This window comes from Anopheles moucheti, chromosome 2 (genome assembly GCF_943734755.1).
Source record: "Anopheles moucheti chromosome 2, idAnoMoucSN_F20_07, whole genome shotgun sequence".
In the NCBI taxonomy this organism is placed as follows: Eukaryota; Metazoa; Arthropoda; class Insecta; order Diptera; family Culicidae; genus Anopheles; species Anopheles moucheti.
In genome coordinates this window covers 14,940,524-15,084,702 of record NC_069140.1, presented here as the reverse complement: position 1 = coordinate 15,084,702, position 144,179 = coordinate 14,940,524, and the positions used below count along the sequence as shown (strand labels likewise).

At 47.2% G+C, this 144,179-nt stretch overlaps 5 protein-coding genes across 7 annotated transcripts; 2 read left to right on the top strand and 3 right to left on the bottom strand.

The window, feature by feature from the left end:
- The first annotated feature begins 83,332 nt into the window (after positions 1–83,332).
- LOC128298353 (probable serine/threonine-protein kinase ndrD) lies at positions 83,333–91,668 on the top strand. The gene is made up of 3 exons (XM_053034103.1): positions 83,333–83,773; positions 89,516–89,713; positions 89,797–91,668. Exons 1-3 carry the CDS (start codon positions 83,333–83,335, stop codon positions 91,666–91,668), a joined length of 2,511 nt encoding a protein of 836 aa, XP_052890063.1.
- Positions 91,669–93,581: 1,913 nt separating this feature from the next.
- Positions 93,582–95,893, bottom strand: LOC128298710 (charged multivesicular body protein 2a). Its single transcript, XM_053034483.1, has 3 exons — positions 95,362–95,893; positions 94,227–94,795; positions 93,582–94,162 (listed from the first exon to the last, which is right to left on the bottom strand). The coding sequence occupies exons 2-3, from the start codon at positions 94,776–94,778 to the stop codon at positions 94,016–94,018; spliced, it is 699 nt and encodes a 232-aa protein (XP_052890443.1). The 5' UTR covers positions 94,779–94,795; positions 95,362–95,893; the 3' UTR covers positions 93,582–94,015.
- On the top strand, positions 95,215–98,415 carry LOC128298709 (integrator complex subunit 4). The gene is made up of 4 exons (XM_053034482.1): positions 95,215–95,320; positions 95,385–96,142; positions 96,209–97,814; positions 97,885–98,415. Exons 1-4 carry the CDS (start codon positions 95,273–95,275, stop codon positions 98,293–98,295), a joined length of 2,823 nt encoding a protein of 940 aa, XP_052890442.1. The 5' UTR covers positions 95,215–95,272; the 3' UTR covers positions 98,296–98,415.
- A 253-nt stretch (positions 98,416–98,668) lies between these two features.
- On the bottom strand, positions 98,669–121,957 carry LOC128298708 (FERM, ARHGEF and pleckstrin domain-containing protein 2). 2 transcript variants are annotated; one of them, XM_053034481.1, is made up of 15 exons: positions 121,415–121,957; positions 121,007–121,337; positions 120,776–120,899; positions 120,460–120,703; positions 120,227–120,387; positions 120,074–120,148; positions 118,470–118,582; positions 117,451–117,777; positions 115,384–115,389; positions 100,833–101,263; positions 100,568–100,762; positions 99,792–100,491; positions 99,562–99,719; positions 99,228–99,487; positions 98,669–99,154 (listed from the first exon to the last, which is right to left on the bottom strand). In XM_053034481.1, exons 1-15 carry the CDS (start codon positions 121,613–121,615, stop codon positions 99,046–99,048), a joined length of 3,435 nt encoding a protein of 1,144 aa, XP_052890441.1. In that variant the 5' UTR covers positions 121,616–121,957; the 3' UTR covers positions 98,669–99,045. The 2 variants fall into 2 exon arrangements, with proteins under 2 accessions (XP_052890441.1, XP_052890440.1); XM_053034480.1 differs by lacking the exon at positions 115,384–115,389.
- A 6,016-nt stretch (positions 121,958–127,973) lies between these two features.
- Positions 127,974–131,532, bottom strand: LOC128309892 (replication factor C subunit 1). 2 transcript variants are annotated; one of them, XM_053046388.1, is made up of 3 exons: positions 131,426–131,532; positions 131,195–131,217; positions 127,974–131,135 (listed from the first exon to the last, which is right to left on the bottom strand). In XM_053046388.1, exons 2-3 carry the CDS (start codon positions 131,201–131,203, stop codon positions 128,004–128,006), a joined length of 3,141 nt encoding a protein of 1,046 aa, XP_052902348.1. In that variant the 5' UTR covers positions 131,204–131,217; positions 131,426–131,532; the 3' UTR covers positions 127,974–128,003. The 2 variants fall into 2 exon arrangements, with proteins under 2 accessions (XP_052902348.1, XP_052902347.1); XM_053046387.1 differs by lacking the exon at positions 131,426–131,532 and having other exon boundaries at positions 131,195–131,285.
- Between the last annotated feature and the right edge of the window lie 12,647 nt (positions 131,533–144,179).

Sequence of the window (144,179 nt, the reverse complement as noted above, 5' to 3'; positions counted from 1 at the left end):
CAATTTTCGGTATGGAGATGTTTACATTCGGGAAGTGGATATGCAACTTCAATTGGAACGTGAAAGAAGGAAACTATTTATCAACCCATCCCAAATAAAACAGAGTTCACTTTGGAGAGGCAGCTCTGCAAAGACAGTGACCCTCATTCACTTCTCAATAAAACATCTCTCCATAATGGCGTGTTGCATCATAACAACGGTAAATGAAATTACAACACATATGATTTGTACTTACTAACTAATCGGATTACAGGGCTATGCAACAGAATTCCGTTGTTTAAGTAGACTCGATGATGTTTAAAAAGAGGTTTTCTTCCCAATTGGTGGATGTTGTTAATTTTATTTCATTTAGTTTAATAATTTGTCAAATTTCACATCGCCCGGGATGCCTTGGCTTGGAAGTAACTTTGGCTCTCATTAAAAAAAAGTATTCGGCAAAGCATATTGCAAGTCACATAGAGCTATTTATGTTATTTTAGGTTTTTACAGACATTGCACCCTAGCGTCTCTTAGTCTGAGATAGCCATTTGTCTGATCTGGACATCTTGCATCGTGTTTTAGAAACTTGCCCATTGTAGATGATTAGTCCCGAACCTGGGTCAGTAATCACGAATGAAAAGTATCGTAAAAATATACGACGCGTCCTGTTTGCGTTCAGCTCCCACCTGGACTGTGATGCTCATATGAGACATTTCATTTTAACATGAGTACTTCAAATTAAACCTAAGCAGTTCTTGAGAATCTTGCGTCAGATTATACGCTCTGTTGCTTACTATGCATTCCTGTTTTTCATACGCACTGCACATAATTTGGTCGAAAGTCGATGTCTTTCACAATTGGAAAACTGGAACTGATTGCAGATGTCTAAGGTCAAGCAAGTATTCCCATTCAGGTACCACTGGTTACACATGAGTTTTTCTGATTTCTTCTACCGATACAGTATATTTGAGTCGATCCTTTCCATTAACAGGCACATACATGTTTAGATTTCATACAGTGCCATTTTACGTATTACAATATTACGTATTTTGCCTATTTGCAATTAATGGCATCTTGGCCACTGGGACTATGCTCCACAAAATTCTGCATCTCCAGACTCTTGGTTGTCTGGTTTGATAAAATTTGCTCTATATGAACAGAGAAGTAAACAATAGACCACAACAACAACTCCTCATGAAACAGTAGAATCTGATGGTAAAATTATGAAGAATTGCAGCGAATCAAGCAGTAAAACAGCTTCTTAAATACCTGTATAATATAAGATGCTGTAAAACATGGTATCCTTTTCTATGCTGCTACCTTTGTGGGTTCAATGGTCATTTCTGGTCTTGTCGTCTTGATGGCCTTGATTTGTATTAATCAGAATAGTAAGTCCTGCGCTCATTTGACAATTGGAAGCTTTGGGGTGGCGTGGTGGAATGATGGGGGCGGGGGAACTGTATCACCGACCAAAATTAAAATCTTTTTGAATATCTTGTGAAGAATTCTGCTAGAAAACGCCCGAATACCCAAAGGACAACAATTAAAAATATTCTCAAATTGCACGTCTGTGGACGTCGATACGTGTAACTTCCATTTTGTAAAATCATAGTATACATGGAAAAATAAATTGTTGGCCAGGAGATCATAGAAGGCGTTGAAAGAAAGGAGTTTAAAGAAGAGATGTGAAATCAAAAATGCTCCACACAAAAAATGATCCATAGATGTGGGAAATAATGGTACCATCGAAACGTTATGCGCCGCTACCAACTAAAATTGGTTGGTTGCTCGCATCAACCACCCGAGAACACACACACACGGAACTCCAGGAAGCGAGGGGGTAGTGTACGTGTTTACTCACACCTTCCAGCTCACCATTCCGTTTCGTTTGCATTGCGATCGCGTACATCACGTTTAATCGCGATCCACGTGTGTTGGTGACACTAGGATCGTAAAGTAGAATGACCAAATGGGATAATCAACATCATTAGCCAATTATCCGTTCTATGTGGAAGCAAGGGCCGGCGGTGGGAGCAGATTGGCAAAAGATGTCGGAACCAGTTTCGCTCTCGTTTGTCGCCTTCCAGCGTTAATCGAGCGACGGACTGGACGCACGGGAGCAAAAACGCGGGGAAGGTGGTAGAGGGGTGTTGTTATCGCTTCGCCCCTGTGGCAGTACACACCAACCGACCAAACGGTCGGTGGTGTCTCACCGGTCTGCCCCTGTGTGTTATTACGGTCAACGCAATCGACCCAGGCTGTGTAGCATCCGGTGTGCGCGGTCGGGCTTTACGCAACGCGTCCCAACACACCGTCAACGGTAAAGGGGGAAAAAAAACGAGCCCCACAAAGAAAACTCGAGCCCTCAATACTTTGTATTACCTGGCCCGGGCACATCGGAATGTTCCTTCGGCGTGGTCTAATATCCCGCAAATACGCGTACGTAACGCACTAACCTCGAGGTAAAGCATTTTCGACCCAACCACACGTTCGAATGTGTGTGTGTGTGAGCATCATTATCAGCTAAAAAATGAGACCCACATTTCAAACGGTTCGCGCCATCGATCTCTCACTGTCGACCTTTGCACAATTTCTCACTCCTTGTTCGCGCGGTGATGATCCTTTTTGTTTCTGTAATAGAGCGCAACCATACATCACCCGTAGCCGGGTGTAGGAATTTGCTAGGACCTTACCGCGCGACCAGCGTAGCGAGCGTGTCATTAGCGAAATCCCACCAAACGAAGCCCGAAAGAAGGCTCCATTTATCCCTGAGTTGCCCTGTGGGCAACCTGCGCTTCGACACAACCCGAGCAATTGTTGATGAGAACGTCATGATGAAACAATTTGCCAAACTCTGCTGCAATTCTTTCAATCCTCCCCGCGGCAATAGGCACTCCGCCGTCCGTTGCAGCTCTAGTCTTTACCACAGCCGCGTGATCTCTCCGGAGATGTTGCGCAATCGACGAGCGACGAGGTAATTTCCGACACAAGAGAAAAAGCGTACTGTCACCAGGCACATCGTGCGGGGACCTTTTCGGTGTCTTCCTTCCACTATTTCCTTTCCGAATGGGGGAGAACCCCCCCGGGTCTTGTCGTCGATGCATGCAAATGACACATTCTAGACGAACTTGTGGCGATACTTTTACTTTTACTTCAGTGCGCCACGCGATCATCGCATCGCATCGGGGCTGATGAATGATCATCTCGAGTTGACCTATTTGTTGTCGGGTTTTTGTTGTGCGCGCATACCGCTGCTCGGGTCGCTTGCCTTTAGCTCTATGTTTTTTTTGTGTGTGAGTACTTCAGCTTTCTAGCATTGTTTCGTGTGTCGTTTTTGGTTGCTGCTCTTTAACGTTCTTGGTTACAGTTGCTCGAGATCTTTTTTCTTCTTCTGTTCTTCCTTCGCACGGCAGAGGTTTGTTGGTTAAAAAATGTCATGAAAGTCTCTGCAAGTCCTCCGGCAATGGTCGCACTGAACGAGCGGCACATTTTTCGCGAGCATCTAATTACCCAGAGTTTATGATGAGGTTTCGAAGGGTCGAGGACAGTCTGGTGTGGAATGATGGGATGTTCTGTATGTGTGACAGGCAAAGGCACATGCTAGTGGCCATTAAAAAACGGCTCATATATTGAGCAATAAAGCAAAAGATGCTACGTTTGAATGCTGCTGGCTGAGCGTCCCTTGAGAGATATCGGTGGGCCTCTGGCCAGCATCCCGTCGTCATTTGTTTCAATTGGCTTCAGATGCTACCCATTCGCCTACTGCGCGCCAACAAATGTGTGGGGAGAACGCCGGTTCTGGTTCTGATAACTGGGTCATAACACATAACACTTTCCTTCCTTTTGATACGAGGTTTGCCGCCCGCGGGCGTGCAACAGGTGGGAAAAAAAAGTTGACGAACGGGCTCGAACGGGCTGTCGTCTAAGTGCACTTGCCTGCTCTCACTTTCCAATCGCACACCAGCGCCCAACACACACGTTCGCCGGCGTGGCACAAACGATCGCAAACACGATCTCGCGCACAAACACACGCAAATATTGCATAATCCCAAACGGGTTAATTGCGCATAAATTAAAGGCACTGAGACGAATAAAACACAACGCTTGAAGACAACAACAACAAAAAGAAAGAAAGATCCCATGCAGAACCCTTCAAAGCCCTGCCGGATTCCATCGCGTGCAGGCCAGGCGGCGCGCGGCAGTGTTATCGCGTCACCCTGGCACTAGGGCGCGATGGGGCGTTTTTTTTTTGTCGTCACCGATCGATCGGCCCGGATCGATCGGGCCCGCGACCGCGGTGACGAGGTTCGCGAATTACGATTACGCGGGGCGTGTTGAAAAAAAAAAACGAGAAACAATCATCAAAACCGGATCAGCACCAAGATTTGCATCACTAACGCTGTGTGGGGTGGGAAATGTGGGGTAACGCAAAGGGCTAACACAACTCGATCGATTAATGCATCGTTACGGTGACAATAGAGCCGGCCACCAGGGTCCTGGGGTTGGCACTGGCGAGGACCCTTGACGGCACTGATTAAACACAATTTCTTTCGCAAAACCCAAGACAAGCCTTTTCTGGGTCTCCCCTCATTATGTGGTTTGAGACATTTCATCACACCGAGGCGCCGACGATGCCGTGCGGCGTTTAGCTGGTGTAATTGGACGAGTTAATGAAAATGAAACGATAAAAATGGTAATATCGATTGCTGTGTGAGGTTATGTTTTTGGGGTTTAGTTTTTGTCGCTGGTTTGGTTGCTTCACACTGCAACAGCCAAATGGATAACCTTGCTGTCGTTAAGATGAAGCCATTTTCCTGAGTAGCGCACGGCGATATTTGCTTAAAGTTCTGCTTAAAAAAAGCACTCTGCACGTCATGCCTTCGCTCTCAACAGCTCTGAAAGGTCTGAAAGCAACAAAAAAAACCCCATAAAGTGTACTCATCCGCTAGCATCGTTGTAGTACGAACCCGCATTGTACCGGAAGACACCAAAATGCGGGGCGCAGCGGCGAGAAGTTCCCGCAAAAAAAAAAACTAACGCTAATCCGGCGAAAGTGATCAACGGCGTCACGATGAAGCACACTTCGGACGCCTCGGAGTCACCCGGAGTCAAGTTGCGCCTTGGTGGAGCGATTGTGTTTGCTCGAACCGTCGCTGCAAATGAGCCGTCGCAAGTCCGACACCAACCGTCACACCAGCGCGCACCCACAATCGTCGCCGGTCCAGATCGGTCAACCGAGGCTGTTTGGAGGTTGCTTCCAGGCTGCGGCCTCCAGGAAGATTGATGCCAAACCACTTGCGGTCGCAGAGATAAGCTTTTCTCTTTCTGCCATTCGTTGGCCGATCTCTAATCGTGGTGCACTAATCTCCCGTTTGACAGGTTTCGATGGTCGATCGACGAGCAGATCAGTCAGCGCGCAGGCAAGTGTCGCATGTCCCAAACAACCTCCGGCTTTATCCGTACGGGCCCAAGTAACAAAAACAAAAAAACACTCATCTCGGTGTGTTGGCGGCGTATAGCCCGGTATGTCCCCCTGCTCGATTGTTTAGATACCAATCTTCAGTGAACGGGGGAGAGAAAAAAAAATACTAACACGCAAACAATCCCGTTTGCAATTCCCCAGTTCTTCCCCCTAACGGAGGGGAGCCCGCCGCAAGGGAGAAATTCCGTCCGTGTTCCGTATCTTATGCAAACATTTGTCATACGGCTTCCAGCGAAAAAGCAAGCAAATGAGTGAAAATTGCACTACTCACCGCCTACTGCCATCCATTAACCATCCATCTGCAACCAGCATGACAGGGAGTTTGATGACAGTACTAGTCATCTCTAATTGCAGCTGGTAAGCTTTCCAATGGAAACAAACACACGCGCGCACACACACACACACTAACAAGGCATTCGCGTTCGAGCTGTTTATAGCACCGATCGCCGAACACTCCGCGCGTTCGGATGCTGCGGAGATCTCGCGAATTCTTGTCGCTAATTTTTCGATTGCCGATAAATCACTATCTACACGCTCGAAAAATCACACACGCACACCATCGCATCGCTGCGCGGCAGAAGATGACGTTTGTGGTCGTTTCAATGCCCGGATGAGGGGACTGTCAGAGAAGCACTAGATACGTTTGCACCACTGCCAACGGGAAACTACCGTTAGTCGCGCGTCCTTGAATTTCCTTCTCCGGTTTAGGCTTGTTGGGCGAGTGTGCGCGGGAGGTGGTGCGCAGGACAATTATCATACCATTTAGACGTGTTTTATTCGCAATCATTTACCGTAAAGCAGCGCGTATTTAACGGCACGCCCGGCAGGCATCGACCATCCTCCGCGCACGCCACGTACATCAGCTGCACATTCTGGCATTTAATCTGACTCTCGCGCTGAACGAAGCGGTGCCTGACGTTGACTGATTGGCATTGTGGTTGCGGCGCTGCCCCAACCATTGATGTTGCTGTTTGAGTTTGATTAATTTTTCAAAAATGTTTTATTAGTTCTTTGTAACTAAATTTAAACAAAAATAATACAACAGCCTAGATAGTCTCTCTTCTCGAAGACGGATGTTGCACCCCTAGCAACTGGTAACCGGTTCTGGAGGTAATGGTGCCTGAGATACCCTTCCCTGAGCACAGTAACCCTCTCCTCCCTCTTGCTGTTAGATATTGTATCGCCGTCATTTTACTAACTCCGTTGCACGCGGATTCAACGGCGGATCACGCTTTGCGATCATCTCGATGTCGCATGGAATGTCGCAAATGTCGTGGCATCAAGTAAAACATTGCGCTTGATCTGAATATTCATGAGAGAGTAAAGGAACTCGGGTCCCCTGATATGATTGCGGGTATGGGTAACCCTGCGTCAAATGCAAACACACACACACACAGACACAAATGTTCCTACATACACAAGTGATCGTTATATGTCTGGGATGCAGGAGGATCGTTTGATTGACGGAGACACACAGTGATAGAGCGATAAAAAAGAAGTTGAACAAAATCTGTGCAACAGGGAGAGAAGTTATTAAACCGTGGGCAGAGACAGATACACAACACACGAAAAAAAAAATACTTCACTATAAATTAATAATCGATATTATGTAATTACAGGGTCCACACGGGCTAGGCTTTGGTGGGCCCGCGTGCGGGCAAGGCATCGCGCGATCGTGGGTCCCTTAGACAAGCCTTTATTATTAGTTTTGCCTCACACGACCGCAGCAAAAAAACCCCTCTTTATTCGCGTTCTAGCCAGGGTTTGGTCGTTGTGTCGAATGGTGAATAGAAAATGTAACGTTGCCACACATACACGCGTCGCAACACGGTCGTCGTCATCCGGGTGAAGGAATCCGGGGGGAGAGTTGTGATATTTCTTTTCGAACTGAAAAGCAACTCAACCGACGTCAAATCCGTGTCTGTCAAAAATATGTGATGACGATATAAGAGCGATGGCTGCAGGATGGCTAACGTAAAAGCGAGCGGATACAAGAAAACCGCAGCACCGGCAGAAGGTGGATCTATCGCCAAACCAGGACGAACTCCGGGAGCACCGGCGAGCGGGAATTAGAAAAGCTCCCACCCTTGCGCCCTGCACACCCGAGATCCGGTATCGATAATTTACAAGTGTTTGTAAGGGTAAATATTATTGAAGTCGTGACTTGATATTCCGCTACCACCGCGCGACGTTCCGAACCGCAGGAAGGGAGTAAACAACAGAGCAGCGTGGCAAAGACTTCAGCAGCAACAACAACAGCAACAAAAAGCGGCCTTTTCTTCGGTCATCTTGGACTCTCCTAGCCTAGGCTGGGGTATCTGTCAGTGGATTTCTTTTCTTTTCCCGTCTTCTAAGACAACAACATCCTGCTGCTCCACTGCTTGCTCGGGAGTTGCGGTGATTCCGGGGCGATTCCCTTTTTGTTGACGGATGGACTTTGCATGCAGCAGACATTAGATTGGATTTTATCCGATTAAATCAGTTATGTTTGTGGCTTGCACTAGATACTGGTCGGATGATTTGTTGTGCCGGCCTGTTTGTCTTATCGCTTTGTCGTTTTTTTTTGTTTGTTTGGAGTTGTCCTACTAGCTCAGTGGTTGGTATGTACCAAATGCCGCTACGACATCTACATTTCTACCACCAACCAATAGGTCAAAGCAATAAGGTTCTCATTAATTTAATATTAAATTGGATTTGGTTTTCGTACATTCATTCACATCCCACAGTAAACCCCAAAATCAATCATGCTGAGACTTGCACCGTGCACCTTTGCTGGCGTGCGTTTTCTACCGCCCGTCCATGGGTACGTCAACAAGGTACCACATCGTCACCACGGCAGCACCGTGGTTGGCCTGCTGCTGCGCAAAACATTACTGTTTCATTTGCTCCATACCGGGCCGCACGACTTTAATCTGGCGGAAATTGAACCGGTTAGTGGCCGACGGTAATTAGTCCAAATTTTTACCGCGTCCAAAAGCGGATGGCGTGTTTCGGGAACATGCGATCGATGGCGGTATGGCGGATCGTACGCCGGCCGTTGGAGTGTGTACTTCGGCCGGTGCCTTTGTTTTGGTTGCGTTTCATTTCACCTCGGACGCCTTGGAGGAGAAAGTCAATTGGCTAGAAACGTTAGAACCACCGCTGGCCGGCTTTAGTTTCACTTTTTCACTCGATCAATGTGGAAGTTTCATGACACACCACATACGGAAGAGTTTGGTGTCCTTTGTTTGGTTTTTTTTTCGTGCCTCGAACCCGAAACCGGTACATTTGACGAGCAGCAGTTGACGAAAAGTGAAAAAGTCAATTAGGGCGAACGAATGGGAGGAGAATGAAAAAAAGAAAAACGCTGGACACAAATTATGTCACTCTTAGCGTAGCGTCGATCAAACATCGCATCGCTCGATCGAATGCGTCTGATCGCCTGGTGTGCGTGCATTAGGCCGAAACGGAGCGCTGGGCCACGCCACGCTGAGCGCCCGTATCTAGTCCACTCCACCGACACATTGCGTGTTGGCAGGGCGGGATAGGATTGGAGGGAACGCAGGGAATTTCCTTTCTTACGTGCGTCTCACAACCGTGTCAGATACTATCGGTGCGAGCTGACCCCATCTAGCCCAAAAGACAATGTGGCATCTGTGTTACCGGTCCGCCCGTGGGAAAGGGAGAACATCAAATCGGAATGTTTTTTTTGTTTTCGGGGTTCTGGTGGCCCTTGGAGTGTGCGAATCAATTGTAACGAATATGCTAATTACCGTCGAGACGGAAATAAACACTATATAAATATGACCCACAGGGTGCGGGAAAAGAGTTTGGTCGAAAAAAAAAATCTCCTCCATCTGTCCAACTCCCCAGGTTCGTCGCTTCACGCTCGCACAAGTCGTACGATGACCGTGTTCTTTGGAGCCGGTTTTCGTTGGCTCTTCGCAGGAAGCTGTTTCGCTGGAGGCAGTTATTAGAAAATAAAAATCTAAAACATCTCGTGAGCTTCAGTGTCGACCATGTCCCTCGCCTTCCATCCTCCCCGCCGCACCTCCGCGTGCCCTTTCGCTAGATCCCCCCGGCCGCGATCAGTGCAAGGGCAGCTCCCAACCAGGAGAGGAACGTATTAGCTATTGCCGATATGATTTATGCTGCTAATCAGAAGCGGGTCAAGTAGTTATTTAGTAGCCTGGCCGGGGCAGCCGAGTACCAATTAATATCCACCGCCTCTTTAATCCGGTGACCTTTGTCCGTGCGTCCACCGCATCCACGTGTGGTGCGCGCGTTCGCGATGAGGCTTAGTTTTTCAGCACTATCACCTTACGAGGGGGCCCAGAAGCTCCTGCGGCAGTGTCCGCGGTTCGGCGCTTCTGGACATCGGACATCGGGCGGGTGCACTTGGTTGGTACCGAAAGCGTAATAGTTAAATAACCTCTTCTGACCTAACCATCGGAAAATTATTGCCTTCACGCACGTCGGGTTTTATAAAGATTTTTTTTTAAACTTATTTCCCTTGAACTTCGGAAGCTGCTCTGATCAGCAACGCAGCGAAAGCAACGGCTTCAAACGCTACCACAAGCACGAGGCTTAAGACAAGGTTATGGACGACGACCAAGATGATCGGGCACCGTGTGTATGTGGTTGTGTGGTTGTACGTGTTTCGTGCTCGTGGGGGAGTGGTTCAAAGCCCCAGAGAGTGGCTGGAGTGGCCGGAATGTCGACACAGATTGGCGAGTGAGGCACACGGTGCGGTGGTGGCGGAAATAAATTCACCGCGCGGTAATAAAGTGTTATTAAAAGCAATTACAGTGCTGAGTGGAATCTCTCAAGGCTGCTAAAAATGGACCACTTTTGGGGTCGATGCGATTATTGGGGGAAAGGGGGGGGGGGGGGGGAGGTTTCGTCCAAGAATTTCTGACGGACTAGAAACCGACCGGCCGATTCTGGAGGTGGGTGAAATGGTGCTCTCCACTTTCAACGTTGCCGATGCCGTTTGGAAAACATTTTCGTAACAATTTCCACGGGGTCATTATGTCAAGCGGCGTTAAGTTGTTTGAGTTTTTTGTTTGTTAAATAAATACAGAGATTTTTTACGCTTAAATTCGTGAAGGAATAACGTTTAACGTATTGAAAGTTTCATTCACACTATTGATCTACATATCTACAAATATCTAGAATGTAAGAGCAATTTTGATTGGCAAATGCGACGGGTTTTCCCAACTCCTAACTGTATCAATTAACCATCCAGCACACGCTGACACACCAGTATTGTAAGTTGATTTGATTATCCCAGCATTAACGGTGTCATTTTTTCCTTCAGGGCTTAACCTCCGCACTATCTGTCCGTCAGCTGCGTGCCAGGCTTGTCAGTTTCCTTTTGGAAATAAAAATGTCCAAAAACAGGTTATAACCAACGGTCCACAGGCTAACGCCACCGTCGCTAGATTTGACCGGCATCGCCTGCGGTAATTTTCATTTCGTTCGATTTCGAAATTCCTTCCTGCCCGCGCACCGTCCACGGGGGCGGGGGCAGTGGTGGTGGTGGTCAACTTTTATTCAAACGTCGCCCGAACAAATCGCCCCAAGGTGAGGAAAAAATTAGCGATGATGGATTTCTCCCAGGCGGGATACATTTCGGCCCAACATTCGGGGTTGAAATTTGGGCAACGAAATTTCGTGCCCCGACGGTGCAGGGTCTTTCAATTTCGAGCTCGTTTGTTTTTATTTCTGCTTCTTGTGCGTACGGTTGTTGTGCTCCTGCTCTTGGGTCTCTGTTGCGATCAGATCGCTTCCTTTGGAACCGATATTTCTGGTGAACTCTCTTGTGTTTGGGCAACAGACCACCAACCGCCCTTTTCTCTTCGTCGGAAGGATGGCATAAATCATACGTCTTCCTACGGGCGCGGGAAGCTATAAATAGTTCACTGCTAGAAAAAATACCGGATGGGCGATCTTAAGCGACAATGTTTTGCTTTAATCTCAGCGAAAAGAAAAGAAGAAAAAAAAAACACGTAAGCAGGATAAGCCAACATGGCCATTTTGCTTCGAACTAACCGACCGGTCGTGGGCTGTGATGGAGGAGTTTTCGGAGTGCGTTTTGTTGAAGGAATGCATGATGGATCGGTCGGTCGGACACGGTTCGGATACGGTCGAACCGGCAACTAAACAAACGCGCCAGACATCACGTGGAAAGCAAAACGGTCATCAAAAATCGATTAAATTCCGAGTAATCAAAGCTGACAGCGGGTGTACGAATGTTAAAACAAGTTGCATTCTCCTCGGCAACAAATGAACCGTCTCCTTTAACTCGCGAGCATCATGCACATGAGCTGGATGCCGCATCCAAAACACAATTATGTTTGCTCAAACAAAAAAAATCGCATCCTGCAGGAGCACTTCCGTGCGCAGGATGTTGATGATGATTTCCACTCGATTAAATCGAGTACCGCTGCATGCTGTCCAAGCCCCTGGACACGCTCGGCCCCGGTGAGCGTACCGCGCGACAGCGGCCTTGACAGAAGACGTCTCATTTTTCATTGCGCCCGCAGGCAACCCGCGATCACGCACTCGTTACCGGGCGGCGCCGCCTTTGAAGGCCGCGCGCGCAGTGTTTTGATGCAAACATTCAACCTCCCCTCCCGAGATGTGCAAGGATCAAAGTCTCGAGCCGGCCCCATATCCTCGAGTGCCGGGCAGAAATACCATTTGTCATGTCACGCTACAACACAGTTCAAAGGGCTCTGGCTTCCCACACCCATTCGCGCGGCGATTGGGAAGACGAGCTTTTCAGTACTCGCACCACGGACGGGCGCTGTTTTTCCGCTGCAACAGATTAATCTCTTAATTAAAATCGAGTCAATCGACCATCGATCGTCACCATCACTTTGTGGTTGGAAAAAGATCACTCAATGCGGGTCATCATCAACAAAGGCGCAGGGCAACATGAAAAAATGTGATCCCCAATTGTTTTTAGTGTGGTCTTTCCCTTTTGTATAAAAAAAGCCTCAATAGACAGAGAGAAAAAGAAAGAGAATGTGAGAGAAAATGAAGGGTAAAGGGAGGGGTGGTCTTTTTCATTCTTGATCTTCCTTGCTCACTTGTGCATGTGGGTTTGATCGGCGAAGGGCGGTTTGATGCGATAAAATTAATAATTGCTGCGAGCATTATGCTATTAAGAACGACACGGTGTGCAGTGTCTGCATGAGAGGGCTACGTCGGGAGAGGGTTTTCGAACTTGTTGCACCGGATCGAAGAGACTTGGCATGGGTTTCAAATAATTAATTTACTTTCAATGAAGCGCCCACCATATTCGGCGAATTCAGAAAGATAAAAGACTCAAACATTGATTTATTGAGCAATTGCGAAATTTTAAAATCATTCAGTAACGCTCTCTCAAGTTTAATATTTTGCAGAACATGTAACACTCTTCCATTGCTTAAGGTCTTGACAGATATTACTTCAAAACAGCCGTTAGTTTGCCCACCCACAAAGACCCACAAAGGCTACAAAACAGCCTAAACGCCTTTCGCCGATGGCAGTTCTTTACATCGGTGACATAAAACAACCGCTACAGCGCCACCAGCATCGCATAACATCTAACGCATTCGAGCGGCAAAGTCAAGTTCAAGCGAACTGCAATTCGGTAGCCCTTTTGCCTTTACCTTTGTCAAGTTCACCGAGTGCCAGTATGCGGGGTATAAACCGATTTGCACTCGCTTCTGGTAAAACGAATCGAAGTCGAAGAATCGGTTGCCTATCTATCGCACAGGGTTGTAATTCCGGTAGGCACTCCGGCGGGTGATGGGAGTAAGGCGGATGAGGGGGTGTAAGGCTTGAGAACAAATTTGAAGCCCGCATTCGATACGATCCCTTCCCTTTGACGGAACCGAATCACCTGGACCACCACCTGTCAGTCAGTCCGACCGTGGTTAAGCGTTCGCGAAATGGAGGTGAAAAAAATAAGTGAGCGGCCAGCTGGGTCCGATCGACTGGAGGGCAGTGAAATAAATACCCCTGTTGGACGATAATATAAAACCACGCCGCACACTCCGAAGCGTGATTTATCGGAGGCGTCACAGTCGCAGGGGCTTTGCCAGCACTGCGGAGGTGGAAATAGCAAAACAAGAAAAAAAAGTGTATCGCCCGCTGCAATACCCGGGAATTTAGCTGCTGCGTTTGGTAAAACCACAGCCGAACGACCACGAACCGACCACTAACGATTGGGAAGAAAATCGTTCACTCAGAAGCCAACACTGATTAGTACGTGTCCCCGGGGGTTTGGCAGGGCACTGAGAAGAAAAGGGAAACAATGGAGGAAATCGGCGTCGTTCAGCGAGGGATAATTTCACGTTCAAGGGCAAATCAGTAACGCGCCAATTGAGCTCGCATACCGATCAGGCGCACCGGGGGGAGGAAAATTATTGCAAAAGATCGACACAGAAATTGCAAAAGGGAATGTGGACGGGGCGGAAAATAGGAATAAAAATACCACACCGGGACAGTGGATACCGTTTGGAATTCCACTCCCTCTCGCTGGGATTTTGTTGAGTTTGATTTAATCGGAAGCGACTGAGAACAGAGCCGTGGGTGGATAGAATAACGACCGTAAGCTGATCCTCTTCGTAGTGGCTGGGGAAAAAAAATACCACTCGATACCGATCCCGTCTGAGAAGCATTAGAGCACCCGGAAGCACCCGAAGAACCATTTGCAGAGAATAATGAAGGAACAAAACAAAAACACTCACAGCCAGCTCCGGATGCCGCTTGCAGTTTCCCTCGCAGCCTGCGAACTGAATGCCATTTTCGTTGCCCTCGCTGTGTAGCCTCGTGTTGTAGCCCTGTTGGTAGAAACGAAGATTAATTATAATTGCATAATTAAATGATTTATGATCACCGTAACGATGGTTAGGGACGCTTGCAGGCATGCTCGGTCGCCCACACGAAAAAAAAGGGAAGGATTACACGCCCGCCGCCGATGGCGTACCGGTTGGCAACCGAGCAGACCACAGGGCGCACAGACAACACAGACAGGTGGGAAGGAACGTTCTGAGCAACTGTGCAACATGATAAGCGAGATTAAGATTATCCCCACCCCTCCCCCCCTGGTGTATGCGCGACAGACAAACCCGTGGAGTGGGGATGGCTTTTTGCGCAGGTTAGGTCCCGTCAGGCGCACAGAAATCGTGACCGTTTCGATTGATATGACAGATTCTGCCCCGAAGGGAAACTGACGCGGCTACCATATACAATGCCGCGCGGTGCGGTGGCTACGTCGACAGCAGCAGCACACCGATCACCGTAATCGTGAGAAAGAAGTAGCCTTGAACCATTATAAAATCGTTCGCAAGCCGCCCGTCCCTAAGCCGGGGCCTGGAGTGCTTGGCGTTCTTTATTGGATCTATTATTGCTATCAGCAGGGCGGTAAGCTTCTGTTTTGGGGGCATTGGGCTCGACCATCGTAACCGATGGATGATGGGTTTGGAAAGTTGCGAGAGAAAATCGGTAGGTAATTAATATTTTAAAACAAACCCTCGCACTGTTCCACAAACACAAACAACTCAATTATGGTTTGCATACTCATCGCTGCATGAGCGTCAATTAGCGCATGGTTCTTCTTATCAAGTTTCTTTTCGCACTAGCTCCTTAAATCATTCCTGAATAATAAAAGCAGGGTTTCGTCCCAAGGGCGCCAACACGGTTTATGTCGCGAAGGGGCAGCCGCGCAAAGGTCCCAATGATTTGCAAACATGTCAGGCCCGAATGCCCCTCCGGTGGTGGTGATGGGGCTTTTCTACATGTTTTCCATGGGGAGAGCGTTCCATCGTGCATGTTTTCAAAATGCAGCGATTTTGCCATCATTTGCGACGAAAAGATGTCACAGCTTCGGGTTTTTTTTTCTTTGCGTATGTCTGTGTGTATATCTCCGTTGTAAGGTTCGTCGCTTGTTGCGGTTGATGTTGTTTGTAGCAAAAAAAAGCAACAGGACGAAAAGGTGGGTTTGGCTACCTGTTCGCAGTTCGTGCATATATTATGCGCACTCATGTTTCACATACACAGACAGAGTACAGCAAAGACCTTGCGATAGCCCCCTTCTTCAACATCCAGTACGGGAGACTCATGAAGACGAAAAGAACATCGTTGAACGTTCGACCGTACAACTTCACTTGCAACCAAAGAGAAAAACGACGAGCGGTGTTCTAGTAGGTCGGACGACCTGCAACATCAGTTGAGAGGGGGTCGGGGTATCGGTGGTGTGAGATGAATGTGCCGTAGGAAATGCAAGAAAAGCATGTTAACCCATTAACCATATGGTCACGAGCACGGGAAAACTTTCCGCCTCCTGCACTGTGCCAAAACGGCCCACGCCTCACGGCCAAGGCCCTCTGCTGGGATGCGACGTTGCGCTGCAGGGAAATGTTGTGTATTATATTTCCCGACCTTTCCTACCTCATCGCAGCACCTTTCCTTACCTTTACGTGCAATCTTCAACAGGGTGGACAGGTTTTCTCGAGGCCGTATCGTAGGTACGTTCGATTTAGGGCCATCGGAAACCAGGAGGTGGAAATGCACCGATGCTAACCCCATATGCCGGGGTTCAGAAGAATATTTCCATCGAGTGCTTCCATCGAATGGATACGAATATGGATGAAGAGGATTGCTGGTTTTGCCAAGAGCATTAGTTGTACCCGTCAAACGAACCCATGGGGCCCGCAATGCGCAGAACCCACGCGTAAGTTCCGCGAACAGCCTTCTATCGTGCACCGTTAGGTTGTGCGTATTATGAGCTATGGTCGATCATTATACCGGATATTGAATACAAACATTCAAACCGCCAAAGCCCACAACAATGGCACACGGAATCCTCCCGAGAGCTGCACTCTACGGAGCACCAAAAAGGGGGAAAAAGAAATAAAACACAAGCAGACTTCTAATATCTTTCTTAAAACGCAATATTTCTCATGACATTCCTGGGCGCGATGGAAGGATAAGTCGATTGCTTTTGTAATAGGGGTAAATTCCTTGCACAACCAATCCACACACCCCAACGCCCTCCTGGCAGCCCGACACCGAATCGCGCTCCCCGGCTTTGGACGACGTTTGTCCCCTTGGGTAATCGCTCCAAAGCAGCCCGAAGCTGCGACGACTGAGGACCCGCAGCTATCGCGATCGATAAAGCACGTACTAGGCGGGAGAAATAAATGACTGTAGCCGTACGTAAACGATTTTCAAACGATTCCACCCAAAGGAGTGGCCACGCACCGGTCTTGCCGTATGGTAGCGGGCGCGATCGATCGTTACTCGGACTCGGTTGCGGTTTTTTTTTTCGTAAACGGGAGCAAACGTCGCAAAAGGGTGAGTATACACTCACAGGCAACGAAATGTTTACGAACGATAATAAAATTTTATTTCTTCTTGCAAACACGAATGCGTGCTGGGGGAGTACAGGAAAAGAGGGGAAATGTAGGATCGATCTCGACAGAAATAGAGACATTACTGCCCCGATTGACGTAACGTGCACTGTTTAGTGGTCGAATGTTTACGATAATATCACGATCATCAATGGTATGGTTGAGTCTATTTTTTTCCTCTCTCTCGCTTCAGTGCAAATATAACGACCCTTCCGTTTGCACCTAGAATGAGCTCGGTGAATGAGTGGTCAGGAATGAATTTCCACCGCTATTACACCACGACGATTGACGAAAAGGCGACGAACGTTGTCCAGCTGGGTTGGGCTGCAATTGCATAGGATGATTTGTCGATCTTCCATGTATGCTGGATGGCATTGGACCGGGGGCGAGTGAGTCACACACGCACTGGACGTGTGTTGCGATTTAATGTGCTTGTTTAATTACACGATCTATGCGCCGTTATGCTACTGGTGTTGGGAGAGTTTGCCGCTGGTAAACACCACCGTTTAAGACGCGCAGTGCGGTGTTCAATACGGTTTTACGACTTTTGCTACCACCCAACGCGCGAAGACATATTAATTCGTGTTCTCTTTTTTTCTTCCAGGTAAATGACAATTCTTTCCTTATTCTTCATGCAATCCAAGGGGGTTCTGGTAAGATTAAAAACATATTTTATAAACTTTTTATCTTCTTAAAAAAATGCAACTAAACTGACATACCCAAAGTTTCATCTCAATACCGTCCTAACGATCAAAAGCTCAATCAATGAAGCATCATCTGATCGCATCACTCAAACAAGCGGAAAGCTTGGAGGTTGAGGCCACCATCTATCGCCCTCCATCGTTGCCGGGGGACTGACTTGCCCTTCGGACTACACACTTCCATTTCTCTATTCGGGGGCGGTAAAGACGTCACTACTGGAAATAGAAAGGTTCCGTAAATTACGGCCCCACTTTTCGGGCCCTGTGTGCAATCAGCGTAATGATAGTTCATTAATCCGTTGCCACGATCGAACGGTGCTGTACTCGAGTCTGGGGTGTTTGGGGTGCCCGAGCCTTCGCTCGTCGGGGTGTGTGTAGTGACAGTTTTTGTTCTTCGTTAATGTGCCGCTCCCCGGACGTCGTCGTCGTGTGTGGTATCTCGCTGTGGGGAGAAAATTCCTACCCAACAAACCGTCCCCCGTCCCAGGCGTATCCCATTCCCGATATGATTATGTTTTGCATTGCACGAATCGCAACGAATTTTGTTTGCTTTTAGCAGGGCGTAAATAACTCTGTGGCTGTGAACTTCAGACATACGAAGACACCGTGAACTTCGCGATGGAAATGTTTAACTTAACAACCACATTATCGAGTGTGCCTTTTTTGTTACCTCGCGACATAAATTGTAGACAATTTATGATGTTTTTTTTAAGGACCGAAAACTTTAAGGTAGTGAACGATTCGCAGTGTCCGCTCGGAGAAATACCAAAATTGTAAACTTCCATCCGCACGAACCGCTCGTCCACAGGCAAGGTCGACAACAATTAGCGACACATTTCTGATATTTTGACGTCCATTTCCCACGATGTGGTAGCGCAGGGTACGGTTACGCACGATGAGAGTGCGAACTTACTTAGTTACCTACCCCACCCGGGACCTTAAGAGTTCTTTTGCATGTTTTTTCCCACCTTGTCACAACTACAGAACGGCCCTTGCTAGGATCGGGAAATTCCCTAGTTCAATGCCACACCACAACACGATGAAGGCGAGTATTACAAGGCAGACAGGCAAAGATTGAAGCTGTTGGATGTGACAGGTGGAGGCCACAGTGAAGTCTTCCATGGACGCCCTCTTTCCTTGTGCTTCGATTCGATTTGCATTATCTCGCAAGCAGATCTATGCAGATTGTCAAAGTTTTTGACACAACGTGCCCATCTAGAGGATCGAAGCTTAGAACGAATGACGGGAGAGGGCGCCACCACCAATGCAAATAAAAAGGGTTGCATTTAGAGGATCGAGCCCTATTCCTGCTGCAAACGAGTGAAAGACCAGTAATAAATTTTGAACTTCTCTCATATAATTGAGGCTGTTAAAGATTTACCGATAGTTAATTGATCGTTGGGATTTCAAGCATGAGTGTGATTAATTAGTGCATTATGGAGATCAGCTTAGAGGATGTTTAATTATAATGACGAATTTTTGTCCACTTCTGTGATTTATTTGCAAACACTCCCATCAATTAATAGCGTATGAAAAATAGACTAGGTACACTAACTTTGACGTTAAATATAGTCATTTTTGCATATTTAGTCAACAAAGCAACACCTTAAGAAAGGTTCCTGGTTGGTATTGTGAAACTACCAGACCCTCTGCTACATCATAGCTCACCGGTTGATCGTCTACACCAGGAAGCGGATCAAATATCAAAAAAACGATCAGGCTATATGTACGGCCCCAACTTCCCACTTGCACTGAAAGGCCGCCATTCTTTCCTTGGGGTCTTTTTTGCACTTTTATAGCGCTTGACCCGATTCGTCGCACGGCAGGGCAAGAGGATGGCACCCGAGAGCAGGGAAAACGGGAAAACGAAAGCGAACCGATTGATAGAAGCGTCGAATTTTCCTCGGCCTGCGGGAGATCTCGCCCGTCCACAGGCAGGCACACTGCGAGTCGATTCGGTAAAATGATACACTTTCGTCGCGTCGAAGGAGAGGATGGGATGGGAGACGATTGGGGCGAGACTGGGCATCGGATTCTTTACGCTGCGGAGCGGGATGGTCAAAAGGGAGACCCCGAGGCGCGGCTCTCCACCGGTGCCGAAACCATCCATCCATCGTGGTATCCGCAAAAGGTCTCAAATTGCAGGTGTTCGACCTAGATATTACTCACCCCATTTGCCCTCTTATGTGTTTCAGCCCCATTCAAATCCTACCAAATGGCGGGGGTTTCGTATGACTTTGGAGTATCCTCTGTCTCGGTGCACCAGCATGCAGTGTGTTGTTTGTGCCGGATAGGGTAGAAATAAACAAGAAAGAAAGAAAAAAAACATCGCGTATAATCCTCCGCCGAAAGTACACTCGGACGTAGCGATCCCTTTTACGCCCAGTCTCAAAACGCTTGTGCACGAGAGAAATCAATTTTTTCGTGCACCGACGCCTGGTGTGTCACCGGCGGAACTGTACCGCCGTTTTGCATGCGCACAGTTGTTAGTTTGTTTCACTGTTCGCACGCGTCCCAACTCCACGGCAGGGAGTCATGCAGAGCTAATTTCTTGGCAACTCTCCGGGTTCTCGCCCCGACTAACCTTTGTGGCGTGCTGGTTGGCACGCTTTATCAAATGCTAAATAAATTATTCACCCAAACCATGTGTGTGTGTGCATGTGTGGGTAAGGATCGACAGCACACCGGACGGTACCGTTTCACACAGCCTGTCTGTCTGAATAGTCCTGTTTGACTGCGACCACACGGGGGTCTTTGGGGGATTTCGTCCATTCAGACACAACGCTCCTTCAAACGGTGGCCGCAAGAGTCGGCAATGGGGCTCAATAAAGGTGTACCACGATGAGAGCTCACTACGATAGGCTGTTTTGTTGCGGCACAGATAGTGCTGGGATACGGTAGACCGCGTAGACAAAGTCGACTGTCGACTGCGTCGGCGAACAAGTGAAACGATCACTTTGCCGAGTGTGCCATTGATCACGCGCGCGAGACTTCACTGATAGTTGGCAAACCTACCCGGGGACAGTTGGTGTATAGTGGGGCCGCAGATCAAATGTTGCAGATTTATTACATTGTATGCGGCCTATTAGCGCACATAATGGGATAAAGCGGACAGGACATTTTGTTCGCAGAAAAATTGGTGTCTAGTTTGCTGATAGGAAATCAAGAAACAAGCTGTTGAAATTAGCACCCAGTTTGTTTTGCTGCTCGAGCTGACGTGTTCTGGGGGGTTTCTCTTGATATCAAAGGCTGACTAAAAGGTAAATTGGTGCACACAAAAAATAGATATAGTTTGGGATTCGACAAGTTATTTTCAAGTTGTTCAAAGTTACAACTCTAAAAGGATATATTTCTCCAGTTCATTATCCAGTTTAAGATCCTCGGTCTCTATCGACCTGTTGCGTCGATTGTCAAAATACAAAATGCAAACAAAACAGCAAACGACCAATGTAAATTGTCACCACCCGTGTTCGTCCTTTCGTTCACCATTAACCAAACGCGATAACCTACGCAAAAAAGGCTCGCTTCCCATTTACGGATGGTCCACCATGCCACACGCCCAGGCGATGCAGTACCAGCAGCACGATCTTCATCATCCCCATCATCATCACTGCCCGCAAAAGGGAGTCAACAAAACGCAAAACGCACACACAACCGTCTTCCAAACGTCACACACAACTCAGACCCCGGACAGGCGAACGTGTGCCCCCCTCGGGATTTTATTTATTTGAGAAAAGCATCCAAATTTGCGAAATGCACCGGTGGTACACGAACGACGGACGAACGCTTCCCACGCGCATCCACAGCTTTGGCGAATGCAAATGTGCCCAACGAAGAGAAAACCCCAAAATATTCGGAGTGCATCCGCTGCAGCACCGCACACCGTGTCAGGCAGACGAACAAACGCGTTACGCCTGCGGAACGCGATATGTGCATCGAATTTCCGAGCCAATTAAAGATCTCCCACATAAACAACAACCTGCACAAACCGCAACCGATGATCGAAAGACTGGATGCCAACGCGTTGACGGGGAAGACCGGGGGTTTACTTTTGCTTCACTCCGTGTCCGTTTTCCCGTTCGACGGTCCTCTTCCGGATAAGCGTGAAAATCAATAAACTACCATCGCGAATGCAAACTGCAGCACCTCCCCAAAATGCTGCGCTCGGTGTGTGACTGGCAGGCAACACGGTATGCACATTTACACGGGGAAACGAGACAAGCTTTCTTTTGCCACGGGGGGTTTTGCTACCTATCCACCCCTAAATAAGGGGTATTGTGGGGGTTTCTTTTTTTTATTTTTGCAAAGTCTTCTGGTCACCCAGGAGGTTAATGCAGATTTTGCCAAAAGAGTCTGCCACCCGAAATCGTGGCACGGTCTCTTCTGCAAGGGTGATAATGCATTTTTTGGACCATTTTATGCCGGCCCGATAGTGCGCGTTCGCTTTACGCATATAATTTCTTGCATTTTATTATGATTGCACACGTCCGATACCACCGATACCGGAGAGCTTGAGTTGTGGCCAAAAACTGTCCAAAGCCCGTACACCATCCATCGCGGTCGTCCAGCGTGTCGTTCGATGTGACCTCTCACCCAAACGACAAACGGACCCACACAAAACGACAAGACAAGAGTGCGCCAAGCATTAAAGCTTTCTTCATCGAATGGCCCCACCACCACTGCTCGATCGGGGTTCGGGGCATTGGCAAACGTGTGTGTGTGTGTGCCCACTCCCAAACCCATTTGTGGCTGGTTTAATGAAATTTGGACATTGAAACAAAAACATCTCACACTCTCTCCCTTCGGTGCGCAACGGAGGTGCAAGGATTGGGGCAGAGGATCAGAATTGAAGCCTTTTTTTCCTTCGCACTCACCCCAGGTCGCGTTTGTTTTGTGAGAGAGATGCCGCCCGATTTTCGGCGTGGTGCGTTATTTTGTTTTAGAGTTCGCGCGCGTTCAATGATGATGGCGTTTCTTTTCGTTTTTTTGGCTGCGTTTTGCCTTATTGCTCACACCTTGACGAAAAATTACCGTTGACCGTGTGTTTTCTGTGACTCCCGCCGATGATGGGGCCGCTTTGCTGTGGCCGACCGTTTCACACCTTCGCTCGGTACAACGTTGCGAACTGCGAAACGCCTTGCCGGGGTGTTTCGGGTCAGCACAGAGGCGAGCGCGCGCGAGCACTCGTTCGCGCTCATCCGTCGCGGCATCCGACGCGGTGCGAGATTAATTTTGACGGACGCGTATAAAAAGGCGATGTTTAGTGGCAATTACTGTCGGGGTGGAGATTCCCATTCCTTCCCCTCACCTCCCCCTCGGCGCCCGGTGACCTTCTTCACCAAACAAACCGCTTGTAATGTTCTCACACCGTCATGCTTTGGTGGCCCGATGTGTAATTGTGTCCGTGTGTGTGTGTGCATCCAACAACGATGATCGCATTTTTCCGGAACGCATTATTTTACTTTTAAGATTCCGTTTGCCCCCATCACTTGCCCCCGTTCTTGGCCGCTCTCGTTCTCTCGCCCCGCCAGTGGAATGAATGGAATGAATTTTAATGAATCTTTTCCACCGCGCGCCACAACAGTCGAACTGCTGTTGCCGTTTTCCACGATCGCTCATTCTGCTCTCCCCCCGGGGCTGCTGAAACCGTCCAACCAACCCAGTCCCCAGGCACTAATTGTGCATGTCCCCTCACGGTGAAGTTTCACGGAGACAAAATGTGCAAACTACCGAGAAATGGGCCCTCCCCAATGGCCGGGCGTGCTACGCTCGTTTGCACGGAGAAAATTTAATTCAAATAAGTAATTCCTTTGATAAGTACAAATATTTACAAATCCGTAGTTGCCTCCGGAATTTCACCCTACCTTTAGGCTGGGCAGTGTGAACAGAGCTCCAGGGAGCGAGAAAGGAAGCAGCACGAGGCAAACAGCCCACGAGGTGGAATAATGATGATCAAATCGAATTAAAATTTCGACAAACACCACCGGCAATATATTTCGGTGGCTGAGGAACGGAAAACCGTGTGGAGGAAAACAATAGCTTAGGCAATCGTTTTGAAGCTTATTACACTTTGTTTCTCTCAACGCCGCTCTAGCGCTTCCCTCCCCCGGCACAAGCGGCCGCATCGCTCCGGTTTCCGGTTTGTGGAACACAGAGCAAAAAGGCGTTTGATTTTCTCAATTTTGTATGATTGACGCTTTGTGGAATTTCTAGCGGCCCGATGGGTTGCGTGTGTTGTGGGTGCGGCGTAAACAAAAAAAAAAAACAAAAACAAACGTAAAGCACAAAATCATCTCAACGGGGGCTTTGGAAGGTGAATTATTGATAATAGTCGATGCAGTTAAGCCGTCCGTACAGCAAAGGGCCCCTTTCGGTTCCGCCAATGCGATTACGAAACGAATGATTTAAATGCCACAACAGAGCACGAAACGTAAAACGATGATTGATTGATTGGAAAATTAAGAAAAGCGCGTTTTGCGTAAATGATGGCGTGCACGGAATTTCCAGCAGACCTTCAACTTTGAACTACATATTAAGCGTCTATTAGTTCGGTTGATGAGTTTTGGATAATTGGAAAATTTTCGTAATTTTTATAACATTTCTGTGGAAATGTGAAAACCGGTCCCACGGTGGTAAATGATTTCCTCACCGATCGTGCCATTGCGAGTTGCTTCAACGCTCCGTAAAACACATTGCTCATTCCGAAGGTTTTGCCATAATTTAAGCAAACTATTGAACAAATCGAATTTTCCTACGACCATGGCATGGTCCATATCGAATGTACACTCCTTTAGCCGGGCTGCTACATCATCCTCCTCGCAAGCTTATCGTATTGATTTCCATCTCAAGATCAATCGATAACGTTGTGTGCCTTCACCATAGAATGCATCCCTAAAATGGCCCTCAAGCCACCCGCCAGCCAACCACACACACATGCTGATGATTATCTTCGCCTCGTCTCGCGGACCCCTCCGCCAGCCGGCCAGAAGGTCTATCGAAATTAATTACCACCGTCGCCGGATTCGGTGAAGCGCCGGATCGGTTCAACAACAGGAGACCGAGACAAAAACTCCGCATCCAAAAGCGACCATCATCAAGGCATGGCCTTCTTCGGTAGGTAGCGCAGTAGGAATTAGCAGCACTTCAACGCTACGCTACGTCCACCCGTGCAGAGTAGTACCCCGTGCAGCGAGTCGACCATCGAAAGGAAACGAGTCAATCTTGTTACGGGTGCACCATCGGGTGTTTGCGGATTTGCTTGCGGATCGAAGTCTAGAAAACGATGTAATTATCACCTGCGAATCGACAGGCAACAGGCCCCTTTCGATCGGCAACGATTCGGTCCCGCGCCGTGTCCGTGCCGTGCCGACACGATAACCGTGCGTTCCTGCTGGTGTGTACCGCGAGCGACACAAAGTAAGCGGAACAGGGAAGATTGGCAACAACAAAAAAAAACGAAAGAAACAGACCTACGGGGAGAAAACTCATGTCCAAATCGAATGCGTATGTTCAGTGAGCTGCAGAGACATTTGTTGAAAAGCTCTACCGCACCGATGGACGGGTGGACGGCCCGGCATTGGCGGAGGTTGGTAGGAAAAGCTGGTCCGGCTATCGGACCTCTTCCCTCAACCAAGCCGCGCACACTCACACTCACCTGGCCACTTCACAAGACCACCAGAGGGCATATTTATGTCCACTCTAGCTGTCATTACATTTGCCACTTTCTAACTCCCGGTGTTTGTAATGGTCATAATTATCATTTTTGCATAATTAATGGACTTATCGGTTGTGTCTGCTTCTCCGCATGCCCAAAACCAGACACATTCAATCCTGGCTACAACGAGGTATTTTGATATAATCCTGCCTTCGGCCAGCGAGCACACTAATCTCTGGTGTACCGCGAGGGGGCAATGATAAATGATTATTTTATTAAAGGAATTAGGTTCCATTTAACAATCTGTCATGTTACGGTAGAAAGTAGAACATGGAAAACAGTTTTTATTGTTGTACGCCAATGGTAATGAAGTAATTTCTCTTGGGTGCTCAGCAAAGATTTTAGATTAAAGAAGTGTTGGGTGAATCGGATTCAAATTAATTCATCTAAATAAAGCTATAAAATGAGCGATTAAATTTGAATCTCTATTTCAAAGATTAATGAATCCTCTAGGAAGGAATGAATCTATGAAGATTCATGAATCTTTGAGAATACTTCAATCTTCTGAGAGTCAAATTCCTGATTCATATGGCTTCGCACTAATGATTCATATTAATAACTCTTTTGAAATTCAAGAATTGGAAGATTAATTCTCAACTCATTAAGAATTCTCAACTGTTGCGGAATCTATGGATTCATGAATCTTTGAGAATACTTTAATCTTCTGAGAGTCAAATCCCTGATTCAAATGGTTTCTCATTGAAGATTCATATTAATGACTCTTTTGAAATTCAAGAATTGGAAGATTCAAGAATTCTCAACTGTTGAGGAATCTATGGGAATTCATGAATCTTTGGGAATACTTCAATATTCTGAGAGTTAAATCCGTGATTTAAATGGCTTCTCATTGAAGATTCATATTGATGACTCTTTTGAAATGCTTCATTAAACACACCACCTGACTGAAAGAGTGAAGTTCTAAATACTGTGAACCTTTTATGGACATCAATCTACTTCAAAATTGCGATTGCAGCAAAAACCAACATTATCGTGTTGGACGATGTTGGTAGAGAAGTCAAAATACGGTGAACTTTTCCAAATATATTAGCTTTACATCCTCCGGACAGCAATTTCTACCCCCAAAAGCAAGGTATTATCTTGTATCCCACAGCAACAACGAAAAAACAACCCCCATCCCGTGGGCCACTCGCGACAGCTCGACATGCGGCGGGATAATCGTATTTTAGAAAAGCGTGAATAATGTTGATTGAGGCAGCCGTTGCGCATTGTAACTCTGCGATAAATGCTGGTGCGCGAGAGATGCACTAAGCCGCACCGCAAAAGACCAGCGTGAAATGAGGCAATAAGCGTATCGCAAAGAAGACGCTACGATAAAGATGTCCATGATAGAGTCAACCTCCAGAGAGATCCCATCCAGACACGGGTTTGCCGTTGGTTTTTTTTGCTGATATTGCCATTTTGCAAAGACAATATGCTGGGTGGACTTTCTGGCGGGCCAGGCTTGATTGAGTGTCAAGAAGAGGAGGTGACTGGCGTCCCAACAGGCGGATGACCACCCAAGGATGGGCTTTTGTTTCCGACGGTGGCCTTTGGCCTCCAGCTCCGCACGGTTTGATTGGGTCAGTGGTGGGTTTCACCTCAATCAATGGGCTCCTCTTCCCGCGATTCGCTCAGCGGTCGCATGGATTTTGCGGCCGTTAATGGGAAAGTAATTAAATTTTAATAATTGATCGGTGTTTGAGGCCCCGAGGGGGATTATTCCGCAAGCCTAGACTTGGGTGTTGACGACCGAAACTAATCGCTGTGTCAACTGGACTATGATATGTCCAGGGGCGTTAATAAAATAAAACGACTCTCGGTGCGAATCTCTTCAGCGTTCCCGTTTTTTTTTTGTATTCCCATAAGCTCACGATAGGGGAAGGACTGTGTCTCACAAAATTGCCACAGGTGCTCGACGCCACAGCGCTTTTACGTGAATGGCTCACCATATGCATAGCCACCCATGAGCGACCTGTTTTATTCGCAAAAGGAAAGGTTTTAATCGTTTAATCATCCTGCCGCGTAAAGTGCCAGGTACAGCGTTCGGGGGGGTTGGGAAGTTGAAGCAACGGTTTTGGGGGATCTCATCCCAGTCGAGCCATACCCGGACTGTCGCCAAAAGAGACGGAACGCACCGCATCAGAATGCGGTATAGCAGCGTCGCGATGGTATTTATCGCTTCACGCGATAAACGCAAATGGAAACAATGGCATCTCTGTTTCCGCCCCGTCCCATACGCTCGCAGGCATGTGTGTGTGTGATGCGTGCAAAAGTAACGATCACTTTGCATTGAAGCTTAGGACAAACAGGCTGAAGCGCAGGCACACATTCCGACACCGGTCGGAAGCAAGTCACACAATTTGCCTCGAAGGGTTTTTCCTTTCCGATTTGAGTTCCACCGCTGCGTTGTGAAACACCGCACAGTTTCCCCCAAAAAAAAAGACACAAAAAGAGCTCCATTTCCCAGCGGCTAAATGAATAATCAGCTTTCTTCGATCTGATCCGAACTCTCCTCGGTGTCGGATGTACAACTGGCGGTCAGCATGCGAACGCGGCACTGTGTGAGAATGGTTTCTCACCCCTTTTTCCGTGCGGGGTGATCATCTACCCTGTTTGGGCATCGGTTCGGACAGTTCCTAGCAATGTCCGCAAAAGCATTGCCAAGAAGATGGTACCGGCAGATTTTTGTTGTTTTTTATTGTAGCGTTTTTTTGTTTACCTTTTGCGGTAAGTTCGGTTAATTGATTTTTTTTTCGTGTGTGTGTGCGCCAACCAACATTCGCCAACGGGCGGCATCGCTTTTAAGGCCGGTGCGTAAACTGATACCGACGTGCGCCCCTATCGTGTCCATCTGCCCGACTGTTGCCTTTTTGAAACTGTTAATGGCGTGATAAATATCCTGCAGGACCACCTCTCTTGCCGCCACAATTTTTTTGCAACCACGCGAACACACATTTAATTCCCACCGGCGCTTTGTGAGTTCGGGTGCGTATCAGTTGCTTGCGTAATTGAATGTGAAACTATTTTCGGGACAAGATCGATCGTCCCGAAACCTTTTAAAAAGAATCGGTCGGTGCGAAAAGTGCAAATTTTTATCCTAACAATGGGAGGTGTTTTTGCACGTATTGATTACAAACAATCGCTCCCATATCCGTTCCATCGCTGGCGGATATTTTGAAAAATTGCTTCTTTGCATTTTTTTCCTTCCCCCCCCCACCATAGTCCCGCTTATCAAATGAGGTAATTGTGCGCGCCCAAGAGCAGCGGCAAAAGCAGAGCAAGCAAAATAAATCGCTTGTCCCTTGGCAGCCTTGAAAACCGCGCGTAATATTGTGCGATTGTACGGCTCTAGGGCGCAAATCACACACAACTTCAGTGCGACGGCAAGCGACGAACGCATTTTTCCCACCCGACGCAAACGCTATCATTATCCGTGGTGGGCTGTGTGTATTTGTTTACACCACGCCTGCCGGCCTCCCTTGTTGTCCCGGTGAGGTCCCTGTCCTGTTTGATTGATAAGCAGTTGTGGTTTCACACAAGCAGGAAAGGTGTAACCCTGCAGAGACCGCTCTCGCGAGCCGGATCGGCTTGATCGAGTCATTACTTTGACATTGTGCAGTCATTTTCGCGTCCTCACTGGCGCACTGCATCCGGGAAAAGGGAGCCACAGACCACGGGGAACGTTCCGTTTCTGTGGCAAATGGGAAGCAATTATTATGACACAGTCAACCAACACAGCCGCGTATTATTTCCATTGACCTCGTCCCTATTTTGCACTCACTCCTTCAACATGTTAAGGGGCATGCCGTCATGTTTTGACGTACTTTTGACAATTCTGACTGATCGCTCGCCACTCGCGCCAACGGTAACTAGGGGCAGACACACAGCAAATCACGTCACCGGGAAGCTGTGTGTTATGCTCGCGAAAAAGGGTCACAATTATCACCCTGAATCAGCATCACCGCGTAGCCACGAAATGAGCTACTGTAAATTGGTTCATACAGGCCCGCCGACTGTACTACCACACTCATCAGCAGTGTAAGTGCACGGTGTCAGAAGCGCATGCCCTCTGGCAGCAAAATGCAACTGCACCATAAAGCAAGCGGCACCGGAGAGTCGCAATCCGGTGCAAAACCGTTTTCAGTTTCAATTAACTCGGAAACCGATTAAAATTCTTTCGCTTTCGCGAAAACTCACAAGTGCTCCTAGAGCATGCGGCGCCGGTGTCAACCCTTTTGGTTGCCCTTCCATACCACCCACCCACCTCCCCTCTTTACATCCAACCTGCCCCGCAATGGAGCACGCTCCAGTGAGAGCAGGAGAGAAATCGCAAAAGCTCGAATGAATTTCACACGCTCTAAGAATTTACGGCCTGCCTCCATTAGAAGCAATCAATTATGCTGCGGCCCTGCTGCTGTGCACAGCAACAAAAAAAAACACACGGCTGCACTCGCGTCAACAACGCGCTCTAACGGTAGCCATAGCTCACCACAGTAGTCATAGTCCCGCCGGGTGATGGCGAACCCAAACGGCACCAAGCCGAGCGCAAAACGTGGCCGGTGGCGTCAGCAGCAAACCAATTAAATCGCAACCCACTGGACGCTTGGCGTTGCGGGAAGCGAACACGCTCTCGGACGAGCAGACTCCACCACGTTTGCTCTTTTTGTCAACCGGCGTATCCGTGCGGCTCCCCGTGGAATTCGACCGTGCCTCTAAACGGGAGGACCTTACCGAGTGCGATTGCGATTTGCTTGCCCGAAACAAAGGACCGGAGACGAAGCGACGAATAGATCGCGCCACGTTTTCACGAACGTGAACGACTGTAAGGCACGCGAGTTTTGCGCAGTCTCGCCGACGATAACGAATGCGCGCGTTGCGTTTGTTGCGATCATAAATTTTCATACAGTAATTAAATATACTTTGTTTCAGTTTTTTTTGCCCCCTAATTTCCCGACCATCTTCAATTACGTGTGCCCAACCTCGGTGAAGAAATATTTTTTTATTTCATTGCTGCGGATGATCGTGTCACAGTCGCGTTACCGATGATGATGATGTTCATGGCGTCTGATCTCGATCTTCAAACGCGTCGCGCTTGCAAAGGAGAAAGCGCAAGCTCCGGTATGCTGTGAGGCGAAAATGAAGCGATTTGTAAGTTACGCGGCATCATGATCGAGTATTTGAAATTTCACTTGCGTGATCGATTAAACGTCCTCAGATCGAGTGGTGTGTGTTTTTTTTTTGTTTTCTAACGTGATTGATCGTTCATGTCGACTGCATTATGATTTGACAATGATAATTATCCATTCTTTCAGCTAGCTATTCTTTCGCGCTATAAACCGGGCCCGCAAATAACAAACATATCGCAATGGGTACGGATCATCTAACGATAAGGCGCCGTCGCACACTATTCAACCCATTTTTTTGCTAATGATTTATTTCTATGAAATCGCCATTAAGACAATATATTGTTGCGTTTAATTAAACTAACGGTACCCACTGGCGGCACCGCACCATTCAACGAGATCGTGAGCGTCGTACCTTCCTGCCTGTATTCTACCTTCCCAGCACGCCAGCCAGCCTCATTCGAGAATGCGGTGGAAAATTTGCTTTCAGCTATTTACAATCGCAAAAGCTTTATTCCACCGTTCTTCCTACGTTTATCGCTCCGTAGACCAACTAGTTGGCTAATGAAGGGGATGAAACGGGGCCTCGGGCCAAACCCTACCGCCTTAGACGTCGGGGTGTACCACACGCTGGCCAACCTTGCGGGGCCAGCGCCATAACTCAAATGTTTGTTTACATCGGAACAATTCCAGAATTATACGGCCATTACCGTAATGTAATTATCACGTTGCAACGAGCCGTTGTGAATCTTTGCCCCCGAGGGCCACGAGGGTGCCCGTTTGGTCCAGTGTCGCCTCCCGAGGGACCTCTCTGGAAGCTCTTTGATGTGTTAAATAGCCGTATCGAAAGAGCTCATACTTCTCTCTCTCTCTCTGTGTGTACGTTCCGGGGGCGAGAAATGGCACCGACCGAGCCGTTGCGAATAAAAACGACTCCACCAAACCCCCGATAATAGACGGGATCGAGTGGGAAAGTTCCATCCGGTGCTTGGTCAGCAGCTGTGGGCTCACTCCGTTCGAGGTTACACATGGTAAGACAGAGTAAGTAACTACGAAACAAAGGAGCAATAATCCTAAATCGGAATTGAGCGAAAAAATAGTTTTCTTTTAGTTTTCCTGCGTCCCATTTCCACAATCTTCCCGCAGCGCAAAAACCTTCCGCTATTTTACAGCAGCAAAGGAACGATTGATATGGTAGTCCATTATATCTCGCACATTCGATAGTACGCGCGCGGAGCGTTGTGCAGACGCAACAAAGTCCAGAGCCGATCGAACCGATGGCCTAGTTGCACCACTAGACCCCACTCGGGGAACCAAGGACCCGAGAATCCACCGCAGCTTCTTGTTCCCCCCGATCGATGACCGATTTCGCTTAACAGCGATAAATTATAACGACTGCGTCCCTGCGATGAAATACGTAGCGCCTAGCCTTGTTCTTTCCACAAGGGGCCCCCCTTCCCCGAACGTTCGTGGCGCGCTCAATTGGGCGAAGTATATATATGCGGCCGGTGCACATTCGCGAGAGCATTTAATTGATACCATTTATAATTCATCGAATCGATTCCATTTGATACCGTGTGCGCGCGCAGGACCAGCACGATCGCTTTTCGTTCACTTTCTTTTCTTTCTTTCGCTTCGTTCAATCCCCCACCCCTATGCGAGGGTGAGGGTGGGTGGTTGAAAAGGGGGGTAAGGCAAGGGAGGTTGGAAAATGGATCTATGGGATCAGCTGGAGGAGAGCCCTGGAGGTTGCGCATTCGCGATCAATTGATGTACTTAGAAGTGGACCATTCATCATGGGTCTGGGGGTTCGTTTCACGGGTGCGCGTTGAAATCGTTTTGCAGTGGCAAAGCATAAGCACCAGAGGGAGCTACGCGGAAGCTAGCACTATTTCTGAAATCGTTTTGCTGCGGAAGCGTTGAAGAATGATGAAGCTCGAACCTCAGGACCTTAAGCCCCACCGCTGCCTCCCTCTCATAAACGACACAACTTTGATGATGATGATGGTGATGAGGTTCTGTAATTTATAGGCGTCTGTCAGGTTTTACATCGAGTCTTCGACATTTGGCCGGGGATGCTTTGCAGCTGCCATAATAGTTTAGAGCCTTTTAGTACCAGGACAGTGTACAAACAGCCAAGCCGGGTACCAACGTGATCGGGTACACGCGTTCCATGCCAGCATGTTTCCACCCCGGTCCGGTCAGCGTTTTCCATTACGATCACAATCAGTTTATACAGTTAATGCTCCAATCCACAAGGAAATGGCTTCTTGATGCACGATTTTACACTCCCATGCGCAATACGATTTAATTTCACCTACAAAATCACACTGTCCCAGCATCGAGCGGACAGTTTGGTCAAGCATTTGTTTGGCCCCGGCGCGGAGTGGCACACGATTTGTGTCTGTCTCCCCCGCTGCCGGTGGATGGAAGCGTGAAATCTTGCACAAAACTTTGCTTCGCTTCAGAATGTTTGATTGCTATCGGATGGAAATTATAAAACAACACCCCAGTGTTTGCATTCCATCCGTGTGTGTGCCTGGAGCATAGGCTCCATGACGGGTTTCCCCCGTCGGGTGATCGCATTCGGGGGGGGGTTGAATTGAACATAAAACTATATTGTACACAGAAAATCACTCCCAAGCGTGCCTGCCTGCTGGCATGGGTGAGGCATGAAAATAGTACAACCATGGCCATGTATTTGAGGGCGCAGAGTATGAGTCAGCTCGGACCCTCGATGGGCTCGATTGGTCTCGATCCCACTGTCCGCGAACCGTTGATATGAATCATAATAAACGTCCTTTGCACGCCGGTGCGATGAGAAATCGTCATTTAAAGGGAGTCCCCATTCGCTCTCGCTCGATGGACCTGAGTTCATGTTTTTTTTTGTTTCGAGGGAGTTGGGTGGAGCGTAACAGCGAAGAAGAGGTGGCGTCCGTGCGAGATCCTAGCGAGAGGTGGCGAACAATGCGAACGTAGAAATTATGGAATTATGCTTCACGCGCTCACGCTCCCTTTTATGCTGTTCCATAACCATAAAGTACGGTACCTCCCCCACTTAGCCCCCTCCCTGTGCATGGAAAATGACCTACTCAAAGCTCAAGACTCACATACCACCCCTAACAGGCAAAATGGGCGAAGGCAATCGTTTGTCGCCCCCCGAAGGGTCGCTCTTATCAAGATTGCTCGCTCCGGTCGCGATTAACCCATGGCGTATCACACCCCCTTCCATCACACCTCATCACCATCTACTCCAAAAATGAACTCCACAGTGATATTGTTTGTCGAGAGAGACTGCATTCAACCCCGGACAGTTGCCTTGCTTTGAAGCTGGGAGTTTGTCTCGCGTATGTCACCTGGTTTTTCTGATCGTGATTCACCCAACGATCGACACCACTTTGCCAATAAAATGTGACTCGTTTTTCCCAACCTCGTGGGAAACGACACCGAACCAGAGTGACAAATGGAAAAATAGAAAATATACTGGAGCGCACATGAACGCGGTGCTGCGAAACAAATTTCCCGAAGGAAAAATGCGCGAAAGCGCGCTCTTATCAGCGACATCCAATCCATTCCGCCCCAGCCCCATCGGATCGCGTCAAAACACAAAAAACGCACGGCTTGGGTGAGATGAAAAATGGAAACGACTCAATTCGCTAACATGCCATCATAAATTCGTGCTTATCGCACCCGTGCAATCGGTTTTCCTTCATCATCTCCATCAGACACGCACAGACGGCTTGGCCGTGGAGTTGTGGTTTGGTTGTGCGTTGGAAAACGGGGGATGCCGTTGTAACAAGCCGAGGTGAGATCGCGAGAAGCAGTGACATTGGTGCTCAGCATTTTTACTCAGCAAATTAGCTCGACCGCGTACCAAAGCGTATGGAAACTTCTTCGCGTTGCTGTCAGTAGCTCGGGTATGTATGAAAAATCACACTTCTAACGATCATCCGAGTGTGTAAGTAGTAAAAAAAAAAAGTAGCGAAACTCCTCAACACGCCACAAACAACCGCTCAAAGTGACCTTGTTAATTTGATTTATGATGCAGTTACGTGACAAAAGCCTCCAGATCCTTATCGACCATTTTGCTCATCGATCGCAATGTCCTCGGCGTAGTCGATTTTGATTTATGCTAACGCTAGCATGATTTATGTGACGACTACCCCAAAAAAAAAAAGCCATCAAACGGTTCCATTTTCGTGCCACCTTTTTGCACTCCCATTTTCCATTCACAATTGTTTACGAATGAGAGCCCCGCAAGCTCAAGCTTACACAAGTCACACATTTACACACGATGAATGTGCAAAGCTGCTTGGGTGCTCTTGATATTTGAAACTCATCGTTGAATTTAAATCAAATATCTAAGCACTTAATGTCCCAGGCACGGCTGCGCCGTCCAAACATCACCACACCCTTGGGCAGCTACTTCCTGCAGTATGATACCAAGTGATACCACGCTGCCCCGTTAATATTTCTAATTTATTTGCTAATTCTTTCCATCGGTTCTGCTCGGGGAAGCAGGTTAAACAGCGTGGCACGGTGGCTCCAACTCGTGGGGTTGCTTAGAAACAAAACAAAAAAAAACAACTCTAAGCTGAGTCGTCCCCAGTCATTTCCTCGCTAATTCCTTCCGTTGGTTGGGGAATAATTTAACATGCGTAATGTGCAGCGGAGTACTTTGCTGCTATGTTGCGATGGACCGGAATTGGTGATATCTAATCTTAATTTAAACGGTGATCGTATCCAAACGGCTGGACCGGGGATAAGCGCACGATGACGATGACGCGAATGTGTGATGCGGCCGTGACGCTTCGTTCCGTTCGTGGTGTACACATTGATTAGCATCTGGTGTAAACACGGCATACATTTCCCTGACCACATGGGCGGAGAAAATACAATTTATCTACCGTAGGCTCTTTTCACTGCCGACTTCCCTTTTGGTTGAGGAGAAGCCGTCTGATAAGTGAAAAAGACTAATTTTACAACTGTGATTTAGCTGTTTTTCGTGCATTACGAGATGTTTTACAATACTGCTACGTTGCGACGGCAGTTAAAGGCAGTCGGTCTGTTTCACCATTACGCATACACACCGTGCGTATAGATCACCGTACAGCAATGAAGCTCTCAGGTTCGTCGCTTGTATTAATCGTCTGCTAGAATTTATGACGCTATGAAACATAGCTCTTCTGATTCGATCAGCAAAACATCCATCAACTAGACCCTTAAAATTCACGGTACGCAAAAAAAACCGACAGTACATTAAAAAGATGTAACGAAGTGCCCATCAAAAATGTTATGCCCAGCGCACCCAGCGTGTGGCTGAAGGTAGAGAGGCCCAAGGCACAGAATGACATAAATATTTTTTGTAAATTAATTTACGCATTTTTATGCATGTAATGGTTACACCGATAGAGGCGCCACGACGCACACGCCAGGGGGTGCATACTACCCCCCATCCGTTGAAGCATCCGTTAACCGTGGTCACCGCAAGGGTTCAAATAAAAAATCGATTAAAACCTGTTACTTTCCAATTTACGAATGTACTAATCATGGTACAACTTAATTAAGCGGGCGAAAATCGTCGTCCAGTGCGGTGTCGAGAATGAGGACCATGCGGACCATGTAGTAGGGTTTTGAAGCGACGAATTCCACTGGCCTCCTGGTCTTTTCTCGTCCACTCCGTCCCTTCTTTCCTTCCGATGGAATGTGCTCTCAAACTGAACTCGGCCGTGCCGGCCTAGTCAAGCCGCGCTGCTCGATCTGTACCGGTTTGCCGTTTTCCCTAGCGATGGAAAACGACACCACCCAACAGAGCACGGTGGAACTCCTTTGAAGAAAACCCTCCCCCGGTCCCCCCCGGAAAGGCAGAAAAAAGCGACGCGACCCATCGCGAGCGACTGCGGACGCGCGCGCTCTCGCAAGGCTATCTTCAGCGTGTGATGGCTGTTTTAGGAAATTTGCCACATGCCATCGCACTACTGAGGGCGACAACTGACTGGCCCATCCTCAATCCCATCCCTCTAGCGCTTGCCGCGGCTAATTTATACCTGGTTCCGATGGAGATTGTGTGATGCTGCACCACGGTGCTTCGCTTATGGGAATTCAAGGTAATCAGTGGGAATTCGACGCCATTTCGATGATGCACACCGTCTCGCCCAAGTGGCCCAATCGATCGAAGGGTTGGGTGGTTTCCGTGTGACGCCCGATTAGCTTTGTGGAATTCGGTGACGCTAACCGCTAAATAAGCCCGGTTAGTGTACCGCACAACGAACGTAAATTACTAATTATTCGTACAAGGTGGACGAATTTAGGCGATTTGATGAATCTATCGTTGATTGGCAGCGATGGTGCGATGGTGGAAAAAGCCGCAATTCAACTACTAATGACTTGGTGGGTTTTTTTCCAACCCTCCCCCCCTACCAAACTGTCAATCAATGCAGCGCAAACATTTTGAGTGCGTAGTGCGTAGTGCTTGGAACACAAGCTCACTTTTGCTTTCGTAATTTTTAAAACGCTCGCTGTGTAGTTTAACCCTTTCAGGGACAGTGATATTGGACCGAAGGGTTAAGTGGTATAATTGTACTGTCTCGGGAGATGGCTGAGTCACTTGGCCGCTGATCCGATCGAACTATCGAATGGAATTTTCAGCTACGATCGCCGTTAAAAATGTACTAATGAGGAAGACATTCTTTGGCCACGCGCAAATAAAAGTGTCCCCAACCCAGCTAAGCACCACCATCGGAGCCGTGTGTTTGCTACCACCAACGCGATCGGTCACGCAATCGGGGACCGCTATGCAGCTTTCCAGCATGGAAAAAAAAAGAAATCCCTCCTCGTTTTATAACAACACCACGCACGCGGTCCGATCGCACGATCACGTTGGTGGGTTGGAGGATTGGGTTTTCACAGAATTTTCCCGTGCACTGCCCTGGAACGGGTCCACGCCCAAAAACCCCAATCACCGACCACCTGAACGAACGCAGCGTACGCACACCCGAACCGAATCCAATCGGATCGAATGCACGTGATCCAAACGTCCGTGCGCGCGCGCGGGCTACAAACAGCAGCATGCATATATAACGGTGCAAAACCGCGTGGTACGCGGTGTACAAACAAAACAACGAAAAAATAAAAAAATAAAAAGAGAGAGACATAACGCAGACACGTAATTACATAATGGTTTAATTATGATTCGTAGGCAATTTTAATTTATTTATCAATTAGACTTCAAAACGGCTGCCATCCGACATCCATATCCCTCTGCTGCCAGCCAGTGGGCTCCGTGTGCGCCATGCATCGGAGCCGCTATTTCGCGTCTTTTTTTCTCATCGCACCGTGCACTTTGTTCGATTTTTACCACAGTTTCAGCTCATTTTCCCATTCGATCGATTCCATTTTCGCACACACCGTTTTTTTTTATTCGGCGTTTCGGCGCGCCTGATGTTGCGCGCCTGATGATGAGCGGGAAAACGCAATGTGCACCCCGCGTGTGTAAAGGTGGGCTTGCGCGAATCGAAGCGCACGCCCAAGACCGCAATGTGCCGCGGTCAAGACGGGAAAGATGGAAAGAAAAAAAAACGGTCCCCGGGAAAAACCTTGCAACACATCCCTCCCGGTTCCCCCCGTTCCGCAGCCCCCCGTAGTGTCTCTCCCCCGTATTGTCCCAGCGCCTTGCGCCACACTCCAGCGACTCTCGGTCTCGTTTCGCTCAGGTATCGTTTTCGGGGTGTGGCCGTTTTCCATCCGCGGCCCGGCGGCTCCGGTAGGGCTTAAGAGCACCAAGCGGGCCGCCGTGGAGTGGAAACCCAACGCAGTCCGGCCACTTCGTTCGAGGGAGTGTGTGTGTGCCCTAACGTGTGTGCGCTCGCGCGCGCCTGTACACTCTCTTAGACGAGGTGCTGTTCGGAGGGCTTTTTGGTTGATTTATGAGCTTTTCGTTTCGCAGTTGTGTGCGGCGAATCGCTTTTGTGCAAGGGAGGTGTGTACCCAGGACCTTACGGTGAAGTGCGAGCCCCGAACTCATGGGGTGCTCGGCAAGCCGGCGATCGAGCGATCGAGAGGAAAGATTTATATGTCCGGCCCGGGTAGCTGAAGGGTAGTGTTCTGTTTGTTTCCCCCCCCCCCCCTCTCAGATGTGTGTGTGTGTGTGTGTGTTTGGGGTTTTTTTTTCTCCCCCTTCAAAGTGCTTGTGGTCCCCTCAATCGTCCGCTTTCGATCGATCCCGACCAGCACGATTCAGTGTTTAGATGCTTGTTTTACTTTTCATTCAATTTAGATTCCAGAACCGGCTCGCACACTCTGCCCGGTACACGGGGCCCGCTGCGTGCAAGCAAAGGGCACGATGCAACAGGTTTCACGTTGTGCTACAATGTCCGCGCAACGATAAATGTCAGATGCAACAAGGTACAACAATTGTGTAAAAAGCATATTATTAGGGAGGACGGCGCGCCGTGGATGAAAGTAATGAGTTAATTTTCCTCCCGCTCAAGATGCCGGGGGGTTGTTGGTATACCTCGCAACCCTCTCCCTCCCTTTTCCCGGTGGGCAGGAAGGATGGAAGACAGAAGGCCACACATTGCTCAAGTGCACAAATCAATAGAATCAATCAAGAATGCCTAATTATAACGTGACAAACTGGATTATCGCGCGGCAACGCGACGGTGTCGCGGACCGGAGGTGGGTGGCGCGTGGAACGGTTGATCGGTAAAGGTCAATTAAGCATCGCTGCCGGCCGCAAATGATGGTTCTGCGTAAATTGGAATTTAATTTTATTAGCACCGCAATACACATTTTCGTACACACAACATACGCGCGGAATGCGATAATGTCGATCGCATTCAGCAGCGTGACATGTTGCAATTTTTCTTAGCAAAAGTTGTTGCAGGTTGATTGGCAACATAAACCCCTGAGCAACATCGAGTAGCTGAGAAACGCGATGAATAATTGTGTTTAATTGTTATTGCGGAGAACTTTTATTTAGATTCGATTTTCTCTGTGCGTGCCATGTGGTCGTCAATCGGAAGATTGATCTGTTATTTATGACAGCTAATAGCTTCAAACTCCGAACTAATGACGTATGCTTTAATCAATCCCGAATGGCATGTGTCCTGCTTATTTGCATACATTTCTTTACGCTTTTTACAATGCGAAATGATTTTTTTTTCCCCTGCCAAGGTGCAGCAAAATTTGTGACAATCCAGTTCATAACCACAACGGGCTCTTACCACCGAATGTTTCATGTTTTGGGCGTTGTAAATTTAACGAGCCAGAGTCTTGTGGCAGGCTCGTTTCGACCGTAAAACAAAGTCATCAATCGTCTAACGAGCTTTTGATCGATAGAATTTGCCAATTTTCCACGATCGACTTTAACACATGTGCGCCGCAGTGCCTCGGGTTGTGCAACGCGGATTTTTCGTTTTCTTCGTCTTCGGCACCACTTGCTCCTTAGGCTCCGTCAGCGGTCTTGGAGTATTGAGCTGGAGTTCGAGTGGTATAAGACAGCCAACTCAATGTCCGAGCACGAATAGTTGGTTGACTGACTGATCGTCAAACGATCGTCTCAAGATCGATCAGTACTAACCACGGTCAATGATTTTTTTTTGCAAACTTCCATCTTTCTTCCACCGGGCGGCGGGCACCCTTCCGTCTTGAAACGCACCCCCCTCCCCTGTCAGACGAGGGAGACATTTCTGCCAAATCACGAGATTAATGATGGCAAAATTGTTTTCACCAATTGAAATCTCGTATAACTTCAACATGTCCACCGAAAAAAAAAAAAAAACAAAACCATCCACCGCCCGATCCGGTTGAAATGTCAAAAGAGGTGGCCCGCTCCACAATGGGTTTCTTTTTGCTCGCCTCGCTAATCCATCGCTTTGGATCCGTTTCGGAATATTTGTCTATACGGAGGTGGAGAGTGGAGTGTGTTTGGAACCAAACAACCGTGTGACAAAGAGGTGATACAACTCGAAAATACGCAAAAAAAAACTAAGATCGAAACGAAGGCCGGCTGCCCGGTGAAGTAGTTCTGCGTGCATGCGTGCCTTGCGTGCCGCGCACACCAAAGTGGACCAAAGTCCTCGTGGTGAAACTCGAGATTGATAGTCATCAATCTCGGGGGTCCCCGGGAGCCCTAGCGATCGGACGCTATCCGGTCGCATAATATGCGCCCGAGACACAATCTGATCTGCTTGTCTTCTCGCGTTGGGTGCGTTGGGTCTCTTTCGCGTCTTACGCGCCGTACCCCGCGGGGGGGGGGGGGGGGGTCCCCATGTTGTGGCCATTTTGTGTACATGCGTTAGCTGCCAACGCTTGCCTTGGAACTGTCCTCGCGTTGCATCACGATCAAAGTCGTCCTCCGCAACACCATTCATTATGTGCCGCTTGCAGGAGATGGCCTCCGGTTGGGACGGTGCAAAAGGGTCCTTCTCCTCACACGCATACCAGCATCACGCAAGCTTGGGTCTCTTGTGGGATTCGGTGGGTCGGATTTTTTTTTTCGGGAGCTCTCGTCGGTACATCATCTCCACAACCCCTGAAGAGTTCCCATTTCCGACAGCAGAACACGGCCAAGAAAGTGTTTCGTCTATTCGTTCGCTTCAAAAGAAAACCACCGCGGTCACATCAAACGAGCGAAGATCGCAACGACTGTGATCGGAAGATCGCGTCACCCAAAATCGCTCCAAAATCCTCAAAACAAAACCCCAAACAAAAAGGTGGTTTGGGGGGGAAAAAAAATCAGACTTGCAAAGCATAAAGGTCTCGACTCATTTCGCTCTCAATTTGTGCTCCATTGTACGGCACTGTGAGATGTGATCCACAAATCGAAGCCGAACATAGCCTCCCCGCTAGGGAGCTTTGGCGTAGTGTGTGTATAAAGTGTTTTGTCGCCCCGAGGGTGTCGGAGCACCGGCGGCGGCGGCTCCCAAACGGATACAATGGATTAATTATGATGCTAATTCGTGATGAATTCGAGCGCGATCACGTGATGGGGCGCAGCGAAAAAAAGAAAAAAAAGGAGGAGTTCAAGTGCAGCGTGTACCTCTGTTTTCGGTCATCTCCTTCACGGTAGCGCCTGAGCGAGAAGCTGCCGAGATCCGCCTATTCAATTTTTGACAGCTGTACAACGCGTCCGCGCGCGTGTGTCTTACGCTTTTGCCTGCTGCTTACGGCACTGTGTCAACTCGACCAGACTCTGTCCTCACTATCTGTCATGTGCTGCCGGAGTCGCTGCTGCTACTGCTCCCGTTTGGTGTTGGAGTTGCACTGCGAAGGTGATGGAAAAGTAGGCGGCCTGTTGACTCCATCTCAAAATGTGGTGCGAACGTACGGGAGGGCGCATTGTCGCGCTTGTGTTCTTCTGAAACCCGCGCGATCGCCCTGAGCGCAGTCCTGTTACCGTTGTCATGGGCTTCGCATTCGCACATTAACTCACCGGCACCATTCGGCTCCATATTATGTAATGCACCCCGCAAGAAATCGACTGCCGTTCCTCACCGTTACGGTACGCCATTTTCGATCGTGCTCCCGTTTTGATCGGGTGAGAAATTATTATAACAAAATCAGACATCTTAAACGATGTTGTGAAAATGTTAACAGAGCAACGTGTTTTACCAAGATTGCTTTCATGCGTAAAGCATGGACTGCTCTTTTAGTGCAACCTTTTGCACTCAAACAGGAGCTTGATTGATATCTCAATCCCGTTTAACGCTTGCTTCATACATCGACGAAATCGTCTTTGAAATACATCCCTCGGCCACACCGAGACCATCGCCCGGACCCCGAAACTGGTGTGCAGATAATTTTCAATTAAAATGTAAATTAAATGCCCTTTTAGCACCGAAGCGAAAGACGCAGCAGAGCAAAATTTCCGCTTCAATTTCATCGACAACGCGCGCGCAGCTCGAAGTCGAACTCCAAGGCGGTAGGCGACGGTCAATGCTTGCAAGATCGTAAATCCGTTTTCGCTACAGTATGGTCGAATGATAAAATCGAAGAAGATATCAACGGGTTTAATCGATTATGACAGCAGCTCGATTACAAACGGCCCATCGTAAAACGATCGCCATCAGTAGCGGCACTAAAACGGGGCGAAGAACAGGGTTGCGAACATAGGCGAAACCCCGGAACACTTGTCATACGGGTACAATCGAGTTGGCCGTTGGAGCGATCATCGACTTCGACCATCGTGTGCGACGCAACGTGTGACAAATGCGGACCAATGGTACAACTATAAAAATCGAGACCCCTACTACCGTCGCAGGAGACCCTCAGCATCGCTTCGATTGCTGGACGGGACGGAACGGTTTTAGTGTAGTGCTTGCATTTGTGCAACTTCTTTGTGCATCGCCGGCGGGCATAGCACGCTCGGCAAAAGCTCTTAGCGCTCGAGCAGATCAACGCCGAGGCGAAGCGTTACTAATCCATAACAGGCTGACGTCCAGCGAGTCGTGTCCCATTGGCAAGCCCTATTCACAGCCTGCCACAGCCTGGTCGGTGTATGCAAATCTTCACACCGCCATGGAGTTGACCAAGAGTACCGGGAGATGGATGAGTGCACGGGATGCAAAAGGATCGCTAGCCGTACCGGAGCTTCACCGGAGCAGTACATAAATTACGACGCTTCGCTAAGTGACAATAATTGATTTCAACCATTTACACGGATCAACTGGCCGATTCGACAATTCGAGCGGCCCGAGCTAAGGTGAGCCCCCTGACGGCAAAAGCAAGATTAATGGCTGCTGAATGAGTCGCGAACGCTCGGTCAAGATCTTTTCAGGGTTTCAAGGGTTTGGTCACTTGTCAGCCGGGGCCCATTGTCGGATTGACGGTGGCATCGAACTGCTCTTGCTCACCGTTAGATGCTGTTGATTCGTTCCGAAATTCTTCGCGAACCTCATGCACCAGCTCAAATAGTTGTAGAGATCCTTCGTGGAGTGTTGCAAAGAAGAAAAAAAAATCAGAATGTCCAATCGATTCGCACCACAAACACGACAATCCATTAGGGTTACCTCCCTGATATTGGAGAGGTTAGCCTAGCAGATGAAGAAGCTATAAGGAAATGTTCCGAACGGTTTGACACGTGTCTAATGCAAAATTAATTTGCAAAATCGACCGCTACTCTACGTGTGGGATCCTTCATGTGAGGTGTTTCTGGTGGTGGTCTTTATGTTGGATTTCTTCAATAAACTAATTACCTCAAAGGGTCATCTTTATGCGGTGTAATTTCAAGAGGAAGCCGATGCTGTACTGGGGTTAAAATTGAACATTCATACGAACGACCAACTCATTATCCTGTAAATACCTCAATTTATCTAAGCAAGTTCCCTTAAAACTAATTTAGTTTTTGCACGGGTAAAATTAAAAATGCAACTAAAAAAAACCTTCCCTTTGCTGGACAAATATCTGCCAATTCACAACATCACTTGCACAAATATTGCTAATGTGTTAACTCACGGTTGCCCTGCTGGTGGAACATTATGTTTTGCCGATGTTCACACTCCACTTCATCCGCCCTTTCCCTTCCGCCACTGCACTGCTGCTGCTGCATGTAATCATTCTGCAAACATTAATGAACACGGAATGTGCCTCGAATCGCTCTTTGCTATTTTCTCCCACATTTGTAACGCTCCTTGAGCGTACCGTAAAATGAATGGTGTATTAAAGCTCCATTAATTCCAATTTCTCTCATTCTTTTGGGATCGTTTTTGTTTTGTTTAATTTTTCCGAAGCAACACGGCAAGCTATTGCTGCCGCATTAAACAATACAAACGACTTCGATGCCATCCCGCAGGGCAAAACTGGATGTTAAAGGTCACGGTGAGTGTTAAGTTGGCACTGATTTTGGTGTTCGCTTTTATCGAGGCCCTATTAAATACCACAACCAGTTCCATTTGTGGTTGTTTTTTGGTTCGAATGACTTGCATGTGAGTGGCGCGTATTTTAACGCAAAAGGAATTTTCTGCAGTGTGAAAATGATCTGTGTGATGCTGAACTTTTTCGTCTGCAAATGTTCATTAAAATTGATGATTTCGTTTCTAAAATAATAAAACATAAGTTAACCAACACCATGATCACTTAAAGAACGTTAAAATGTACAAATTAAACAATGGCATTTAATTCATGTAATTAAAAATTGGACCAGATCATTGCACTTTACAAAAGCTGTTGTACGTAGCCTTATCAATACCATTGAAAACTTCATCAGTATTCAGTATCTGCTTGCCACAAAGGAAGTGCTATGATCATTAAAGAACTGGTAAATAATTCTTGGTAAACGTATAATTATTATCATTGGTGCCCATTATTATCATAATAAGAAAGTGTAACAACACCATTGAATTGGGAAGAATCTTTTCAATCCAGTTTCAATTAAAACAAATTGCAGCATCAAATTGGTACAATTTTTAAAGCGAACAACTGTTCTTCCTGAACAGAAAAATCATCAGACAGTTATGCTTTTAAAACTGACTTACTTTCTCACGAGATGGAAAAAGAACCATTCGTCTGCATTCTCGCAAGCCGCTGCAATTATACGCCATTTTCCGTTCCATTTCCATTAATCATCCCTGATAGGTGGTAAATTAGCTTGTTAACACCTTCGATTAGCTCGAGTAGCAGCAACTACCTTGCTACCCCTCCACAAAAGGACATCATGGGCGCAATAATTGGTTTACCTCAATTACCAAACGAAAGATTTCAATGCGCGTGAAGACACGTGTGCACGCGCAGAGCATCGTTTACCGCTAATAACTTTTCACCCAAAACCCAAAGTGCATTTGCTGTTACAGAACGATGGCGTTTCGTTTTTTTTTTCGCTTGTCCACTCACTAAGCGTTAAAGTTGTACACTCCAAAAATCAATTAACCGTCTGATAAATTGAATCCCCCTTAACGGACTTGACACAACCCGGGGGCGCAATGGTGTGTACGGGGGGGTATCAAGCAATGAGCATTTATCATTTGCAAGCGAATTCCGAAATGATTGTCTAATTAGCTTCCAGCCTAGTGTCGTGGCCTCGGGGTGGGGGCCAAACCGATCCACCATAGTCAAACGGGAGCCAAAACCGATCGCGTTTCGTTCGTGATGTTCGCCACTGGTATCGGACGAGAAATCCCCTAGCCTGGTTTTTCCAAGCTTTCCCCCCTCCTTGAGCAATATGACTGGTGACTAATGAGCAACAAAGAAGAAAAATTGCACAGAATGTCGTACACCACGGCTACGGCTTTACCACGCACGAACCACAAAAAGCTGAGGCGTGGTACCATAGATTTCAACGGGGTATATTTTTTTCTGCACCAAAGGACAGCCCATGCGCGTGGTAAAAACATCACTGAGCAAGTTGCTGAGAGATGGTGACCGGACATTCCGATTCGTTGCTGCCTACTCTGCCGTTGGTCACCATTTGCGAGTAGCTCCACTCGGCGGCTCGGCACTATCTCAACCGGACCGGTGTCGATTTATTTGCCACCCAACCCCTCCTCCACCTAACGGCGCGCGGATCCGTGGATGGAAAGGACCACCGGTTATAGGGACACACCGTAGCGATCAAATGGACACCATCGTCGAAGGGGATGATGAAAGAAGTACATTTATTTCGTAATCACGACTTCAAATTGCAAACCATACATCATGCGCACTGCGCGCTTGCACCGAAACCCGATGTAGGGGTCCCGGGGTTTCGGGTGGCGCTCTGATTCGGTGCCTGCGAACATTGTGCGTGTCAAAGGCTAAGAAGTCCTTCTGAGCACACCTTCATCCCGAGAACTGTGCAAACCTTGGGTGCTGCATCGGAACAGCAGCCACTAGCTCGAATGTTTCCCCCGTCACAAATCCGGTCGGGTTGATGTCGGTTTTCCACCCAAACAGCACGCACCGAGAACAACGCAACCAAGCCGCTTAATGACCACTTGTAAAAACGATGATCGAGATCGTGTTCGAGCTGGGAAGCGCAAACAGTTGGAAATCAGCCCTGCATCCCCCAATAAGGGGCACCGAGATCATGCCTGCTAGGGGCTTAGCATTAGCTTTTGGAGGAAGGACGCGAAATGTGGACAGTTCGACAAACGCACAGATGACGTTTTGCGACATCTCGATGGCATCTCCCGGTGCGATGATCTTGTTGCCGAAGCGAGTGAGACAGAGCAGTGATCCACCATATTCGGACCAGAAAACACTACAATACCCTCCCCCCCGAACCGGAGCTACTCCGAAGGCTACCATCGGCGCAACATAGTTGAGACCGTTGTTTTGCTGGAGGCCACCGTTTGGACATTCAGGTCAGCTTAAGTGGATCCGCCGCAGCTTCTCGAACAAAACGAACAACACGTCCTATTCACACCGTGAGCAGGCGCGACCACCGCCGCCGGCTGTCGGGTTCTGGGGTGACGCGAGCGGTCTAGGCGAAATATTCCGATAATCTCCGTGCTTTGATCTCCACACTGTGCGCCCATCATCATGTACGAGCAGGGATGCGGAGCGTGTGTGCATGTAAATATTTGCACGAACTTTCCGCATTGGCGCATTTTCACACGCGCAGCACTGAAGATCGGGCGAGCAACAAAACCTGTAGTGCGCACTTGATCATCAGCGGCGATCAATCTTAGGCGGATGAAATCGTGCCCCGCGTGTAGGGCCACCCGTGTCCCTGCCCATGGTCAGAGATCGTGAAGTGCCATACTTTTCGCCGGACTTTCGCCCCGAGAGTCCGCAGGAAGATGCGGCGCGCATATGGAGTCGACGATATCGGCGGTTCCCTTTTTGGTGCGGCCGTACGCGGAACTTATCTCGTTTGCATATGACGGACATTGCCCGGACATGCAGGTAAATTAGAATCAATCAAATGTGCGCCTAAATGGCCAACAATGATTCGTCACAGTCGTGGGTACGGGGAAATTGGAAAAATTGGAGATGCGCCAATGCTCCAATCGCGCATGGGAAATTGCCTGACCACCGCTAGAGTTCAGTGGTCATAAATTCTTATGGTGTTGAGAGGTGCGTCACGTCCGATGGGTCAGACTGCATGAAGCAGCAGTAACGTCCATTTAAAGCCACCTTCCTACGATGTTTCTTTTTATTTTTGGAACACGATGGCGCAAGGGACCGTTATGATGAAAGCAAGAAAAAAAAAAATACACGGACAAAGAATTATTGACCAATACTAAGTGCAGCGTGTGAACCTTCCCTTTGCTTCACTCATCAACGCGAAGGTAATCTTTCAACCAGGGTCACACCCGTGGCGTGCAACGAATGAATCAAAGTGAGATAGCGAACGCGATTTCCGTGTGCAATGGATCAGAAAATGGTAACCAAGATTGACACCGCAGCAAAGATTTTCCAAACCCAAACATCTTCCGCCTGACAAGCCCAACTTTCGAGTCATCTTACACGTACGGGTTCATCATTCGGACATCTCCAACGTATGATGCAGATTTTACAGTTTGTCCTTCTCGCATGGGTGTGGTTTGAGGGATCCCTCCAGGATTCTCGACCTTCAACCACCATCATGTGCAGGACAACTTGTTTCGGTGCATCCAGGGTGCATTCGGGCGTAACAAGACGCCTCGAGCGTTAAAACATGTGTCCTGCCAATCGGACCGCATCGGACGGTAAACACATGGATAACATGGAACCGTCGTCTGCCAAAACCGGCTAAATGCACATGACACTGACAAAATTTTGTGACTGATCACTCGGCCCTCGCTCTTGCACGGGTCTCCTCCGGGGTCCGGAGATTATGATATTGGATTACTCGGCCGAACCGACCGATTTTTGGACGACCCTTCCAAAGTACTTCAAGTTTTGTTTGTCGATGCACTTGGCCACCAGTGTGAACTCACTTGTCCGCTGTTCAATCGGATCACCAAGGCTGTGAAGCGTAAAATTCTCGAACAACCAGGCAAATTAACTTACTGCACAAAAAGGCACTCCAAGCTGCTACATTGTTTCCGAGAACTGGACCGGGGATAGCCCAAGGAATCAACTCTTGTGGTTTGGCACGCTATCGGTGAGAGGTCACCTTTGGGGGGGACATATAGCCCGAGAAGATCCTGGATCGTGGTGGTGTTCGTGGCCTAACCGCAGGCGCGACTAAAAAAAATTCACCTGCCAGTGTGTACTCGCCGCAGGTACTGGGCAACCGACTTCAAGACTCATGACTCATGCAATATTTATAACCTCAACCTCCACCTCCACAAAGCTGTTTTGCATAAACCGCGCACCAACGCACCGAGAGAGATCGAGCTACTCGCAACTCGATAATCGCCACCACCTTCGTGTGGTCACTCTGCACCTTATCGCAGGGAGCAGCTCGCACGGACCGTAGTCGTAGCAGTCGAACTCAAACTTTCCAGACTTGGGCAGAAGTCGAAGCCAACATATGTAAATGTTGCTCGGTGCTTTTGCGTGCAATCTTTTGTTGCGAACTTCTTGCTGATCATCGGTCCCCGAGTTCAGCTGCTGCTGGTGGAGCTTCTGGGTCGGGTTGTAATTGGACATTCCGGTCCCCGGTGGCTCCCTCATCGGCTCCGCTAGACGATGAATTTTGACTAAACTCCTCTCCCTCACTCTCGCCTTCCTCCCCAAAAACAAGTGGTAGAAATTCTGCCACATTTGGGTGCAGTTTGTGCGCCTGAATACCAAACGCAAAAACATACCGCGCGGGCGCGCGCGCGCGCCCAAGCCTAGGTGCATTTTTCATTCCAACCTCCGACCGAACCGAAACCATTTTTGCTGCACCAAATATGGCACCACTAATAGCGACAAACCGGAGGGGGACGGCGCGACTCGCGAAATCATTTCGCGTAGAAAAAAAAGCATCAAATACAAACCAGGTCCGCGTGCGGGTCCCAAATCGCAAGCGGCGACAAAATTATGCAAGTCGCCTATAGGATACACCGCACGGGAGAAAGAATTTCATGGCAAAATTCCACCACGGCACCTCCTAGACGCGGCGGTGGTGTACGCGACAGCCATTCGCAGGTATCGCGCGTTTGCATACAATCGGGCACAACACCACCACCTCCTCCCAGGCGCCCGCGTCGGTAAACAATCATAATTATAATGGTTTGTGAAGTCATTAAATAAATTAACTGTTTTTGCTAACTCCTCCACCCTTTGTCGACCACACCGCCTCCACACCTGGTCGGGCTCAATGTTTGTTACGATAAAAGGAAGTCGATCTTACACTCCTTCGTCGAAAAGCTGGGAGCGGGGATCGCCACAAACCGCATACCGCAGCATCCATGATCTCATCCTGGAGTCATTTATTACAATCGCTAGCAGCTGTACGCAAATCGGTTTTACGTCGCTCGCATAGCCTCGGGGGCAACCATCGGAAGCCATTTTTTTGCGCTCGGTTGCGTTGTCACTGAATCTAAGCACCAAAATACCTGCCCTTAAACAGAAACTCCAAGGGAGATTCAGGGAGCATTCGCCAAGAACGAAAAGGTCATTGTACTACTTCCAGAGTCTGTACCATATCTGTCCACAAACTTTTCGTATTTTTGGCTAATATTTCAATTATACACAATCTAACGCCATCATCTTGGCATTTCCTTTTCGGAGCGCCTAATGGCACGAGTCGTCCATCAGATTATTTGCCAAACTTCCTGCAATCATTCCAACACAGCGACAAATTTTCCGGACATCCTTATTTTCATCATCATTCCCTCCGGCTTTCACCCCCCGCGACATTCGGCACGGAATACGGGTCAACTTTACGGCGCAGCATGGCATACAAGACACCCCCCCGGGGGCAACTCTCGCGACTCCCTAACAAAACCGATGTCTTCCGGCAGGCCGATCGAGGAAGTGTCCGCGCGAAACTGCTCCAGATTTTTCGAAACCACCACCACCGGCAACCTCATGAATAATGCAAATATCTACGCCCCGAGGTCCGGTTCGATCCGGTGGTGACCGTGATGCACGAAAATGGTCGCGATGGAGTTAAAACTTTAAAACCACGCTGCCTAGACGGAGATGATTCATTCGAAGGAATGTACAAAGCGCCAAACAAAATGCGACAACCCGACGATAGTTTCGTTCCACTCGAATAGACCCCCAAACACACCTGCAATTTCCGTCGAGCTGTCGGAAGACATTATACTCTCCTGTTTTGGTAACTCGAAAGCTTGATTGTTTTGTTGGTATCACGTGTGTAGGTATAAAGCGCGAAGCAAAACCGCGCACAGGGCCTACATCGTAATGACATTCGATCGTACCGGTATCCGACCGTCGATTATGATGTATTCATTCCACTAAGCTGTCCGTGCGGATCTTCTCCCTTTCTTCCCGACGCACACACACACACACACACATACTTATTGGGAGGCAATTTCTATTGATGATAAAATCACGATTTATGATTATTTGTTTCGCCTCGAATTGAGCGCGCGAGCGCGCGAGCGAGAACGTATTCAATAATGCGGCACACGATTAGGTGTGTGCGGGCACTGTGGACCCACACGTTTCTGTTTTCCCAATCGTTTTCCAATTCGCAAGGTGCCTTATGTTTCCAGCCTTGCAATAATGCACAAGAAGCAGGCTCGCCGCCGCTAAGGTAATTTGATGTTAAATTGTTTTGTTTATCATTTTTCATTCCGCACGCTGTCAATGATAAAACATGGTCCGCTCATGGGAGATTCGCAATCAATACGGGCGTCATCATCAACGCTGAACACAGCTGCACTATTCGCTGCGAGTGACGAGAAATGAGGGAAAATTATTACCCTCGGTATGTGGTGTGTTTCAGTAACATTACGGGCTATATGGCAGAAATACCTTCTGTATATGCTCAATCGATCGTCATGCACCAAGCGTGCTGCATTTCTTAAATGGCATTTATTTTCCTGAATAATTCTGCAATCCCTGTGCGGCCATGCAAATGGAGGTGTAGATTCGATGAAGGACCCAACATCGTTCCCATTTCACCACCAATCAACGCCGGAAAGATTTAACGCCTCCGTATGTCTTTTGCTTGTCCACCAGATAAGCATCTTCCTGGCAGATAGCATGCGATATTATCCTATTACTGTCACCAGCGAAGAAAACTTGTACCCCTGGTACTATTTTTCCCATTTCACTTGAGGCCCTGTTTCTTTTTTTTTTTTGCAAAAGGTCGTGAAACGTTAACTAGGTTTTAACAACTTTCCTCACCTTAGCCGTTTCACGGCGACATCATAATGCAAAAGGTGATAATAAATGAAGGATAACAACATGCGAATCAACGGCGTTTACTGGTTCATCATAAAACCATCACACGTTGCGGTGCGGTCTGCGTCTATCGACCTTAAAGTGGGCTTTTGATTGTCAGAAACGAACAATAAAAGAAGATCCCGATAGTGGCCGTCTGTCCCGTTTCCCCGTCAAATTGATGCTTTGCGATGGTCCGACAAACGGACGTTGATTTTTCTCATCGCTCGACAAAAAAAAAACGCCTCGACAAATGGTTCGGAGTGAAAACATCTGTTCCACCTCCTGGCAGGTTTGGAAAGCATTTCCAATTTATTGCACCCGGATAGCGCGGCGAGCAGGTCGGGGAACTGTCCGCAAACGGTGCGCCCACAGCCGGAGCTTCTCGTCTTGCTGACGAGCGGGCTAATTGATTGCGTACTTGTCCGTCATTTGTTGGCCCCATCGGGGACGATCGTTTGCATACCGCGCGATCGAAACACGAGTTTCCGCAATCCGATGGCGGAAATAGTACACCTAATTGAAACACCTAGCGCGCGCTATAGGGTCAGTCAGCGCTCGGAGTGCCCGCCACGAACTGCAATGGGACGGCAATGGGAAAAAGCGAAATACAGCGAAAAAAAACGGCCAACAGTCCTATGACGATTTACGATTTGTCATAAAGCAACCGGTGAACGAGCGCCGTTGTGAAGCGAACCCAAGTCCCAACCTCCCCACCAATAAACATTGCCGACCGTCCCTAGGTGGATCTGTTCGGACGAACGGACCGCGAAACGGCAAATGGCAGAACAACGACGGTTCCGACGGCCGTACATGCCGTTTTAAATCAGCTGGAAATTTATGTTTTCGCATTGCGACAGGTTTCCCGACCGCACGACGACGCTACACCACGCGCGGGAATCGAAGAAAAGTCATAAACTCCTGCACCGCACGAACCGCTTCTGAGAGGACGATCTAGGAAGTGCATCGGGCAGGGTAAGTAGTGCGACATTCGCAACGACGCGCGTTCATTTGAGGACGCGGTCCAATGATTGAACAGGTGGGAAATGGGAATTCTACCCGTCCGAACGGCCTGCGCTCTCGTTAGGGCCTTGTCTGGGTGAAGATCATCTGCTCCATTAGCGAAAGACATCGGCGCTCATCAGTGGAGCATGTCATGCCTACTGCCACTCATAAATCTCGATCCTCGAAAATGGTTTGAGGTAAATTAGCTCGCCGCACAGCTCTCGTATGAACAAATAAAAGCGGACGCACCGGTTCGTGCCACGCAGGGACGCACCAGCAGTGAAAGCGACAGGAACAGAGTAAGGGGGGGAAAAACAACGCGTGAGAATTGGCCCACGAGCAAAATTCCCAAACACACACGTCTTTTTCTGCCTTCAGGGACACTTTCAAGCAAAGGGTCTGCAGTTCATATGTGAGCGACGAATGGAATCTTCAACGGTTGTCATTTTATTCCGCATTAATGTGTATTCATTTGAACGCCGTGAATCCAATCCAATGGATGGATTAATGTCTGCCGAAAACGAGTGGTTGAGTGAAACGCTATAATTTTCAATCGATCATCCTTTTATTATGAGGTGCCGAGCCCTCTAATCTGGTTAGATTTTGACTTATTTTTCAACGACCAGCCACGAAACGGAACTTGACTCAACGAGCTTTACCCGTTTCCGCAGGAAATGTTTGGGACCGGGCCGCGTATCCGCGAACCGATGCAACGCCGAGAAACGGAAGAAAACGTATTTAAATAAATGTTTTCCTGGGCGGAAAATCGTTACGAACGGTTTCGGTTAAACAAGCTCATGGAGAACCTTATTATGATGATAGCTGGCCGTAACGCCGGATAGAAATTGAAAGGGGAAACGTATTGGTTAGTAATTAGATGAAAACGAAACCTTTTTCCCGCTGCTGGTTCGTTTCTTTGATTTGCCACAAAGAAAATTACCGCCCTACGTCTGGCAAAGGAGGTTGCATTAACCATTTCACATGAATTTATCTTTCCTCCTCCGAACGGAATTTACACGATCGCTTGAAGATGCGAAGAAGAAAACTAATCTATTAAGGTTTAATATCTATTTTACTAATTATAGTAGCCGATCCGATCAGATCTCTTTATAAATCACCCAACTCCCTCTTCCTCCAAAAGGACACCGGTACCTGGTCATCTTTTGCTTAAATGCCAATCGGGGTGTTTGCTGATAAGATCGAACAAGATCTTCCGTGCAATATCATCAATTATCCCCCCAAGTCACTGTACCGACGACTAATTCCCTACGATGCTCGCAATAGTTCGCAACCACTTGCAACAACATAAATTAAAGAACCCTTTTTTTGTGCTCTGTTTTTCTTTTTTTTGCGCAACAAAGTCACTTCTTCACCCGTGCAACTTCTAGCAATGGTTGAGAGCGTGGCGCGATCGCATGAAGATGATAGTTGAAATAAAATTTAATTAGACTGTCACCATCGGTGACGGAGGGAATTTATGGAGGTTGGTCTTTCTCTCGCTCTCTCGCTTTATTTCGTGCGCGTTTATATTGGTTAGCTTTTTTTGCTCAATTAAAAATCTTACCATCCTTTGCCTGGTTTTTCCGTTGCTTCATTCGCAGAACGCATCCAGCGTACGACATCATACCAACCGATGCAAGATCAGGATCAAGCAGGCAACCGACAGCTGGCGATAACATTAAACCCGTAATGATGATGGTAAGTACGAATTATGCGCGCTTTTTTTTTCTCTACGGTCTCCCTCATACAGTCCCGCATCGATCTTGCGTAAGTGACCTCCGACGGGCGCTCAATGAAGTGCTGGACAAATACTCGACCATCGGACAAGCAATGGGATTAAACATGCCCGCCAGTGTGAAACAGTTGGGGAACACACTTTTAATAACTTGTAGCGCGATGCTGCAGCAAAGCCTCTGCAGATTACAGCTGCTGGCAATAGAGCTTTGCCCCGGATCGGGGCACCCCTTTATGCTCTCGTTTTCTTTGATCGACAGCCCGGAGCCCTATGGAAGGGTTTCGCACCCCCCGTACGCTGTTGCATGTAAGGGATTTGCAACTATTTATGACGGGCTTTTGACGCTTCAGATGATCCGGTTTCGATGGTGAACCGTTTCACAGCGATAAGGAAATCGGCTAGGATGAGATACCTGCGGGACACAAAAACGTGACGGCATGCTCGATGCGTGACATGCACACCCCCTGTATAACACCCTCCCACCCCTCCAACCGAGAGATCGATCGATCGGCTGACTCCGGCATCATTTATCTTCGGTGTCGTTTCACGCGCGCTGAAAAGGCGTCGAAGCGATGCTTTTCTCACGATGTCCACGATGACACCCTCGGTCGAATATCAATTTGTTGCCCGAGACCTCGCCGACCGTGCCGATATGCGCCTTGTTGGGGTGCGACATTGTTGCAACCGTCAAGCATCAATCCATCGATCGTCTGCCGTGTGTGTGTAACATTGACGGCTATGGATATGAAGCTTTTCTACCATTCGCACACACAAACGCGACCAGTTCCGGGACTAATGCGATTATGCATCCACAAGTACAGCGCACATACAAGGCACACACATACACACGCGCACCACCTGTCACGCGCACGAGTGGAAGACGAATAGGCACGTCGATTGTGGAGTATCTTGGTCTATGACTTAGTTGACTAGCCTACTCCTCCTGCTGTGAAGTGCCACCATTGAAGCGCTTTTAAAAATGCATCTTCACCTCTCGCAGAACTCAAGCCCATTTCAATCATTTGGCAGCTGGCCGAACCTACTACGGACACGGCTCGTTATGGTTCGATCACTTGAAGCTCTCGATAGCAATAAAGTTGTTAATAATCATCTGCAGACCTGGGGTCGGCACCGGCGGGCCACCAAGCGTCGCTTCTTCGCATCATCAGCCGCCGATTATGATTATTATTAATTTTCCTAATTTTCATAATTTGATAAAGCTCACGCAAACGCCAGTCCAGCCATCCGAAGGTGCTTCCAACAGTGCTGCAGAGGTTTGGATGGCCTCCGCTGGCCCGAAACGGCCAATTCCGGCCAGCATAATAACAATAAAAAAATAACATCCGTCCATAAAAATCCGCAAATCACGCGCGTGCCTCCGGTTCACGATGTCGCAATTACTGTTTATGACATTTTCTCCCGCACCGTTAACTTTTTCTCCACAACACGGACCGGACTCCGGTCTTTTCCCTGCCGCTGCCCTTTTGTTCTGTTTCCCTCGATGGGCCCTTGATCGACCGGATTTGCCCCACACTGATGACACTGATTGGCCATTTTTATCCATCCATCCTGCCGTCCTGTGCGAGCTCGCCCGACCGTCGGGGAAGCGAGAAAGATGATGCGCTCGGATAGACCTATGAATAGACATTTCCAGCACGCACCCATGGTCGGGGGTAACTCTGAAAGGGAACTGCACACCGCAGTACCATCGATTGATTCCAAAATGATCTGTCAGCCAGATCCATCGGGAGGGATCTCTTTTTTTGGGGTCGGTACATTTTTGGTTTAAAAATGGACGATAATATGGGAAAGGCAATATTTGATGTGGAAATGTGTGTCTCGGTGGAATACCCGGTGGGAGCGCTCGGTGAGCGGGTGGGAGAAAAAAATCATAATCAATTTCAATTATTCAGTCATTTATCAAATTGTTGACCCGCACGAAGTCAATCAATAGCTCAGGAATGGAGCGCAAATCTTCGTACGGACGGACGGCTACGTGGGGCTATCCGTCCCGTGCTCGAATTGGTCAGAAAGTGACCAAACGGCATCAAATATTTTCTCAGCCGCATGTTTTCCCCCCCCCCCCCCCTCGCTTTTCTGGGTCACTCCGACTCCGAAATGGGTGGGGGGGACGGAAACGGATGACGCGCATGAGACACGCAGATGAAACATTCAGCTAGAGCACTAGCGTTCGATATGACTCCATTAATCATTGTTCACTGTTGACGGTGATGCATTGACCACCCAGGACCCCGCAGAACACTGGGATCTGCGGTGAAACATTGAGCCTTCACCAAGCGCCTTCCACCAACAAAAAACCCCAAAAAGGGACGACTCATGACAAATTTCTCAATTAAACGGATGGTACCAATTCCCGTACTGTGGAACTACCACAGTCATGACAGTTCGATCAATTATGACCTTTTGAAAAGCAATTGTACCTTAAAATTGAATCGTTTTCAAACCACATTGGGTGATGTTTAACAATTTGTGTTGTTAGCATATTTTTCACCAAAATCCCCCGAAGACCCCGCGGCAGGGCTTTAATGTGGTTAAGGTCGCAACTTTCTAAACGCAAAGATTGGAACAATTACAACCAGAATATTGATGCAATCTAATCATCACCATCAATCATTGAAGAATGCTCTACGGAATGAACCTTTAATGGACGCGACATGGAAATATGTTTCTCCCTCTCCCTTCAAAGCATTCTAACCATCGAAAACCTAACGTCCAATCACTCAAGAAAAACTTTACCCCAGTTTCGCCCCTGTGTCCACTGTTTCGCCGGAAATAATTGAGCACTAAGCGTTAATTTCAAAATTACTCCTGGCGCTAATTGGACCACAATAAATGAATGAACACGGTTCATTCATTCATTCATCGCAGCAGCCACTATAGGTAGGAGAAGCATAATTGCCCAACGGGTCTCAGCTGACCATTTTCCCACGGTTAATGTCTTTAGAACGCAACAGGAGCAGGGCCGGGAAGAGTATTATCCTGTGAAGCAGCAGCAGCTCTTCCATCGCACTACTGTGAAAACCCAAACGCAAACGGACGATGAAAATGTGTGAAAAGAACACCAACCTCATTCAGCGGGGAAGACGTGAAAATACATATTTGCATAGCAATTTGCACATGCTTAGGTATCATTATCACGCGGAGTTTTCTTTTTTTTTGCACCTCAGCACTCTGTGTCAGCTTGACCGGGGACCCGGGTGCATTTTGCGGGTCAATTGGTTACCGGATGTTTATGAAGCGACTGACTGGCTGACTCATTGACCACAGGCTGACGGATGACCAGACGGACAGGTAACTCGGTGCTCCATAAGTGCTCTGACACGTCCCGATGACAACCGCATTAGGTGAGGAGGCTTCACAGTAGCAGGGATGCATTAGGTGCATTCAAACAGTCAAGAAAAACGCACTCTCATCAACGTGTCCGCGGGTTGTTCAACGGTGTGGGTTAGGAGTGTCCGGGGGCATGAGGAGGAAAATTGCGCCTCAGATTTTACTCGTCTAGACATGGGGACGAGCTGGTGAACGGGAGCACACGATATTTTCTAGTCACCTCCAACGGTACGCGGCACACGGTGGACGGCATCGAATACCCCCCGAGTGCCCCGAGGGCTTGTGGGCCCCCGTTCGCGAGTGTGTAATGAGCATGATTGAACGGCCGATTGTGCAAGATTATCGCATTCTGATCGAGCGGCACACGATCCTCTTCGTTCGGTGCGGCATCTAGGACGGAGGACGACGCCACAATTAATGCTCGTCGCATTCGATTCTCGATCGGATCGTAGATCGCACGCTTGCGCAACCCAAAGACAAACAAACACAACAAAAAAAATAAAACAACAACTACTCGGTTGCTCCGTAAATCACTCGGGCCGGTGCGGGGGGACTAGGCGAGTCGCTTCTTTCGCCGACAGTTAGAACTGGTTTTGTAGGTTGCCAACCATGAAACGCGACGATCTCCCGGAGCCGGGTGGATCACTTGCTCTCAGCATGTTTCAATTGTGTTGCACCGTACCGAGTGCGCGCACAAAAAGGGCAGGGAATGTTTTCCTCAACACTGCACCGAATGAGGTTACTTGTGCTTTTGCACACACTCGCAAACACACACACCCTGCCGGAACGTACCAATTTTTCTCGCTTTATCGTATCGCTCGATATGTTGAGTGGTATTTAATCGTCCACCTTAGCCTTTTTTTACAACGGCGGCGTGGCGGCATTTCAAGGAGTCTGATAACATTTTTGAAAATGAAATCCTGCTTGGCGATTTGTCGTCATCACCGGCTTCAAGTCACTTACCGACTCCGGCGGAGGAGGAGTTTTACGATAGTTGCACCATAAAGACAACCTGATTCGTATGACAGTGGGTTTTTTTTTTGTTTGATTCTTTCACCCAGAGTCTTTATTTACCATTTTTTTAACGCTTTATCGTTACCACCCAAACAGCACAACACATCCAAATGCGCGCTAAAATGACCCTCGCGCCTTCGCGCCATCCATCGGTCCGCCAATTTCCGTCCCACGCCATCGGTCGCGGACTGGTTTCGAGAAAAGTGACGGCATTTTACCTTCCTTCTTAATTTTCATCTTCGAAGAAGCCTTATCGCGATCGTACGCGATTTTACGCGGGCCAAAGTTGGGGACCAAGGACGTGGGGGAGGGGGCAAGCGCCGGGTGGAAAACCGGAGGGCAAATGATAGGTAATATAGCGTCGTTCGAGATTACGGTCTTATTTCGGACACACCGCAGTTCGACTAATGGCAATCAGCTTAGGAATGGAATAAAACTTAACGGCCCACATAAAAACCCCGAAAAAAAACGAATCGACCATTCGGAGGAAAGCTTAATTCTTCGATAATCGATCCCGCGGCTGAAATGGGGGTCCTTACAACCTGACAAATGGGGTCTCGCACAGTGAGGGTAACCCCCCGTCCGGGCTGTAGGATTTTACGTGTCGGTTTTTTTTTATGTTTTCCAGTTTGAAATTAACGTTGTAACCGAAAGGACACCACGAAAGTGTCACTCTTGACACTAGACACAAATTAAATAGTTAACTATTAAAACAGCAGGGAACGCTGAGAAGGAAGGCACCGTGGAGTAATTAAGAGTAGTTCTTTTTTTTTCAGGTTCCACGCATTAAAAACTTAAAATAGCAATGAAACCCACAAAAGAGAAATCGAATGTAAATATTTGAACGATTATTCAATTGAAAGATCGAATAAAAAGTGTGCGCAACTATAAAACTGCGGGTTCGTGTCTTAACCGCCCGTTCAAGTCTTTTTGCTTTCCATTTCGTTTCGTATCGCTTTGCTGCTCCATTTGCCCTAAACGGTACCATCACCGATGCTGTGCCAAATTAACGTGCCTAGGGCCTAGGTCCTTGAAGGGCGAAGAGTTAGAGCGCTACAAAGTAGAGCATCATTGGGCCCACTAAATGGGGTGCGCGCATTTTCGATCGTACGACAAACACCGCGTGACAAGCGCGTTGCGACAAAATCGCACACCCTAGGCACGATTTATCACGATCGCTTTTGCTGTCATTCCACAATTTATCGCTGCCTCCGAAAAACCGCTCGATCGTGATAAAAGTGATTTGCGTTGCATCAACACACGACCGTACCACCAGTTGATCCCGGGGGTTTGCTTTCACGCGCGTCACACAACCGGTGAGCTTCCCGGTTCACACCAAACGACGGTCGCGTTTGCGATCGCGTGTGAAACATTGAAACACAAAATTTGGCTTGGAAAATTGGAGCAACGGAGATGATTGAATGTTGTCAATTAGTTATTTCCTGAACCGTTGGCGAGGTTGCTCTTCCTCTGCAAGGACTCGAACAAAGCGAACGCGGATGGTGTTTACGCTCACGTCAGTACAACGGCGAAACCGGGCGCGAAGAACAAAAACACCATTACACTTTTCCTCCCTCTGTTTTTTTTTTTTGTTTTGGGGTGGAACCCTTAGGTAGTGGGCAATCTTTCGTACAAACTGCACACTCATTTATCATTCGAACGCCCAAAACGGAACGCTGCACTGCATTGGCGCGGTGCTGAAACATGCACTACTCTGCCACTGTGAATTAATATTTTCCCCTTTTTGCTTCTTTTTTTTCTATTCTGGAGCGCGAAAACCGCCCGACTGGCTCACAGAAACAAATGATGCCAAAACGTTCTTTATCGGAGTTGCAGTTGCATTAGCCCGCTTTTCGGTACGATAAGCAATAAGATGCTTAATTTATTCAACGGCAACAACGGCCTGCCATATTCGGGTGCCATTATACCACGCTTTTTGCACCATTGATTGATTGCTTCGTTTTGTTTTTGGTTGGTTGGCTCGAAAATGAGACATTTTGTAATGTTTCGCCCAGCGGTTCAAAGTGCAACCATTACCCAACCGGTGCCTTCTTTTGCCGCAGTGATAGTACCGCTTTGCAAGAACCGTTTTAAACTGCTGCCGATGCGAAAGAAGCGCTTGCAAATAGTTTCATGCTCCCGATATTTCTCCTGGCCCCACTCTTTAAACCTGGCACTATCGTTTCAATGAACATAAACATGAATTATGCATCTAAATGTCGATTTAATCGTCGTTTTGATCGGAGCTGCAACATAAAACGTATAGGCGCACACACACCCAAGCAAACGAGCAACGTGAAAAACGTAACAACATTCCACGCGCACCGTCTTCCCAGCTGTGTGCAGAGATGCGATGCACCCGATCGCACCCCGTCTCGTCTGCGTCACCGCATTTTATGGGCACACAGTGCGCGATCGCTAGAGCAAAGAGCAAATCGAACATCGATTAGAAGATCGCGAGCAATCAAACGCGAACCGCGAACCATCTTTTCTGGCCCTCCGTAGGGTTGTGCGCCTCAATCTTAACCATCGGCAAAATGCGTGAACCGCACGCGCCCTTCGTCGCGTTTTGTGGACGCTCCTTCCAGAGGAACGCGATTCACTGCACACTGCACACACTTAAAAAAACTGGAATATTGTGTTAATTAAGTGATGTACCGCGCACGGTTAAAAAGCAACCGATGCTGCCTGGGCACCACCACCGTGCGGCCTTTAATCATCTCACCTTTTAGAGAGACTCAGGTCACTGCCAGCACCACCATGGCAAAGACCACCGATACGATTCCTTCGTCCGCATGTTGTTGCCCATCCGTGCATGATTGCTTTCCTACTCGGTGCAGCAACGCGTACCGCCAACGCGTTCCTGTGCGCTTCCAAGATCGAGTCTGTTATGTTTTTTTTGCGCCTCCTTTTACGTTCAACGCAGCCGGAATGGAATCACAAACTTGCTACGCAGAAGAAAAAAAGTAATAAGGAAAAAAAGGCATACAAACGCACGCACCCAATGCAACCGAATGCTGATGCACACGATGGAATGATGCCATTTGAAACCAGTCAGTCTAGGCCGCATTCCGCGTTCTGTGTTCGATTTGAAATTATTTCGCTCGGCTTCGATTTGCATGATGGGGAGAACAGGAGACCTTCTGTTCTGTCAAAGTCGATAGCTTCAAATTAATCTTGTCAGGGTCACGACTAAGCTTAATTCATTGAAAGCTTAGTAATTCGCTACATTTGTGAAATATTAACTGATGTTGTGCTTAATGAACCTTTCGAGAAAATTCATTCAAATCAGGAGTCGACTCCCAAAGGATTCCAAAAAAAACTCTCAATTCTCTAAGAATCTTAAATTCTTATAGACTCATGATTCAAAGATTGAATGCATAATTCAGAAGTTCAAAAGTAGATGAAATAAGTGTAAGTGATACACCGCTAGCATTCGATTGCGCAAACCGATCAGGCAGACTTTTGAATGGGCTTTCAGGAATCTACGATAATCATGGATCTCGGTGGATTCATGAATCACGCAGAATTCCTGATCTAAAAGGATTCATAAACCTTGAAGGATATGTGAGTCTTTGAGGATTCATTAATCATGGATGATTCATGAATCTTTGGTTAGTTAGTTAAAGTATATCTTTATTGTTTATAATTTCTAGATGTAACGTCACAATGGTAATTTGGAGTAGTGGGTTCGATTAATAATCAGTCCGCAATGATATTTGCTTTTCAATAGCGTAGCCGGTGTTGAATTATTATACTGGTCTTTGGAATTTACTCTTTTTGTATATTTTTTTGTCAAAAAGAATATTTAGTTTGCGAAGCATGTTTATGGGTGTAAATCTGATTCACCCAACGCTAATATTAACATTCCCAATTAATAAACTTATTTTTCCTAATGCACTATCGGACATCTCCTTCAAACCGCACACGATAAACGATGTTCTTTCTCGTTGATAAAGATCATGAAATGATACAAATATTTCAACTCCATACCCTCCTCACCAGGACAGGAGCACATATTTTCTGTCTTCATTTATCTACCGCACACCACACCACCACCGCACGATCAAGCAACCACCACCTGCGGGCCGATAGTGATAAACTGCAGGTGGTCAAAACTCCACCCGAAGCTTCGGGCCAAATCGCACCTCACATCCGCGTGATCATGTAAAAATCGATGGTGATAATTAAAATTCTCATTTTTAATTGAAAATTCGGTAGCACTCATTTGCGCCGGCAGCACGGAGAGAATGGGGCCCGAAAGTAAAACATTGCCGTTGATTAATCAGCGCACGCTACATGTGGCAGATCTACCGTAAAACCGCGGTGCAACCCGATCGGTCGAACGAACTGTCCACCTAAAATTCCACAGGAAGCAATACGCCGCGATAGCAATCAATAAGTTTCTCGGGTATCGGATTTTGTTTTTACTGCAGAGTTACAAAGGGGAAGAAGCGGGAGCTGCTGCCGGAGTGCCATTTTTCACAGCCCGATTTTAACCTGCCCCCGCCCGTCCCGTTTCAATCGGCTCGCGCATAGACGCATTTCGGTTGTGTGCAATTGCACTCGAAGGTCGCGTTGCAACGCTTTCACGAGTTGGCGAATTGTTTTTCACGTTAATTAAAATTAATTATTTCGCAAGTGCGGCCGGACAGGCAGGGCCACAAGGAGATCGCACCACACGCACCACACGATTTGCGATCTTCAAACGCACGACAACGACCTCGCCGGACCAGGAGACTCCTGAGGGGAGGGGGAGGGAGTTACAATCGTACCAAAAAAAAAAACTCAACGCAACCATCCACCAATCGACGATTCCATTTTATTTTCACCCGTTTTTTTGATTGCACAAACATCTAGTGACCGAGCCCCCAAAAAGCTCCCCGCACCGGAGCGAGAGATGAAGACTAAAACCCAAAAATACGCTCGTAATTAAAAATGTATCAGGTTTCGATGCGGACGAACTGCGCACGCCTTTTGCACGCCGATGAGTGTGTCTCGACGACGTTTCGGCGAAACACAGGTTGGGATGAGCCTCGGGGCCACTAAAACCGAGGGCGAGAGAGCAACAAAAAAAAACAAACCCCTCGCGGACAGTGATATTAATCAAAATAATCAGGTAATATGTCAAAATGTGTTTTCTGCGTCTTTCGCGCGAACTGTGTTCCGAAAAGTGACCGCGCTTAGCTGCAATTGCAGACTGCACCATGGAAGGCGCAATCGGGCTGCTTCAGGTCCGCCCCTTTGCCCCACCAGCCGAAGAAATAAATCTCCGTGGGTAAACGATTTTCGGTGCTGATAATTCAATTAAAATGATTTTCCCAAAAACCCAACGAGCACAACCTGTTCCGTTGTGGCGGGGTTTCTATATATATATCGATACCCCGAATGCCCTCGTTGGGGATCAAATGGCATTTGTGTGTCGTTAAGAACGACGTTTCCTTTCCGGGTTCTATTTAATTGGGCTCGGTTTTTCGCCGCCGATTAATGACCTCTAATCTATTTCGTAAACTTTGTTGCAGCTAATGCAACTGCGGGGCCGGGTGAGTGTCACACGAGCGTTTTACCTGTGTTGCCCTCCATTGAATGTCCACATCGTTACACATACAACGTGGACACCAGAAACCAATTCATTCCGATTTCGTTAAATCATCCCCAATTAAAGCATGCCGCAAGAGACTTCCGTTTGGCTCGCGCGCGCGCGCGCACACAGCGTCGCCGGTAGTCAAACGTCGTGGGTACGGGGTCAATAAATTTCCCAACGTGCCAACGGCCACGGCCGAATACACGGCAGCAGCCGGTTGCGACCCGGTGCAGCAGCGGTACCGAACATCCGGAAGGTGGCGTAAACACCGCGGGGGTCTCGCAAAATCACCTGCAGGCACACCGACCCCACCGACGGTGGTGCACACACAAGTGCATTTGGTGCACGGACATGAATGCAATCAAACAGACAGACGCAGGGGAGCAGGAGGATACAGAAATATCTCATTGGAGCGGTTTTTCGCAGAAATACAACTAAATCTTTCACCGAAGGGAAGGAAGTGTCCCGCCACCATGATCTCAGGGCAAAAAAAAAACTCTTGAAAAGGAAGCCGGGCCAAAAGATAAAAAAAACCAACGGCCCTGGCCTCCTGGTTCAGCCCAGAGCCATATGCATTAAAACGAATGGTTATGGCAATTGCCGGTCGCTTCCCACTGGCCGGCACACAAATTTCTTCCCCTGCTCTCCTGTTTTCGGCGAGAGTTTCGGCTCGGTTTTGAATTTTAATTAAATGGACTTTTAAAGTGCATCTGAATTATGCTGATGTGGTGCGCCACTGGAACTGCGCAACAACGGCCCGCCAGGGTTGCGAAGCGTATTATTTTGTGTGTGTGTTTTGTCCTGTTTGTTTCACTGAATGCGCTTAAAATGATTCACGCGAAGCACTGATTTCTATATGACACTGATGATGCAATATGTTCGTGTCGATCGCAGGTTAAAATCAGTCACATCTCGTGTCGGCGGGAATCGTCCTTCGTGCGCCATCCCTTATGACAATTTTCGAAGGGTTGTTTTCCCTCACCCTTATATTGAGAGGGGTTCGAGATAAGTAAACCCTTTAATACGCGCAAGGTGAAATATGAGTTATTATTTTAATCTTTACCGGGCCCATTTTTTCGTTGCTCCATTCGGATGGAATTATGCATAAATGCGTCTCAAATCAGCAGGTTCAAAAGCCGCTGTTACCGCTGTCGTCGTCTTCATCCTTGTATCGCATACGCTTACAAACGCTTACAAAACCCCCTAAATCGAATTATCACCTGTGCTCTTCGATCGGTTCTCGCGCGCGGCTCCTAAAAGGAATCCGTTGTTTGTCTCTTCACTGACTGGCGGCAACAAACTGATCACCCACTGATTGCTTTTCAACACACACACATAACGTGAACGCGAGGAAATATGATGGCAATTATTTTCGAATTTATAAAACATTTTTTTGTACCACCGCTTACCGTACTTTTTTTGTTTGTTTGCATCGCTTAAACCGTGGCAATAATCGTTAACGAAAAGTGCGGTTGCGATCATAATATTGATTTTTTCTTCCCCCTTCGCTTTCCTCACTACACAACCTCTTGAAACACTGGCTCACTGCGGATGGAGCTCGAACCGACCATCCCGGACACACGGAGGATCCGATAAGCATCCGAAGAGCGACTGCCGCCACCGTCAAAACCAATAATTTACGATCATTTAGTGACCACCGGACAATATTTTATTTTGCATTTCTTATTACGGCTCGGGGGGGAGGGTTGGGGATTTTGCTTTTTTCGTTGCATTGCTTGGAGTGAGAAGATCGTCCTCGGCAGGCAGCGATGTGCATCTGAGAGCGTCGTGTGTGGATGTCAAGAGCGCTCGCGGGGTTCAATCGCATCTCGATTTCCCTCGTATCGAGGCTAATGCACGCGACGGCAAACACATTACCCAGGGTAGAACCGTCTTAATCGGTCCGATGGTTCGAGCCCTCGACCTTGCTGCTATCCAGCGTCGAACATCAAAACGCCATATTCATAAAAGCTGCCGCGCTGATTGACATTGGCAGAAAAAAAAAGCGTTCGGGAAGAAGAATTATTATCACGACGAAACCATTTTTATGTATTTAAACCACATGTTTATGCCTTTTTTTTGTAAAGACACCAGATTTTGCCTACATGTTACACAACGCAACGTTGGATTATTTTCGTTTTATCATTACACATGCACCCGAAGGTTGGTGATCGACATCGAGCAACTACTCGAGCAGGTTAATAAAAATGAACTTTATCTTTGCATTTGTTGTTGTTTTTCTTTTCCCCCCCACCGGCCACACTCTCGCGGGGCATTCGCGTAACTATGTTTCGAAATATCCTGGCACAGGAGAGTAGTTAATGCTAGATGAGCAGCCGGAGAAGCATGATTTATAAAATGCCCTCAGCAATGCACACCTCAGCAATGGCCACCGCCGTTTTTGCTGATCGAACACCCTCCCCCCGCGGTTGCCGAGGGCAACAACAAAAAAAAAGAAGTCACTCTGCAGCACCTGAAACAAGGCACCGCCGCGATCGGTCGATTAGATGCTGAGTGTGTCTATTTTACTTATGAAATATTACCTTCAGATTACATGCCATAAATAAGCCCTTGCAACTGCAGCCGCACTTTATTAAGCGATACCGCGTCATCGTCCGAACTCGGTTTGTTTGTGAAGGAGGAGGGACTGGGGGTTGATATTTCTCTCTCGACGGCCATCGGGGGCTGCAATGCTTTCGATTTTTGCGTCGCGTTGATGTGAAGAAATAATACGATCAACAACAACAACAGAAGAAAAAAAAATCACCATTCATACGCACGCGGCGTAGATCAAGTACGCGACAAAAACACACTTTTTAAGCTCTCTCTCTTTTTCTCTCGCTCCCTCCGTGTGCTCGAAATGCACACCTACGCGCAACGGTCCCGGTCCGGGCGGTATGTAATTATTATAAGTTAACATGTTCATTTGCATTTGAAGTTTATTGTACGCATTGCCGTGTGCCGTGCGGTGCCGATGCTTGAGTAAACAACTCGCCGCGTGCACGGCGGCGTCGGCGGCCGCACGGCAGTCTTGCAGCAAACCGATGGCCGATGATTAATTGGACAACCTGTCACCGAAAGTCTGGGGCTTAAATTTGCGCGTTTTCTTTCGGCTTCACACCGTGTCTTCCCCACCCGCCGTACCGCCTGTCTCCGGAAACAATATCAATACTCCTTCTACTTCTCCCCATTTTATTAGCGCTGTATCCACAACACGCGCTGTTACGAAAGCGCTTGAAATATCATTCGTTCTGCTTCCTTTCTGCACCTGCATCTGATTTTGCACCAATAATACACCACACACGCGCGCGAAAAAGAAACAATCATAATACATTGGAGTTGTTATTTGGTGCGTTTTCGTCTGCTTCCTTCTGTGGTCCTCACGCCAAAAGTCCGACTCGGCTCCATTTACCTTCCTTTATGCATGTTTTCACACGCTATAAAAGCAATCAATTTAACAAAAGCCAACAGCACGGCACGGCCCACCCTTCCGTTGGCACAGCGTGGCGCAGAGCAAGGACATGTGCATGCCCAGCCCAGCCCAAACCCGTCCATAACTTATGCCCAAACAAACAAACAAACATCGAAAATAAGGCACGATCGGCAGGAAGCAAAGGGTGACGCGGCAACCGAACCCAAGCCGCGCGCGCAGTCACGAAAACGAGAGCACGGATGTGCATCTGCATTTTACGCGCGCGTTGCTTCGAGTTTTTTTTGCGTTTTTATTACCCTTCAATAAGTGTGAAAAGTGGTCTTATTTTAAGGTAGAGACACACGCACACATGAAACCCGAAAAACACTGGCGGTTTGTACCGAAAAAGGTTGGAGGAAGAATATGATATATTGTTACGTTCCCCAAACATGCAGGGGCCCCACACATCCGTGCGTATTCTTTGTAGCATCTTTGTTTGGCGCACGCTTTTAGTACACTTTATGGCAAATGCAAACAGCAGGAACAGCGACAAACGCGAATGATAAATGTGTGAACTTGTTTCACCAGACAGTATTAGCCTATGATGTATTAATTCGAGCTGAAGCAGCACCGGTGTGTGCAGAATGTTACTCATCGGCCTGCAGGCAACGCGAGCCCCTACCAAGACCGGCCGAGAGTCTTCTTTGATAGCTTCAACAAAAAAAAAACAAACCACAGCCTCAGTAAATAAACTTCATGCTGGTTGTTATTTTTGGCACTTCGGGAAACATCTCCCGGACAATGATCGATGCGTATTTAAATCCCCCTCAAGAAAAAAAAAACCCCAAGAAGGGAGAGAGTGCGATTGAGATTGGCTTCTGAATATTTAGCTTCAGCGTTTCGGTGAAATTTTAATCCTGCCTTGCAACATGCAGCATAACTTGCCGGTGCCCCATCGACATACCGCGTCCCTGGGCTGACGGCGGGTGTTATTATTTTTTTTTTTTTCGAACGGCAACCGAATTTTTCGCATCATCGTGATGGAGAGACCCGCGTGGGGTAATAATGTTTCAACATCTTACGGGTGCCCATCACCCCCCAGCGAGACGCACGAGTATTTTGCGGATTTCGCCCCGAGGCCATGGACATCCTAAAACATTGATGACCCTTACACGGGGTAGAGGATTAAGGAGGAACGGGATGAGGAAGGGAGGAAAATCAACGCACATCAAGGGATGGAGGGAGGTGAAAATCTTAGCCGAACCAACCATCCAGTCTTAGTCCCGTCAGAAGTCACCTCATTAGGCGACATTGAAACGCCGATCGTATCTCCATCTGTCATCTGTCTCTCTTACTGTGCTTCTCTTTTTTTTCCTCTTTGTTGGTTTCATTAGCAGCGGATTGAACTTAAATTGGAAGCGTGGGAATAGCTTCCAGCACCATAGCTTCCAGCGGCTCTCCCGCTAGGTGCACAAAACACGCCAAAGGGCAGTCTCGTTCGTCTTCGATAAAATTAGCAAAAACACTCTTTCCGATCGGAGAGAGCATGCATGCGAATGAAATAATTTGGAATTGATGTACAGAGCTCGGAAGGCGCTGGGATCCCCACGGCGGGATCGGATCCTTTCCCCGGGAGCATAACATTTGCTTCATTAGACTATCGATCGAACGATTTAAATCAGCGCGCTTCTTCGCTAACATAAACAACAACGGTTTAATGCCGGTGTGTGTGAGTCACCTTTTCTTCAGCGTTCCGTTGGTAGTCTATTTTTCCATATCGCAAATTTTAATCAACGCAAGCAAAATGCCATTTAGCCCCTCTTCGCATTGTGACGTGATGAAAAATAGTGCAGATTTCCGCTTCCATCCAAAGCGACGAACCCGAACGAGCAACCACCGAGAGCGAAAAGTTATGATAACAAGATACACGCCATACCGTTTGTGCCGGAAAAATGTCTATGCGTGTCTTTACCGGTTGCCAGTTCGAACCGGATCATCTGCTTCATTCATTCGATGGTCCATTCATGCTTATGCTAACAAGGCTCCGCTCGCATCAACGCCTACCCGCACCGGAAAGCGGATACCCCAGGGGAGGCACGATCGGTAGCATATGGAAATGAAATGTAAATGTAAATATAATCAGATTCCATTCGGTTCCGGGGCCGTTTTGGAAGGGTGGGGCAGTCTTGAAGCATAGAAGATGGCTGATGGCATTTGTTGACCAAACGCGCCCCTCAAATTCACACCGAATAAAATAAACATTAATTTCAATCGACCACTCCGTCGACGACTCGGCGACTAATTTGCGTACCCGGGCGGCGTAGAGCCGATCGGGAGGATCCGATAGTGTGCGCGGTTGGGTTTGAGATTCATGAATGAAATCGATTTCACGGTACGGTGAATCACGCCCATCTGGCCCAATGATCGACCGACCACACGCCACATTATGGGAGGGGGTGGGTGGTGATTCCAATTATGTCAAAAAGTCATGCTTCATTAGGAAGGTCGTGAGCACCGGGGTAGGTGACGGCAAAAATGGCACCTTTGCCACTCACCGGGCGGTAAGGGCACGATGAGATTAAATTAGTACATGCGACCACCATGCCCAATCAGCCGATGTTGGGCGCGGAGATCAAATTGTTTGGTAATTTACCCGAACACGACAATTTTGACAGTACATCGAACGGTGTGCGACTGCTGGTTCAGAAGCCCTGTGCCACAGCACAGCTGGCAATGTTCGGGGCATGCAGGCAATTTGTTGGCTGCACAGAAACAATCCCGACTGCATTCCCTCTCTCGCCACACCCCCGGGGGGTGGCTGGCGCGATCAAGAAAACTTGCCAAAACATTAGTTATGATTCATTATTAATTAACTTCTATCGGGCACCCACCGTCCAAGACCAACCCGGTGCGGTGGTGATGTCTGGAGGGTTTAGGACAACTCCTACCTACGAGATCAATTTATTTTGCTCTACACTAACAGCTCACTCTCGCTCTTTGCAACGCTCCTTCGGGGTGGTCCGAGACACTGATCCTGATCCGATCTGGCCAGATCAATGGCCGATCGTGAACATTGATGCATGCGCGTAATCGAAACGCAATGATCAGAATGATCGGTGGCCAAAGCCGTACGGGCATTTTCCAATCGGGCAACGCCTCCCTTCATACGCATATTTCGAACCATATGCTGAAAATGGATGTGAGTCACTGTGCTCATGAGACATGAATGGTATGTGAACCGATCGCGAGCTGACATCGTTAGAGCTGCACCTTTAACTACGTTCCGACCCCGGCGGGTAATGCGTTACTAGAGTTTCCTTCTTTTTCCCACAGGCTATAATACCGGGCTTGCGTTGCGGCAAGGAACAGGCAGTGCACGCATCACCATCTTGGACCTCCGCCGGGGTCGTTTGCACTCAACTCGCGCGCGATAATCATGTGCGTGCATCTTTATGACCTTGCTCTAGCCAACCTTCCCAAATGCACCCGCGGTTTCCCCCCCTTTTCCCAGCGAAACCCGTGGAGTCACCTTGTGAGAAAAGTCAGCAAAGATCAATTTCATTTCATCCGGTAGTTTAGACTAGACGCAACTAGTTGCGGCAATTCGAGGGACCCCTCGGGGAACTCGGCAAGTAATTGCATTTTTTTTTTGCTGCTTCTTCGTCACTGCAAACCCACTTTTGCCACGGAACGGACCAGCGTACACTTGCCGTAACATTATTTATGCGCTAAAGATCGTCGTGTGTCCGCTTCCTCTCGTTAAGGGTCGGCACTGCCGAGGGCATGACACGGAGATGTTTACGGTAGGCAGAAGCCGAAGAGGAAGAAAATCACGCATACCTCGCTGCTGGCGCACCAACACACACACACACACACGCAATGGGTCGCACAGGGTATGGGACCACCGTGAACCAGCTGACTCGAGCTGCTACTAACGCAGCGATCGACAAACGGCCCAACATCCAAGTTCCCATAGATCTCCTCGCGCGTTTTGGAGAGAGAGAAAAAAAAACCCTAAATCAAATTACTGCATCACGTTCGAAATCCAACACCCGAATTGCACAATCTTGCAGAATGACTTCGGGGCGAGCGGCGGCAGCAGCAGTGCCTTTTTGTGAATGGCTCCGTATGAGGTTGGTTTTCCCGGGCCACTTTACAGGTCGCTCCCGCGCAGCTTCCTCACGACAAATCGAGATCGACGTTCTACAACTGCCAAGATCGGCATGTGTCTCGGAGTGGCGGCCCGGGGGGAGTTCCTTCCATCCTTCCATTCCCATATGTGCGACCGCGTGTTGGTTGTTGCGCTACCGCGAGATCGTGATGTTGGTTTTATTTATGGCACTCGACACTTATTAGTCCAATGGTTAATGATACCACGGATGACTGAAGATGGCCCACCGATTGTGCCCCGGGAAGTGCACTCCCGGGCAATATCAGATCGCACTCATGGCAGTTGGCGCGCGTGATTTACGTAACTCCGGCCAACATCTGCTCGGTCGCCAGAATTCTCGTACGCTCGGTGTTGTGTGTGCCAATAGCGTGACACGACCCGATACTGACAACAAAACCATACCCGCCGCTGTCAGAAAAAGCCATGTGGAGCAACCCCCCGAACGAACGACACCTACGCGAACCGAGGGTACGTGTTGCAAATGGCGCCAACCAGAACCTCCGAAGTGTCCAACATATGTTGATGCGAGCGCTAGTGTGTTTTGGTTCGGGTAAAAGTGGTCCATTTCTTACACAGCCGCTCATTCACACTCCACACCTCCACGGAGGATCTTTCGTGTTGAATAATTCATCGCCTTCCGCGTATCAACCGGTCGCTATCGGCACGCTCTCATCGCTTCTCGTCGGCGCACGGCGCTAGTCACCAGGCGTTCCTTTCTGCTTAATCATTTGCGCACGGACTTGTGTATGCGTCACCATATTTCACCGGCTTGCTTCCGTAAGTGTTGTTGTGCCGCGCGCTTCTCACAGACATCGCATCTCTCAGCTGCGCAGCGAGTTCCCACAGCGTATCGAGCGCACGGAAGGGCTCTGGTGCTCTGCCCACGATCGTCCACCAAATGCACAGTCCAAACGGCAGCGAAGACGATGGCTACGGAGAGAGATAAAGAAATTGTAAACAGCGAAATACTCATAATTAATTGGTCGCCGTCAAAACGGTCACCTACCGGTAGTGCGCTCGACTGCCGTGCCGTGCGACGCAAGAGACCCCAAACAAATCGTGCTTCAGCTGTCACATTTCAAACGGCCTGCCCGGGAGGCCTCTTCCTTGCCATCTTCCCTGGCCTCTGCTGCCGGTATTCGGAACCGTTTCGTTTTCTTTATCTTCCTTCAGTGCCGAACCGTTCACGTTGATTAGGGGCTGGCCACGAATGAAGCCCGGTGTCGAAGAAGCCAACAGATCGTTTACGAATTTTCGATTCGATTTTAACGTTCCGCCCCGCAACAGAACTCACCACCACCACCAGGCCGTGAATGCGTAAATGTTCCGTTAGGTGTTGGTTTCTCACCATCTATCAGAGGATTTTATTGGATTCAGGTGATATAAAACTGTCCGAGCGTTCGATCGACACACCGGTGTATCCCGATGATCCGCCGCATCCATTCGAAGGTGTCAAAATCGCGTTCCTAAACGGAGAGAAGTGCTTCACATCGAATTAAACTTGGCTTTCATTTGCATAAAGTAGGTCCCTCCGGTTCGCCCCGCGAGCTGATCGTACAGGATAAGCGGCTGGTCTCGTTGCCTACGGGACATGTCCGCAGTTCCGACGCCAAAAACGGATGCGATCGCACCGATGATTGGTTTTGCATTTTATGATCTCGAGACGGTGTCCCCCACAGTTCATTTGCTCGAAATGTTTTCCCTGGTAACTGTGACCGCGATCGCGATTGACGGGACGGGAACATTGCTTGGCTTCTGGTACTAATCTTCGCCGCACTGCTGTGGCATTTTGATGGAGTGGGTTTATCTACTAACTAAGATTCCCATCAGGAACTGGCTGGAAGGTTAACGCTAGCCCGCTGGAACTTTTCCACGGAGCTGCTGCCACACACTCGGCGCAATCAGGTGGCTTTAAATCATCTTTTACGAGATCCTCCTTCAAGCCAGAAGCACAACCTGCCTGCATGCCCAGCGACACAACACCACGCCACGGAAGTCGATAAGATTTATTTTCGATAATTCCAAGCTCGTCTATTTTCCACCCGATGGGGGGAGATTAATTAGAAGCATCTTTGAAAAGCGGGCCCTTTTCGTCCTTCGGATGCACCCGCCCCTGGAATGGGGTTGTTTCTTTTTTATGTTTGTCACGGTGTTTTCGCACTGCCGGCACCCTTGGGTGGCTTGGCAGAACTGTTTCATAATTTATGCGCGCGCACACTCTCGCGGCTCGTTTGGTGCGCCCCGCCGAACAGTGGTTCATTTCTCTTCCGACGCTGCCGACTATAGCTGGCCGGTGGATCCTCTTCGATACACATCGCCACGAACGAAGGCAGTAGCCCCGTTTGCGTCCGCAGTGCGCTCTGTTTTGCGTGGTGCGGCACACACCATCGTTCCACCGGTGCCGGAGCGTGATGTGCGAAGTCATATTTTGACATTAATACACGACCATAAATTAAAGCGATTCCGTTGCAGCGGCAGGAAAGTTCACCCTGCGCCGTGAGCGATAGATAAAAAAAATCACGGCAAAATTGTGATGCGCACAAAACACATAGTTGATCGTGAACATATATGGCCGCGTCTATTTGGTGTCTTTAATAAGTGGCTCATTGATGAATAGGATCAGTTTTTTTTCTTCACCCGATCCGATCGCATCTTTGCTCCCTTACAAAGTAGGCACTGTTAATGCGCCGCTACCCCTCGATCTATCTGCCTCGGTGCGGTGAGTGATTTTGAGATAAAAACCTAGCATTATCCACCGATCGCACGGTTTTTTCTTAACCAACGAGCTATCGGTTCCGCGTTATCTACCTGCAGCCCAAAAGAAAATGAGAACCCTTTCATGAGCAAGTGCATGCAACATTGTAGTTGCATGTGAAAACGGTTCCCCGCTTTAGGAGACTTTGCGTGAGATAAAAATGTTGCACTTCACGTTACGCTTCCCGTTGTGGAGTAGCCGAAAGAGCAGCCAACGAAAAATCGTGACAAACAGATAGCGTTCGCTGTTCTAATTTCCCTTTCAAAGCTAAACGGTATTTAATTTCGGTGCACGGTTGAAGGAATTTGCTAGTTTTAACGTAACAAACACTCGCCGTAGTACAAGTGTTCCTAGGGGAATTGCCTAACAATAAACAGCGAAGCAACTTGGCGGTGCTCCGGTAAGGTCGATCGGTCTTTTAGCTTTCGGAAGACCTCCCCAGAACTATACGCTTTTGCCATCGTGCCTGCAAACGTCAAACGATCAGGAGGGAGGCAAAAGACTTCATTCAGACTTCAGAACGAAATCGAACATTCAACGGGCCCGCTCGATTCGTCGTAATGAGAGCACTCACACCTTCCGGGCATCACGTTGCCGGTGATGCTGTTTTCTAGATCACGACCAATCCTCCACCTCGAGGGGCGTACCCGGACCACAGGCCGGACGACTTCGACGCGCTTAACGAGCGGTGCGCAACACCGCCGGGACTCATAAGCACCTAAGCACGCGCTCACACCGAGAGGGTCGAACCTGGGGCAAGATCGGTTGTAAAATTATCATACCCATTACCATTTCGTACGCCGTACACGGTTGAGGCCCACAGTCCGGCCGTGCGATGTTGATTTTATTAATACACTCCGTCGACGTTCTTGTAACGCTCCAGAGGGCGCTTGAGGGCAGGGTAAATTGGGAGTACGACGTATGCTCTCGTTTTTTTTTTCTTTTGGCTTTCGCTTTTTTTGTGTACAATTTTCCAACTGTACTACTCGGGCATCATCGGTTCATCGGTATTTATGTGGCTGCAGACAAAACAACCTTTCGGGACAAATCGCCTACCCCTTAATTCGCCCAACACACTTCTGCAGACCACAGCAATTCATTAAGTGACATTCGAAATGTCGCGCCTGAAATTGTTGAATGGGCATAATTTAGTTTCGCTTAAATTTATTAAATTGAAATCACATTGTTTCGGTCCCCCGGGTACGATTTGCTAATTTTCTAAATGTCAACCATTCGCTTTACTTAAATTATTTTAAATCACTTCACCTTTCCTCGGTGGGGCCAAGCCGTACAAGACGAACAGTGTTTTATCGACTCACGCGCAATTATATTTTGGGTACCCTCCGCAAACACAAAATTACCCCCCCCATAAGCGGTGGTGTGGTGTGTTTTGGGAAAAGAAACCACTCGAACGCAACATAACGGTCACAGTAAATTGTTGTTTGATTTATAAAATGGCGCTCGCGCAAATGGCACTCTGTCTCCGGTTGTCCTTTGAGGAAGTGAATGACCTATACTTTCGTGCGGAGAGCATGTTTTTGTTTAATATTTCTCAAACCAATTTCAAGTCAATGCGACCGGAACAATACACTTTTGACACTTGCCATCACCATTTCTCTCCATTGCTATCAGCGACAACAAACCCCGCGCGGAATGGGGACGTTGCTATAGGCAAAGCCCCCGATTTTCGGCCCACTTTAACCCCATTTCACGGCAACAACAATGCATCAACCCTGTGCGGACGGACGGACAATCAATCAATATGACTCCCGAATTGAAATCGATCACTTTCGTCCGATCGAACTGCATCATTAGCACCGGAATGTCGAACACCACTGGAGACCTGGACCCAGGGTTGCCAACAGTCCCCAAGCCCGGTGAATTAGAGGCGTGTATATCCGGTTAAATTAATCTTCACCCGCTAACGGTGCGAGAATTGAAATTCATTCCCAATCACTTGGGAATCACCCACGACCGGTGGACGCCGGCGGGACCGTAATGTCTCCCGGAGGAAAACAGAAAAAAATGATCATCACCGAGGGATTCGTCTTCAGGGTTTCGGGATTGCCGGAAAGCCAGAGGGGGACTAGGAGGACCACTACACGGCCAATTGCCATCACCATCGGTGTACGATCATCAATTCGATCGGTTAGTGCTATTATTAATCCCAACCCGTCGGATGATGCACAACATGCGCGCCGATTTCCTTCACAGCGCGGCCAACACACGGGAACGAGGACGCGCGCGCGCTTTTGTTGTGGACGGTGTGGTGCGTTTTGTTCCAATAGCTTCCCAAAGCTTCCCGATCGATACATCCCACACGCCACTGCCACGAAGGGCAGGAAAAGTTATTAATTGAAAAACGATTTCTCAAACACAAAAAATCACGGATCGAGTCGGGAGTTGTGAAGAATGTGTGGCCCGGGTATGATCGAACCGAAACGCAGTTGTGCGCGCGATCTATCTTTCCCACCCCCGACGACGACGACGCTAGTTCGGAGTAGAAAATCGGAAACATTATTAAAACCCGCACCATGATTGATCGAAAGAAAGTGAGCGTGCGGGTGGCGCATGAGGCCGCCCTGCGATGGGATGATGATGGATGTGCACATTGGGCGCAGAAGCGAATCCCGCTTGACCATCGGGGCCTTATTTTTCGCCACATCAATTTTCGACCCTACCAGGATGGTTGGGGGGAGAGGGGATTGGTGGGTCGTACGAGGGGTGTGTGGAATCCTAAATCCAATCTGCCGCTGGTTTTGCCGTTATGGTTTTTGCGATAATTTGCCATGACCATTCGGTACGATTGTGGACGCGGTGAGAAATAATGCCTTTGTGGGGCGCTTTTGCGTGGTTTCGGTTCGTGCACCGGCCGGTGGGTGGACAGGGAATACGAAAAGGAGCGAATGAAAAGAATTTTCTTCTCGCCTCAGCAAAAAGGGGGGGCTGGTGTGTGTGTGTGGCACAAAAAATCCATTAACCTTTTGCGTGCCTTCGCTTATCAAAGCTGCCCATCATAATTCACCCCAACAGTTGGAGGCGGTTTTGTGCTGTGTGGCCGCGATCGGTGTGCGATTCTTCGAACCGGACCCCGACACACCCTGCCGCGCGCGCGGAGTCACCTTTTCCGCGGGCGTGAGATGCTCTGCGGCGTCGGTCAAACTGTTGGTTCGCATGCCAAACTGGAGCAAAAGAGGCGGACTGACGCCGAAAAGCCTCGACGTTCGCCCAGACCTTAGATGAACCACCGAACACAATCGAAGTAGCCTATGGTTTAGACCATTTCGGCACGGCTACTCTTCGACGATTTCCAATGACGACGCGGACGACGAACGACCGGGTCAAGGCTAATTTGACCGTCCAAATCTAGGTTAAGCTGGTGTGATGGAATTCCTCCAGCCAGCGCCGCATGCCTTCGTGCGTACGACGTGTGTGCGAGTGACTTGACAATAAAAAATCGCTCCACTGCAACGCTTTTGCGGCGACCTACGCCCGCAGTGAACGACGACCCCCTGTCGCCAAATCCCTGACGGCCCCCACAGGGTGATTTCCACCATCTAAAGGCCTCCGAAAACTCCGCTATCTCCGCACTGCAACGCACACACACGCAAGCGCGCTACGCCGAAACTCCATCCGGACAAGTTCCGTGTAATTAATCATAATTTTTGATGAATCTAATTTCACCTCTATTCAGCCGAGTGGGTTTTTGTGGCCGTGTTTTTTTTTTCTTCAACCCGCGCTCTTTCCACTCCCTGTCAACCTTTCCCCTTTTTGTCCCTCCCTCTCATCAGTATCTCCAACGAAAGTGTCCATTGATCTTGGAAGGCGATGAGATTAACATTGTCCTGGTCGGGGTTTGCGGGGTTCGGGGGGGATGGGACGATGGCCTGTATGTGCATAATTATCAATTTTTCCCTCCCATTGATGCGTTGTTGACGTTTGTGCTCCCAGAACAGATGGTCAACCTATTGTGCGCACCGTTTCAACGGAAAAGGGGGTTACAACGGCAAAACGACGGTCCCAATTTCTCCCGGACGCCCCTTTGGGTGGATATATTCCTTTCAGCCTCTTTTTTTTTTCGTGTGTGTGACTGATTTCTAAACGACAGCCAACCTGTTATTGACCGCTCAGCGCACACGCACGCACGCTGCCATACGTACGTTGGAAAATTTGTTCAAGTCGCTGCGTAGGGAATGAAAAATGGTCCCAACCGCAAATGGACGCTAGCGAACTAACCACCCCAAACCCGGCCTCTTAATGCGTAGAAGATTTTCGTCAGTTTCGGTGAGACCACGCAAATGTGTCTCCCGCGATGAAATGATTGATTGTACGGCGCGCGCGCGCGCTCACGCTCACACACCGGCAATGCATCGACAGCTAGCGACATTTAGACGACGCATTTTTCGGGGGGATAGGGATCACTTTTTTGCTCCACTTTCTTATCCTTACCCTCCCCCCGCCCCGTCCGTGCCCCGGGACATGTGTGCACACAAAGGCCACGCGGCTTTCTAATTTGTTGTCCCTCGCACAAAGGACCGGAGAGAAAACAGATACAATGCTCCACCGCGAACCACCATAAGACGGAGAACCCAAACGGAGAAGAGCTCACTAATTTACCTATCCGTCGCGGTCAATTCGGATCGTGCCGAAGGAAGATATTGTTGTTTGTTATTAAATATCAATTTGTGCATGTCGTTTTGGGGCAAATTTTCCCTAAACACTGCCCACATCAAGCAAATTGCACCGGTGAAGCGCGTAAAACTAAGAAACACAAGAACAAACGACTTCAACGCACCCGCAGCAGCAACAAGCGACGAACCCCCACCAAGCGGGATTATGAGACTGGAAACAGCGCTTTACCACACGGCGACGTTAGTCGGTAGTCACCGTGGCCATTGTTATTTTAATGAATTACATCCAATAGAGCTAATCGGCCATTCGGTCGTACAACCGGGAGGCCCCCATCGCTTCTGCGAGTGTGCATGATACACACAAAAACAGTCGCTCTGCTTCATTATTTTTCCCCCTTTTCGGCACAGAGTGAGAAAATGACATCCGACTGCGAGATGACCTGACGGAACAACGGGTTGTAGACCCCTGGCTGTGTGCTGCCGGGCTCTCTCCCCCTGGGCTGTGATTACGATGGAGACCATTAGTTAATTTGTGAATTAGTCTTACGGGGTCGCTTCGAGTGGTCAGGTGGCCAAAATTAGTCCTCCCCCCGGCAGTGTCACTTCCAGGCGTACTGCTGTTGGGGGGGGGGGGGTTGCCTTCAGTGTTATCCTGCTATTGGCTGTTTTCGCGCCTCCAGGTTGGAAGTCTCTCACAGCCCAGCTCAAATCTCCGGGAAGATCGTGCTGTGGGAAGGTGTCAATTTTCGCTTCACAAGAACGGAACGGACACCGCGAATGCGTTTCTTCGCTGTGCAGGTCAATTGTGGGTCAACCATGGGCAAAAAAAAAGGAACGTAAACCTGTGCCAAGCGTCACAGCGTTTGGAACACGCTTGAACGAACATCTTTAACATTCCCTCGTGGTTCGTGTGGTTCGTTCGGGTACCCCGATGTGTTGTGCAGAGATTCTTTCTTATCTTCCCCACGTGTACCGTGGCCGTGGTGTTGTGTTGTGTCGTTTTTTCCCCCCTGCCGCTTACGCTTTCTTGTCATTTGAATTCCGAAATTTGAATTTGAATGGAAGCACCTCGAGCGTCGGCTAATGCGAACCGGGTGTCACTTACGAGGGCGCGCACAATCTGCCCTCGGTGTTTACTTTGCCATCACCGCACTCCAAACCAGCACCAAACCAAACCGATGCTTTGTTATTTTTCTTGTTTGAGAAACAAAAAATCCACCCCCGGGTGGAAAACCTCCTGCATGCTTTTCGTACCGGAGGGCCGGAACGAAAACAAACTCGATTCGATTCACGCGAGACTGGCACAAGAGCGGGATCGGCACGGAATTATCATAATGCGATGCGATGTCATTTGGAAAATTATGCATTTAGCGTTATTTCCTTCGCTTCCGACACCATCCCACACCGCGTGTGCGCGAACAATTCGTGGTAAATCGCTAAATAAAGGGGAAATAAGGGGGAAAAACGCAATCAGCAAAGCAGCAACGGCGCGCAACCAACACGCTTGCACGATCTGCCATCATCACCTTACTACGCTGAAGAGGATGCACTGAACGCAACTCGCGAAGTGCATCTACTTTGCATGCAATATTTTATCAACACACACACACACACGCAGGCAGGCTGGCTGGCGGCGCTCCCACGTGTGAGCGTTTTCTTGGCTCTTGGCGATGCTTCAAGAGGGGGCATCAGGTTGGGCACGACTTGTACCAGCCTCGCGCTGAGTGGTGGGACTTTTGTTTTCATTTGTTCTCGATTTGTTTGTTTGCTAGTTGGATGTTTACTAGCGTTTTGTGTGCGCCGAGGGAGGTGAAACGGCAGCTAAAGAGTGCATAACAATGTCTAAGTACTTACAACAATCAACACATTCACACACTCTCGGCAGGTCGCGCATAACATTTGCCGGTTTCGAGCGCGAACTCGAAATCGACATCGGATTCGAATTTATGAATCGTTTTGTCTCAAAAGCCATCGACAGGTCGAACGGTAGAGAAAACCCCTCTGACAAAACGCAGCAGGCGGTTTGCCGATCGAACGGGCGTTCTTTTTATGGACACACGAAGCTAACGACGTCAGACGATCCATTAAAAAAAAAAGGCACCGTGTGATCTACGTTTAATTGTGTCCTTCGGTGCGCGCACTGGAGCACATTTCAAATGTAAACTTTTGCCATAATTTACGTACGTATATAACTTTATCTTGAATTTAACAATCTGGCTGGAAAAGTGCCTTTATGCCTCACGTGAACGTGTATATATTGCATGTAAGACGTACTTTGCACGTTGAACCGATTAGTGCCACAAACGCTAACGTGCATGGCCCTTCCCATAGGTTCGGTCGGTAAACGGTATGGGGCGCCCATGTTGCGGCTTTGTCCGCTCTCATTGGTTCCGCACGGCCCCCCAAAATGGGAGTGTTTGGGGGGGTGGTGGTTGTGGTATGAAATTTATGATTTTCTGCACCTTCGATCGATCGCCTCGGGAGCGATGGCTAAAGCAACAGAACAGAACGGTGCCATATGACGGTGACATACACAGCCCGCATATCTGGAAAATAATGCCACAGAGCTGAAAACAATGCTGCTGCAAGATAAGTTGCGCCGCTCGTGCATTCTGGGCAGCGCGGTTTATTACATAAAACTTATGTTTCATGCGCACAGAAAACAGATTCTCTTAACTGATCGAACCATCCAACGATATCACTCAGCTTTGATTACATCAACCATCGCCAAACTCCATCTCACACTTGCTCGCTCTCTTACCGCCGCTTCCAGGCGGTTGTAAAATCGGATTACGTTAACGATCACATCCCCAGTACATGCACATTTCAATCAAAAATTTATATTCTCCAGCAACTGCGCCGGCAGCGCATTATAAGCGCCTTACACACACACACGGAAGCTAAGATAAGCGAAAGACGATTTTTGAAGAAAAGCATAAATGATCAGTATTAATCGCGGAATAACAGAAAGAGAGAAAGAAACACTCACTATTTTCTGTCAATAGCATTTTATCGAGCCCGAAAAATCTCATTAGCATTTCCATTAACATTTCGTTCTCTTCCTGTCCCGTGTAAAGCGACGCGCGCGTTATTTGTGTGTGACTTTGACGCATGCATACATTTTTTTTGTTTTTCTCGTCCGGTATTTTAAACTCCACCGTTGCAAAGCTCGTTTAATCACGGCATGATGTTTGTTTCGCTTTTTTGAACTTATCGCATCCTATATTTCCCTGTGGTGGGATTTTTCACTTCCAGATGTCAATAACCTGAGGTGCATCATCCAGCCAGTGAGCAGTGGCCGGGGCAAAGTAGCGACGAATCCAGCCAAGCGATCTCTTCAGCAGCATAACACACACTTCAGCAAACCCACATGCCATCGATGTGTTCCGTTGCTCGATCGTCGAATGCACCTGCACTTTGTTTCGGAACGGCCCGAAACCGTCGTTTATGTCGATCGACAGTCGATTGATACGCACGACTAAATTGCCACCGTAAGGCCCGTAAGGACGTAGTTTTGTTTTCTGTTTTTTCTCCGGTTCAACTTGGCGGCGGTGTGTGTACGATCAACTTTGTTTGTGAGGTGAAGAACACAGAAAAATCTGCTCCAAGCCAAAGCCGAAAATCTTTAGCCCGCTCGTTCGGCTGCGAGGCGAGATCGCCAACGCCAGACCGACGCCCTTTTAACGACTGGAAACGCATCGTGCAGAAACGCAACAACAAAAAAAAAGCAACACAGTCCCGAAATCAAGGAAGAAAGAAAGAATCATTCACATCCCGACGCAACCGTCCGTGCGCGCTGCTCCCGCTCCCGTAAGGTATCGGAAACGCATTAACTGCAGCCGGGCCGAATGTGTAGGGAACCATTATCGAGTGAACCGTAAACCCCGCCGAACCTGCCAATTAAAACCGCGAGCGCGCTCTTAACGTTGATGCGCGAGATCGCACCGCACCACCCATTTGTTTGTTTTCACCGTTTCGGCAAACGCTCCCGGACGGTGGTCGGTGGGCCGATCCACCACACTTCATCGTCCCGAACACAACACCCCCCGATTGGTGGGGCCACAGTCCTGTCGCCGGGCCCGAAAAGCCTCCGGAGCGCATGCATATGTTGGATTTGATCACCGACATCGCGATGGCGTCGTCGTCGAGCCAGATGGAAATCAGCGAACCATTCCGCACGGAGGACCTCTCGAAGACGGATTTTTTTGACTTCGTCACAGGCTCCGCACCGGACATGGCCATCAGTAGCAGTAGCGGTGGCCCGGGCGGTGGTGGAGGAGGAGGAGGTGGTGGAGGTGGTGGGGGAGGAGGCAGTGTGGCCACCAGTAGCACCAATGCAAACGGCAACAATTCCTGCAACCGTTCCCTGTCCGGTGTGTTACCCAGCATGGGACCTAACGGAGTGACCGATCGACCCCCTGACGGTAGGAATGGCAGCGAAAGCACACCGATGGACGGAACACCAACGAACAGGGTGACCGGAAGCAGTGGTGGTACAGTTCCCGATGCAAACGATCAACCGCTCCAAGGATTTGATCAGGTAAGAATTTTCCGAAAGGAATTACGAACTATATGTATTAGTTATTATCACTTTAACAGAATTTTTGCGTGCTTTGATGTAAACAAAAATCATACTTCACTATTAGGAGTTCCCTAAGGTAAGAGTTGGGTGACCCGGAGGTATATTAGGTAGCCGGTCTTCACCCGACCGTACAGGTTCCAAATCCCATCCGGACCAAGATGTATGCAAGACTGACTATCCAGCTACGGGTAAATAAAGTCAAAGAAAACCAGAAATGGCTGACCTAGACCTCTTGAGGTTTTTGTGCCCATATAGAAGAAGAAGAAAATAATGTTTTGAAATACGAGCCGTTAGTTAAGCATTATTTTGTTGCAGGATAAGCGCAAGATTTGAAATGAGAGCATTCGCACATACTTGTTCTTCGATTGTGCATCGCTGCCTTTGAAACATTTTCTTCCATCTCAGACTAGTCCTCTCAAGATGCGTCCTTCATTTGAATATGAGATTAAGTAAAACTTAAATATTCGTTCTTCGAGACTTCTAGAAGGATCTCTTTAATGCCTTAATATTATTGGCTCGTGGCATCACTTCAACTCATTTTGGGCCTACCACGCCTCCTCTGTCTTCGGACGACCTCAAAAGACTTTAGAGGCTGGGTTGTCCGGTGTCATTCTCATACGAAAATCCTTCTGAACATCTTCCTTACGGACGCGACTGAGAGAGTTTCGTTAGCCTCGGACAAATTCCATGTGTCAGACATGATCATGACATGATCTATATACACCGCAGCAGCAAATTAGTTTTGAAAAAAGGTTACAGATATAAAGATAACGAGATCTTCGAAATGTGAACGAAAGTTGATGAAAAATCCTACATAAAAGGAAAACGTTATCCTCATTTTATAGTTACATCTTCAATAACACTTATCAAAAATAACTGAGTGCATTGTTTGAAAGTTGTAGCGCATTCATTTCAATGGAGGAAATTGCATTTGGAGATGAGATTAGAACAATTTGACATACGAGCAAACTTACGGCACGAATTAAAAGTAGTCGTATCTCGTAGTCGTACCGCTGCACTACTAGTAGTCAGCCAATCTTCTAGCGAGAGCACAGTTACCGGAGCTCCTTACTTCATCCAAGCCCCGCAGCTACTCGTTTGAATAATATTCTTGCACGACAGTAAATAATAAACTCATCGAGAGCACTCGCGGAGGCAAAAAGTTGCATTCGTAAAATTGCGACTGCAATCATCATCCTTCATGCACGCAGCAGAAAAAAAAACAACCCCTACCGCATGCAACAACATTCCCCAACGGCAATAACGTAAAGGCTCTTATACCGTGGCAAAAGCTACGGCCACTGGGCCGAACCCAGAGAGCTCGACCGCATCTTAATGATCAATCGTTAATAAAGAAATTATTATTATTTAGAAGGTACCAAGCGTTCCTTTTCCTTCCTGCTGCCGTGTGCTCAGTCGGCTAACACACACACACACAGTTGAGTTTGGAATATGCTGGGTGGAATAAAAATCCTTACCCTTCGCTGTTACATTCCGCATGCACGTTCCCACCATGCGACCCACATGGACCAATCCAACCGTAGCCTATGATCGTTGTAACGAAAGCGAAACTTAATAACAAACGCCTCATTCACCCACCGCATCCGTCGTACACGTGTAATTCGCGGATTTGTGCCCGGTGAAAGGAGGATGAGTCCCTCGCAAATCGCGCAACCTGCAAGGGATTTGATGCAAGCGGTTTATTTTTTTCCTTCTTTCATGTATAGTGCACGCGGTTCCCTTACCAATAGTACTAATATAATAATTGGCCTAGGGAATGGGAATGGAAAAACGGACCGACGACGGACCATTACGATTCACAACCCTAGTGTGCCGCGCGATGTAATTTGTTTGAGTGCGGACGGTGGCCAGCTTGCCCAATACACCACACACTCTTAAGCACACAAACACGCACGAACTGCTCCCGGGATGAAAAAAAAACAACAACGACGGAGGGGGTGGTTTGATCGTGAAGCGCGGCTCGTAAAGTAAAGAAATGAAGATGTTGCGCACTGCACAGACCCTTATGCTGCGCGGCCTGATGGATTGCAGTCACGAAATGTGCACGAAAAGCCGTTGATTGATGGAAGCGAAACAAAAAACTGAGCGGCTACCAGAAGCTTCACACACCGATCGTACACCCGTGCGGGGTGGAGATCCCGGGGTTCTGGATCGGTAGCGTACAGCGGCATAGTTCACACCTGCGAGCGTAAAATAAGTTCAGGTGCATTTTTTTTCCTTCCACCGCCTTCACTCTCTTCTCACGTGTAGCGCGCGTAGTTGAATAATATAAATTCCTGTTTCTTTATCGAGCTTCTCGATCGACGGTTCGTAGTTAGGATGCGCCGGACCGCATCGTGGACCGATCGTTAACAGTTTAATTAATTTAATTATTGCTCCATTCTTCACTTCCGTGCACCACTGCGAGATTCAAATTCATCATGGCATTCGTCGTCCCCAGTCTCGGGCGGTGGAGAATTAAAATTTCGCTCTTGGTGCGATTTCGTTTTTGTATCCAATTTTTCATTACGTATCCCCTCTTCGTTTTTTTTTTCTTTAAACGAGCCTTTTAATCAGAAGAAATATATGGCCAAAACATATCTACAACCACGGCACCATACAATCTTGCTGGCGGCGCACATGCTGCGTCGTGCTCAACGAAGCCCCTCGGCGATCTGGGCCTAGTGATAAGATCGTGCGGTGTGTGATCGATTTTTTGAAACGAAACTCTTCAACAAAACCCCCTCCTAGTCTCCCTTCCTCCCTTCATCCGCTACCACCATTGAGAGCACTTCTCATCGGTGGAAATGGACACGGGGCACACGTTGCTTTTCGTAACGAAACGAATTTTATTATTATGCGGCACCGAGGGGTTTTTCCTTTAATAGGGGCCTCCGTTTTACGACTGAACGCATCGATTCGTCGGAAAATGACAAACGATGGAAAACCATCCGATCAGATTGCATCTGCGTTATGTCATCTTCATCAAGCGGAGTGTTCACGAGCGGTGCAAAACTGGCATTCATTTGATTGAATGCTTGCTAATGAATAAATTAATTATTTCGCTGCGTGTTTCAATGCACCGGTGGAGGCCAGCACCGGTGGAGTTTGCCAATATTAAATCATGGCAACACGCGCACTGAAACGCATGCCAGTGAAATTGCAGTGAAAAGCTGGCGTGATTAATTCAATGACAGATATAAAAATTTGTTCACTTGGAGAAATACAGCCCAAGCCCTGCTGCATGCCAATGGAATGTGTTTCGTTTTATCTCATCATTAAACGGTTTTGCAGAATTTTGTATTGAAGCAAATTTTAAATATACCACACCAATTATTATACCGCCTGTCATGTCCATCGTTCGTCAAGCGAAACATAATCCGCACTAACGCTTTTCCCTACACATGGCCCCATCACTTAATGGGCCGTCCTCGTAATGTCACTTAACTTCATCTTAAGTAAAGACATCTCGGCAAAACGCACCGCTTTTTACCGTTTGACCACACGATGTCATCACGATTGTCAACCGATCGTTACAAATCTGTGTGCGATCGGAGTAAGATATAGAGGATTGGAAGATTGCAGTTCCCGATAAGTGTCGTGACATTTCTCCTTCAGCTTGCCCGATACGACAGGCGTTCCTCTACGATTGTATCTGCCGCTATCAGCTTCATGTTCCACCATCGCCCATCGCCCACTAAACCACTCTCCCGAACTTGCTTGGTCTGTGACCCAGTCCGAGCCCACGCACCTTCACAATCGTCCAGAATTCGCAAACTCCTTTGGCGCAATCTGTGCCGACGATTTCCCCGGGATGCTTCGGTTTATTTGCTCCTAATGAAGGTTTACGATGGGACGATGGTGAGCGATGCATCGGAAAGATGCAGGCGAACAACAAGTCTAACAGGCTCAACAGGCGCCTCTATCGCCCGCTGCATCGTAATGTCTCTCTAGCTAGCGCGAGACGTTATCGGAACACTCGTCTTCACCATTTTACTGCGTGTCTCTGGCAAGTCTCCCTACTCTTTCCTGCCTGAGTGATGATGATTTAGTACCATTAGGGCCTACAGGGCCACTACCGTTGCGAGCTGCAAGTGCACGACTTCGCTCACACAGTCCATGGCAGCACGGTCTCTTACTAATCAGCCCACCCCCCCTTCGATATCAACCACCGACGCTGAGCGCGGTACGAGAACATCCTCGCACAAACTCGTTCCAAATAGGATCCGTTCGCATTCGTCAATCAATTAACGCGCAGTATGCGTTGCGCCGTCGAGTAATCGTCCCCCGAGAGCATCTCCCCTTTCGCACCTCCTGCCCGCTGCCCTTTCATTTTCCTTCACCAACCACCAACCAACCAGAGTGGCCGGGAAACGGAATGATTTTTAGATGAAATTGAAAGTCGAACCCCGTATTCAAGACGTTTCGCGACTACTTCTGCTGCAGCTTACACCTCCCCGAGGGGCGACTGCGCACCAACGGGATTGGTTTGGCGGTGCAGGATGGTAAGATTTATTAGCAAATCAGCAACGCGAAACTAAACCGGGTTTCGTCGTGCAAACCGGTGCAGATCATTAACTGCGAAGGAAAAGACTACCGACCTCAAGCGGTGAGACTGACGGACAAACGTTTACGACCACCCTCGTAGTGTGGCATCTTGTTTCTATGCTCCTTAGGGGCTACGGCACGATGGTGTGGGCTATTTAGCATAATTTGTTGTTAAAATTTAATACTTTTTAAAAGCAATTTCAATTCCCACATAATTCCGTGGACGATTGGACAAGGTTTTTTTCTATACAACATCTCTCAGTTTCGAACACGAACGATCAGTCTATAAATGTATCATTCCCCCCAAGTACAATGTTTGGACGAGCTAGCAGCGTGTACTGTAAAGCCTAATGAAATAGATAATAGCAGATTTAATGTTACATATAAAAAAATTAATGTTACAATCAAAAGGATGCATGAAGTAGTGGACACAACACACCTGATTTAAGTTTTAATCTATACTGGACTAAAGTAACCCATGTTAAAATCATAGAATGCCTATTGAGAAAAGAGCCAGGAGTAAGAAAAGGAAGTACAAATTCAATACTGTACACGTGCAAGATCGCCGTCGTCAGCACCGTCATTGTGCTGCTCACGATCGCAACAAGATCTTTAATCTGTACATCATACTGCTCATCAGCATATTTATATGTGCAAATCGTGCGCATTTCGTATGGTACACTTTAAAATCGTACAATTCTTCTATTGTGCCTCGACTAAAGGAATGCTTTTTTTCCGTCCGGTATGGGGCAATTTACATTAAAATGCTCAAGGTACTTACCTGACAACACAGTTGAGCAAACCCGTTGCTCATAAATCAAGCAGCAAACGAAACGATGAGACCGTCAGCGTTGATGAAGTTTGTAATTCACTGAATGCACAATTTCCACACAAAAATGCACAAGACCCACACACAAATGCACAATTGTCACAAATAAATGCGCAATTTCCACACAAAAATGCGCAATATTCACTAATAAATGCGCAATTTCCACACAAAAATGCACAATTTTCACAAATAAATGCACAATTTCCACACTAAAATGCACCATTTTTACAAAACAGTCCACTATATCCTAAAAATAGCAAGAAGAAAGATAATAAGTTAATTACACTTCACATTTTTGTATTGTTTCTTCTACTTGCGCACAGTTCTGGGGCCCCGACAAAGATGCCAACCGGTTGGATCCGGCAATGTTTGAGGATCTTAATCGCTACTGTTGGATACAGCAGAACACCAATACTACTACAACCAGCAGTAACAACACTAATAACAACGCTACCAACAACAACAGTAGCAACAACAATAATGGTACACTCAACAGTCAGGTGGCGGATACAGACGGGCAGGTACGATACGAAACAGTCGATCATCATTATTCCAGCGCAGATTTGCTCATCTTCTGTATCTCTTTCCACCTTTTAACCCGCAGATTTACACACTAACAGTATTAAATGGAGCACCGGAACCGTGGGTGCTAAGGAAGGATCCGAACAGTTCGGAACCAGCCGCTCCCGCATCCAATCTCGATCTCGACACAATTCTCGGTGGATTCCCGGGCTACGTCAAGACGGAATGCTTCTCCTACGATGATAGTGGTTTCGGTACGGATCACCACGCGAAAGATGATCCTCACCATCATCAGCAGCAGCAGCAGCAGCAACAGCAACAACACCAGCAACAGCAACAGCATCAACATCTCCACTTAGTGCAACAGCAGCAACATGCCGCACATCATGCGCAAGCGCAACCACAGCTACAACAAGTACAATCGCAGCAGCAGCAAATGCCAGTTACGTCCAGTAACATCGTGCTATCGAGCCAGCTGCTCGACCCCAACAGTGTGCTGGCGTACCAGAACAACAACAACAACGACTGGCAGATGTCGGATCACAACGTGATACAGCAGGACACGGCGGAGTCCTTACTGCGCAGTGCGCTGCAGGGTAAGGGCTACACCAAAGGCACCGGTTTGCCGCTACCGAATGGAGCCATCACCGTACTACCCGCCACCGGTCACATGAAGGACGATGAGTTGCGGCGAGTGCTTTACTCGGCCGGAGATCCTACCGATTCGCTCGCTGCCTATGCCGATTCCACGCTCGCCAGCACCATGTACGATGAGTCGGTGTTACATTCACCTGCCTCCACTAACCAATCGGCCAACTCGCAGCATCAACAGCAGCAGATGGTTGCATCAACCGGACAGGTAACCGATCTCGGTACGGGTGGCGGTGGGACGGGCCCGGGAAGTGTGGTGGTGGATGATATGTTCCTTACGCTTGACGCTGCCTTCCCCGAGGACTACGAAAAGCTGAAGCGGATAGCCACGGAGGTGCAACAGTTTTGCACGGACAATAACAACTACACGGAGATCATCGTAGAGGCGCCCGCAATGGGCAATGGTTGCAATAATAGTGCGACGCCGAGCAATCTGCTGACGGGTGGAAACCATCAACATCACCCCGGACATGGAAACATGGGCGTACTGTCCCCGACCGGTGCGGGCAATCTTACACGGCAACCGTCGGTTTCGACGACAACCTCCTCGGACGTGGTGACAACGACTTCCACCACCAAGGCCAAGGCTCCTAGAACGAAGAAGAACTATAAGCGATCTCTCAGCAACAATGCGGCCACCGCGCAGGCCACTTCCAACAACAGTCCCACTTTGACATGCCTGACCACCAACAACAATAACACGAGCATGAGTAACCTCAACACGATCACCGGATCCGGTGCAGGGATGCTGAGTCCCGGCAGTGTGACCGGTTCTAATGGCACGACACAGCTTACCACCACGAGCACCACCACAACCACAACCACTGCCACCACCAGTCCCACGCAGTGCGGCAATGGACAGCGCAAGGAACGATCGCTTCACTACTGTTCGATTTGTTCGAAGGGTTTCAAGGACAAATACTCCGTCAACGTACACATACGCACGCACACCGGGGAGAAACCGTTCGCGTGTTCCCTGTGTGGCAAGAGCTTCCGGCAGAAGGCGCATCTGGCCAAACACTACCAGACCCATCTCGCGCAGAAGAATCCACCCGGTGGCGGTGGTGCCGTTACGAAACAGAGCAAACAGAGCCGGCTCTCGGCCCCACTGGCCACACCCGATCCCAGCTCGGGAGGACAGTTGCCAACTGTTGCCACGGTGGTCTCCACAGTCGCACCGTCGGTGTCACTTGCCGTCGCGAACGTTCCCGGACCGCACCAGCAGATGGTGATCCCACAGGCACAGTCACCACCGATGCTGCTCACCAACACCAACACTGCCACGATCGTCGCGAGCCGGTGAACGCCAGCCGGGGAACAACCCGGACTGGAGGTCGCCACACAACAACCCAGCTTCACAAATTTGACTTTGTTCCTATTTTAATGTATTTACGAGCGGTATGCGGGCTCATGTTGGGACGAATCGGGTGAGAAAGTGATAGCGTCGCAGCGAAGAAAGCAGCGAAAAAAAAACCACAAATGGGAAAAGGAACGCCATTTTGGACCTGGAACTCAAAATTACCTGTGATGATAAGCACACTGCGTTTTGCCGCGTCCCTGCCGAGGAGCGTCGTTTGCGAATGAGCTGGATACCACTCATCTATCATTCGACATTCTTGCCATTTTTATAATTTGTTTAGTGTATAAAACGAGTATCAAACGCCGACACAACAGTCACTGCCGCAACACAGTATAAGGAAACACTACCTGCGATCACGATCGGTCCATCTCCACTGGACGGTCCTTCGATCGAGGTTCGTTTAGTGCGTAAGTGAAGTGCGGACGGCTTCTAGGTCGTCTCTATTATTAGCCACCAAGCCGTTGACCGCTTGCTTCTGTAGTTACAAACACCACACGGATAGAATAGCTTCGTAGTAGTAAGATTAGCTTGATGAAGGCTAGCGAATGTTTTAGGACAATTATTGCTTATTTGTCACTCTGGACAACGAGTTCGCTGGACGCTGTTGTTTTGTTTATTTTAGAACAATTCTTACTCCCTTTCATCATCCAGTGCTTTCCACATTGTTCTTCCCTTTTGGAACCTTTCATTGTTGAGCCAAAATTTAAATGGTAGAAAGAATAGCAAATGTTTGTTGAAATTAAGTGTTAAAATTAGTTGTTGGAGACAAAACGGAAAACCAGAAGATCGTACCGCGATTGTTACCGAAGTGATGCAATAGACGAGAAGCGTCGACAGAAGGTAAATTCCACACTCGAGATTGAGATTATATTTGTTGATTTGTTTTTTTTTGTCCTTGTTTTGTTGTTGCTTCATCTGATGAGATTATCCTTTTACGATTATTCGGTTCGCAATCGAGCGCTAAATGCAGTGGACGATTAGCCGAAATTTGCCATTAGTGTGTTACGAATCAAATTCATAGTAAATTATTTAGTGTTTCGTTCGTGTTTGGGGGATGTGTGATGCTTTAGAGATTATTTTACCACCACCACATCGGTTACGTGGTTGCCTATTATTTTTTGATTCTATCTTCACGTTCTGTTGAGCTAGGGTTGGTCCTGGATCCTTCCAGCATCAACTACACTAACAAACAAACACACAAAACGCTTCCTAATTAAGTGTAAATATACTCGCCACTTGTTTGGACAAATTAGTACGTACGGCTTCTATCGCTCATCCTTGAACGATAGCCTAGGCTATCGTTTTCCTTCGCATTAGTTCAAATTTATTTAAACACACAAGACAACTGCCTCTGATCAAGCTGCTGCTAATCGTTTTGGGGTTTATTCTTGCTCCCTGGAGAAAAAAAAATAAATAAAAAAGAATAGGCAATCGTTAACTTAGTCCAGTAAGGTCTCCCCCGTACAAGCTAAGTGCATAGTTTACTACATTCATGTTTCATATTACAAACCGTAGCATAAAGTAAGCAACATTATAGAAACATTGTTTTTACTCTCGTTCAACCCTCTTCCCGCTAGGTAAATATATGTTAAAGTTTGTGTATTATGTTTTGTTCCACTATGATAGATATATTTTATTGGCGCGTTCAAACTATTGTATACTTTATTTACATCCACATAGATTGTATACTGGCAAAACAAATGGATGGAGTAATGGATAATCCATATTTCCATTCATCCTCCTCTCCACGCCTCCAGTGGGCTAAAGCATCATTGAGAAAAAAAGGATACGAATAAAATGTTCTGCATTGCAACACAAACAAAACACAACGCCCGCGTGTTTCATTTCACATTGCTTTTTATTCATATAGCACTTACTCGACACATAAAGCACAGCGTGAACATGTGATGCAATATAAACTCTGGTTCTATTAAGTAGGTAAGCTTATTGAAAGATGAATGTAATGAGAAATTTAATGGTAAACAATCGTTTGTTCGTTAACGACGAGCTGAGGTCGAACCGTTTTCGATACTTTATTCTCATATTTACATTCGCGCGTTGTTCACGCAAAGAAAGCAGCATCAAAGGGAGTACAACTTATGATTTAAAAAAAAAGACACTCTAACAAAATATCGTCCTTAATGGTTTAACATTGTGGTGTTCGCAATGATCACCGCTACGATCGTGACGATCGCACGCACTTGAGACGTAATGCCTTTTGATCGCATCTTAGTATGTGAGCGATACACAAATCGGCAATACCAATAATAACCGTACCGTACGTACTTCGTTACTCTCGTCTGAGATTGTCCAGTCGCGCCTGCAGATCGGCATCCGCGTCCGAAACGGGAGATCCAGCTCCACCGGAACCACCAGCCGCTCCTACTGCTGCTGCCTGAGGAGTTTTCGTACCGGACACTGCCAGTGAACCAGATGCCTACAAATGAAAGTGCACACATTAGAACAGAACGAATAGGAAACCAATGGATCGGGATCCTTACTTGAGGCAATCCGGATAGTTGATCGTTTAGCTGGAGACCCAACTCATCTAACACCTGCGACACGACGGCATCCGTTTCCTCTTCATCGCCCTCATCCTCCATCGCATCGTCCATTGCGTCGTTAATCATCTCCTCCTTCATGTCCATTATTTCCGACTGCTTCTCAAACTCGTGCAGTATCTTCTGGATCTGTGGCAGGTTGAGCTGGCGGTTCATGTTGGTCATCGCCTTCGTGACACCCTTCATCGCTTCGCCCATGGCGTTCTGTGATTTCAGCGTCTGTATTTTCAGCGACACCGCCTGAATGTTGGCCTTCATCAGCATGAACTTCCGCACGTAGCGGCGCGTCCGAACGAGATCCTTGGCCATGATTTTCACCGCGTCCATCTGGTTTTCCTTCGCTAGCTTTTTAATGTCGGCTATAATTTTCTTCTCCTGCTGTTCCATTTTCATCTTTTCCCGATCCAGATCGCGCATTGCTTTGTTGAGCGCTCGCTGGTTCTTCCGCATCATCTCGTCCGGTGTCATCCGTTTCCCGAATAGCCACTCCATGATTGCTAAAAGGTGTTCTGTTTGGTAAATTAACGTAAAATCAACTTGCACAATGCACTACTTTCAAGGGTTTAGGCAGTAAAACTGCAATTGTTTTTCTTCGCTCCGAATCACTGCGATTTGTTGTGACTCATCCGACTCTGATTGGTGTTTGTGACACATCAGGTTGGTTCGTGGAGGTCGCACGGTAACGCGATGTGACAGAATAAATTCCATTTTAAAAAACAACACGCAAGCAAAAAGTAACTAAAAAATTAGGCGAATAAATACTTACTAACTTATTCTACGAATAGCTTAGTTCTTGCAAAACTAGCAATTATCTCACACAAAATTTTCAACTCCCTCCATCTAAATCCCTACTGTCAAAATGTACCGACCCGTTCTCGGCGCAAATAGCTGTCATGATAATTGTCACAAAAATGTAAACAACTCTCAACGAAGTGCTCGCAGAATCGGTTTAATAACAAATAAGTTTGCATGGTAGCATCATCGTCATGAGTTTAGCAATCAAAAGAACAGTTTCCGAACTAGGTTCACTTCCGGTAAGGTTTAAAATAGTTCTATATATTTTGCTTTTACTCACCTCAATGTTTCGCTCATCCGCAGGAGACCGGCACAATAGTCCCTCAGATTCCGACCCATCGGCTGTACAAACGAATTCGGCGTAATGCTTGCAAGTCCAACGGAACGCTCACGTCCATCCTGGCGTATGTTAACCTGCTGGAAGATGCGTCCAGCAACGAGGCCCTCCAGATTCTGCTCAAAATCACCGATTCGATGCAGTTCGACGAAAACGAGTTCCCGGACGCAATCCGCAAGCTGGTCGAACACTTTCTGCGTGAACCCGAGTCTGCCGTGCGTGTGAAAATTCTCTCCTTGTTTGCTGATCTGGCCACCGAAACTGGCATCGATGGTTATCAGTTGATTGATGAGGTTATCAAGCTGCTGAAGGTAGAATCATCCGCCAAAGTCATCTCCCAGGGTTTGATTGTGCTGGAAAAGATAGGCAAATCCTTCACTCCGTCTGTGGCGTACATCAACCAGATGGTGTTCTTTGCCAAGATGAAACTCTTCTCGCCCAGCCACAACGTTCAGCGTCATGCTATACTGCTCTTGGGCGTTTTTGTACTCATATCGGACGCCGAAAAGGAAAGTCTGGAATTAATCGGGAAATACACTGATTCGCCGGATGCGCGTGTCCGGGCACAAGCGTTCCGGTCCATGCTGACGCTCGGGGATCGAGGTGTGGCACTACCGCCGTCTTTGTATCCGCGTGCTTGCGCCTCACTTACAGACGATTATGAGTGTGTTCGGAAAGAGGCTTTGAACATGGTATTCGAACTAGGAGTACGTCATCCGGAAGAGTAAGTTAACCGTCGATTCCAAATCGCACGAAGCTAATATCCGCTTCCTTTTTTGTCTTATTTTAGAATGATAAAAGTGCAGGACTCCGAACAAGAAGTTCGCCTCATCGATGACGCTTTTGGGAAAGTTTGTTCCGCTATTTGCGATCTCTCGATGAACATACGCACACTGGCTGCTGAGCTGCTCGGTGGCATGACAATGGTGAGCGATGAATTCCTTCATCAAACACTGGATAAGAAGCTAATGAGTAATATGCGCAAAAAGAGGAGCCTTCACGAGCGAAGTGCAGCCCATTTCGCTAGCGGAGAATGGTCCAGTGGCAAGAAGTGGGCCGACGATGCACCGAAGGAAGTCATCAGTGCGGACTCCGTATCACTGATGGCGTCCGGGGCGTGTGGTGCGCTTGTACAGGGACTGGAGGACGAATTTCTTGAGGTACGCACGGCTTCGGTCAACTCGATGTGCAAATTAGCGCTCAAAAATCCACTGTTTGCGGTCACCTCGCTCGATTTTCTTGTGGACATGTTCAACGATGAAATCGAGGAGGTACGTCTTCGGGCGATCTACAGCTTGACCGCCATCTCGAGACATATCATCCTGCGGGAAGATCAGCTCGAAACGATGCTCAGCTCTCTGGAGGACTACTCGGTAGAGGTTCGCGAAGGACTGCATCTGATGTTGGGGGCGTGCAAAGTGTCCACCAAAGCTTGTCTGTCGCTCGTTGTGCAGAAAGTATTGGACGTGCTGTTGAAGTATCCGGAGGATCGTCTGTCGACGTTTGGCTGCATGCAGCGCGTTGGTCAAAAACATCCAGAGATCTGCATGTCCATCACACCCCAGCTGTTAATGGACCATCCGTTCTTCGATAGTGCCGAACGGGATGTAGAAGATCCGGCGTATGTGTGTGTGCTGATTATGCTGTTTAACGCTGCCCAACATCTCCCGGCCATGCTGAGTTTGTTCCCGGAGACCACGATCAAACATTACGCCTACCTGCGAGACACGATGCCGAACTTTGTACCTCGGCTAACCGTTGGCGGCGACACGAAGGAGCTCCATCTGGTCGGTTCCACCGGCTCGAGACAATTTCTGGAGACACTCCTGAGCAACATCCAGCGGGCTTATTCAGCTCCTCAGGCGAGACAAGCGCTGCTCAAAGCCGCCCAGGATGATTTGGATCGTCTTGCTGAAATTGATCCCACCTTTTCTGGGACGGCCAATTTCACGTCCGTGTTTTTCGGTGCCCAGTTGCAGATGGAACAGCTTCAGCTAGCTACCACCGGACTGTCGATCAAAGCTCCTATCAAAGAATGTCTCCTGCAGTTGATCAAGAAATGTCTGATGTTGCAGAATCTGTTCTCCAACCTGACTATCGACGATCAGCTACTCGTGAAGCAGATGTGTCTTCGTGCGAGTGCCCTCAATCTGGTGCTGATCGTGAAGGATCGATCCCAGAGCGCACTCGGGCCTTGTCAGCTGCTGCTACATATTGCCAGCGATGCGAGTAGTTTTCTGCAGGAAAACTCATTGCTTGTTGCTGACACGTTTACCAGCGCGATTCTCACCAAACTGGCATCGGTAGGCGATCCAAAACCCGGACGCGTGTATCGGGAAATTCTACCGATAGTTCAAACGGCTGCTCCGGTCGTTATTCCGCAAATCAACACAAACGTAAGTAATTTGTTCGAACTTCCTGTCGCATTATAAACACACTTCAACGCACTGCTTGTCTTTCTCGCAGATAAAAATGTGTAAAGCGCGAATTATTGAACCAACCGAGTCCTCGTACAGCGCGGAGAACGTCATCAAGGTAACGGCAGGTTTGATAGCAGCGGTACCGTTTGTGGCGGAGTTGGAAAATCTTCAGCAAAGCCAGCGGCAAGATCTTCGGCTCAAAGTAAAGTACCCCGATCAGAATGTGCACATTATCGTACCACGCAAACGCGACTTGAAGAAAGTTATGACGGAGCAGGGTGAAAGTGAGTCTCAATGGCGACTACGAACCAAGGTTCTGCTGTCACATGGCGTATGGACAGAGGCGTCGACCGTTGAGATAACGATTTGTCTGTCGGTTAAGCCAAACAATGAGCTCGAGCTATGCAAACCGGTAAAGGTGCATTTTGCTCCAAAGCCTGTCAAAAGAGGGTTGTAAGACGAGGCTTTCCGGTCTATTTACAATTAGTGTTATCCCTAAGCAAGTACAAGAAAGCCGTATTAGATAACTAATAAAAACGATAACTAACGAAACTGAACGAAACCTCGTTTGTTAAGCACTACTAACTATTGCTCACTTTTCCTCACTTTTGCTTTATTAGTGTATAATCATTTCGTGCCGACATCGGGCATATCTTCTCATCAGTACTTTTCTATTTTCGTTTTTGCTAATAGCGCTAACTGCCGAACTACGAACTACGCACACACACACGCAACGCGTTCCTTTAATATATCGTTAATTCGCTTAAAAATTGTTCCTACATGCGGCTCATGTACAAAATTGTAAGATAAATATAACACTGTCTCTTCACTACCCGGTCATTATTGTTACCACAATCACTTGCTTTTTTTTTTTTGTTCGCGAGAAGAACCGGGGCGAATAATGAAATCTTCCATTAAATGCGCAAAACCGCATCAAAAAGCGAAACGGAGGGAACGTTCTGATCAGTTAGATAGGTTTGTTTACATAAAGTAAAAATAGTTTGCTTCGCGATAGGCGATATCATGCACAAATCATGGGATACGATTGATTTTATCAATCACACGGTTCAAAATGATGCGTTGAATGTAGAAGATGATACATCGATCGAAGGTCCTGCTTAAATAAAGCTCACGAATCGCCCCAATCTTTGAAGATTTGTTCCTTGGACACTTGTTTCGATGGCCTCCCCAGTTGTGTAGGGATGCTTTAGTTAGATTCGATGTTAGCGTTGTTATTGATAAGATTGTTCGAGTTGATTGTAGGCGAAGAGCGGGATTCCTGAATTTGCGTGGCACTTCGCAGTACCTCCATCCATCTGCAAATACACACAAGAGAAGTGCACATTGTTGAAAATGGACATTGATTGAATCTAATATCCCAATACCTACCTATTGTACGTATGCTCACTCTCAGCGCGGAAGAAATAGGTGTGGTTTTTGAACGATAGCTTAAAAACGTACTCCTTCTGCACCGCATCTTGTATTCCTGGCGGTCCCACTGTGTACCCTAGCAGCGGCAAACTTGCGAGAGCCGCATCATCCGAGTAACTCTTGTAGAAGTACAGACAAAACGATGTCAGCACGACCCAAAGCTTCTGCCAGCCAGAACTGTTCTTAAACTTTCGCAACAGGTAGCCAGATATTTGATTCTACACATCGTACAAAATAAATTCAGTCAGTCAATGTGAACAAACTCGTATCAGTGATAGGTGCTTCTACTTACTCTACCGGAGCGCAGATGGTCATCGAGACAAATCGTAACGCCACGATGCCAGCACACGTGCAGAGCTGTATTGTTGCGGGGCGATGGCTGCTTTGCTGCCACCTGTGCCACAAGCGCACTGTTCAGGCCGCAAGCTTCCAGATTTTCTTCAGACGATGCTACACGAAAGATAAAAAAAGTCAATCTAACGATCGCTCCCTCTAAACGCTAAATGTAATTCATTCACTTACTGCATGTTTTGATCGACACGATTGGCAACTGTGTCTGGGGCTTATACTTCAAGCTGTTGGCCGCTTTCGCCAATTCCTCTAGCCAAATCGTTTTCTCGACCGTAGTGCTTGCACTCACAGTGATTGCCCGTTGCCCGCCAAATATCACAAACGCATTGTGTTCTGCGTTTTCCGTCAGCAGCGAACGCACGGGCACATGGCCGAGCACCTTGAACGTCTGCGTCACCGGTGACTTTACGGCGTACAGTAAAACGTCGGAAAATAGGAAGAACATACGTTGCTGCAGGCCACGCTTGGAATGCTTCAGTAAACAGCCCTGCCGGATGAGCTTACGGTCCGGCTGGACCAACCCATCGTACCCATCGATATCGCGCTGAATTTCACACAACAAGCTGTGATTTTCCGACGCCGTAAGCTCGCGTCGTATGACCTCGGTCGTGCGGGTCAACATCATCAGCGTACCGTGGCAATCGGTACGATCGAAATGCTCTTCACCGTAATGCGTTAGCAGCAGCTCCAGCAGCAGCTCGTAATGCAACAGTCGGTGCAGTGGCTTCAGAATGAAATAGCTGATGGGCAGATAGCAAACCTTCTGCATTTCAAACTCCCGGTACGTCTGCTGGAACTTTTCATCGTTATCGTACAGATCGTTCAGACGCTCCAAAATTTCCCGATGACTCTCAACGTACTCGTCGTAAATCTGTAATTGTGTAATAATAGTAACAACCTCATCAGAACGTCATCATCGCAAAGAAGCGTGCCATGTAGGTACGTACAGGCAAAACGACCATATTTTTCAGCATTACATCACCGATTCGATGCGTTTCGTGACCTCCGCGTCCTTCCCACAGCAATATTCGATGCTCGAGATCGCGCAGAAAAACACTGTGATGCTCCAACATAGACTCAAAATACTGAAACAAGGGTTGTAGGTTTTCCAAATCTTCTGGCGTAAGCTCCTCACGGAACCACTGTAAAATGATTAACAAAACAGTATAATTAAACAACGCTCATCACAACACCGTTTCCTCCATTGCGTACCGTATTAATCACGTCCAAATCCTTCTTGTACGTTCGCTCCGTCATGAGCAGTTCTTTCGCGAGGAAGTACGCCCGATCGGTAGGCCACTTCTTCTTACGCATTTCCTCATCAATTGAGCGAAGTGTTCCACTGTTGCCGTTACCCACACCGGACGACGTTTGACCGTTTGTGTGCTGGTTTTGGTAGTTGTTGTTGATCATGTTTTCATCCACCGTGTGCAATGCACCACCGTTGCTACCACCGAAGTGGCCATTGTTCCTAGCTCGAGCTTCCGCACTGCCCAGATCGTAGCATCCGGTATCACCCCGGGACAGGGAATTGTTGTTCGTTTTGTCCGCAGTGCCCAGGGCCAGATCGTACCGGTTGGGCGATTGCACAATTTCGCTGCGTCGATCAAGCGAAACATTGCCGTTGATACCGTGATAATCATCTGCGGGGAAAGAAACAACACAAAATAACCATTAGCTATGCCTTCGCCTTCATCATCAACTCTTACACCTAAGGATCGCGTAACTACAGCGTATACAGAATAGGAAATATAAATAATTCTATCTACAAAATTATGTGTTCATATTTGCGAAAAGACGATCGAACATTTTGGAAATTATTATTTCATGCGTGGTGTGGAACATTGCACAAGAAGTTGGCGCTATTAACAGCGGCATTTGTGAAGGCACGATAAATCAACATAAACGGAAACGCATACTGATTAGGTTTAAATTAACTTAAGCTATCTTAATCGCTATTTGAACTATGCATAATAGGTTGGGGATTGCATGCGAACAACAACAATAACGTTTGCTTCTAATTAATTAATTAAACGGATCGTACACACATTCGCGATCGCGTTGAGCATTAACTTACACTCTTACATCGTCCTATTGTGTTGTGCGTAAGACTACGGAAATGGAACTCATAAAAACGGTTGGAGAATTAACTCAGATAAAGAAAATGAGTCCAATTTAAAACTATCTATGATTTGATTAATTTTGCCTTTATTTATCACCATTACTTATTGCGTGGAGAATTGCAATCGATTCAAATCGGGTTTTTTTTCTATTCCTGACCGCGCTTTTGCGTTTGCGCTTCTTACTGTTGTGGGATGCGCTGGTTGTAAAACACGTTTTAGAGAGTAATGATGAGCAAGGGGGATGTGGAAATTATGTGATTTCACAGAAGACTGGGTGGTTATACTTGTATGCTTACTTTTAATGCCCCGGTTTTCGGTGATCTTCTTGCCCCGGGTGTGCTAAAACTATTCCGACCGGGTGGTGTGTAAGTCTATCATTGTTTATAACGGGTATGGTTTGTGAAATGTTTTTTTTTATGCGAAAAATTGCCATTCCATGGCACTAAACCCATTGGCATTGGTTTCTGATACTGATCTGCTGTGGCAACTGTTTTGCTGGCTGCTAATAATGTAAATGTTGTAGTTTTTTTTTGGCATTTCGTTTGGCTTTTGCGCGTTGTGTTGTGTGTGCCTGAACATGTTTAAAGAGTAAAAACTAGATATCATCTTTCTTCTTTTTTTTTTCGGGCAGCTTTTACATTCATTTTCTTCCTCGCATCGATTTCACAACATATTTAACCTTCATTTTCCACCGCCAAAAACGAGATCATGATGTCGTCTTGCCCACACGAGCAACTAATACTATTATGCATGTTTAATAAGGTTTGCTCGACTTTCGTATATCGCACTTTTCATCCCTTTTTCATCAATATTCATAAATGCTTAAGTAAACAACATTGTCTATGATAATAACATATTTATCGTCATGCGCATATATGTGTGCATATAGTTTAATTTTGTCAGTTTTTTTGTTTCGCCCAATGAATATAAATGGTTAGTCAAATTATTTCGATACGTTGAAAATTCATTATAAAATATGCCCCCACCTGTTTGTGTTGCCATTACCATTTTGTGACTGTCTTTTCGGGCACGTATCGTGTTCCTTGCCATTCCATTCTTGAGTTATACTAATCTAATTTCATTCGCTGTTTTCTGTTTTGGCCTCATTGTTTGGGAATGTCGCAAACATCCCACATCCTTGTCGTTCGGAGACTCCTCTGTGTACCGTTCGTTTAATATTGATTAAAAATATATAGAGTATTGTTGCATAATTCATACGATGATCATTTTGTCCTCCATTATTTCATTGTTGTCAACAGACAGGGGTACACCCAGGGGTCTACCTTCCAATAGTAAACTCATACAAAAGGTTCCATGAATAAGGCAACGATAACAATGTAATTATTGTGAAACAAACCGCATAATCAACCAGGATCAGGAAGAACAAGTGATTTCTAAATCATTCTTCTGCATAAATAACCGTTAATTTTCTTTTTCATTGTGCTTCGCAAATTATTAACAATCGCGTTCGAAGATCGAAAGGGTTTGAACAGAACGAAAACATTAACAAAATTGCTCCTATCATCAATTTTTTTTTTCGTTCAACATTTCATAAATATATGGATGATTGCAAGTCTAGAACTCTGGATTATTAGAATATTATGCACTTGGCTTTCCATTCGCACTATACTAAGCTATTCGAGATATAACGATGCCTGTTCCATTTACCCTACGTTACGTTCCATTTTCTAGCCTCTTCCCAATTTTCGCCTCACCGTATTACACTCGTTTTGCGTCTCAATCGTAACTTTGCGCTCATCGTTCGGTAGGGCGCTTTAGTCTATACACTACAACCCAATGGGAACACGTGACGATATTCATAAGATGCGCTTTTCCCTTCCGAATACTTTGTTGTGTAACGGTGGTTGCTTCACATAATCATCGCATTAACAAGCTAGCTGACTTGTCACCTAATAAATGCAGATTAACACACAAAAAGCCAAGGTCAACAATTTAGTTTTAAACCTTTCTCTCTTTCTCTAGCTCTCTACGACCACTAACGGAGCATAGATGCGCGCTTGGAGCATATACGAATGCACACAGTAGCGGGAACTTTTCCGTTCCCGCATTCTTACATCTTAGAATAGTTGAACATTCCGAGGACAAAGTAACCCAAAAATGGTAGTGTAAACGTCTAATATGAAATCCACAATCAGACAAAACAAACACAGGTACGTTATGTTTATTTACTCGCTTCCAGACCACCACTTCTATTTTGATCATTCTGCACCCTGCATTCACAACAGAAGCTGCCCTATTTGGGACCAATGAAGCTCATATCATTAGAACACTTACTGGCAACAAAGATCATTTTTATCAAATTAAACATCAACTCATTTGGAGCGTCATGGAGCGTGAGAATAATGGGTCGACTAATGCGTTATTTTAAGATTTGGCATGTTTCCTTCACAACGTCTGTTTTCCCTCCCCCCCCACATTGGCACTGTACTGTTCCGATGCGAATCTTTTAGAAAACTGTTACATCTCGGAGGAAGATCATTGGCAAGTAGATGTTAGCGAAATATCGTTCAGCTCATTGCGATTCGTTTAGACAGCATTATCCTGCTCTTCTTCGTCATCATCAGGCTCCTGAAGATCATCTCCTTCCGGGTCGACTTCTTCCTCCTCCACGTAAATTGGAGGCGGTAAGGCTTTCAGATCGAACGCAACCGACACATCGATAGTTTTTTCCGACTCCTCGTATTCAAGATGCTGCTGTTGTAGTTGCTGGTGCTGCGATTCCAGTTCCACATACCGATGCCGACCCTGCTCCATGCGTCTAGCATAGGAACAGGCGGATGATGATTCATTTTCGTAATCGGAGAGGAAATCCGGATAGGGAATTTCTACGTTCTTCTGATACCGTGAGCTGGTGCCCGGTCCGGCACCGGTACTGCGGTTATAGCCCGCAGCGAAACTGTCCTCGCTCGAGTAGCAAACATCGTCCGAGAGGCCGGCTTTCGTTTCCGAACAGCTCCCACTTTCTGGCGTATACTGTACACCCTGGTACTCCAGGTCGTGCTGATCGTCGCGCTTCGACTGGCGCAGTCGGCGCTGCCGTGCCGGTTTAACCGGGGGCGACGGTGTGTCCGATTTGTACAGGTTCGGATTCGTTATATGTCCCAACCGATCATAGCGCGGGAAGCCCATCTCATCCACGTTCTCCGTCATATCCAGACCCTCAAATTTGTTTGAATACGATGCGCTCGGATACACCCCGGCCCCATTGCGGCTGGGTGTCACGTCATCCTCATCTGCCCGGTACGTTTCGTCTTCATAATCTTCCGGCAATTGTTCCAGCTCCTCTTCGAAGTCTGGATAGCGTTGGTGCTGGTGCTCCATCATTACCGCATCCGATGAGCCGGATTCCATTTCCGGGAAATATCCTTCCGAACACTCGGAACTTTCCTGGTGCTCTAGCGGCCGATCGAGCCGGCTCTTCTTCAGCGGAACCGTTCGTTTCTTACGATAACCCCGCGATCGCAGCTTCGGATCCTGCGCTCGGTGATCGAGTGAACTGTCCGTATCGTTACCGCTTGGCGGGCTCTTTGGCATGAAGTTTCGCGGTAGCGAGCTCTTACGCGGAGGTTTCTGTACCGGCGGCGGCAACTGATTCGGCGCAATTGGAGGCGATTCCGAACTGAGGCTGCTGGAGTAGTAGGGCGAGCAGCGTACCAACTTTTCTGGGCGTGGAAACATCGGCGATGAATTATCGGTACTGGTCGCCTCGCTAGTGTGAGTTGTGGTGGACGAACTTCCGAGACTTTCCTCCACTATTTTGTTCAGGTCGGACGACACGAGATGCTCGTGGAAGGACTGGCTGTGACGCATCTTGGTCGTTTTGTACTCACGAATCTGCGACTTTGACAGTGTTTTGTCATCGTAGCTGTGGTGCTTCACCAGTGGTTTCTCTGCCATCGGTGTTGGGCTGGAGGAGGGCAACGAGTCACCGCGTGGTGGCTTGCTCGGTGCCGAAGTTGCGGCGATCGGAGTAAACTCCTGACTTTGATACCGTTCCGTAAGCTTCTCGTTCTGTCCGTATAGTTTCTCCGTAAACGTTTCCGTGTCGGATATATCTTGGCTCTGGTATCGCTTGGACATCATTTCAAGCGACTTTCGTTTGTTGGCACCGTCTGCCGCAGACACGAGGTTTCGGCCTTGGGGAAGAGGTTGTTGCGTTACGGGCATTCGTTTAGGACTCTTCTCGATCACATCCACAATCTTGGGCGGTAGTCTTGTGGGGCGATCGGGAATCACGTTCGGTTCGTTTGCCATTTTCGCGCTCACGCCAGACTCCACTGGCAAGTGTTTCGTTACCTGAGGCTTCACATGCACGCCAGGCAGATCCTTTCGTGCGTGATCGTCTGGAGATGTGACCTTCTTCAGCACCTTTGGTGGTTTCAACGGCACGTACTCGAATGTACGCGTCGGTGTAGCAGTGGACCGTTCGCCGGAGGAGGCACCTTTCGCACTACCAGCACCAGCTCCACTTTCCAGCTGCTTCAACGCCTCGACCTGCGCGATTAGCGTGTTGCTACTGCTCGTCGACCATTCCGTGATGGTTTGCGCCATCTCGGTGAGCGTCAGCGTAGTGTCGTCGCTCTTGGTCCCGGACGAGAACTTCGTATCCGTTTCGGAGTTACTGAACGGTTCGTACCGCGGGCATCCTCCATTCTCGGACACATTCTCTAGCGAAAAGCGCTTTCCGCCGGTATTGTTTGCCTGGTTGGTGTTGCTGCTGGAAAAGCTACCGCTCGTCTTTTCGTCAAGACTCTCGGTTGATTTGTGGACGCTCGAGCTGATTGAGCTCTTGGTATGGTTCGATTTTTCGCTCTTGGCATTGCCGGAATGGTTCGATACGGCCGATAAGCTGTCCGAACCGGACAGATTCGCGTACTGCCGTACGGTGTTCGTACCGGTAGACCATTCGGAAATGCTAAGACCAATCGAGGTGTCCTCCGAGTGCGAACTGTGCGTGCAGCGCTTTTGCTGTAGCCCCATCTTTACCGTCCCATCCAGGTCGGTACCGAACGAGCTGGTTTCCTCCTCGGAATGCGAACTGTGGCTGCACTTTTTACAAGATTCGTTGCTCAACCGACGCGGTTCCAGATTGCGCAACCGAACCGTTTCCTCCATGTACGTGCCGCAGGACGTCGACAGCATGTCGTCGATGGAGGTGTCAGAATTGTTGGAGCTTCGCGAAAACTTTGACTGCTGCCCACCGTACTCCATACCGCCGGACGATGAAGGTTTACTGTCATCCGGCGAGATCTCGATCTTCACCGTGCCGGGCCCAAACACCTCATCGTTCATAAAGAAATCATCATCCGTGATGGGGCTCAAGTTCTGCGGAGACTTCGTTGGTTGTGATATGATTACACGGTCTGGGTTCGAATCTTTGCCCACAATACCTGTCGTCGCGGATGCCATAGTACGTTGGCTTGAGCACATATCAAACGTTGACTTGAGACAACTGGTAGAACTCAGGGCTCCACTCAAACAAGTTGCGTTGTCGTACGAAACTGCTGCCTCGTAAGATTTTGAATCTTGCATCGCAGATACCAGATAGGCGGTGCTTTCGTAAGGAACCACCATCGACAGCGAAGGACTCGGCGAGGAGCCCGACTTTCCGGATAGGGAAGACCCCGAGTATGAACCGGATCCGGACGTCGTCGGAATGTAGTCCCTTTTCGGTGGCTCGGGAATCTCATCTCCAGCTACCTCCGCATAATCCGGATCAGAATCATCCGATCCTCCAGTTGTAGGTTCTGTGTACGATTCCACCATTACCTGCATCGGGTGCTGTGGTTCGTTTACACGGAACGTTTGTACATTTTCTACAATTGGAATGTTTTCTAGCATACTGGATGGTGGTGTCGGCCAATTGTCTGATTCCTGGGACTGCCGCGCCAAAACCTGTTCCGTCCAATAGGGTCTCATCGGAGGTGGCATCACTACCCCTGGAGGGCCTCCAACGCTGGGATCAAATCGTTCACCCGGTGTACTGTCGTACGGTATATCCGGTAAAGGCCAATCTTCTGAATCCTGACTACCGCCTCCCGCCGAAAGACACTGCAAATCGGGTTTACTTTCTACCATCTTCAAACCACCACCAGGTCCACCCTCCGTCACATGTGAAACGGTGAAGCGTCCGTTTCGTACCACGTTGCTCTGATAAAGCTCCGACAGACGCTCAGCCGCAGCAGAATCACACGGAATATCCGGCATTTCTGCAGAAGTTCTGCGGTCCGCGTCGGAAATGTACGCTGGATTCGAGTTCGAATGCAAATCTGAGCTAAGACTAGCCTGATGCTCACTAGAAATAGCAGACTCATCGTGCACGCTCAGATCTTCCAGGCTCGATTTTTCCGCCTCTGCCACTTCCTCGCCGCTTGATTTTTCCGAGTTGGTACTGCGCTCGGAGATTCGCGACAACGTTCGGCCCACCCCGAAGCTCGCCCCATACCCAAGTATATCTACCGGATTGATAGCTATACCGAGTGTGGAAGTCATCTCCGGATAGCCGAAAGTCGCCGGGAAGTCATTCAACTCGTCCTGTATGTCGGAGTCACTTTCCTTCTGCTCGTCCGGGGACAGTTCTTTCGCGTCCTGTAACGGAATTTTCTGTATTTCAATCGTTTCCGTCGCTAGTTCAAAACTTTCGTAGCTTTCCTGTTCCGGTGGAAGCCAATTATCTTCTACACTTGAACTGCCGGAGCTTTCGATCGGGTAAGGACGCCAGGTAGACACTTGTTCTTTCTGCAGCAGATCGCCCTTCCTTTGCGCTGCACCCAGCGATCCTGAACTGCTCTCAGTTTCGAATGATCCTAACGATCCTTTCGATTCTAGACTTGATTTCGATTCCAGCGAACTACGATCGCCTCCATCAGCGCTGAGTAGTTTCAAAGTTCCCGACTTCAATTCGGCAGTGGTTTGTTGTGTTTGTTTCTCATTCGGAGGAGCCGTGCGACACACCTTCTTATGCAGCAATGTCGTGCGGACGGGTTTCACTACCCTTGGCTTGGGGAGTGTTCCTCCGCTGGCCATTACAGCCCCTGAAGTACTTCCTAACGGTCCGGGTCCAGCGGCACCCCCACCATTGTCTGAACTAGATTCGCTTTCTTCGCACTGGAGCAGCCTTGAAATACGATCTTCCGGAGTTTCTATATCCAACTCCGATCCTGACCCTAAGTCTACCGGATACTGTTTCTCGAGCGTTGGAGATACCTTCTTTGTCGATACTCCATCATCGTACTCTTCAATTTTAAGCATTGCTTCTCGTAGCTCCCGACACTTCATATGTTCCATTGAGTCCATGTCTTGCGATATACCCAACGGACGTGATATGGAACAACTCAGGCTTGACTCTTCGTCCAACGATCCCTTACCGCGTGGTGTACTGGAGTCATGCCTAATGGGACTGGTTTCATTTTCCCGACTTGAGCCCGTGTCCGAGCTGCGGGATCTTTCGATCGATAGACGAAGAAAATCACCGCGTCTTTGCGAGGCTTGCTTTTTTTCCGCATCTTGATCCCGATCTACAGCAGACGATTTAGCAACCTTTTCTCGCATCGGGGACACCACTTCCGGTTTCTTCTCCGGTACCTGGGGAAGCGGATGATCGAACGCCGATGGTGAGGATCGATTAGATTGGGGTTGAGATAGCACAGGAACATCGACTAACTCGACAACCACTTCCGATTCAGGCATCGTATAGTCTCTAACATCTTCGAACGTCGCCTGAGATTCTATTTTGTAGTGAATTCCTACATTATTCGGCATATCTTCATGCTGACTGCTTACTCCTTCGGTGCCGGTAAACTCTTCGCATGCGATCGTCACCCATGAGCCAGTTTCATCGCTTCTGCTTCTTTCAAGATTCAGTTTTCCCAATATTTCCTTCTTACTTTTAACCTCTTCAGGTTCCAATTCCTCCACTTCAAACTCATCCACTTCCTCAACAATATCCTCTTCTTCAACCGACGGTTCTTCATACTCAATGGTGGGTACACGTACGGGAGGTGGGAGATAGCTGCTCTCTTTCCCATCTGCATCCTTCAATTCGCTTACTTCCGTAAGTGATTCTTCGCTGCCATCTATGCCAGAACGATTCTTCCTATCCGTTGTTTCTTTATCTCCACCCTCGTCTGAAGGATTAACTGCTAGACTCGTTGTGCTTGAATCTACTGCCTTTTCCTCCGAACGCCTCTTCATCAAATCAAGCGTTCGTCTCTCGGATATTATGTCTTGCATATCGAGTTCATCTCCAAACTCGGACACCGGTTGGGACAGTGCACGTCTCTCCACGGCTTGCGGTTTATCCTTCTTGCTATCCTTTTCCGCAGAAAAATTACTATCAAGGCTCTTGCCCTTATCGAAACGCGAAGACGGACGATGATCTTCGATCGATTTGCTATCGCTGTCCGTAGTGGACTTTCGTCCACGTCCACTTGGAGAAACGCCGCGATTGTTATCCGAATCTGGGGAATCCATCTTGGAAGAATAGTGCACATCCACCTTGACAATTTCTTGCTTCCTGCCCATCATTAGCCCGTGACCAGCACCGTCCGAGTCCGGAGAGGTAGCATCACCACCACCGTACGAAGATGCACTGCTTTCGGTGTAGTTCTGATCCAAGCTGCGAGTCTTGTACTCGATATCCAAGTACTGTGGTTCGGATTTTTTCTCCAAACTTTTCGATTTGCCCTCCATACGGCCCTTATGTACGACCGATCCTTCAATCTTTTGCTTTAGCTCCTGGCTTCTGCTCAACCGCGTCGGACTCTTTATCACGATGCTACTCTCGTCCGCAGACCGATCCGAATGATCATCAAACGATTTGCTTCGATCATCGAAGCTGCGACTAGCCTTGTCTAGCTTTTCAACGCTTTTTTGATCCTCGAAGCTGCGGCTTATCTTCGCCAGCCCGCAGTCGAGCTTTCTCGGTGCTTTAGCAATAAACACGTGATCTTCCGGTTTCGATTTTATGTCCGCGTCGATTATGATCTTATCGCCTTCGGTTTTAACCGATATCTTATCCTCCGGTGCAGGGAACTGAGGCAATTGATCCTTTACCGGGCTGAGCATGTTAATGGTTTGTTTCATAGCCGATTCGTACAGTTTTTGCTGCCGCTCCTTACGCCGAGCGCGCTCCAGTTCGCTTTCTTCCGTAGACTTTCGTTCCCTGCTACCCAGACGCTTTAGCTCCATCTTTTCTAGTGATTTTGATTTCTCTTTCGCACTCGATCCTTTTCCCTTGCCCAGTGCTTCTTGACTTTTCGTTCGGAGCATGTCATTCGGAGATGTGGATTTCTTCACTTCATCCGAAGAGCGCCTCTTTGGTTGGACAAGTTTTTCCGAACCTTTCGGACTGGTGGACTTACGCTGTGGTTTAATAGCGACGCCACCTCCTGTCGGCGTTTGAGTGCCACTGTCCGTCTTTTGACGCGCCTTGCCAGTGCTTTCTACGCTGCTAGCGCGACTAATTGCCGGGGACGTTTTGATAGAGCTGTTGCCCGAGCTGAACGGTTCAAACTTGTACTTCGGTATTTCCAGAATCAATTGATGTCCGCTCTTAAGTTTGGTTTTGGTTTTACGCTTTTCTTTTATCTTCACACCCTGTAGCTCGATCTTCTCGATGTACTTGAGACGGTCAAGCAACTCCAGCTCATCTGCATCAATCCGGACGCATTTACGTTCCTCTTCCGTCGTCGATGTTTGGCGCGAAATTGTCGGATCACGGACAACGATTGCATCGCCACAGGAATGAACCGAGTCTTCCTGCTCTTCCTCTTCGATTACCGAAGCTGTCGACGGTTTCTGCTGTTGCAACGGTTTCACTTCCAGCACTTCCTCCTCCTCTTCATAGCCCACCGTATCATCCTTCGAGGAGAACGCATTCATCGGAGGTAGTTTGTGAAGCGAAATTACCGGTGTATCGAGACTCTTGGCGCGGCGGCCAGAGGTTGGCGATTCCTGCGCCTTTTGGCGTTGCAATGAAGCAAACGCCGATCCTTCACTAAGGTTTAGCCGGGCATGAGCAAACAAGATTGGTGCGTGACCCTTCGAACGCATGACAATTGAAGAATCGATCAGCTCTTCAATTAGCTTCGTGCGAGAGGGTGACAATTTGGTCACCGTTCCGTCCTCCTTGCTCTTCTTCACTGCAGTCTCCGAAGGTTGTTTTGAAAACCCCAATTCGCCTGCATCGTTTGGGGACTGCACTTTCACTTTAGATGACTCGGCTGTTAGTGTTTTGTCCGCCATATGATGTGCTTTCGAAGACTCTATCGTCTTTGCTTGCTGCTTTTTATCCTCATCCTCCGAGCTTGGAATGGAGAAAGATCGTTCCGAAATTCGTCGCAGCTCGGTACTGGTGAGCTGAGTCGTTTCAAGTTTTACCGTATGGTAACGGCTTTCCAGTTCCGCTAGACGACGGCACTGCGGAGGTGATCCTTCTATCTCCGTCGAGCTCATTGTTTGTCCCCTTGCCCAGGCGTTCGATGCCATCTTGCTAGATTCATGCTTCAGGATTGGTTCAATCTCTTTGCGCGATTGCGGTGGGGAAAATTCCAACTTTGTTGGCATCGCTTCCGCGGATCCAAACACATCGTCCGAATCGAGGCTTTCATCGTCAGATGAGAAGGAAGTGATGCGTGTTTTAGCGTTGCGCTTCGATTTGCCGCACTTTGTCTTAATAGGAGCGACCCGTGTTTTGACTATCCGTTTCGGTACGACCAGCTCGACGTTCTTTTTATCCACCAGCAAGTAAGGAAGGTCCACCGGTTTCGCTTCGAACTTTCTTTGCTGCTGCTGCTGCAAGTGCTGTTGAGCGGCATTGCTATCCGTCTTTGAGCTTGTTGCTGAATCACTCTCAATTTGGCTCAGCTTGCTATTCAGTTGCTCCAACATTAGCGGATCCATGCGCTTTGTGATATCGCGCTTCGGGCTACTGGCTAGCTGCACCGTTTGAACCGTTTTGTCAACTTCCAACGTTACCGGATCAACCTTCGATAAGTCAATATTTTGTGTAAACAGGAAGCCCTGCTGATCGTCTACACCGATTTGCTCTATCAGTAGCTCTGTATCGTCTTTCACTCGGAGTAGATTTTCCTTCGATCCTAAGAAGGATGTTCCGTCCCCTTTCCCGCCCTCTCCCATCAGCATCTTTGGTGATTTGGGGGACTTTGGTGACTTTGGAGATTTAGGACTTTTTGGTTTTGGATAGCTACGATGAGGAGTGGCTTTGCCTTCAACCAATGGTGACGGGGCGGTCCCATTCATGACGTGCCGCTTGTGCAGTACATAAGGAATATCATCCTTCAGCACGGATTTGTGCGACGAACGACGCTCTTGATAATCTTTGAAGAAACTTTTCGGCATCTCAAACCCATTTCTTGGCAACTCAACCACGTCTGGGATCACGTTCATATCGTAAGATTGTGGCAGCTCGAAGTGACTTCCATGTGATTTGCAAAGCGGCGGAGCGCTAGGTATTTGCTTATATAGGTATTCTTCTTCGCTTGAATCCGCCGGCGTAAGGTCGATGGATTTCTGATGCATCAGCGTATGGCGACGTGAATTTGGTCCTAAACGAGGCCGATTAGCTAGAGAGTTGGGATCTGACTTTGTTCGTTCAACTGTCGCATGCGCGTACGGTGGAATGCCGCTGATGACCGACGATTCCAGTCCAATCATCTTGGGCGTATACTCTTCGAAGTGAGTCTTTGCCATTAGCTCTTCTTTGCGCGTTTTCTTCGGCAGAATATGAGGCGATTCAATCTTTTGCTTATCAAATTCTGACAGTAGCTCCGGTGTGAGAGGATAATCTGGACTCACTTTTGCCTTTGCCTCTACCATGATCGCTGTTGTGGGCGTCTCATCGTTTAAGCTGCTGGTAAGCGATTCAATCTTTTCTTTGTCAAAACTGAAAATGTTTTCACTGTCCGATTTCTTGCGAAAGGCTCGCGATCTGTCGATGCGCTGGTTTTCCGTAATAGCCGTTGGCAAACCTTCAATTTCCTCCGGCCAGATGTGTGTCGTTTTGGGTGGTTGCTTTTCGATCGGTTTCGGTAAAGCCGTAGGAAGTACCGGCGAAGGTGATTTATATGCCGAATAGCCCACCGAGCGAGAGCTTCTCTCCAACTCCACATTTTGCAAGCTGATCGAGTGAACGTGTGAAGTTTTGTTGCCTCCACCCGCAACGTCAGTCCCTACACTGTTCGGCTTTGTCTGAGCACTCGGGAACGTGGAAGAGTAGATCTGATTATCGTAAAAACTTGCCGCCGTTGCCGAAATTCCATTTTTTCCCATCGGCATTCCGTCTTCGTCCCCCATTTCGATGTGTTCATCCGAGTGACTCACTTTGGTGCGGGAATAAATTTCATCCGACATATCACCCCCATCGACATCCATCTCATGCTCATGTTGTTGCTCGCTAGCGTCGTAGTAATCACTTTTCGAATCTTGGCTAGAGTTTCTCGAGCTGCTATCAAATCGCTTTGATAAATATTTTGCCTTCTTGCTCGTGGTAGTTGGCATTTCGTAATTCTTCGTTAGCAGTATATCCATACCTCCGAAACATTCTTTAGAGTCCTGACTGGAGGCACGCGAATTGAAGCCCGAACCCGATTTGCTCTTCAACGTTTCGCGTGATTTCTTGTTGCTATCCGTATGGTACACACTGTCCTTCGATTTCTTGCTCGAACCACTGCTCTTGGACAGTTTCGACTCGTAGTAATCACTACGCGACTCTGGGCTCGACACACGCGACGATCCTCCCATGGCCATTTTGATTTTCTTGTAGAAGTTGCCATCTGACTTAACGCACAGCTTTTCACGCGGCAGATCTCTGGGGTCTTCCATCAAAAACATATCATCGAGATCATCAATATCCGGAGCGCTCTTGCTTTTCGCCTCCAAACTCGAACAGTATCTCGAGAGGCGGGAAACGTGATGCGAATGATGGCCAGCAGAATGCTGCTGGTCTGGAATACTTTCATCATCCGTCGGAATGTAATTACCCGAGTCCAGCGAGCAGGATCTTGTATGGGCCTCCGAATCACCCTTGAACTTATAGTACAGTTCATCGTCTGATTTTTCAAGCAACTCGTAGCTGTCATGCGAAAGATCATCTTGTGAGCCGTACTCGTAGTTTGAATAGAAATTTTGATTATTGTGTCTGCGATAGGTCGTATGATCGATGGTATTGTACGTTGTGCCAGGGTAGCTGGATGAGTACACTTTTCCTTCGTTTGCCAAAAAGTCCTGGCTCACCTCAACCGAGTAGTTCGATTTTTGTACGTACATCGAGTGACGTGAGTCGTCGTAGCGTGTCACTGGGCTATCGATACGGTCAGAGGTCAAGAATTCACGCTCCATAAGTGAAAAATCGGCCCGACCGGTAGAATCGTAGCCGTAATCACAAAGTTCCTTACAAGAGCTGCTTCTCAGCCACGCTTCCTTTGACGCGTCTCTGCCGTCATCGCGCTGTCGTTGGTAGTTCATGTACTCTTCCTCCTCGAAATCATCTTCATAGTTCTTGTACTGTACCGTGGAGTAAATGTTTGCGTTCGACAGTTCATACTCCAACCGTTCCGAGGATGTTTTCTTACTATTCATTGGGTCATCCGGATCGCCACCAGTACCTTTTAACAGCGAAGAATAATGCAGATAATCATTGGTCACCTTCGATGAGCTTGGAAGATTGTTCAACGAATGATGTCCGACGAAATTATGCTCACCGGAACTTCCGGCTCTACCAGCACTGCCCGCCCTTCCTTCACCACCGCTGTAATTAGAATCGATTGATTCGATCTTGGAAAGTTGCGAGTTACGCGGCAGTGAATGAGAGGTTCTCGGATGAATCGGTGGAGGATTCGAGCAAGAATACCGTTCATCATCGTCTGTTAATCCGTTTTTGTGCGTGATCGTCGTGGCCAATGAGTGAGAGTTTGGCGATTGCGAGTAATGCTGCTGACTGTGACTGAAGTAATCCGAGGTATCGGAATACCGATTATTACCGCAGTATTCATCGAAATGAGCTGAACGATTATACATCTCTCCTGCGCTTGCCGAGTTCAGAGGTCCGGCACTGGTTTCGTTCAACTTGTTTACGTTCGTACTTATATTCGTATGACTATTGTAGTTTCTAATGCTATCGTCTATGAATTCATCGCTAAAGTGTTTACCAGGGTAATGTGTGTTCGTCTTTAAGCTAGCAACTTGTACAGTGATCTGCTTTTGCTGTTGAAGCTGCTTATTCAGCTTACTTTTCCTATCCACTGTCGCGTACAGTTCGTCACTGGGAACGGCCTTCGGAGCACTACCATTTGCATCTGTTCCACCCATACCACCACTACTGCCAGATGCCATCGCTTTAATCTGTGTGGCCGTCGCATATCGGATATCAATTTCATCGTCATCTTCATCGTCCTCGAGGTACGGACGGCGGATCGCATTCTCGTCCTCAACTTCATCCATAATCTCATCGTCCTCTTCACCCTCCTCGCCCTCGTCATCTGCACCGATGTTTTTGCGAGATTCCGCTGTCAATCCACCGCCACTACCACCGGAAGTGGTTGACTTTCGATGCCGATACAGATCATTGATATCCGAATAAATGACATTATCCGGTGCTTCGTCCGATAGGTCCGTTCCAGTGCTTACCGACTTAGACATCGAATAGGTACTCGTATTGCTATAACGGGCTAGTGTGGCACTGGGGTATTGAGAGCTGCTGGCTCCCACCGTTAATGGTGCCATTCCCGACCCCGAGGCCACCCCCGGCAGCAGCGCTGAAGAGCGCCTGGTGCGAGTGTCCAGCGGCAATAAAACACTCTCCCGGCTGGTGGAGGAGACCGTTGTCTCCCCCATAGAACTGCTGCGATCCCCCGGTTGGCCCAGCGGCCCGGCTGAGGCCCGACGCTGCTGTTGCTGCAGCAGCTGCTGTGGCTGCGTGGTAAATCTGTGGCTGCGATGAGTGTATTTGGGGGACATAGTGGCATAGAGGCGGTGGTTCAGACCTAGGATATATTTGATTTGGGAACACGGTTACGATCGGTTTACGTTCCTGGAGAGGTAATATTGTAGGAAAACCAACCAAAATCCAACCAATCATGACACTTAACTAATAAATAAACGTTAATTAAAAGGAAGGATATGTAACAACGAACTAAATATTGCTTTACATTCCATCCCTATCCCAAATATCGCACTTATAATTAATAATTGTAAATTAAATGTAACTTATATAACTCATCACTGACTGATCATATAAAAAGTATAATCGATAACGCCCAAAAAATATAACAATCGATCTCCTTTACAAACTCGACTCGAGTCCATGCTTTGCTTACACAGGACTCGATATATAGTAAGGAGTAATTTCAATTGCTGAATTACCAGTCAAAACCGGAAACCAACAGCCGAAAACTGGTAACCGTTGTAGAGCGAAATAAAAAGACATCACTGAACATAACATCAATCATTATGGTTAAATCATAATAACGATAATTCATTACGTTGCTGTCTTAAATAATAGTCAATACAAAATCCTAAGGAATACAGTAAAGTCCCCTTTAAATGTTAATAGACCAGAAATTGTTTGATATGAAAACGACTCAAATTCAACACAAACAAAAGCGAACTAAAGTAACATAATATTAATATGCCAGCAGCTTTAACGGGCTGAAGACGAATCCACTTACCGGAACTGTGACCGTCTTGACGTACACGAGCCCGATCGGCTTCTCGCACATGGCTGCTGCTGTTGCTGTTGTGGTACGGCGAACTCCATGTGCCCCCCGGGGATGCAGATTGACTCGAGTCCTGCAGCGGCGTGTGACCCGAGCCCTCCATTCCCATTTGCTGGGTATAGCTCTTCATCGGATAGGTCTCCACCTGGGCTTCCGTGAGCTGAGAACGATTGTGGCCGGTAGGACTGCTGGGTAGGCGATCCACCTCCATATCCACTTGTCTCCTCGTCTGAGAAGGCGTCCTCAATACGTTGCTCTGACTGCGACGTTCCCATTCCGCTGCAATCAAACAAACGACTCATCATAACACAATCATTCCGGTAAGTGCGCACAGTTGCATGAATGAAAACAGCCGTGCAGACAACGATCGAATCCGTTATTGCGCGTGCCATTGTGACTAGTGACACTGCTTTGGTGCAAACGATGCAAAAGACCTCTCGTTATTGCGCTATATTTTAATTGATGGATTTATTCTTTCTTGCTTGCGCGAAGATGGACTAAATGCAGGTGAAGGACGTTCAAAATATTTTTCTACATACATATTTCTTTAAGTGCATGTTTCAGTAAAAAAGTACCACACAACAACACTGCATTTTGCCCTCTTGCTTTTTTACGGTGCTTCGAAACACACTCAATTCTCAGTCTGTACACAACATTTAATGGTGAATTCACACGAAACGTAAAACATACTGTTTGTAACAACAAGACATCAATCAATGAAACAAATAAACTAACAATCATTAAACGTATCAATAGCAACCTAGCTCTAGGAAAGAATTTGAACAACATGTATTGCAAAACTCTGTATTGTGGAATGGTGTGCTCCGGTGTGTACAAAAGCACACACGTGTGTTCGTGTGTTATAACAAATCTCACATAACAAAACGGTAGCCACAAACAAAACAAAGAACGGCGAAATTAGAAGAAATAGGAGATATAAGAAAAATAAACATAATAGAAATAATACAAACCGGTTTCGATCGGAAGTAAAGGATGAGCCGAGATGCTTTGATTCACATTACATGAAGTGCGTGATTGACTTCTGTTACTTGAATGTAGAGGACCCTGCCGAAAAGACTGAGACCTGTTTGTGATTATAAAACAGAGAGATAGAGAGACATATAGTAGAGAGGATGTGAAAGGAATTGGCGAATATTCTTGCTATTTTCACTGCTTAAATTATGCCTTTTGCAACATAAATCCCCAATCAAGATAAAACAAATCAACAATAAATCTACCAGTCTTAACATAAAATCTCACACACTCAACTAACTAACCAAAAAAAAGACATCAAAATCAATAATTCTGTTTCTAAATGCATGGTTTTTAACCTTTCGTTTAGTCTATAGAATGATTTCTTTTAAATAAATCTTTCGTTTAAGGTTTACATTTGTTATAGCTTTCTATATCTATGGACTGAAATATCTCTGTATAAATGATAATTCATGATCTGGAAAGGATAGAATGATGCTCATGGACTGGGAGTACATAAAAATGGAAACAGATGAATCCAAACGAATTAAAAACAAAATATGAAAGATGTGTGTGAGCTAACTAACAATAAATTAAAAAAACATGAACTCTCTTCTCTCAACGGGGCCATATTGTCCAAGAAAATAAGATACCATATATCAAAAACCCACAGTAAAGTTTGATTGAGCACAAAACATTTGTTTCAGGTTTGTTGAAAGTAAAGGTATAGTAGCTAAATGCTAAGCTAAACCCATACGTTTTAAAACTACCGTAAACCAGTTTTCTTAAACGAGGTCATCATAATTACACTAAAGCATCATAATTTAACATATTAAAAATTAAAACAAATTAACGGAAACAAGCAAAACACAAACTAAAACATTTCACCATTCGCTAATATGCTACGTGAGATATTTTACAGATGACTTGGAGTACAGAAACGGAACAAAGCTAATGTTGTTTCGATATAGCTTGACAAAACGGGAGCATACGAGCAACTGATGGTTCATTATTCGAAATAATTTGGCTGACACAAAGTTGCCTCAAAGGGATTTCTATAAACACCATTATTCTCTTATTTTTACAGTCAACATAATTTTTGATAGACTCTGCTTCAAAACCAACTCAATAGCACAAACAAATGACTAAACTAATAAAAACGACTAAAATATGTCACGCATAAGATACTATTACAAACACTCCATATTGGCAGCTGCATTCGTCAGTTTCAGTACAACTCCATCAATTATGATGACGAAACAAAAACGATCATGGCATCAGAATCGAACCGATTATAATGTTATGAAAACTGAATTAAGCACTTCGAAAAGATGAAATGACTGGATGAAATGATTCTCAATGAAGTTTGAGAGCTAACAGCTATTACACGATTTGATTGCTACAATGCAAATTCCCTTTAAATAATGAGGATATTTTTACGAATCCCTTAAGGCAGGGATAAGCACTTAAACATTTTCTTTATCCAAAAGTGGAGATAGTTATAAAACAGTTCAATTAAAGTACGAGAAGCCCTCGAAGTTTCTCTGGCGCTCAACGCACTCATAAACTAATTGAATTTCCAACCATAAACAGCAATCCTTACCTTTGAAATGTTTGTCGCTTTACATAATTGTCGCGCACAAATTCTATGATTTGTTTTTGAGTTTTACCGCTATACCTACAACAAGATAAAATACATACAGTCAGAAATGTTACTGGCGTATTTGCGTTTAATAACAGCACGTTGTTAACCTACCTGAATGAGCTTCCTCTGGACAGTACCCTGGCTTTGCGACGCTGCACGTTCTGAACGGCAGTGCAACGGAAAAAGCCATGATTTTCGACGCACTTTTTCCAGAAGTTCTTGCACTCATTACGACCCTCGAAGAAAAATTCAACTGTATCTTTGTGGTACACCTGCAATGGAAACGTTAGCCAAATTCATATCACACAATCGAAACATTTCTTTTACGTACGCCATTTACTTACATAATTTTCGGGATGTAATTTAATCAGGAAACGTTTACGCTTGAATGATATTTTACGAATCTTCGCCCACGAGAAGGTGTTGATTCTCGTTATGCCCTGGAAAACAGCAATGCCCATGTGAGCCACGGCCAGATTCAATGGGACGCCATCGTGATCTTTGGCAGGGTGCATCTTCATGCCGTACAGCTCACACCGTCGCGCCGTTTCTAACAGATTTAAATCTGCCTCAGCCGGCGATTGACCTCTGTTGTGCGCATGTGAGAACGAAAGTTAATAGTGTTTGCAGAAGACGGCCATTACTGCTAATCAAACTTACACATGCTTCTTGTGGTTCTCCATAATTCTTCTCTGCATTGTATGATCTTGTTGGGGCACAAACCGGTACGACGACAGATAGGTATGATCGGGATAGTCCTCTGCTGCATAATCTCCACAGGACGCTGTAATGCAAAATAAAACAGAATGAGTATCATTGTCCACGCTCCCGATGCACACCCAGACAGCCGGACAAATAAATAAACTGATACAAAGCGATGCATGTCTGTACCTTGCACAATGTAGCTTGCCATGAGAGCTGCTGTATTGTCGTTGCACTGCAAGCTGCCCGTGGCAAGATCTCGCTTCACTTGCAGACAGAACAAATAGCGTGTATATTCTTCCTCTAACTGCAGCGGATCAGGTGTGTAGAACTTTACGCAGAACCGTAACACTGGCTCTATCAACGATAGACCGACCTGCCGGTTAAGGGACTTTTCCAGGTCCAGCCAGTATTTGGTGCCAGATGGTGCTTCTTGGTACTCTAGCCCAAAATAATCGGCTTCCAGAAGATTTAACTGTCGACACACTTGTTCAAACAGCACTTTGCCCGTCGCTTTTGCCTGAGAAAAAAGGCAATAGAATTAATCTTTCAGATGAGTTATGAGTTATTAAATTTAAAAGAAAATTCTATACATACCTGCACTTGAAACATGGTGACCGAATCATCCAACATTTGGATGCGCACAGCCAGTTTCTTTCCTCCGCGAGAATGGGATGCAGACACAGTTCCGTCCACACCGGACGGTGTGCTTAGAGAGTGTATCATCCTAGTGCCTGACAGTGTACCGACACCGGAACTGCCACCTCCTGCAGAAGGACCCATGGAATCCAGCGACATTTTGACTTACTGTCTTCTGCACACACTTAACTCAAGCGAATGTTTTATAATTTCCTTATCCACCAGCTTCTACCGCAAGCTTAACATACACCACCAACTGTTCGCGTGTTATGTCTTTTGGTATTTTTTGGCACTGATTTCATTCACGCTCTTGAGCTTCACGGCCTACAGCGACAGAAACGAGCAGTGAAAAACAAACATCGGCCAACATGTACCGTCGAAAGATGAAATTCAGCTAGCCGCTACTCTCGACCAGCTCCTCGGCTTGATCGCGCGCGCACTTGATCGCGGAAAAACAAACACAACATGTGTCGTTGTCCGTGTCGTAATGATGTTCGTAAACGAAAAACCCCCTCGGTCCAGACACAAACTACACAACCAAACAGAGCTCAACGTGATTCGAACGAAGCGGGTTCAATCGACACAACAGATGATTCGATTATATCATAACTCTGTCGTATAACGAGGAAACGGATTATTGCTGCTAGATTTAACATTAAATTCGATTTACTTTCGGGGCACAAACTTATACACATGTAAACATACGATCGAAAACAACGATATCCCGTGTTAGACACAGAATTTACACAAAGAAATTAAACATAACCCGTACAATAAACACATAATCGTAATATTCACTGCTTTCTGCTGCGACACTTGTGTGTGTGTTGATCGATTCGATTGCGCTCACTGGGTTTGTTATTTAACTCTCTATTTCATTTAATTCTAGATGAAGCAAAGGCTGCTGCCACTACTACTATTCGTTGATACTGATTGATAGTGATGTTGTGATCTTCGTTTTTTTCCGTATTCTTCAATTAGCTCCCGACATGAAAAAAGTAACACCCAGACCTAGCTGTTGCAGCGGTGGAATTTTATGTACACAACGGCTTCCATCGGCCCGCACTGTTGCTCGTTGATGATTTTCGGTGGTGAAGGCCGGATAGTAGGGTCGCGTTTCGATGGTTCATTGTTTTACTTGTTCGTAATTCTCGTTTAACGCCCTGCGAAAACAGATAGAATACCGCGTTAATATCAATGCTAAAATGAATGTAGATTTATATGATTTAAAGACTATAATAATCATACAAAACTCAGTCTCAAGTTACTCTCTCTCTCTACTGCCGTACACCGGTCGTTAGACGGGTCCAGTGATTATTTTACTGGTAATTGATATCAATTTAAGTTGATCAATTATAAACGCCATTTAGTTGCCCTTTGCTTCCATCACCCAACAATCGCGTAAGACCAACGAACGACCATCCAGCTGCATAGTCAGAAAACGATGATTTATACTGGATCCAAACTGGTATCGCTCCCCTTCATCTCCTTCACATATAAGCCATTCTTTTCCAATTTATCACATATCAAACAATAAACCACCCCCAGCGCAAATGAACCCACCGGTCCACTCCCTTTTCCGTGGACGTTGCAGTCATGCATGTCGAGTGCAGTCATTTTATGTATGCACTTTCTTGCAAACAATTGTCCTTCCACGCCACTGGTAGTCAAACGAGCATACGTATCATCGCACAGTGCAGGAACGCCATGGGGTGAATCAGTTTGTTTTTAAATAGACGGAACTCCTGGATAGAAAGCAATAAGAACCTTAAGTAGTTAAACCTTCACCTGACGGTCGTCCTGCTAGTGCTATATTCAGCCGCATTTATTACTCCATAATGCCACACACCAATGGGTAAACGCGCGATTCTTCAGTGTGCGTACGTCAGAAACGCAGGTTCCCTCCAGTGCGCAAGAGAAAGACCACGCGAGCTTGAGTGACGAGTTGTGGAAAGGCAGTTTCAAAGTCAGTCAACCAACGGGCAACGCATCCAAGCGCAAAGATGGTGTGTAAATAAACATTCCGGTTTCCGTGGCTTGTGAAAAACACTGATCATACGCAACCCGGCCGGGACCATGCCATAGTGCAACACGCACCGCGTGGAGGCGTACGACAGCGATGCCGATCCCATTTATAGCAATCGACCCGACCAACGCTACTCGGTTGCGCGACGCACAATGCCCGGTCAGTCCGGGGGAACAACAACCCCGGATCAGAATGGCTTGGTTGGTTTTCTCTCTTTTAATTATAATGCGGGAAATATGCGACTTCTGGAACCTGCACTGACTCATCGTTCCCTTGGGCCAGCGCGCGTAAGAACACATTTTCTTTTACCGGTTCTGACGCTAGAACTCTCTGACTCTCTCTCTCTTTCACTTGGTTGTTCGCGGGCGCAGAAATAAACACACGTCCGTCAAAAAGAACCAGCATGAACCCATAAAACGCAATGCACATCACACAACGAATTCTCCATCACACGTCCTACCTACCCCTTTGCGGAGCGTGCACCAACATAATCGGGCAAATTGTGCAAAAGCCAACACCGGAACAACGGGGCAAGAAGAACGGGACGGGGACCTTACTCAGCCTCCCACCATTACCCTAAGCGTGGAAAAACAACATCTACACTATCGAACGAAACCAGATCCGCTGGCCTGGTTGCTTTGTAAGGTTTCCGTGTGGGGACCGAAATGGACGTGTGTGCGCGAGAAGGTCGTCTTTGTGGTAAAGTAATCTTCTAACAAGAAACGGCATACAAAGCGACTACTACAGCAACGTAAAAAAAAGCACTCCCTTGGCAAATATAACCCAAAAGGGAACGCATCGCAAGCAAACAGAGGAAAAACGACGCGAACGTGTGCGGTGCGCGGTGCACAAATGGTTTTACAACGGTGATTATGTGGCAGAAGCTGATTGCCGCAATGGATGGACACACAGTAAATGGAAAGCGAGTTTTCCACAAGCAAACAAATCCTCCGGCAGTCTGGCTAGATGCTCTGTGTTCCGCGTTTGGGTGGATATTGGAGGAAGACACGGGCTAGAACGAGGCAAGAACAAACAACGCTACAGTTCAGATGAAAAACTGGCACATTAGTCCTATGTACCATACATTACCATACAAGTGTCTTAAAATATTTAGTCTCACTTCTCCCTTGATGGTTGATTACAGTAGCATAAACTCAGTTCGGCATCTGTAGCACTACCACGGAGAAGCTTTCATCGGGTCCATATGGATCATCGATCGCAAACCCCAGCTTCATTCCACTTCCATCGCTTTCTTCGGTTGCGGACCAACACAACTTTCCGTCGCAGACATACACCAGAGACTCATAAAACATAAACATAATGGTAGTAAAACATTCCCTCGTTTCGCTGACTGAAGGAAGCAATATTGCTGGTCAAAGAACCCGTGCAATATTCATCCGTAATAATCCGAATCCAGCAGCTACTAATGGCCTGTTTGCATAACACAATGTAACGATGAGTGGAGCAGCGTTGTCCTTTTGCATAAATTTTACACAAATTCTCTACTCCCAGCGGTAACGGGGACGTGAACCTTATCGTACGTGCTCTAGGATTCGGAAGCACAAGGCTACCGTGCATATTAACTCAAGAGGTATCACAATAGCCTCTTCTAGAAGGGAAAACTATCGAATGATCTAGGGAAGTGGTCTGCGCGTTGATAACGCGAACAGTAGTTTCTTCCGCCACCGGTTCCCCGATCTGCTTCTACGGGGATTTTATCCGAATCCGTCATCGTGGCCTTCTCCACTCTAACAGCGCTCAGCGACAGCGGGTCTACGGTGCAAATTGCAAACAATTGGTCCATCAATTTGCTGACTCTGGTAAATTTATCATCACTAAGGCCGAAATGATCGTCCCGTCTGAGGCTGGCCGCAAGATTCCCGATGGTGTTAATTCGATGTACACTTTCAGGTATTTTGTTATTCGTGCAGGGGTATCTTCTTACATTTGTTCTTGGGATAAGTTTGCAAGGAATGGCTGTGGATGTATAATTTTAGCTACAAATACTTAATGTAACTTTGTTGATCTTACTACCTTACGTGGTACGCCAAACTGTTGGTGCTCGGAAGGCGATCAACTACCTTTCCAGTGGTTTCCTTTTTTGCTCTAGGGCTATTTGCCTCACCAACTCCCGAAACTAGGTCACAACCCCCAGCACAATTTATTATTTACCCGCGACTGGAGGACCATCTATCTCTTGGCGACCACACACACACACACACTCTTCTCGCACAGTTTCCACTGTTTCTGGTTGTAACTCCCAGAGAGCGAACCTGAGCGCGCGATAAGCTCGATCGTAATTTCATGCCAAGATGGTTATTCTAATCAAACGTCGTTTCTAAATAAGGAATGAGCAGCTGAATAGTTAAACTTTTCTTACAAAAACTTGTGCTACGCCACACAGCGCGACCTGCCACAGCACACCACACACAATGATGCAGAGAAGTGGCGTCCAATTTCGGGGCACACATTTCTTGGCAGTACCCGATGAACGACCTGGGGCGACCTGATACGATGGGTTGTATACTCCCCAAAAACTTCCGCTCCAACCATTGCCCTAACCATAAGGCACTGACTGCGCACACGCATTCGCAACGCGAACCTATCTCAAGAAGGGAATGGAAGTCCATGGGTAAAGAGAGGCGTTGCGTGCGTGTATGTGTTGTGTGGAAAGGATGCAAGCGCAGGATATCCGTTTGATTATTTATCTTTCACGTTTCGCTGCAGCCGAGCCAGTGGAAAGCCTTTTTTGCCACTTGAATAGGAGTAAACACATCCCCACGGGCGCATCTGGCAATTGTCAATTAATCAACAAATCAGCCTACTTTGGCTATGTGTGCTCTCTTCGTGCCTAATTTAAAAAGTGTCTACTGTCAGCTGCATGTATGAGTGTGTGTGCATGCAGTGGAGAGTGTGTCCTTTCTCTCTCGCGTTTGACACACTTTTGCCAGGACGAACTGGCAAAACACCATTGCTAGTGGGTTCGTTTCCGTGTTGTCCTATCCCAACCGACCCAACCACCCAGCGGACTGGTTCGGATAGGTTCGGGAAAATCTAGGCTAGGGGTCAATAATCAACTCCGTCACCGTAGTGACGTTGGCCAAGGGAAGTCGCGACGACAGCCAGTCTCCGCCGCCTATGATGATTGTCACCAATTGTTTGCGTAGAAAAATTACTAGGTCAAGCGGATTCCCGTCACCTTTGCTGTGGCGCACCTTGGGTGCAGAAGGAAAAATACGGACATTTCCCAATTCCGATCACGTACTGCACGTAATGTGCTGCTCCACGGCGCATCGTATTGATCTTCCAGCTGCGGCAAGAGTGTCACCACAATCTACTTCCCCGTAATCATCATCATCATCAGTAGCACTGTTCGCGTTCTCACACGATTACCTGCCCTTTATCAGGGACTCATTTCGTTCATCATTTTTATCGCCTTGTAAGCCCACCGTGGCCATGCTCAGCTTACGGAGAAGTTCCTGCGGCAAATTAAAACCATCACAAAACCCGTATGGGCTCTATCTTTGAACCGCGATAACGATGCCTCGCTGCTTCGTCGTCGTCCACACAACCACGCAAATACTTTTCGGCAGTTCGCCTTTTCACTACCCAGCCCTGTTTTTTTTTTGGTCTCAGCACTATGCAATAGATCTCCAGCACAGAAAGGCCCACTGGATTAAAATCTTTCTACAACGCTTTTTCACATCTTGACACAGCAACGGCACACACGACGCGGTGATGATTTGCAATCACAGCTTTATAATTGCTGCTAATTGCAACCATTCGGTTCGGATTCATGTTTTTCACGACCTCTACTGCCCGTGTTGTATGTATGGGAATGTGTCAGATCATTCTTCCACTGCTCAAAACTCAACAATACTAACAACGGACCAAAAAACATGACATGTTTTCGATTGCCATCCACTTTATGGTGCTTTACCACAAACGATTTCGTGTCACAAAGCTAAAACTTACATTTTATTAACACTTTTTCGTCACAGAATGACGCGCCCACTTTTCACGAGAGATTTTTCTTAACTGTATTGAACGCAGGTACGTCCACGGCCCTTTTTCGCACCAATACACTGACAGCTGCATTTGACGGACGCGAGCTATGGTGCGTGACAGCGAGGTCGGTTCATGTTCTGTTTTCTTGCCGTGGATGACACTTGGGAGCAACACATCATCTGCTGAAGACCTTTCCAATTCAAATATTCTGTGATTTCCCTGGGACTATTTTCCCATTTATAAGGTCGAAGAAAACTTGATAAACTCCCAATTCATTTCAAAACAAACTACATAACTATGTCTGATATTTTGTGTCCCAAGGAATCATTTTGGTAAAAGCACTGCGAAACTAATTCTATTTTCTCAACTTCGTCTTTGCATAACTGATGGTGGAAATTGTATGCAACTAATCTTGGTTTACAATTTATTCCAAAATGGATTTTTGTAACTTTTAACAATTGATTTCGAATTGGAATGGCAACTGCCTCGCCTGAGACGTGCCTGATGTACAGCTTATTTTTTCTTACCCTTTCCACCGGTGGTTTTGGATGAGCTGGCTTTAGAGCCCGTCGCCCCGACCGCCTTCTTCTTAATTTTGATAAAAGCATTGTCATCGATCTTATCTTCCTTTTCCTCCTCATCGGAATCCGCTTGCGTACCGCCATCCTGTTCCCCTTCCGCCTCGTACAGACCATCCATTTCTTCCTGTCCAGCATCGTGTGCCTTCTTTTTCACTGTCGCCAGGGCGGAATAAGAATACGGAGCAATCTCCTTGTTGTACGCCCGTGTCAAGGCAGCTTTTACCTTGCCATCGACCGCATCGAACAGACTTTTGCGTTTCGGCCATGTGCTAAGCTCCACCAGCGAATCAATGTCCTCACGCAGAAGACGATACTCCTTGATCATTTCCAGTGAATCGTGGACACCTTCCGAACCGCGCATCTGCAAAGGCTGCACGATCGAGCGCAGCAAATGTGGTGCATAGTCAAGCCGTATGGCTAATCGTGAGCCAGAAGTGGCAACCCTAGTGTGATCGTGTATCTCCTGCGCCAATCGTTTGCGTTTGGTCGATTTCGAGTTTTTCCCCAGCCAACCAGGAAAATTGATCTGTCCAGTAAAGTGTCCCTCCATGAACTCGCCTGGCATAACCGAACTGAACATGGCTTGCACCGGAAGCAGTGTCCAGGCCATGTTCGATCTAATCCTGCGTTCAACCATATCGCCACGGCTTAAACTATCTGCCGTCATTGCAATTCGGTCTAACCACTCCGTTCTGGGTGCTTTCGGTTGAACCTTCAGGTAGTTCTCCTGCACGAAGAGAGGCGCAATATTGTAATCATGGAAAAACAAGTCTGCCTTATCGTTAAGCGTCATACTCTTGTGATCCTCGGCAGAAAACACTTTCCTGATCACATCCCATGCGCCAATCTTAATGTCTTTCTTTGCAGTATTTGCTGCCTTCTTCGCTGCATCCACCGATAGCGACGCAGCCATCGATTTCCCTGCACTATATAGCGCCAGGTGGTTCAACGTTTGCCGCACGTCACCTCCCGTTCCGGCAATGATCTCTTCCAACACGCCCGGAGATAATTTCATCTGCTCCTTGAAACATACGGACATCATGGCTCCCTTGATTTGTTCCACTCGTGGCCTACTAAAGCGCAAATCGAAACAGTAGTTAACAAGCGATCTTATCTTCGGGTGGTTGCGATCGTTGCACATACAGATGATCGGAATGTGGCTATCCTTTATCAACGCGATCAGCTCCTGCATACCGCCACGATCCTCGTTGCCTGCCATACCGTCCACCTCGTCCATCAGCAGTACGTGCTTCGCAGAAACCTTTTCGCTTCTACCTCCGAAATAACCAGCAAGGGACTTTGTGTTTAATAGCTCCGAAACCTCTTGCTTCAACAACCGCTTGCTGCGTGTGTCCGATGCATTGAATTCTACCGTGTCAAAACCCAGCTCTTTGCACACCAATGTGGCGGTGGTAGTTTTACCCACTCCTGGAGGACCAGAGAGCAAAGCGGCTTTAAAGGCTGCTCCCGAATCATTCTTTGCCCAAGGATTGGGTTTGGCGTGTTTTTTGGTGCCATCATTGTTCTTGTACCAGCTCGATAACCATACGGTCAACTTTTGAACATTACTGTTTGCGCCCAGCTGTCCTATGATCTGTTTCGTGTTGGTAGGCTTATACTTGTCCACCCAAGCCATGTTGTCAATGCTTTTTATGTCGTTTTGGTAGCTCGTTAGCTCCTGTTTAATAACCGTTGCTGGTGCCGCAAGTACTGCTGCCTTACGGGGGGACGTTTGTGCCACTTCCGTAGATTGTTTCTTGTTGGGGGATTTTTCTTCCTTAATCTTAATGGATTCCTTAACGTTGGCTGATTTTCCAGGTGACCGTGCATTGGGCGATTTTTCAACTTTTATGGATTCCTTCCCGGCTTTGCCAGGCGATCGAGCATTTGGTGACTGTTCTGTTTTAATTTTTTTCCTATCTTTTGCCTCACTTGGAGATTCCTTTCTTTTGACACTGCTACTGCTGCTGCTGCTCTCTGTTTCTTTCGATGGTTTAGTTAAGCTTTCCTTTTTCAACGGTTTCTGTCCGGACTTCACCCTTATCAGATCCAGCAGACCATCTTCACTTAGCGTCTCGATGCCAAGATCTTCTGCTTGGGCGATCTTTTTCGGTCCGGCATCATCACCAACAACCATGTGGGTGCACTTTTTAGACACAGCACCGACTACTTTACCTCCAAGATCCTTAATCACCTGAGCACACTCATCCCGTTCCATAGACTCGAGCACACCGGTTATGACGAACTGCATACCCTGCAAACAGTTGGGCTTTCCTTCGGGGATCTCCTTCGAGCCCGGATTGGCTGGACCTTGACGGTTCTTAAACTTTTGATACAAAATAGCCGACAATCGTTTACGTTCATGACGCTCTTCATCGGTAAGAATGGATTCGTTTGGATCGTGGTAATCTGAAGCACTGCTTTCGTTTTTCTTCTCAGCCTTTTTGTTGGCTTTATGCTCATTCGGCGACGTTTGTTCGAGAGATTTTTGTTTTACAGGACTTTTCTTCGGTTTAGCATCGCGTTCGTCACTCACCTCCTTCTTTACAGCTTTCTTTTCCGGTGGCGATTCTTTTGGCTTTTCCGGTGTGCCTTTAGCACTGCGTTCATTTCCATTTCTATCTGTTTTAGTTGATTTCTTCTCAAGCTTCGGTGTCACCGGAATGACATCATCATCATCCTCGTCTAACTTCAGCTGTTCGACCGGTTCGAGTGCTTTCTTTTTAGGAATCTTTGGCAATTCCACACGCTTCACCGGTTCGGAACTAAAGATGTCCGTTACATTAACTGGCTTTAGCTTTTCCAGCTTAGGCTTAGCATGTTCAACCTGCTTTTTTGCAGGACTTTTTTCTTCTTCGTCCGAATCAATAACACGCCGTTTCTTCAGCACACCGGCGGTATTTGATGCGCCGTCCTTCTTAGCCTGTGTCGAAGAACGGGGTGAGACTTTGGTGTCATCTTCATCGTCGCTGATAATTACAGCCTTCCGTTTGCTGCTAGGGGTCTTGGCCGGTTCAGGTGCTTTGGGTGGTTTCGCTCCACGGCCAAAAAATGAACGAATGTCCTAGAGACACAGTTGCGATTAGTTAATTCAACAACGTTGCAAGAATCCAGCGTACTTACCATAGACATGATTTAGCTAAATTCTACTTTTCGGTTCGAGACGCCGTTTCGTTGATTGAGAATTGGTATAGTATTTAGCAGAGGTACGATATAAAACCCCTAAAATAGAATTATCACCGCAATAAGGAAGGTTTTATTGGGAACCTGATGACGGAGCAACCAGTGGACGCTTATATGTCAACAAAGCGCATCAGCCAAGAAACCCATTGTTACGTAAAGGAAAATACTTACTACGAGGATTGAACAGTAGGAATATAGTGTATTTGATTTACTAACTTTATTACGTATTACGAGACTAAATTCGCGAGCACAGTTGGGAAGATGCTTGATTTCGAGGCAACACAAACAAAATCCGCGCAAACGGGAAGATGACAGTTGTGTGATTTGACGTTTTCGCACTCCGCTCCTGCTTTCAATTCGCCCCTTCGAAGGAGAGAAAAGCTCACATCGGGAGTAAACTTATTCGCCCTGGACAACACTTGTGAATTGAAAAGTTTCAAGCCTTGGTTATTGCAGTTGAAATATTTCGTTGCTTCACAATTTCAAATTCAATGAAATGTTCGTTCAACGTTCGTGGATGAATATTATATAGTGATGAGTATACATATACTATATTATATTATATACTGATGAGTAGTATATACTGCCGTGCCTTTTGTAAATACGCGAGAAAATTTGGAACGCTATTCGATATCTTTCTGTTCGGTTGTAGCTATTTGACAAAATAAAGATTTCTTTACTTTTGTTCATTATTCTAACAAAGCACCATTATTTTTTGCTCCATGAAAATGCAAAACATTTATCTCATTATTCAGAATTTTCTCCAACGCACAACAATCGACAGCATGGAAAATGCACTGCAAGATGGAAACCAACGCCGCACAACAAAAACTTACAGCAATGATTGATTGAACATCTTCAGTCTTCAGGTGGAAGGATTTCGAGATGGCGCCAGCGATTATTCGGATCGCGTGAACACAAAAACCAAATCAATCACAACCTCGCTGCGGTTTCGAGTGGATTCTTCAATTAAAAAAAAACAACTCCCCAATCAATAGCGCGGTTCGGAAAGGGAACGAATAAAAACTATCAGCAAACATACAATTTAATAATTTATTTGAAACAATTTTATAAATGTCAAGAATGCATAAATCGCACGGGAAGCCACAAAAGCGATTCCATTGATGCATTATTCATAAAACCACCAGGGGAATAGAAATGGTCGTGTTTGTCGTATGTTTGTTTCGATTTTTTGTTTGGTCGGTTCGTCTCTTTCCATCCCCTGGGGAACGGCAAATGAAATGTATTCAATGAAATTAGTTCTAATTAAATTTTGATAAACAATGTACGCCATGCCGAGGATGAGGTATTGTTATTTACTTACCAATTCCGTCGTGTCGCTTTAGTTACAATGCTGGAATTTGAGGAACGCTGCTCATTAAACAATGCTCATTACAATGCACAATGCTACGGTGTAGAATTCCACTGAGAGTAGAATCTAGTTGCAAAGCTTTACTGAGAAGTTTAGGTGGATATAACTGGACGTATATTTTCAATTCATTCAACATCATCAGATGGTTACAGCAGCAAGCGATCTTCTTCCTGGATTTAAATGGTCCACAGGCAGCTCAATTGATCATCAATCAGCAGATTCGTCGCCGGTAGTTTTTTTCTCCCCTCTTTACGATTTGATATGGTTTGCTTCCGCGATCTTGCCGCACGATCACAACGCGAACGATCATGACAAACTGGCTGACGGAATGAGATTGGCAGTCCGAAATCAAACCAATAAACCAAAACCCCAGACAGTCGGCGAGGACATGGGGCTCGACGCGGAACAAATGTACACAACAAAAAAAACAGCAGACCAGACCCATATACCGTACTGTATCGGTGACATTTCGCCGTGGGCAGTCGGAGATATCTTTGAAGATAATCGATTTATAAGTCAGTTCATAAATTATTTCGTCTGCCTGTCTACCGGCGCTCATCATCGTTCTGGGTTCGCGAACGCTCAAATCGATCGGATTCGACGGGAACGGCCGCTGACATTATAATTGTTACGGGAAGGACACGGATGCCAAATTATGATTTATTTATGGACCACCGTCAATCGATTCCGTCCGACTCGGGATAGGGTTCACGAGAACCGTTTGTACTTTCAAGAGATAATTTCTTTGGAACTCAGCTGCCAAGTTTTAGCTGCCTTTTTTCAGGGAATGGTTCGGTTTACGACTTACAAACATTACAAACCCTGGAAGATTCGATATCTTTTGCTGTTCTATTACCGTTACAAGACTACAACTGTAGAATGCAATATCTTCGTACAATTTGACTATATATTTTCCTCAAGGTCTTCTGCCTGTGTAGGTGAATTATTCTGGATACCCTTTGTCCATATCCTGAGCGACTAGATATAGGTCATTTCAGCATAAGGTTAATGGAAAACCTCGTTCGTCGTCTAGTCGTCTGGTGCAAGGCCACTTTTATTTTTCTATACCGTTCCACATTCCTTGCTAGCGAAGTCATCCTCAATCCCAGCTGCTGCTAGCAAACCCTAATGCAGGTCTCATCATAAAAAATCACCTCACAGTAAAAAAAAGGGAACAGGAATCATTACGAAAGAGCAACAGTAAAACTAAATTAAAATAAAAACAAACAGAACGCAACGAAAGGCCCACCGGGGCCAGGTAGGAGGATACTCCTATTGGTAAATCACCGTGACCTTTCCGTAGCCATTTTTTAACATCATCCTTTTTATTCACCTCCTTTTATTTCCTTCCCGTGCAAAGGAACCACATAGGCAAGCAGAAGGATTAAACAATAAAGCAAAAAGCAAAAAAACGGGTGATGCAGACCCCGCTCACAGTTCGTTCCGATCGCGTTCGATCAGCATAAGACATTTAAAAAGTCATATATTACAATTTGGGGAGAAATTAGCTATGCATTCAGTTGTGAATTCCCTCGCAATCGTGTGCTTTTGCATACGGGACGGGGAAGGATGCACCTCGGGCGGAAACAAATCATGCTCGTCCACTGCTGCTGTGGACAAGGAGATGACCTTGTCTCGGAAGGCCCCGCGTGTTGCACTCGCTGCACGAATGACAAAAAACAACATCGGAATCATAATTCGCGATCTGCATGTTTGTTAGGGGGGCTTTTTTTTGCTGTTGTTTAATTTCTGCCAAAAATCTTACAATAAAACATTCCCCCACCTCTCCCGAAACTCTCTGGTCGCACAAGGACCCGAGACAGGGTAACACCGGGACGACTCAACGTCTAGAGCATAAATAAAATTGTTGGTCATTAATAATAAAATAAATATTGAAACACACACACAATTCGTCTGCACTTCTACGGTGCTCACCCTCGTCCAATATTGGGCAGGGATTCCGACCGATCTAACCTTCGTTGCATATGCCGAGCTCTTCTGCGCCTTCAACCCCCTTTTCCCATCTGCCACTTATCTCAGGCAATCTGATTCTAATCTGCCTCGCTATCACCTCACCGCCGGTGACTCCATGGCGCAAGAAGCGGATCGCGATCGCATTAGGATTACTCGGGGACCTTGCTTCGGGTGGGTTTTATCCAAAGCAAGCGACAGACAGGTCTAAACACCGGAGAAAGAGTGAGAAGCTCGATTTAATGTTATTATCATATCTGTTGTTCTCGTTTCAGGCTGAAGGAGTTTTGGTTGTCCGAAACGAAGTTAGACAAATTCGTAAAGCCTTCCAGGAAAATTAGCTCCAGGCAGGGTGGCACGGTTCGGTCTCGATTGAGGTTATCCGGCACCGGCTTCCACCGACTGCCTTCTTTAACTTCATCCCGAATCATCGCGATCATGTGGCGGTACGTGGCAACATTCACGGCATTCACGCATGATCGAAGTGTTCCCGAAACATGATTGAGGAGCTCAACCAAAGCCACTTTGGTGGCGAGAGGGTTGGCAGGATAATAATTTGTATCAAACACCAAACATTGTTAGAGGGTGTTGGAAAGGAATTTAGGCTTATGGACAAGAAGATGGAATGCTTTAGGTTTCAGCTAGATTAAACAAACGATCTCAATCGGCCGAGATGGTACATTGTTCTTCGTGCGTTACAACCGTGTAACGCAATCTTTAGCACGAAAAGCATTTTCCACCCGGGTTCATCATAATCGAATTATTCTACCATATTTCATCTACCACACGGAACTGTCCTCAATCAACTCGTTATCTCGTACGCCCGCTGAGCGTACTGCACTTCAATCTAGAAAATAAACCTACAGCAACAATCCGTTCCCTGCTGCTAGAACGCACAATGCAGATGCAGCTCATTGGGAAGGAAGGAATCACACACAAAAAAAAGGAACACAAACAGTGGCGCAATGCCTGTCTGGTGCACACACAAATACACACACACAAAAAGGAGCTACATCACTCAACGTTTAAATGGTAATAAAAATGCATTTTTATAGTCCCATTTTTCGCGTGTCACACGTGGGATGGGAGCGGTCTGCTAGCCACAGGTCACAAACAATGATTCGATGATCCGTACCCGGAAAATGTGCCATTTTCCACCGCCGTGCCGCTAGCTTCTGGTCCAGCAAATGCGCCTCCATTGCACAGTGGACGCAGCCCATTCAAACGCCGGAATAGAAACAGGATATCTTTTTAATTTAATTAGCAAAATGGTTTCATAGCATATTCAAAGTAATATTATACGAAATTAAGAATATCTTTGTTATTCTATTCTGTTCTGTTATTTGTTGTCATATTTTATCCAATCACTTGTGAACATGCATTTATGTAGATTTGTATTTATTTTTGTGTTGTAGTTTTGTAGAATTGTTTTGTATTTTTTCTAAACAATTTTCATTATATCATGGGTTTATAACAAATATCTATTCCAATTTCCGCATGTCATAGATAGAATGATACTGTATAATTTGTTATACAACTTTTTTTGTCATATCCTTCGCAATATCCTTCAATTCATTCTCAAATCAAAAACTGTTTTTGAAAGGGCATTTAATAAACTTTCTGAATTTTTTTTCACTTTCATAATTGCGTTTATTTCCCTGGAAGTAACGGGTTTCAAGACCTAATTCTTTCTTTATTCATACATAATGGTTTAATAATGCTTTAAATCTAACTATTTAAACTTATAAATCATTTGTAACGCAGTATGCGCCCACTGTGCATTGGTATGTTTCGATTGGAAAATAAAATACATCCATTAAAAATTATAAAAAAGCTTATCAAAACAGGAAAAAAGAAATTTGCTGAATGGGAGGCACACACGAAAGCTGGAAACGTGAAAAAAGTAGTACTTCCGCGTAATAACCGGACAACAGGGCGAAAAACAAAGCGAACGGCATGTCGAACTGATAACAACACACTTTTAAAATATTTAATTACGACAACAGTCAACGGCAGGCCACGGAAAGCTCGCTTCGGTGCCATCCCAAACCCCATTTGGTGGCATGTAAATGGACAAATAATGCTCTCCCGAGCAAGTAACACGCAGCAAAGAATATGTGCAAAAACAAGAACAAAAAAAAAAACACACACACACACACGCCATTGGAAGGATGATGAGCATGTAGGATGTGGTATTGGCACAACAATCGATCGGTCAGCAAATTGAATTATATCAAACAGATTTTTCAGCTTCACCGTGTAGTCCGTTGTGTTGCGCATTGCAGGTTGCATTTTTATTGTGCCGCCTTTATGGGCTTTTTATGCCCACTACTACCCAACAGGGTATGAATGGGATTATGGTAGGTAGCTTCTGATTATTCCAGACCCATTTCGTAATACCGCCTAAAAGCGGAAAAGGGTTTTCGGAACCTTTTTTTTATCCCCAGAGCGTGTGAGCCGTTTTTGTTTTTGCACTCTTTATTACCATTCAAAAGCCTGTTGTCATTTACTCAGAAATCAAAAACATGATTTTTAATACAATTTCATCGACGGGAGGGCATGCTCGTTTGCAGTGCCGGTGGGAATGTAATTGAAAATTGCGTTCAATTGTCACAACAGGGTCGCGATGGAAGGGTGCAGCACGTTTACCCGATGCATCTTTGATACGACGGCTAATTGCAGAACCGCGAATGTAATTTATTATTTTGATAAAAAAGAGCATTAAAATGTGTTACTTTTCGTTTTTTAAACTAGATAAAGTCTAATGTGTCACAAAAAAACCAATAAAAATGAAGCCACACGTGGCACGGTAGACTTGCATTTGATGGTGGCCAGTATGTTTTGCGTATAATTGGATTGTCAATCGTTTCTCGGCGACCGCAACGCTTGAAGGATGTGCGTGATAAATAAATATTTTAATAAATGTAAGCAACGTAGGATTACATTTCTGCAAACACTCGCCACTGCAACTGTCAGCGAAAGGTATCATGCACCCAAGATTCTCCCTTTTTTTTAGGGGTTGGAAAAATGGTTCCACGCGCCCGGGTACAGTCGCACGTGCCCAACGGATGTGTTTGGTTTGTTCGGTTTGGTTTGTTGTTGTGCGTCTTAGCGCGTTGACTTTTGGGAATGCCATAAATATCACTCATCAGTGCCCTGCTTCCACAGCAAGATCGTGACCGGAAGAGGATAAAGTGGGCCGGCAGCCGATGCGGAGAGGGATGAGAGTGGGTACTGCATCCTTAGGGGAAATGACCCGAAAGGACATCAATGCGTGTGCGAGGGCGAAACAGGGATTTTATGATTCATAACGCCGAATTCGCCCGTTATGAATCGCTTCCTGTTTCCGGGGGTTTGTAGGGGTTTTGGGAACTGGAAGGATGGAAAGTGTCATCATCGAAGAAGGACCCAGCTTTTACCCCGCGGGTTTTGTCGTGAAAGTATGTCCTTGTTGCGGCGGTGTTGTCTATGTATACGCGCGTTAAACCAATTCCTTTTTTATTCCTCGCGCAATAATTTCCCATTCGAACGGGTCCGCCGTTGTTTGAATTGGAGTTTAATGATGCGTGATTTATTGAACGTGAGACACCGCACCACAAACCGCAACGGGTTTGCCGCCGTCCATGCTATCGCTGGGTAAGTTTGGACATCGATTCCAACCGAACGATTGTCCGCTCCGAGTGTCTGCCTCTGTTTTGGTCGATGGATTCAGTCATTTTTCTTTCGACACACCGTGAAGGATATCTGAGTACTGATCTTAGTTCTCATTATCATCAATGCAGATCTTCAAACGCACGATTGGGTAACAATCGAGTGCAACATTTTCTCATTCTCGGACACGGCCTCGTTCGTTCCACCAAGTACTTCTATTGTCGTACTGCGATCATTAAACGTCTATTAACATCATCCAACCTGCACCCTCAATACTTGATCGAGAAGACACAAGCTCGGGCAGATCCTTCACGTGCTTTGATTGATGATCGTGGGCAACCATCACCCGGGACACATTATACCGCCCGGCAGAAGTTTGTTTGTCCTTACAATGAAGGATAAATGATGTCGAACGGTTACGGTCGCCGTTTGCTCAACTTTGATCGTCCTCGTCAAATCGTTGATCAACGTTTGTGAAAAAGGACTACAGCAAGGACACCTTACATCGAAATCGTGAAGTGGTCCTTTTTTTTTGGCTTAGAAATGTTCCCCTTACCAAGCATAAAAGCGTATCGTAACATCAGCCTAGCGAACTATTACCACCAACCATAAACATTCATCAATCTCCGTGAAACACACACGGGCGCTCTTCTGGCAAGAGAATAGCGAAAGTGGCAACGTCAGTAGTGTTTCGTGTGAGAAAATCTTTCCAAGCAGCTAAGGCTAAGGCCTAGGTTAGGAAAGAACGAAAAAAATATATATGAAAAACGACCACCTTCTTTCCTGGTCCATAAAAATGGAGATCACATCGTAACTCTTCTTTCATAACGCTCATTTCCTTGAAAAAAAAAAAATCCCCCACAACTCCCAAGCCCAATATGCATCGGAATCGGTGTGAGGATACATAAATTTGGCAATCTTCGTTTCTCACATCGTTGCTGGTGTAACGAAACTATACGACGAAGTGGTTGCTCGTTCGTACGAGCAGCAGCAGGAAGCGCGAAAGCATCTTTTCCTAGCAAACGCACCGGAGATGTACGACCGAAATGCGAGGAAATGGCACAACAACCAACAACGATAACAACAAACAAAAAAAAAAGAACATCACGTCCGCCACAAGAGTGCCAGTGGAGTTCGTTATGCTCCGTGCCAATGTGCTCCCATCACTTGAGAAGATCTACTATCGGGCTATTTCGGTTTTTATTGACTCAGCACCAGCACGGCAGCGAATGGAAAACGTTCGACAAACAGCCGTAAGGATATATACGGACTAGCCATATTCGCGATACTATCACGAACGGCTACGGCATGAATAATGCGAGAAGGCGAATAGACAAACATCCCGGCTACACATTTTGGCTTGCTGTGAAACATCCCACAGCACAGCAAGGACACGCAGCGGAAATCACCGGAAACAATGTAGCGCCCGGTAGCGCACACAGCACAAAACGCTACTGGTGTGAGTTTTCCCGCCAAACCCCTATCCGGATAATATCAGACGCTGCTGTAGAAGCGTTCTTTAACACCACATTAAACGTAATGTCCTTTATTTGGTGCAAAACAAACGTAATGGTAAACTCCCCAAAAGTTCAAAATTCCCGACAAAGCGCAACGGCAAATATTTTGGCTCAGTTCATCCGATTGGCATCCGTATTTTTGTTCGCCGTCCCCAAAAAAAACGAAGCGATCCCAATCGCATCGCAGGCCACAGTGCACACACGAAAGTCAATTAAACGTCCTGCGAACCAAGGGTTCCATAATCTCAATTAATTTGTTTTCCATGCCGTGTGTTCGCTCAGTAATTCCGGTTGGGGGGAAAAAAAGGATAAAACAAGCGAAAGCCAAAAGCTGATTAGTTTGCGAAAATGCGTGCCTCCATCGCCTATTGATTCTATGATCCTAGTTTATTGCTTGTTTTTGAAACGCGATATCTACACCCCAAAGAATTCGCCTGGTTTGCCCGTATTTAGTTACGCGTTTTGTTCTACGTCCTTTTATTTAGTTTACCGATCCGGCTAATCGGATTATCGAACTCTTGCCGCTTGATATTTGTGCAATTCGGTATGCAAAGTCAGCCCTGGGGATGGCTAGATGGCCACCTGATTAAACAGAACGTTGCTAGGAGTAACTTAAATCGGGCTATAGTTTTAATGCATCTCATCGTGTGGATGACTTTGCCTGAACACCCTTCAGGGAAGGATCATTACTTTAAATATTCTTAAGAAACAGAATAAAAAACTGCAACAAGAACGGAAAACAGTTTGACAACCGAATCCGACAGCCATTGTTCCGCTATTGTTCCACGCCAGCGTGCCCTTTTATCGTCATGCTGCAAATGGTGGAATTGTTTTCAAAAACCACCCCGTATGGACAACGGTCCTTGACAAATGGTCAAGCAACACAAACAGCTGGAATGGTCAGCTGAAGAGCTGACCGGGAGCACCGACCAGTGCTTTGAAAACATCAAACGTAACAAAGGGAAAAGCAACGTTATTAATTATGCTCTTTTTTGGGATGATGCATGTTTTTTTTTATTATTAATTTTACTTTTCAAAGCCCTCACACGGTGGAATTTTCACGATCAGAAATCCCGAGGATCTTTCAGCTAAACTTTTACTCACGACCCATTCTTGCAGTATTACATTTGGTTCTCGTGTAACAAAACACGATTCGATACGATCGCTTTTGCTGCGTGCGCTTTAGTTTTATCTGCACGAGAAAACATACAGACAGCTAGGAGCCATTTGGCTGGGAGGGATGAAATTGAGAGATATTTCAGATCCAAACCACTGATACACGGTATCAAAATAAACACACGAGTCCCACACACGCACACTCACACCATCCGGGCTCGTCCGCCATGTTGATGGAAACCAACGTACCAAAGGGTGACGAGTTTTGAAAACAAACTAATTTTAATATCAATAAAACAAACAGTCCGGTCGCTCGTTATATGATCGAGTCGATCGATCGATCGAACCACAAAAATCGACACCGAAACGCGGCGCTATTATCTAAACAATCTGTCAAGCGAACAAAGTATCACTGACGTTTCTATCTCCACAGTGATCCACACGATGGGCGGTGATGAAGGTGATGAAGCGGTGGAATCGGTGGTAGTGTATTGACATTTGAAGGCATCGAGAAATAATAGTCCATCAGCCCCGGTCCATCGATCGCTAGGCATCGGTATAAAATCGAATGACCCCACACCCGGTCGTAAATCAATCAGCTAGACTCCTTTTTCGAGTCGAGACAGTACGCGGCGATCCTCTGGCCATGATCAGGCATGGTTACTTCTTTTTTTTTATCAGATATGCGACCGTTTATGGATCGCTGCGCTGGTACTCGCTGAGATCAGATCTGTGGTTGTCGGGAGGGAAAAAAATTCCCCCTCTTCTGCTAAATCAAACTTTATGCAGCACTGATTGTGTTGAACTTCTTCCCAGGCGTGTTAACGTTGCGGCGATAGGCGTTGCGGGTCATGGGAGAGTAAAGGATCCGCACGGTGTTTCACAACCTGTCCGTTTTTGGACCCATCGACTCCACGCTACACGCTCGTCAAGTGTGAGATCATAAATCTATCATTCGGTTTCCGATTTCCGTCCCCTGTCGACTGCATGCGCGACTCCACGCGCTGGTCGTCCGGTCCACAAGCCGTGGAGTGGATTGGTGTACTATTAAACTGGCACAATCCCAACCAATAACCGGAGAACTCTTCCCCCATGTGGCTGGTTGAACAAGTTGAGAGAATTGGGGTACTGGAGGTCTAACACCTTCCTTGTCTCGACTCCACGCGAGCGACAGGAAGTCTAAAGCAATTAGTTCTCAATCGTCAGGTTAACACATCAAAAAACAAACCAACAAATCTTCAACTTCAACCCAAACGCCCCAGTTCCAGCCCAACACGGCAGGCACCTAGTCGAGAGCATAATTCATTTTATTCATTTATTTTTGTTTATTTATGTTTGTTTTATCTGCACTTCGGTAAGTATGTAGGTGGATGCACGCAGCTCGAATGTTGGCGGAGTGGAGAGTCACTTACAACAACTTCGTAACAATCGGATTGTGGCTCGCTAACGAGAGTGCACATCCTTCTTCAAGACCTCGGGCCCGGTCGGGTGTAGTAGTTGGTCGCTCCAGAGTATGTCGCGTGCCTCCACCAGCGCAACAGCGGTGCTCCAGATTCTTGCATTTCTTCACTTTTCCTCACACACATACACGGAGAGACGAAGCATGGGGCAGAAGATACAGCATAAATATTATTATGTTCCCAACATACCAACTTCCCAATGCTCGCTTTGCATCTGGCTGTGCTCGGAATGAGCGTTCGCAGCCAAACAGCTCGTACGGCCAAAACGCCAACCGCAGACAGCATGTCTGCTTTATGTTTCACCAAAAAACCCTCCGCGCAAGGGTTTGTTGCGGCCCTATCGGTAATGGGGTAAGCCGTAAGCCGTCCAAAACCATCCATCCTCCCGGAAGAGGCCAACTCAGCAGCGATCGACAACGCCGGAGGGTGTCTCTGCACGGGAATCGCACGGCGTATCGTTCCGTACGCTCTTTCTCGCTCTTGCGCCGCACCGCGTGGAGTTCGACCCTCCAGGAGAGACCTTCTGGCGACGGAGCTCGAACGCCCTGCAATGCGCGCGTCACGGTAGACCGAGCGTCTTGCGTTTGCCAACGATCGCCAACACGAACCTGATCTGATCCGCGTATGACTGATCAAAGGAAAATGGCGGCATTCGCAAAGGAACCAGCCAGCATCATCATCATTCTCGTCTAAACGGCAGAAAACAACAAGAAACGATGAGATAACATAATGACGAGATTGTGGAAGCCGCACACATTGGCTCCGTCCAAGCCCAATGTGGAAGGGAAAACATCCATAAAATTAATAACACAGCAATTCGTTCTGTTTCAACGCCTACTAATGGTTCGATAATTGAACAATGGGTAGAAATGGTGTTTGTTGGGCTGGTTTTTTCTCTTTCCTTGAAGATTTCTTCCTCACCTTCCGTGGATTGGTGGCATCGGCTTGGGTTGGTTCGTTTCCCATTTGAAGTTTCGGGTGGCAAAATGGGGCACACAAGGCTCCAATGCTCCAAGGCCATAGCAGAGCCCTGAAGCGTTTGATCATGATGGAAGAATGAAATCGAAACCTTGCTACAAAGAAATGCGAAGTATTATTAAGGATGAATAGAACCTTTTATTAGGACGACTATTCCTAGTCATGTAAACTTGGGTTCTTAGCGAATATTTGAAGAATACAATGAGACTGTTACTTCTTCTCAAAACACACTCCCATGAACTCTGTGTTTGTATTAATTATACGGTTGTTCTTCGGAAACCCTGTGAAGTTTTCCACATCTACATATCGACTATGAAAATCGTTTTATTTAATTCATGATTTTAAATTCACATTGACGATCTTTTCGGCGAAGTTTTACTGCCTCACGGACAGCCAAAAAGTGTACATTTCCCTCCCTTTTTTTGACGCCGAACGACAATTTTAAACATCATCAATCACCGTGTCACTTTGGGGTGTGTTCTTGGCAGAATAATAAAAAATCTGGAATAAAGCTAATATCGTTCGTTCAATCGCGCTGGGAACACACTGGTCCAAAATCGGCCTTTTAAAGCATTCGTACTGTTTACTAACAAGTGTAGATTGATCTTTCAACTGGGTTTTTTATATCTGCGCCGGTGTTGTTAATCACCTTGTGGATTACGTTTACCCCTTTGCGTTTGTGAGGAACAATTATATGCAAGAAGTAAAAACATATTTCCTTTTATTGAATTTTAAATTTCCCCACTAAAACCACACAACGCCCATCAATCGATCGATCGCTCACTAGCTCACCTGATCCGATGGTTTCAGGGCATGAAAATGTCACGAGGATGGCAGCGAATGCATGGAAAACTGCCGCA

Bases quoted from the DNA above. Each gene is read 5' to 3' on its own strand.
- LOC128298708 (XM_053034481.1), bottom strand. From the start codon at position 121,615: ATGTCGCTGGATTCCATGGGTCCTTCTGCAGGAGGTGGCAGTTCCGGT. The intron at 120,149-120,226 runs GTAGGTTAACAA...ATCTTGTTGTAG, and splicing joins TCCAGAGGAAGCTCATTCAG to GTATAGCGGTAAAACTCAAA. The intron at 99,720-99,791 runs GTAAGTGAATGA...TCTTTCGTGTAG, and splicing joins CGTGTCGATCAAAACATGCA to CATCGTCTGAAGAAAATCTG.
- LOC128298353 (XM_053034103.1), top strand. From the start codon at position 83,333: ATGCATATGTTGGATTTGATCACCGACATCGCGATGGCGTCGTCGTCG. The intron at 83,774-89,515 runs GTAAGAATTTTC...ACTTGCGCACAG, and splicing joins CGCTCCAAGGATTTGATCAG to TTCTGGGGCCCCGACAAAGA. The intron at 89,714-89,796 runs GTACGATACGAA...TTTAACCCGCAG, and splicing joins TGGCGGATACAGACGGGCAG to ATTTACACACTAACAGTATT.
- LOC128298709 (XM_053034482.1), top strand. From the start codon at position 95,273: ATGAGTTTAGCAATCAAAAGAACAGTTTCCGAACTAGGTTCACTTCCG. The intron at 95,321-95,384 runs GTAAGGTTTAAA...GCTCATCCGCAG, and splicing joins CCGAACTAGGTTCACTTCCG to GAGACCGGCACAATAGTCCC. The intron at 96,143-96,208 runs GTAAGTTAACCG...GTCTTATTTTAG, and splicing joins GGAGTACGTCATCCGGAAGA to AATGATAAAAGTGCAGGACT.
- LOC128298710 (XM_053034483.1), bottom strand. From the start codon at position 94,778: ATGGAGTGGCTATTCGGGAAACGGATGACACCGGACGAGATGATGCGG. The intron at 94,163-94,226 runs GTAAGGATCCCG...TTTCATTTGTAG, and splicing joins AACTATCCGGATTGCCTCAA to GCATCTGGTTCACTGGCAGT.